Source organism: Notamacropus eugenii, chromosome 1 (genome assembly GCF_028372415.1).
Source record: "Notamacropus eugenii isolate mMacEug1 chromosome 1, mMacEug1.pri_v2, whole genome shotgun sequence".
NCBI classification, from domain to species: Eukaryota; Metazoa; Chordata; class Mammalia; order Diprotodontia; family Macropodidae; genus Notamacropus; species Notamacropus eugenii.
In genome coordinates, this window is record NC_092872.1 from 584,299,442 (window position 1) to 584,443,620 (window position 144,179).

The 144,179-nt window shown below is 38.1% G+C and overlaps 1 long non-coding RNA gene across 1 annotated transcript; it reads right to left on the reverse strand.

Annotated features, from left to right (window-relative positions):
- Positions 1-24,484: 24,484 nt before the first annotated feature.
- LOC140527789 (uncharacterized) lies at positions 24,485-88,432 on the reverse strand. Its single transcript, XR_011974920.1, has 3 exons — positions 88,299-88,432; positions 81,376-81,459; positions 24,485-25,486 (listed from the first exon to the last, which is right to left on the reverse strand). It is a non-coding gene; the product is annotated as an uncharacterized lncRNA (long non-coding RNA).
- Positions 88,433-144,179: the final 55,747 nt, after the last annotated feature.

Here is a 144,179-nt window from a genome sequence, read left to right on the forward strand (position 1 = left end):
CTTTGGGGGAAAAATCCATTTTTTTTTGTCAGTAACAGAATGTTTGGTGATTAAAATCCCTTGAGACTTGAACTATATACTATAGGTCTCCAAGAGTGTAAAAAAAAGTTAGGATAAGAAGTTAAGAAACAGAGTGTAAAAAGTTCTTAGTACTAAAAATCTGGATAAAAAGTTCTTAGAGAACTTTCATGTTTAGCATTTGTAAGTATTAATTATTAGAATTCTAGGCTGCATTAAATATAAGGTATTATTAGTTTTGTGAAAGGCAAGGTGACATAGTGGAGAAAGTCTAGCCTTGGTGGTGCGATGATTAGTATGATGGGCCTAAAGTCAGGAAGGCTCATCCTCTTGAGTTCAAATTTTGCCTCAGACACTTTACTAACTGTCTGACTCTGGGGAAGTCACTTAACCCTGTTCTCTCAGTTTCCTCATCTATAGAATGAGGTGGAGAAAAAAATGGCCAACTGCTTGAGTATCTTTGCCAAGAAAATCCCAAAAGAGATCATGAAGAGTCAGACATGATTGAAACTACTGAAGAACAAGAAAAGCCCTTGGACTCAGAAAGCCTTTGGAGTCAAGTTCTACCCTTGATACATACTAGTTTTGTGACCATGGGTAAATCACTTAACCTCTCAAAGTTGACAACTGTCTAAGACTATACATTACAGAAGAATTTCTGACCTTTAGTAGATTTTCACACTGAGAATTTCTTTCACTAATTAAATCGAAAGTCTGGACCTCCCCACCAAACCCATAGATTACTCTGTGGATGTGTAGATGCTGTGCACTTGCTAAGGACAACCAGCCTAGTTAGTGAAGGGGCCTTTAATCCACGTTGTATGAGAATCAGTTGAAGGAAATAGAGATATTCATCTTGAAGGAAAAGAGGAGGTTCTCAGTAACAATAGGATTTTTCTTTTTTTTTTGGTGGTGTTGTTTGTTTTGGTTTTTTAAGTATTTAAAGGACTGAAGAGGAGATAGGTTTATTCTGCTTGATTCTAGAGGGCAGAGGTAGGAGATCTAGACTGAAGAGAGACAGAAACAAATTTAGGCTTAATGTCAGGAAACCATATCCTAGCAGAACTTTTGAAGTAGAATGAGGTATCTGAGGAGGTAGATTGTTCACTGGCGGTCTTTGAGACAAGGCAGGATGTCCATTCATTTGGGTATATTGTAGAGAGGATCATATTTCAGATGTGAATCAGATTAGAACAGCTCCATAGCACCTTCCAACTCTGAGGTTCTAGGCTTCTATCCAGGCAACCTATTCTGGTTAGCTCAGACTGGAACATGTTCTAATCAAGCCAAGGTCAAGGGGCTCCATTTCTATAAAGACAGTTATCTTTGCACAGTGAAAAAAGCGTTCTGAGGGTACATGGCCTCGGAAGTCGTCTTATTACTGTATGCTGGTACACAGAAAAAAGCCAGTAACTAGAAGCATATGGTGTTTTGATAATATTATTTTCCTCTTGGAGTCATAATCCATTTAGTTTCTGGGAAGGGTTCAGAACTGCTCTGGTACAGTGATAGGTTTACATATTAAAAAGTAAATATCATAGGTGATAAGAATGAAATATTAGACAATAAATAATAGTGCACTTCTACCTACAATGAAGTTTTATATCTATTTTTTAATTGTATCTGTAAACACCCAACTCTAATATGTATATATTCAAACTCTACTGCAGAGTGCAGCTCTGATGGACTGGCCATGTTGTTCAAATGCCAAACATACATTAGCCAAAAAGACCTATTTTATGGAGAACTCACACAAGGCAGGTGCTCACATGGCCAGAATAAGTGATACAAGGACACTCTCAGTGTCTTGTTGAAGAACTTTGGAATCAATTATGTGATGTGGGAGACACTGGCAAAGGACCACCTAGCATGGTGTACCTGCATCAAGGAAGGCATCATGCTCTATGAATGAAGCAAAATTGTAGTAGCTCAAGAAATGTGAGATGCATAAATTAAGAGACATCTCTACTCTAAATAGTCATATGGACTATTTGTGCTTGGCCTATGATAGAGCTTTCTGAGCTCAAATTGACCTGATCAGCCACAGTCAAGTACACTGTGTACCTTGACTCCAATACAGTGAAGTCATTTGGGTCCTCTTTAAGAGCAAAGGACAACAAGCAACAACTGTATATATTTACTCTGTTTCCAGCTGCTCTGAGGAATGGTGAGTTTGAGTTCTTTGGTGGTGCCCATAGTCAAAAGCATGTTTGCATTTTGGCATCACTTTACTCATCTTTGTTGTTATGATAAGCTTTCATGAAATAATAGCTACCATTTAACATTAGTGCTTTACAATTTACAAAGTGCTTTAAAATATTCACTATACCACAATGTCTCCAGTTCTTATGGAAATGTTTTCTAAGTCTTAAAAATATTTCCTTGGGGTGGAGCCATGATGATGGAGTAGAAGGACAGACCTCTACTCCCATAGCCCATAAAATGACTGTAAAAAATGACTAAACAAATTCTAGAGCAGCAGAAACCACAAAACGACAGAGTCTAAGAGATTTCCAGCCCAAGGCAGCCTGGAAGGCTGACAGGAAAGGTCCATCTCATCAGGCTCAGAGTGGAGCACAGTCCAGCCTTGGCCCATGACAGGGATAGCACTGGAGCAGGCTTCAGTGTGTGGGATCCTGGGCAGCAGCTGCGGTTTTCAGATTCCTCAACCCACAAAGGCCAAAGATAGTTTCATGTCAGTGAGAAAGCTCTTTCACCTGGGTGAGACAGGAACAGGGTCCTGCCCTAGCCCCTGGCCCAGGGCAGCGGCAGCCACTGCGGCACAGCTTCCGTTTTTTGAAAACCTCAACCTAAAGACCCTGGGGGAATCAAGCAGCTGAGCTGGATCTCAGCCCTGAGTGGCAGTCCTGGGGTAAGGGAGAATTCTGACATGGTGGAGCTGGTGGTGACTGTGGAGAGGGAATTCTACTCACAGATCCTGGGCGGAAAAACTTGTGGTTGCTTCCAGACCAGAGTTCAGGAAGGAATAACATGCACACTCAATTTGATATGAAAATATATCTTACACTACAGGAAAGTAGAGGAAAAGGGGATAAGTGGGGTGTGGGGGGATGATAGAAGGAAGGGCAAATGGGAGGAGGGAGTAATTAGAAGTAAACACTTTTGGAGAGGGACAAGGTCAAAAGAGAAAATAGAATAAATGGGGTGCAAGATAGGATGTTAGGAAATATAGTCTTTCACAACATGACTATTATGGAAGTCTTTTGAATAAGTACACATGTATAGCCTATATTGAATTGCTTGCCTTCTCAGTGGGGATGAGTGGGGAGGGAAGAAGGGAGAGAAGTTGGAACTCAAAGTTTTAGGAACGAATGTTGAGAATTGTTTTTGCATGCAATTGAGAAATAAGAAATACAGGTAATGGGTTATAGAAATCTATCTTGCCCTACAAGAAAATAGAGAAGACGGGGATAAGGAAAGGGAAGGGTGTGATAGAAGAGCGAGTAGATTGGGGAAAGGGGTAATCAGAATGTACAGTGTCTTGGGGTGGAGGGAGGTAAGTGATAGGGAGAAAATTTGGAACTCAAAATCTTGTGGAAATGAATGTTTAAAACTCAAAATAAGTAGATAGATAGATAAATAAATAAGGAAAAAAATGTTTCCTTGATTCAGAAAGTCATATTTGCCAATACTAAGTTCTCTTTCATTTCAGAAATACCCAAACTTCTTCAGGAATATGAAATATACTACTTTCATAGGGTCTTAAATTTCTCATTGAATTATGATGTTCATGAATTGTGACTCAGACTTTGCCTCAGTGGTAGCAAGACAATCAGGCCCATTGGAAATGAAAAATAAATCAAATCAAATCAAAATGATACTTAACAAATCATTCTTTTAGGTTAATATTATATAGCCCAAAGAAAATGTCCAGTTCATACAGGTTTTCTTAGACTTCTTCTGATAATAGTTTTGGTACTATCTAAAATTAAAAGACAATATCACCTGTCTAAATGATGCTTTTTCTCTCCAGTTTTCAATACACCAATTTTTGAGTCTTGTCATAGACAAGCATTTTTTTCTTCATAGAAATGTTTTTTTTTTCTTAATTGGGGTTTTCACTGCTCCTTCCACTTTAGAAGAGTGTACCTTTACATCAAGTCTAAACCATATGGCAGAGGAGTAAGGAACAATCTCTCTAGCTATCAGGTTTTTCTGAAGGAAATCTTACTTTTTTTTTCATACCTGGATTTCATTACTGGGGAACCTCCCAACACCATTTCTGCAGAAAAAACCCTCACCTGTTAGTCTGACACTTCTTTTGAGCATCCAGATGATTAGCTGTGTACTGTGTACTATTACGGGGAAAAAATGGGATTCTTTGGCTTGGGATCTTCAACATTTGAAAAAAAAAAAATGAATCATCATTCGTTGTGATGCATTTATGGGAAAGGGTTGTTTTGAACCAGGCCCTTAGTTTCCTAATTGGCCTCTCTGTCACAGGTACCTCCCCACTCCTATCCATCCTGTTCTCAGCTGCCAAAATTATTTTCTTCAATCCTGCACCTGATCATATCACCCCCTTCTCATTAAATACCAATGACTCTCTTGCCTCCAAGACTAAATATAAACTCCTGTTTGGCATTTAAATGTCTACATAACCTTTCCTTTCTTCTTATACTTATACTTATTCTTATACTCTCCTTACACTCACTCACTCTTGGCTTCATCTGCACTATCTTACTTGATGTTCTTCATGTATCTCCCATTACCTATCTCTCCCTCCTGGAATGTTTTCCCTCCTTACCTCCACCTTTTAGTTCCTCTGACTTCCTTCAAATGTCATTTCAAATCCCACCTTGTGTAGGAGAATTTTTTCAGACTTCCCCCTCTAGTGTCCTTCCTTCTGAGATGACTTTCCATCTTCTCTGAGGATCTTGCATATGTATGTATATATATATATATATGTGTATATATATATATATATACATACATATATACACACACACATATACACAAATGCACACACATTCGAACACAATAGACATATATGTATACATATGAGTGTATATACATTCTAACACAAATCACATCCTAACACAATAGACAACGTGTAAGTACCTAGTTAATTACATGTTGTATATTGTGTTATATAACATGAATACCTTGAGGGTAGGGACTGCTTTTGCCTTTCTTTGTATTCTCAGCATTTAGTAAGTGCTTAATAAATGTTTTCTGATTGGGCTTAAATATAACTTACATAGTATATGGGATTTTTATTTAATTAATAGCCAACTATTATCTTCAACAAAAGAAATTAATTGGGCCAACAGTTATTAAGGACTTACTATGGACAAGGTGATGGGGATACAAAAACAAAAATGAAAATCAGTCTGATACTTCATTTGGGGTAGGGGAGTAGGAATGAGGAAAACTGTGCATGTATATATATACCAATGAATATTTATATATATATATGTGTATGTATATATGTATACACACAAATAAGAACCAATGTAATTCGAGGAATGAGAAGGCACTTACCCTTGGGTGGTGGTGATGGTAGAAGGGATTGCAAATTCTTCAGGCTGGCCATTATCTCATCTGTTTTCTTGTATCATCATTTATTACCTTATGTAGAGTTAAACACATAATGATCTTGATGAATGTTATTTTTGTTGTTTAGCTGTTTTTCGGTCATGTCCGACTCTTTGTGATTACTTTTTGAGTTTTCTTGGCAAAGATACTGGAGTGATTTGCCATTTCTTCTTCAGCTAATTTTGCAGATGAGGAAACTTGAGACAAACAGGAAGTTAAATGATTTGCCCAGGTTCACTCATTTAGTAAGTGTCTGAGGCCAGATTTGAACTCAGAAGATGAGTCTTCCTGACTCCAGATCCAGTACTCTCTCCACCATGCTATCTAGCTGCCCTGATAAATGTTTTGGGCCATTAACATGGCCTTGTTGGTTCCAATATAGAAACAGATTTTTTTTCTCTCATTCATTAATTTTAAAAAATTCATTTATTGAATACCTAACACATTTTCAGCATTCCTACTACATGAGGAGTGAAAAAAAATCTAAGACATAGCCTCTGCCCTGGAGGAGCTTATAGTATTATCAGAGCTTTAAGATATATTTACGAATCAGGCTAATTCGATGCAAAGTGATGTCTTAATATAATGAGGGTTATGGACCATCGTTGCTTTAAGCCAGCTGAGAGAGGTTGCAAGGCTTCTTGGAGGAAGCTGGGCATGGGGCATATGCCTTGTGAAGGATTGTAGGATTTAGATAGTGGGGAGGAATGGGGTCAGGGAGCCCATATTTCAGGTACATGAAGAGCAGTGTGAGAAAAAGTATAAAGTAAGAAATGGATAAGTGAAACTGAATAGACCTACCAAGCTAGCTCAAAGGAAACATGCTGGAGTCATATTATAGAAGGCATTGAACACCAAGCTAGGGAGTTTGAACTTCCAACTTCATTAGCATGCTATGAGATTTGATTAGAATTAAAGAAATAAAATCTCTTAAGTGTCTGATATGAAAGGGATACTAGAGATTGTCTAGTCAAGGGGTTCTTAACCTTTTATATGTGTGTATGTATGTGTATGTGTGTGTGTGTGTTTCATGAATTCCCTTGGAAGTCTGGTAAAATCCATGGATGCTTTCTCAGAATACTGTTTTTAAATACGTAAAATATATAGGTTTACAATGAAAATCAATTTTATAGAAATCAATAAAATTCACACTTTATTCAGATACCTTTTAAAGGATTAGTTTATAATTAAAAAACACTCTGTAAGTACTGCCTGGAGGGGGTAGAAGAGGTGCCTAGCCATAGAATCTTGAAAGGGAAGGAGATCAAAGGCACTTCATGTCCTTTATGATTTTGTTTCCAGACAATCTCATAGGTCTTCATCTGAAATCCTGTAGCTATGGTTACAATTCAGAGTGAATATTATTGGAAAATCAAAGTTATTTTTTAATTTCCAGTTTCCGTATTACATGCATTCATGCCTTCCCAGAATATCTCCAAATTGATAACTTATGGTCAAGTTTAATGTTTCTGTCCAACTCTGAGAATCCCTAATTTCCTTGCAAATTAACTTGAGCACCACCTTCTACGTGAAGACTTTCCTGATACACTCAGCTGCTAGTTCCTTCCCCCAATCACCTTCTGTCTCTTTTGTAGACAGCATATATATATATCATCTTCCCTGATAGATTATAAGGTCCTTGAGGGTAGGAACTGTTTTTACTTTGCTTTTTGTATTCCCAGGGCTTGGCACGTAGTAGGTACTACAAAGCTGTTGTTTATTGATTCATCTCTTCTAGCCACATTTTATTCCCCTTGAGAGAAAAATATTTTAAATTATAGAGGTAAGTGCCCAGGGTCACACAGCTAGTAAGGGCCTAAGGATGAATTTGAAGTTGTCTTTCTGATTCCAGGTCCAGTGCTCTATTCGCTAGCTATTCCATGTATTATTCCCCTTGAAAGTAAAAATATCTTAAATTTTATATATATATATATATATATGCATATATACACACATTTATGTGTAGGTATATACACACACATATATTTGAGATTTATACATATACATATATACATGTAGTTGTAATTTAACGAAATATAAGGCCATATTATACCCCTAGATGTTAAAATACTTCTTTAAAATATATTTCTATGGTGAAATTTGGTGAATGGAGCCATTTGTCATTTTTTCTTCCAAGAGTATTGAGGATTCTGCAGCCATTTTCTTCATGTGATGTGTGAGTGACATTTTAAATTCTTGAACCAACAGAGGAGCTGTATGAAGAAGGATTCTTACATACAGCATATGGTAGAGATGGTGAAGTATTTAATCACAAGAAAACTGTAGAAGTTCCCAAAGAACTGATGAATTGGGAAGTAATGTTTACTTTTTCTGACTGCTCACCCTTTCAGAATCCTCTCAGTTCTCTTTAGAATTTTCCTTCCTCTTTTACTGCGAATCACTTAGAACAAGGTCACTAAAGACAAAATGTTGGTTTCCATGACCTCATTACTGAAGTCAAAACAATGTTTTATAGTACAGTGCCTGAAATTTCCCTACTAAAATGATTACTTAAAACACCCCCACTGGGTTTTTTAAATTAGAATTTTATTGATATCTTTTGTTTTTTGTTTTTTTTACTTTTTGTACCACCAAAATTTTTTCCTTCCTGGAGAGCCAACCCAGAGAGCAAAGAATATACCTACCAAGTTTGAATCCCAGTACAGTAATGGTATTGACAGGGGTTTTGGTGTTATTGGCAGTAACCCAGTTACTTTAACAATCAGCCTAATAATAATATTAGCTATATGATTTTAAAGTCCTTGTAAATTTGAACGGTATTGGGATGATTGCTAACGATGGAGCAAGCTTTGGGAGAAGTTCTTGGTATCTTCTATAGCAAAAAACTCTATACATTAATAAGTCTAGTAATAAAGGCTTAATTTTACTTTCTGACTCCTCCTAACTTCGTCTGTCATCTGTGACCACACCCTCAGGCAATTTTCCAAGTGCCCTTCTCCCTATGGTGCCACATTTTTTCCCTCTTGACTATAATTTCTTCTTAATTATTCTTTATTTTCCTCCACCCAGGTCTTGTCTTCATTCTTTGCTGTCTCTGAATTTAAAGTGGCCTTTTTGTTGGATCATACTATCTTTTGCATTCTCTGGTAAGATGACTATTTTAAAAAATAATCTTCCTCTTCTGTTCCTCATTTCCCTTCCCCCTCAATTCCTCTTGGAACAGTTTCCCCGCCAAAATGGGCAGTTGAAATGCAGGAAAGAGAACATAGCCAAGTGTTAGCCAAACGGCCTTTTGACTGGCATTCTGAATGTAGGTATTTCCTTTGATCAGTACTAAGATCTTGAAAGGTTGGTTTTGCAATGTTTGCAGGCTTTGGGGTAGATGATCCAATTGTCATTCTTACCTGAAAATTGGCAGAAATGCAATAGTGTCCGAGCAAGTCTAAGCAAATAATTTGATCTCAAGACAATGGCCTAACAATGGTTTGAAAGCCACTGGGTGCCAAGTTCCAAAGAGAAAACAAAGGCAAGGAAGCTGTTTGGCAATATCAAACCACCACCACCACCAAATATGGTCCTGGCAATTCTAGAGGGACAATGTAATAGTGGTGCCATGAATGCTATGTTGCAGTTCAAAAAAGATTAGAGAAACATTCATAGCAATGTGACAAATGGCTGAGTGCTGGAAAATTTAAGCCACAAGTAACAAGTTCAATGGGCCATTGGAAGCCTCTTCTTTAAATTTAAAAAATAATGACATAGATAGAAAGATCTGCTCAAATCTGATCAGATATAACACGCTATTTATAGATGTAAGCTGCTAGACATGACGATTTATGAAATTGAAAACACATTTCTGAAAACAGTAAAATGGACAGTTGCTGAAATGATTTAGAAGTAATCCATTCATGACTGCCCATTTTGAAGACCCTCCCTAGAGATTCAATTTATGGTGCTAGGGGCTTTCCTCTAACTCTCTTGATATTGAATAAATGGAGCATGCGGATTGTCAATCAGTTATTACTTGTTCTAGTCGTGTATCTATTTGATGACATTTTTTACATTACTTGTCCTATATAAGTCTTTTTCAGAAGGCCCTGATGACCTAGTGGCATCATGGCAAGACCCTGGTGTTCTGGTAGGTGGCTAGGTTACTTATGAAGCCTAGTCTTAGGGCTGCAAGATGTAAAAGAAGTAAATATTCATCCAATTAGGTAATAGCGGATAGATGCTGTGAGCTTGGAGTTAAGAAGACCTGGGTTTGACCCAGGTGAGTGGCCCTGTACAAGTAATTGAATTTCAGCCTCAGTTCCCTTTTTAGTAAATTAGGAGTGCTAACAGCACACACTTCATAAGATTTTTGTGAATATCAAAAGAGATAATATACTTTGTATGCTTACATACAAAGTATATATACAAAATTTATATGCAAAGTACACAATATATTCTGTAAACATTAAATTGTTTTGCAAATGATAATTAATATGGTTATGGTTATTACTAGGAGTAGGAGTAGTATTCACTCAACAACAAATCAGGGGTTCTAAGTCCTTGAGTGGGGTTCAAAAATTGAGATTAACTTCCCTGAGTGATAGTGAGGGACATGGTCTCTACTGACAATCATTGAGTTAATTACAAAACTCTATTACAATGTAAACTTATTGAAAGCCTGGGTGACCTTCTTGTTTTTGAATTTATATTCCCAGAAGCTAACCTGGAGTCAAGCACATAGTAGGTTGTTAATGGATGCTTATAGATCTGCTGATTAGTAGTGTATTACAGCCTGCTTGCACCTACTACATCCTTCTTCCACTGCCCACTGGGTGACAATCAAGCTTGTGATAGTACCTGACAATTTTATATTTACAAAACTCTTTTGATGTATTGCCCCCATCTGATCCTTATATAACCTTAGGAAGCAGATTCTCAAAGCATTATTATTCCCCTTTTATAGGATAGAGATAGGGTTAGGAATTGAACCTGAGATCTTACTGGTATAGGGAACTCTCAATTAAGGAATCTCTTTCTGTCAATTCAAGTCAATACTTTCACTGCAACTTAAAGACTTAGAGAGTGACTAAGAGAAAATAGAGGCTAAGTTACTACTTGCCCAGATTCATACAGCCAGTATGTGTTAGAGATGGGACTTGAATTCAAGTCTGCTCTATCTTCTATCCACTATGTCAGGATTCTTCTTTTTTTTTTGTAGATACAGAAACTGAAATTCAGAGAAGTTAAGGGGGTTGATCTGGATACTTGGTTAGCGAATGGGAGAACTGGAGTTTGAACATTAGTGTTATGATTATAAGACAAGAATTTATCTGCACACTTCTTTCACATTGGGCTTTATCATGGCTTTAAACAAATACACCACACACACACACACACACACACACACACACACACACACACACACACACACACAAAACCAAAGGTCCCAAATTCTTCTCTCCACCCTACAATTCCAGCCAAGAAGGCATTTTTCCCTTTCCCTTTCCACACCCATCCATAAAAAGTCCAAGATATTTAAATGAAGGAAAAAAAGAAAGGAAAGAAGGAAGATGCAGGAGCCTTGATCCCACTGAGTTTCTTTTTGACATTGAAAGGGGCCTTCCCTAAGTAGACATTGCCATGATGGCTTCATCTTTAGACACTGATGTAATCTTTGTACACTTCCTGGCCATCTTCATGAGCTCATTGTGAGATCTAATTCCAGTTTACATGAATTGGGACATATCAGTCTAGGAATATATTATGAAATTATATTACCACATACACTCCCAAGGTAGTGAACAATTTTATTGAATGGTGCTAAGGAATGAAGCCAAGAAAATATTTTGGAAACTTAGACAGACAGAGCCTGAAAGAGATGGATGCAGTTTAGGGACCAAAGGAAGATGGAGGAGACCTGGAAGGGTAGTGTGAGCCAAGGACAAAGAACTTTGCCAGACAGCCCAACCCTGGGGTTATACATTGAACCCAAGTGGGGATTTGTCTGTTTTTATGTTTATTTTCTTATTCCACAAGATATAAACACATCTATTTAGTTTGGAAAACATGTCTTTATTACATCCTGAATCATTTCCTTTGTAAGAAATATTTTTCAAAAAGACGTTCTTGAAGCATTCTCCAAGCAGTGAACAACCCAGAAGTAGATTGATTATATTGTGGTTGCCTTCACAGACTGACATTCACATCTTTTTGCCTTTGTAATTGGATACTGTAATGTCATCTCCACAGGCTTCACTTGCTGTTTTAGAGAGATCATGAAACTCGAGGGTCCTAAGACAAACATAGTTATGTGCATCCTTAGATGCTATACATAAAATGTAAATACAGACTCATGGCCTCTTTCAAACATTGTCTTTGAAGAAAGGAGATGCTAATCTACATTTGGTGCTGTCTACTTTATATGAATATATATATATAATATATATATTCTCTGCACTTTGAAGCATTTAACTATTTTTTTCTAAATGGAACTGATTGGCTAGTCTTTGTTTCCTCTTTGCTGATGAATATTTATGGAGTGGAGCCATAAAAGAAGCAGCATTGTCTTGTAGATATAGTATATTCATATTTAGATGTCTTAGTGTTCTCACTGATATGAGTACTTTCATGAATAAAGTTTGAAGGGCCTTATGCCATAAATGTAATCTTTATCTATGTCTTACAGAGATGATCCACACAACATTTTGTAACATTCCTTCTGGTTATTTTAATATAACAAGAATGCCAGTGTAGACCCACAACCCATAGAACAACTACAAAGAAGTAACTCACGGCGAATTCTGCACCCAGAGGCCACAGAACATTGGAGCGAGGGAGATTTCTGTTCCGGAGAGACCTGCAAACCTCTCGTAAAAGGTCCTTCGTGCTGCGGACTGGGCGCCGGGACTGGGAGCTGAGTACAGCCCTGCCGTGGCCGCGGCACCGAGAGGAACAGATCCGAGCGGGCTTCAGGGACGGGATCTCCAGCGGCCGCACAAGTACCTCCACCCACAGGTGACGGGGGTCGGTGAGAGAGTCCCTTTGGCGGGTCGAGGGGGGAGTGGGGTGCCCCCATGGCTCGGGCCCCCTCGGGAGACAGAAGCTGAGGGGCAGTGGCAGACCAGGGCTCCCCAAGCAGGCAGGAGCCTGGATCCATTGTTGAAGGTCTGTGCATAAACTCCCTGAGGGAACTGAGCCTGAGAGGCAGCCCTGCCCTCACCTGAGCATCTGAATTTAATCTCACACTGAATAGCAGCCCTGCCCCCGCCCAAAGCCCTGAGGCTGGAAGCAGCATTTGAATCTCAGACCCCAAACACTGGCTGGGAGGATCAGGAGGTGAGGTGGGTGTGAGGAAAATATTCAGAGGTCAAGTCACTGGCTGGGAAAATGCCCAGAAAAGGGAAAAGAAATAAGACTATAGAAGGTTACTTTCTTGGTGAACAGGCATTTCCTCCCTTCCTTTCTGATGAGGAAGAACAATGCTTACCATCAGGCAAAGACACAGAAATCAAGGCTTCTGTGTCTCAGCCCACTCAATGGGCTCAGGCCATGGAAGAGCTCAAAAAGAATTTTGAAAATCAAGTTAGAGAGGTGGAGGAAAAGCTGGGAAGAGAAATGAGAGACATGAAGTCAAAGCATGAACAGCAAATCAGCTCCCTGCTAAAGGAGACCCAAAAAAATGTTGAAGAAAATAACACCTTGAAAACTAGCCTAACTCAACTGGCAAAAGAGGTTCAAAAAGCCAATGAGGAGAAGAATGCTTTCAAAAGCAGAATTAGCCAAATGGAAAAGGAGATTCAAAAGCTCACTGAAGAAAATAGTTCTTTCAAAATTAGAATGGCACAGATGGAGGCTAAGGACTGTATGAGAAAGCAAGAAATCGCAGAACAAAGCCAGAGGAATGGAAAAATGGAAGATAATGTGAAATATCTCATTGGAAAAACAACTGACCTTGAAAATAGATCCAGGAGAGACAATTTGAAAATTTTGGGACTACCTGAAAGTCATGATCAAAAGAAGAGCCTAGACATCATCTTTCATGAAATTATCAATGAAAACTGCCCTGAGATTCTAGAACCAGAGGGCAAAATAAATATTCAAGGAATCCACAGAACACCGCATGAAAGAGATCCAAAAAGAGAAACTCCTAGGAACATTGTGGCCAAATTCCAGAACTCCCAGGTGAAAGAGAAAATATTGCAAGCAGCTAGAAAGAAACAATTCAAGTATTGTGGAAATACAATCAGGATAACACAAGATCTAGCAGCTTCTACATTAAGGGATCGAAGGGCATGGAATAGGATATTCCAGAAGTCAAAGGAACTAGGACTAAAACCAAGAATCACCTACCCAGCAAAACTGAGTATAATACTTCAGGGGAAAAATTGGTCTTTCAATGAAATAGAGGATTTTCAAGCATTCTTGATGAAAAGACCAGAGCTGAAAAGAAAATTTGACTTCCAAACACAAGAATGAAGAGAACCATGAAAAGGTGAACAGCAAAGAGAAGTCATAAGGGACTTACTAAAGTTGAACTGTTTACATTCCTACATGGAAAGACAATATTTGTAACTCTTGAAACATTTCAGTATCTGGGTACTGGGTGGGATTACACACACACACATGCACACACGCACACACACATAGAGACAGAGTGCACAGAGTGAATTGAAGAGGATGGGACCATATCTTAAAAAAAATGAAATCAAGCAGTGAGAGAGAAAGATATTGGGAGGAGAAAGGGAGAATTGAATGGGGCAAATTATCTCTCATAAAAGAGGCAAGCAAAAGACTCATTAGTGGAGGGATAAAGAGGGGAGGTGAGAGAAAAACATGAAGTCTACCCTCATCACATTCCACTAAAGGAAAGAATAAAATGCCTACTCATTTTGGTATGAAAACCTATCTTACAACACAGGAAAGTGGAGGATAAGGGGATAAGCAGAGTGGGGGGGGATGATAGAAGGGAGGGCATGGGGAGGAGAGTGCAATTTGAGGTCAACACTCATGGGGAGGGATAGGATCAAAAGAGAATAGAAGTAATGGGGGACAGGATAGGATGGAGGGAAATATAGTTAGTCCTATACAACACAACTATTATGGAAGTCATTTGCAAAACTACACAGATTTGGCCTATATTGAATTGCTTGCCTTCCAAAGGGAAGGGGTGGAGAGGGAGGGAGCTAAAGAAGTGGGAACTCAAAGTGTTAGGATCAACTGTAATGTTCTTACCACTAGGAAATAAGAAATACAGGTAAAGGGGTATAGAAAGCTATCTGGCCCTACAGGACAAAAGAGAAGACAGAGACAAGGGCAGAGAGGGATGATAGAAGAGAGAGCAGATTGGTCATAGGGGCAATTAGAATGCTTGGTGTTTGGGGGGGAGGGGAGAAAAGGGGAGAAAATTTGTAACCCAAAATTTTGTGAAAATGAATGTTAAAAGCTAAATAAAAAAAAAAAAAGAATAATAAAAAAAAAAAAAAAAAAAAAAAGAATGCCAGTGTAGCATTCAGGTGTTCAATCTCTTGTCTTATGACCTCCTTTACTTTTAATTTTTTTTATTGGGGATGTATGGTTATGTAATATTTTTGGTAGAGGACCCCTTCTATTAATACAGATTATCACTTACTCTGGCATTTACAGTTTTAGAGAATTACCTGGAATGTTGAGAAAGTAAGAAACTCCACCCCGCCCCCCCCCAACCAGAATGGGTCAGAGGTGGGACTTGAACCTCAGTCTTCATGATTCCAGGACTGTCTCGCTGTGCCACAGTTGCTCTCCAATCATCCATATCCTTAAAGCTGAGCTTTATACTATGTTTTTTGTGAGCCAATAATAGTTGGTAATATCCTGCAGCTGGTGGGCTTGCTGTAAAGAATTTATATTTATACAGGGCTTTAAAGTCTCCAAAATGTTTTCCTCACAACATTACTATAAAGTATGCAGAATTAGTATTACTTTCCTTATTTTTTAAATGAGGAAACTGAAGCCATTTCTTTGAATTAGGACATATATATATATATATATATATATATATATATATACACAGAGGAAGACTTGCCCAAATCTTATTAGGTTCCTCATTCATAGTTACTTGATTAGCACTTCTAAGAGGAAGATTTAAATACAGGTCCTTTACCTCCAAGGCCATTGCTTTTCCCACCATGCTAGGCTGCTTCTACATTAATGGTCTTAGAAAAATGTGTCCCCTACTCTGAAGGAGCTTGCAACTCAGGAACAATCCAGAAATTGAAACTGTGAGAATTAATTAAATGGCAATGAACCTGTTTATGTGAATACAAAGTTTCATTCTGATTTCATTCATTTTGCATAAATATATAGTGCATACACAAGAATGATCAAGAGAAGAGATTGTATTAAATTTTTGAAATTACACAGGACTTTCAATGACCCCAGACTTCTTAAGACAACAAAGCACCTCATTTTTTTTTTTTAAACACCAGTGTTCCTCTAGATGTTATATGGTGGCAAATCATTTAATCTCCCAATCTCTGAAGAATCAAAAAAAGAGAAGAAAGGTGTGGTATGAAAAGCTTGTGACATGTTACCAACCACAGAAATTTATTAGAATCTTAGTTTCTCATAATCCAAAGGCAAAACAGTATTGATTATAATGCAAGCATGCTAAAATTGATGTAAAATATGTATAATCGAAGTTATGTATGACTGACAGTGAGGGACAACCAATAGTACTTGTGCTGTATTGGACAGTGTTAGGCTGGAGTCAGGAAGACTCTTCTTCCTGAGTTCAAATCTTGCTTCAGACACTTCCTAGCAAGTTACTTCACCCTGTCTGCCTCAGTTTCCTCATGTGTAAATTGAGCTGGAGAAGGAAATGGCAAACCACTCTAGTATCTTTGCCAAGAAAATTTCAAATAGCTTCACGGAGGGAGATAGATAGATAGATAGATAGATAGATAGATAGATAGATAGATAGATAGATAGATAGAGACAGAGAGAAGAGACAGAGAGAGAGAGACAGAAACACAGAGACACAGAGACAGAGACACACAGAGAGACAGAGAGACAGAGAGACACAGAGAGAGAATTAGAGGAAGGCCCCTACTAGTTGGATACCCTATGGAAGGTTTATGGCACGTCATGGACAAAAGAGTTGCACAGAATGAGAAGGTACAAATGGATTCAGATCTATATTGTGGGAAGAACCATCATCATCCCTCAAGTTACAAATACATGGGATGTTGATCTATTTAGAATGAGAGTGTAAACGCTTGGTGACCCATGCCTACTTTTAGAAAGCTTAAGGAGGGTAGCCTACCTTCTGAGTCCAGTTTTTTAGCATTATGAGCTGGTTGAATTAGGACCTACATCCATTGCTAATGTCAGTTTCACATGCTCTGGGAGAAAGTAGACGTTAGGTAGTTTTGAAGTCTTAGGGCAAGGTTAAGCAGATGTAGAGAGAAAGATTATTTCAAATGAAGCAAATGGTGAAGGAAATAAAAGTCCTTCAGCAGATTTCATTTGGATGTTATTGAAAATAGAAAAAAAGGCGATTCAATTCAGCCCACATTTATGGATTCACTATTAGAGGTATGAAGCACTGTGCCAGGTGCCAGGCATACAAAAAAAAAGCATTCAATTTGAACAAGGAATTTGACATTCTGCTGGATCAGAGGGGAGATAGGAACACCCTTTTTCTCTCCATTTAGATCCTGAGTGAAAATGATTCTGGTCTAATTGTATGGCCGTGTTGGCTTTGATTCCTCCCATAACATTCTGTCTTATTTTTGAAATCACTTTGGTGTGAATGAGGCTTTCTGTGGGACAAGAGGGAAATGGAATTATAAATGTTCAAATTGGACCATAGGATCTGCAAAATGAGATTTAATATAAAACTATATGCATATGAATGCAGACTATCTGGAACACAGGCACAAAAGTGAACAGAACACACAGAAAGAATGGGGCTGTTTTCCATCTAGTTGGACAGGGTCTGCCATTGGCTGATTTCAGCTAACCATTGCCAGAAAGACATCACCCATTTTTAATTTTTGGACTTTTTTTTCCCCGTGTGCCTGATGGATATCGAATGAGTTGTCTGTTGTAAATCAATAATATTTTACCATTATTAGATTAATAAAAAAATAAATTTAAAAAAAATCTCTAAATGCCCAGCATTAAAAAAAAAAACCAATCCTTCTGTAAGGAAAAGATTCTGTTTTTTTTAGGAAAGCATAGAAAAAAAGTACAAGTGTCAAAGCATTTTGGAATAATAAGGAAATGCTGAAGCAGTGAATGAATGTGTATGTGTACGTGTGTATGTGTGTGTGTGTGCGTGCATGCATTCCAGTCCATTGCTTTGTTATCTCAGCTGTCCAGAATCATGTTATGTAGTCCACAGTGCTCTAACTTATAGCAAATAAAATGCAGGAATATCAGACCGAGTACAAGGTCTGACTGCATAATAGATGATCAGACAATTTCATGTAAATGGAACTATCAGAAAATATTGAATGTACTGCCTGCCATCTACTTCAGATGATGGGCTATCATTTTTGGAGATGTTCTGAAATGCCAGGGTAACTGGAGTCTGTCTTGGAATGTGGATAGATGGGCACTGCAGTCTTTCCAGTCTTTTATCATACTTAGAATGATTAATGGGGAAAGAAAACGTAGCATGTATTTGTCCATTAATTTAATACTTTTTCGAAGCTGACCTTTTCTGTAATCATGTAGAGGATCCCTCCATCCTCTCCCCTCCACACAATTGGAACAAAGAAGAAAGATCATTTTTTTTTTGGAAAAAGTAATGTTTTATCCATCTCATATTTCTATGTAAGGTCAAGTCTAATGCCAAAACCAAAAAAGAGCAATCCAGTGGTCAGTAAACTGCTAACCTTGCTATTCACCAGACAAAGAGAAACCATGGAGTATTCCTCGAATTTCCCCTTCGTGAAATAATACCAAATAATGTGGTGGAGGAATTGTGCATGCTGAGCTGTAAGCTAAGCTTCCTGTCTCCAACAAAAGCATTTTCTTCAGAATATGACTGTGCCATAAACAGCGAGTCCTGAGCTTAACTTATTCTGTATAGATTCTTTTTAGACAAATAACATTTTCCATGATCATTCACTTTGAGAATTATTCCAGAGGGAGAGTGAGTATGAACTTTCTCTGTTAACTTTTAGGAATAGGGTTATTTAGGTATAGTTTGGAAGCTTGAAATAGGAGGTGACCAACAACATGGTTTGGTAAAAAGGGAACTGGGTCAGGAATCAGGATAAATGACTTCTGTTCCTGATTCCAGAACTAACTGATGTGACCTTGGGTAAATCTCCTAAGTTCTATGTGCCTCAGTTGCCACATCTGTAAAACTAGAGGGATCGAAGAAATGATCCTTTCCAACTATCAAAGTCTATGGCTCTGGAGGTGCTGCCTCCTCTAAAATCCCTTTGAATTGTCTTCATGATAAAAGATAGATAGGAACACCATTCAGGGCCGTGATTGATTTTTCTAGGGCACTCCCTTTCTCGATGATACCCCAGTCCCCAAGTGTAATGATGCTTGAGCAGAAGGGAAGGGTGCCCATTACAGCTTCTAGATGGAAAAGAAAAGGGAGCTATAGCCAGGAGGTCACCACCAGATTCAATGAGGGGAGTAGGTGTGGCTGCTGCTAGCTGAAGGAAGTGAGGCTAGCCAAAACAACAGTTTGTGGAGGACAGCCAGACTAAGTCCCCTCCTTCCGTGTGCCTATGGTTGCTGCCTTGGTGGTCACACCCTTTGCATGGCCCCACACAAGTGTCATTGAGTTGGCAGCATTCTGAATTCTTGATCTGTATGGAATCTACCTCATAACTCTGCCAAGCCAGAAAGTGTATCAACTCCCAGAGTCAATGAAACATGAGGTAAAACCTCCTAGCTGAGAAAAGCTCTAAGTGGATTTTTATGTACTGACAGGACAAGACTTTTGAGGGAATAATTATAAATTATTTCATGGGTGTTACACGCACAACATTTCTAGTTTGCAGAAAGGTTTGGCATATTTGGAATAAAAGGAACCATAAAAATATGGCTAGGGGTCCTTTACAAACTACATCAAATGCCCCTGGGGAAATAGCATATTTACCTTAGTTATGGGCCAATTCATTCCTGGTTTTCACTTAAACATTTAGAATGGTTTCTGGTTCATACTAAGCTTTCTTTTTACCATTATCCAGCAATGGAAGTTCTGACTGGAACAAGGTTTATGTTCAGGTTGTATACTATCCCTCTATACCCCCACTTTGTCAGTTTGGCAAGGACAATAGATCTATTCTCAAAATTATGGATTTTTAAAAAAATGCTCAAATACAGTAGAACTACAAAGGAAACCAATTGTATTGAAATACAATTATCAAAGTAAAAACAAGGAAAAATTTCATGGAACCCAGGTTAGAAGTGATGAAGGCTCAGAAAAGGTAGAGGAAAGATAGGGGAACCCCAAGACCGGAGTTCCCTGAATGGACCATCTGGAAAAGAATTTCATGGACTCAAGCATTCTTGAGGTCAAGGTGGTAAAGATTTATTACTCTTTTCAACAGGTAAGAATTCTTAGGGAATCTGTGATTTGAATGGGGTACAGGTAAAGTTTATATAGTATATTCTATAGTATAACATGTGCCAAGTCTGCTGACTAGGTGAATCAGGGAGGGATTAGGGAGTGGTTTAGGAGTGGTTAGTTCTTAAAGGAACATGCACTTTTAGTATCTACTGCCCAGGTATTTTACCCACAGCTCATTGGGAAATAGCCCAAGGAGGGGGCTACATGGAGGTGTGGTTTTAGACCTGAAAAGTAACTAAGTCAACTAATGATCAGGACTGACTAAGTAATACCAGGCTGCTCTCATCAATGTCTTGTTAGACAAGATAAATGTAAGGGAGTATATGTATGTCTAAATCTAAAATACAGATGATTGGTCAATGAGTAGTAAATGCCATTATGACCCAGTAACAGTCGGTTCAGCCAGTACACTGTTGGTTCAACCTAATAAGTTCTATACGTGCATCTGGCTACTGTAGCAGGAAGGGAGATGATAGTTTTTGCTGGAGCAGTCTGTTCTTGGGCTGGGGAGAAACTTCCTGGAATAGTGTTTTGAGGTTAGGGAGAAATGTGATTTTTAGAGAGAGAAATGTGATTTTAGAATTGGGGTCCAAGCATAGGCACCCGAGCACCCCATCAGAACCACTGCCCTGGAGTATTTATAAAGAACTAATTATAATGCATGGTTGTATCTAGGGACCATATCCAAAGGTGGAGTGGAGTAGGGTGGAGTGTTTAAAAGATCTTTGTTAACAACAGGTTATTTTTGCTAGAATATTTTAGGAACCTAGAGATTGAGTTAGCTACTTATCATCTCAGATTCTTAATAAATATTTGCTGAATGAATAAATGAATGATGGTGAAAATTTTTGCCTACCTGATTACAGATTTAAAACATAAGAAACAGAATCTTTGGTCAGACTGATGGTTCTTTCTTCTCAGTCTCTGACAATGGCAATTATTCATTTGTACATGATACAACTAGGTTTTGTAGTGGAGAGGACACTGGATTTGAAATCAGAAAGACCTGAGTTTGAATTGTAATTCAGATTCTTATTAACTGTGTGAATCTGGGTAAATCCCTTAATTTACCTTAGCTCTAGTTTACTCATCTGTAAAATGGAGATAATTTTGAGGTAATTTTGACACCTCACAGGATTGTTATGAAGGAATAATTGAGATAATATATATTAAAGACAGACAAACTTTAAAATGCTATATAAATGTCAGTTGTTATTGTCTAATAAATATTTATTAAATATCTACTATGTGACAGGAACTTTGGTAGGTTCTGGGGATACAAAGACAAAAAAATCTCATTATGTCAAGGAATTCAGATTATTTTGTAAAGGAAAAAATGTGTAAATGCAAAAAAATTAAAATGAACAATAACTATTTAAAATAAATAATAAAGTAAAGAAAACTTATCATGGTGGATAGAGAGCTAACCCCAGAGTATGAAACGCCTGGATTTTAAGGACTACCTTCATTCCCTATTGGCTGTGTGACCCTAGATGAGTCATATAATCTCTTAGTACTACAGGCAGAGGAAACATTGATAGCTTAGTAGAATGTATCACTTTAACTAGGCTTGGAAGGAAGCCTGTGATTCTAGAGGTGTGTGTATAGCGGAGTGGGGCTAAGGAAGGGGTGGGGTTGGAAGGGGATTTGGTACAGCGTAAGGATGCCAACAGATAAGGGTTAGAACACTATATATATAGGGAGCAAATGAGAGGGAAAGGGTTTCGATATCAGTGCCAAGTAGAAGGGTCAGTTTCATTCTGGAAGCAATGAGCTCCTGGAGCAGACAGCAGACAGCTGGTTAATGTAGGATTATTCAATGACTTTATATAAACCCTTTTAAACTCTATACTTTAGCCTTAATGTACATATCTCTCAGTTAGCATAAAACTCTATGAGTTCTGGAGGTGCTGCCCTACTTTAAAATCCTTTGAATTGTCTTCATGGTAAGAGATAAATAGGAACGCCAATCATATCTCTCAGAAAGATATTACTATATCCTTATTATAACTTTGTTTCTAAAATGACTGCTAGTATTTTTGTTGTTCAGTTGTTTTTCAGTCATGTCCTACTCTTTGTGACCCAATTTGCGGGTTTCTTGGCAAAGGTAATGGAGTGGTATGCCATTTCTTTCTTCAGCTCATTTCACAGGTGAGGAAACTGAGGCAAACAAGGCTAAGTGACGTTGCCCAGGGTTACACAGGTAGTAGGTGTCTGAGGGCAGATTTGAATCTGGTGTTCTACCACTGTGCCATCTAGCTGTTTATGCTCAGTTATCTCAAACTAGCCTAATTTTGAGTTGTGTCTAGATACCCATGTCTGAAACGAGCCCCTCACCTTTACCTTGTAGATATCCCTAATTTCCTTCAGAGTAGCTCTGCTCACACACACCACTTTCTACAAGAAACTTTTCCTCCCTCTCCCTGTCAAAATTGTTAGGACTATCTCCCTCTTAAAATGACTTTCTATAATTTTGTAATTATTTTGTTTTTACTTATCTGTGTCTAGAATGTCTACCTTGCACAGAAAATGAGCTCCTTGATGGCTGGGACTGTGTGAATTTTGTCTTTGTATCCTTAATGTTTGGAAAAGGCAGTGTGGTACAATGGATAGAGAGATGGCCTCAGAGACAGGAAGATTCAGATTTAAGTTCTATGTAGGACACATATTGGTTATGTGATCATGGGCAAGTCACCTCACTCCTGAGTTCCCTAGGCCAGTCTCTAAATAAATGTTAGAGAATGTACTGTCCTGTATTGGTAGAGGGAGTATACATATACACCGCCCCCTCTCTCTTTCTCTCTCTCTCTTTCTCCCTCTCCCTCCCTCTCTTTCTCATCCCAGGGTCTTTTAATCTAATTTTATGCCATGGACTCTTTTGGCAGTCTGTTGAAGCCTATAGACCCTTCTTAGAATAATATTTTTAAATGCTTAAAATAAATACATAGAATTACAAAAGAAAACAATTATATTGAAATAGTTTCTATCTATTTGAAGTCATAAACCCCAGGTCAAAACTCCTATTTTACTTCACAACAACACTGAGAGGCAGTTGAGAGACAGATGAAGAAAATGAGCCAGACAGTGATTGAGTGACCTGCTCAGGGGCACATGTTAAATGTCTGAGGCAGAATTTGAACTCAGGAATTCCTGGCTCTAAGACCAGGGCTCTACTACTGTCCTGTAGGACTAATTCCATATCACAATGAAATCACAGATCAAGTCCCTAGCCCCAGCACTTGGAACAGTGCTTGGTAAACAGCAGGCACCTAAAAGATGCTTTCTTAATTTTTTTTCTTTTTCCATTTCCCTCATATCTTTTGCTTCCTGTCCTTCATTAGGAAGTCTTAGGCTTATTTAAACTGGGAGAAATTCAGGGAGATCATTAGCAGATGACTTCTAGAAATGTTTCTTCTCATGACATCAGCTTCCTTATGTTGCTTACCACCAATTTACCCTGTCTAAAACTTGTTTATACATAACTGTTCCAATTAAACTGTAAGCTCCTTGAGAGTAGGGACTTTTCTTAGTAGCTCCAGTACCTGGTACTTAGTTAGCACTTAATAAATGTTTGTTGACTGACTAAGCTATGAGCCTGAGAAACCATAATAATCAATTCCCTTTTAGGACTCTATGCTTTGCCTTTTCAGAACAAATAGTACAAATGCCCTGTGAAGGGGGAGGGAATGAAAGAGAACAAACATTTATATAGCACCTACTGCATACTGTGCACTATGCTAAGCCCTTTTGACAAATATTATCTAGGAATGTGATTAAAATACTTGAAGGTGGGAGTGGAGGGAACTAAAAATGTTCTGGTTATTTCTTATCTGTGAAATCCTGAATGGGGTTGAGAGTGGTTGTATCTGTAAGAAGTCCATTTACAAATGCTATGGTCTGTCAGTAAGTAATTGTGGAAGAAATTAGCATCAGTCAGGGTGAAAGAACTCTTGATGGGCTCATAAAACTGACTGAAAACAGAAAAAAAGGGGGTTACCAGGAATACAAAAAGAGCCCCCTTTCCCCCTTGGTTGACAAACAGAACAAGCATCCCGCATAGTTTCTCAGACTGAAGTGTCTCCAGTTGGACTCATGAGACTGACTCAGTCAGCCTTGACATTAATCCGGGGTTGGGAAGGAACAGCCAGCAGATGAAAAACTATAAGAAACTGTCGTTACAGAATCTGGCTCAGCATTCTTCACCACCATAAATGATGAACATACCCACGAGACAGGAGGTAGGAGGAGCCTGTTGGGCTGCTCGAGTTTTCAGCAAGCTGTCTCTGCTCTGCTTCCTTTCGATTGTCCTGGAAAGCTAAGAAAAGTAGAAACAATGTTGCCACTTTGTGAAACTTGCCCTTTGGAAAAGCTATGTTAAACAATCAACCTATGGGTCAATTGTGTAGGGAGTGAATGTGTGAGTCCCCGATAAAGAGACCTGCACGAATACAGTTTCAAAGAATTTCATATTTAAATATGGATCCAAGTTTGTTCTGTATAACAGTATAAATATAACGAAGGTGGGGTGGAGAAGCATTGGAAATCAGCCGATGTTAGTAAGCCAAGACAAACACTCCAACAAACGCAACATTTCACATAGATTTTTGTGTTAATTATCTAGTTTCTGATGGGAGCTCATAAAAGGAAAATGGGCATGGAACATACTGGCATTCAATTCATCAACCATTTGGTAGAAACATTACGTGCCTCAGGTAGTAATAAAATAGACTATTTATCTGAAAATGACTTTTTTGTTTTGGTACATTGCTTTTCCTGGAAGGTTGTGATTTTGCTCTGTTATGGTGGTGAGATCCTCCTCATGTGCTTGCCATTTCTTGAAGCTCTTTAATTATAGTGGAATCTTTATTTTAGGGAAGGGGGAACACCTCTGCCAACCCCCCACCCCAAACCCTTGAAAGATTTTTAAAATGCTTTTTTGAATATAAATAAGTATGTTTCGACCTTTCTAAAAAAATTCCATCTGCATGAAAGGGCATTTCATAATAGACTATGAAGGCAATCTAAAATTAAATAAAGCTGGATTTAGTGTCTACAAATATTTGGCCCAATTCCCTGGAAAGCCACATTTGAACATTTTTTAATATATATTACAAGGCAGACAAGAATAATTATCTTCTCTTGAAGTTCCTTCCCCAGTGAGAGAAGTGTATTTCTAGTGCTCTGGTTGAAAGAAAATAGTCTCCCATATCCAGAGTGTGCTCAGGCTGGATCCTGTCCTCTTGCCCCCTGGCAGTGCAATTCTCTATACCCTGAAGATGGCTCAGTTGTCTCCCAAGAAGGTACAGAGGCTCACAAGGACAAGATGGAGCTTCTGTCGAAGAACTCATGAGTCCTGAACTCAGGTCACTCCAGAGGCTGCAGGAACAAAAACACTGGTTAACTCTCCTCCTTTCATATCATGTCCAGGATTCTTGGCTTTGAGTAATCCCCTCACATGCCCCTCCATTCATTCCTCCTTAAGGGAGTATATGATGACGACTGGGCCTGTATAATAAACATGACTCCCCTTCATAATCTCTATGGACCAGTCAAATTGGCCTCGCTGCTCCTTCCACATGACATTTCATCTCAGTGCTTTCTTTCCTCCTCGGTGCTTTAGAATCCCTAGTTTTCTATAAAGTTTGGCTCAAACCTACCGCCTACATGAGGCTTTTCCTGATTCCCCCCAGCTGCTAGGGTCTTCCCTCACACAAATTACCTCATATTCATTTCCTATGTATTTTTTATGTACACATATTATCTCCCCATTAGAATCCGAAGCCCCATGAGGGCAGGGACTGTTTTCATTATTAATTTCTTTCTTTACGCAGTGCCTAGTTATGTATAGATGCCTAATAAATGCTTTTGATTGACTGACTGATTAAACTACAATGACAGCTCACATATGTAAGTATTTTAGTTAGTAAAGTGCTTTGCATACATTCTCATTCATACTTTATCAGTCATACTAACTTGGTGTGTGTGTGTGTAATTATAATATGATTCAATAAGAATGCAAGGTAAGGTAAGCACTGTCCAATTTATATTCTTGTATCTCCAAATCTTAGCACAGTGCCTCTCAGTTCTCTCCCTGGTGGATTCCTAAATCCCTGGACTTTCACTTTTCTGTCCCAGGTGCTTTCTTATTGCCACTTGCCCATGCAGTCTCCCTTCCTCTGATTGGTGAGTTCTTGAATGGGATTACCATTTAAATACTTTATCCTTCCTCCACACCTTTTCTGTTCCTTTCTCTGTGCTGTCTTTGCTTATTGGAATGTAATTTCCTTGAGGGTAGGCACTTTTTTATTGTTTGTTTTTATTCCTAGCACTTAGCACAGTATCTAGCACATAGTAAGCACTTAATAAATTGTACATCCATCATCTATCTATCTATCTATCTATCTATCTATCTATCTATCTATCTATCTATCTATCATCTATCATCTCTCTACCTAGAATACAAAGGTGTTCAATAAATGCTTGTTGGTTGATTATTGAATTGAATTATAAAATGCTTAACTTTCTGTATTAGCATCTACCACTGATTTCTAAAGATGGTTCATTGCAAAGCCCTGATTTTTCATGTCTGATGAACTCAAGAGAATTTCTGTTCCTTTTTTACATTCTAAGAACTTCCAGAACCTGTAAACTTTGCATTTTTTAGTCTCCATTCATCTTGGGATCTTTTTTGTTATTGATTCCAAGGCCTACCCTAATGGCAAATCAGGGCCTGTGATCACTGTAATGAAATACCTAAGCAGTGCTTTGAGGAAAAAACAGCTATACTTTCACTGACAGAAATCCCAAAGCCAAGCAGTTAAATAATAGATATGGCTTTAGTAGAGTTGTGTGGGCTCCCGATCTAGGTTATTTTTTTTAAGGTACCATCTTTTTCTAATCTGATATCTTGTATGTAGGTCATAGACATGCATATCCACTAGCACATTCTATCCTTCCCTATGATCTAGGACTAGTATTTCTGAGATCATGCTGTTTCTGACATGGTCAGCTGTCTTGACAATATTCCTTTCCCCTTTCTCCACAATCTCCACCTCTGTGGGAAGGATCCTAGAATACTGGGTCAAATTCTTCTAACCAGATTCATTCCCTTCCTCCTGTTCTCACCATTTGGACAAGGGCATTCACACTACTTGGATGAACAGAGGTCATTAACTCCACTTCTTCCAGTAAAATGGAGGACTATTCAATCTTACCATCTTTTTGCTATTGCTCCTGTATGTACATATAGTCTAAAGCCTGGGTAACTCCATCTGACTTATCTTTGTACTTCAAGAAACGTTGGACCTTGTTATCTTCTGTTCAAATAAACTTTTAGGACTATAAGGTCTTTCTAGCTCCTTGTATCTGAAACCTTCTATAAAATCTACCCTCTCCCCCATAAGAATATAATCTCCTTGATAGCAAAGTCTGTAGAATTCTTTGTATTCCTAGTGCTTGGCACATGGTAAATCCCTTCTCCCTCCCTCCATCATCCATCTATCCATCCATCCATCATCCATCCATCCATCCATCCATCCATCCATCCATCCATCCATCTATTCATCCATCCATCTACCTATGATTGAAATAGTACGGAATACAGAAGATCTGCCTTGGGACCATACCAATACATCCACATAGGATTGGGACACAAAATATAAGTGACTGCCATTACTGATTCATGCTCTGGAGAAAGATAGAGTCAGACAAATGGTCAACTCCTCCAATATGGTCCAGACCCATATCTTGCCTTTTGAAGCATAACCAACTTTCTTGCCTAAACATTGGTGGCAAGCAGATGCTTGGATTTCTGTGCTCTGCAGAAATGCTAGTGTTAATCTGTCTTCTGTTTTTGGTTTCTACTTACTGAGGTCTCAGTCATTTTTCTGCTGGCCTGTGTTTACCATCTGATCACTAGCACAAGTGGACCTTGCTCTCAGCATGCTATGGTTTATGGTGTTGCAGCTTCCAAACACTTGTAGTGTGTGGTATTTACATTTCATGAGCTTAAAGTAACAAAAACATATTCTGTAGCTTTGGGTATTACTATTCTTAACTGGAAAATAGTCATAATTTAAATGTCAGTGTGAAGGAATTATAAATAGTATAGGTCCATTTTAATTTTGGTATTAGAGGACAAGAATAACATGCTTGTGATAGGCTTTCCATGTTATTTACTTCAGTCCAACACATATTTTAAATGAATACATGAAGGGAAAAAACATTTAATAAGTACTTACTGTACACCAGGCACTGTGCTTCAGGACTGTAGATACAAAGATTTTTTTCAGCTCCTTTTTTATATGTTGACTTTCCCTATTAGAATATAAGCTCTTTGAGGACAAGGACTATCTTCTTCTTTGCTTCTATCTGCATCCCCAATGTCTGGCACATAGACACATTATTAAATGCTCATTGCTTGTTAACTTATTTTCTTTTATAGCATCAGGGTATTGAGTAATCATTCTCCACCAATGAAGAGAGGGTCCTAAGCAATGTTCCCTTTGAGCTAAGGATTATATTTGCATATTAGTAGGCAAGATAGTCTCTGCTCTCAAGGAATTTACATTCTGCTATGGTGGAACACCCCAAATAAGGGAACATGCTACCATGTACGGGAGATGCAGCACACTGTAACCCACAATGGGCATTTTGCTCTGTTCCATAACTGAATTTGTGACATACTGGATTGTAAAAGCATCATTAAGAGGTGAAGAGAACTTTGGTAGTTTACTCAAAGCTGTAAAATTTAAATTTAAAGGCACAGTTTGCTACTGAATATATCCTCACCAGAGAGGTTTCGTGTCTGGCCTGAAGTAACAGTGGGCTGGGGGAGTCAGGTCCTAAAATAGGCTAGACAGCATTGAATTTGATTGTTCTGAATCCAAACCAATCTTGTAGGAAAAGAAGTACTGTGTTGTGGGAGTCAAGAGAGCTAGGTGCTAATATCTCTTCTATATCTAAAATTAAGTGTGTGACACTAAGCACTTAGTCTTGTGGCCTTGGTTTCTATATTTGTCAAATGGGGATGTCATACTCAATCTACTTCCCTCCCTAGGATTGTTGTGAAGATCAAATGAGACACTAATGCAAAATGATTGATCTAACAAAGTTCAAAGTGCAAATATAAAGCATTAGACTTCTGTGTTATTACAGAAACAATGCAATGGTATCAATAGTACTGGAGCTATAACCTGAAAGAAAGCCATGTGGAGAGTGGTCTATTTTTTGGTGATTTAAGTTCCCTTATATCATGTTCTCCCTTTTGCATCTACCAATCTCCACCCCAACCTGAGGGAGCCAATACAAATCAGATTCTATTCTGATGAACTCTCAGAGACTAGCCAAAATATGTAATGAATTAGAATTTGGTTATATCAGACATTTCTGGAAATAGTTGGGTGATCAGCTGAGCTGGGGAAATCTTGGTTATTCAGAGATTTGTACTGCTCCAGTCTTTTGTAATGGAATTTAGCCTGAAGTGTTCATGGAATGGTGTAGGTTATGTCCCTTAAGTTCCCGGCATATATCCAACTAGAATACACTATGTTTTCTTAAGAGAAGGAAAATGGTCAAGGAAGTGAGGGAGCAGAGAGGATTTTTTTTTTAGTAAAACCTTAAATATTGAAGCAGGTTCCTCAGACTTGAAAAGTTCCTAGCCTGGCCCTGACTTCTTCCTTCTGAAACATTGCAGAAGAGAAATTTTGATCTTATACCCTCACTTTTTGCAAATAATCCCATTTGGTTTCAGACATGCAAAATTTCTAGAATCAAGAGGAATCAGATCTTACTTATCACTCTCAAAAGTTGTTTGTTTTTTTTAAAGGGATTATAAGTGTTTGAATTGCCTTAATCATGTGAATTCTTACAGAGAATCAATTTGCTATCATGGCCTGGTGAGCATCTGATCAAACAGAACTTGCCACAGCTTTCTTTAATAATTTGTATGATGCCTTGAATATAGTAGGATGTTAAGTAGACTTCTAGTTGAAGGAATGAACCTTGTATTTGTTTGACTTGACTATGACTGTTTGTTAGATTCAACTTTTATGCAGAAATTCTCATTTCATCTAGGGAAGAGATTGTTGAATCATTAACCAAATCTCCATTTGGGCTAATTGGTCATTAGAGCAGTATATAAAGTCTCCAAATCAATTCCATTCAACCATTCAACTTACAGTTAACTCCTACTATGTGTAATGCATGGTGTCAGGAGACACACACCACATGTGGAATGTAGGGAACAGAATTCTGAGTTCTCAAAGATTGACAAATCAGTATAGGAATTTAAGATTTTCTTTTTTAAAATAAAGAATGGACAAAATATGGAATGGGAGATGGGATCTGCTAGAGAAATAAGGGATCTGGAGAGGAAGGTCTATTGAAATCCCAAATCCAAGTCAAAGTAAGCTTGTAGATATAACACCTACTGTGATGTTTGCCTGGGTTTTGGATAATGGTCAAAGCTCTTATGCCTTTCCAGTCACAAATGGAGGGCTGTGTGCTTGCTCCCATGCTTTATAAGAAGATGTTTTCATCCATGCTGACAAATGTTTTCAATGAGGATGAACACAGCATTAAGGTCAACTACTGTACTGATGGTAAGTTCTTCAATTTGAAAAGGTTATAAGTCAAGACCAAAGTGGAGGGAGTGTTGGTGCATGATTTTCTGTTTGCAGATGATTGTGCACTCAGTGAAGCCTCTGAAGCTGAGATGTTACACAGTATGGATCAATTCTCTGCTGCCTGTGCTAATTTTGGCCTAATAATTAACACCAAAAAAACCCACAGGTGCTCCATCAGCTACCATGACACCATCCATATGTAGAACCACTAGTTACAACAAATGGAGAAGTTTTGAATGCTATGGATAAGTTCACTTACCTTGGTACTTTCCAAGGATGTACACATTGACAATGAGGTTGATGCATGCATTGCCAGAGTTAGCTCAGTGTTTGGGAGGCTCCAAAGAAAGGTTTGGGAGAGAAGAGGTATTAGACTGACTATCATACTGAAGGTCTACAGAGCCATTATGCTGACCTCATTGTAACATGCTTGTGAAATATGGACAGTCTACCAGCGCCATGCCAGAAAACTGAATCACTTTCATTTGAACTGTCTTAGGAAGATTCTGAGGATCACCTGGCATGATAAGGTACCAGACACTGAAGTCCTGTCGACTTCCTGAAGTCGAGCTGAACTGCCAAGTATTCAAACTATGCTTCAGAGAGGGCAACTCCGATGGGCTGGCCATGTTGTTTGAACACAAAATGTATGCTTGCTAAAAAAAGTATTTTATGGAGAACTTGCATGGGGCAGGCTATCACATGGTGGCCAGAAGAAACGATACAAGGACACTCTCAAGGTCTCTCTCAAGAACTTTGAATTTGACAGTGCAACATGGGAGACACTGGCACAGGATCGCTTAGCATGGCATGCCCACATAAGAAAAGGTCTGGTGCTCTTGGAGCAAAGCAGAATTGAGACAGCACAAAGTAAACGCAGGATGTGCAGATTTGGGATATCCACCCCAAATATTCAAATGGACTATCTGTGCCCAACCTGTGTTAAAGCATTCTGAGCTCACATTGGTCTGATCAGTCACAGTCGGATACACTGAAATTTCACTTTACAATGATGATGTCATTTTGGTCCTCTTCGAAGATGAAGGACAAGAACCACCACCACCAACTGTAATGTGTAGTAGAATGAGCATGGAAATTTAGAGTCAATGGAACTGAGTTTGAATTCTGGTTGTGGTACTTAATACCTCTTTGTCTTTAGGCAAGTCACTTCCTCTATTGGTCTGTTTCCTCATCTGTAGGAGGTTGGACTAAGTAATCTCTAAGGATCCTTCCAGTTTTGACTCCTATGAACTCACATGGATTGAACTGGGAACTGGAAACTCAGACAAAAAGAGAGGACAAGAGCTTATTTATATTCTCCTGAATCTTGGAAGAAATGAAAAGAGTGCAATTGGGAAAGAGGGACTAGATAGAAGAACATTTCTGAAAACGGGTAAAATCGGGTTGATCAACTGACACTGGTCATACTCGTTTGGGGCCGGATCCTTGCATAGGAGGAAACAGTTTTTGCTGAGGTGGTATGACTTCAAAGATGGTGGAAAGAACTTATTAATTTATCTCCCTGAATCACTGCTGATGCCTAGAATTCTATCATGAGAGTTTCATGTCTTTAGACGTGACCCTTGCTAAATGAAATGTTTGTGGGAAGTACAGCAGTATTAATATTTCTTTATGCCTTAGCATAACTCTTTAAGATTATGAGTTGTAGAAAAGTTACCCATCTGCATCACTGAGAGTTCCATACAATCAATGGTGTGCTGGAGCCAGATCCTATGGGCTTGGGAGAGCTGAATGTTAAATTTTAAACATGAGCATTTACAACATGGAAAATGGCAAACACTACAAATTAAGACTTGGTTTATGGTTCTGATGATCTTCAGAGTTAAGAAAATGATAGAGGAAATATCGGTAATGTAGATTAATTTGGAAAAAAACATATCGAGTATACACTCCTCATCCTGAAAACTGATTGTTGGACATTCACCAGCACACTCCTGCTTGCAGTGATGAAATCGCAGCTTCAGCTAGAGAAGAGAAAGGTCTGAAAATAAGTGAGTTGTCCTGATCTCTCCATGAAAGTAAGTTTTTAAAAAAGGTGCTTTAAAAGAGAAAGAGCAGGAGGACTCCTGGCAGATTTGGGGGGGTAATATAATGAAAGAGAAAAATACAGGAGATTGAGTGTGGGCAAAAACAGGCCTCACAATTTTTGCACGGGATGACCCTGTACCTTTTCACACTATGGTCCGTTTATAAGATTGAGGGTGTATGTATGTATATGTGTATATACGTATCTATATCTATATATATTATATATACATATATGAGAGAGAGAGAGAGAGAAAGAGAGAGAGAGAGAGAGAGAGAGAGAGCAGCAAATTGAGTTTTTTTTTTGTGGGACTCAGACTCTTGTCTTTATCCTGCTATCAAGCCTTGTAGCCAGATCTCAGACCATGTCTCTTTCTCTCTCTCTCTCTCTCTCTCTCTCTCTCTCTCTCTCTCTCTCTCTCTCTCTCTCTCTCTCTCTCACCTTTTGATCTTACTAATTCTTCTTTGTGTCTAGCTAGAAACCACTTTCTGCCTCTGGACCTTCAATTTAGTATTCTATGTCCCCATTTGCTAGCTCTGGTTTATTGCATAAGCCATCCAATTCTTCTGATCCTCCTATAAGAAACATGCTTGCCTTTGCTCTCCTAGATCTCCAGGTGATAGCTCTCTGTTCTCTACAGGAGGACTTGCACCCAGGTTTTTGTGACTCCAAGGTCAGATCTTCTACCTATGATGTTATATAGTTTTGAAGCAATTAATTTTCAAGGTCTCTGAAACTAAGATATTTTTATGAAAGAAATATAGATTAGAGGAAGAGGTAAGGGATAGAACAGTGGAAGGAAATCCTCTAAAAACAAGGGAGAACCCTGATGTCTGGAAAAAAACCAAACCTAGAAAATCTGTGGGGACTCCAGAGGAGGAAGGGAGGAGAGATAGAAACCTGTGAACAGAAAGCAAGATTGAAAAAGATAGTCTTGGAAGGAAAGATTGCTCCAACCTTGAGGCCACAAGAAGAAAGGTTAGAATGAAAGGGGGGAGAGAAGGGGCCCTGCAAGTTTCAGCAAAAAAGAAGGGAATGCAACAGAAGAGCGTCAAAGCCAAAGCTCCAGCCCTCCAATCTCCCTGCAGCCAAGATGATGGGAGAGATTTTTTATTTATTTTTTTGTGCTGTAGGATGTTAAGTTAAACTTGTTCATTTAGTTAGAAAAACATGTTCTTGGTTTTTCTGAGTAATTTCTCAGAGAGGAAAAAAAAAAAAAGACTATCTTTGGATTGTGAGAAAGAGCTCCAGATTATGGAAGACACTTTAAGACGAATCTCTCAAACCCACCCCCCCCTCCCCCCCCCTCACCACAGACCTTCTGAAGGTTTCCTGCGTGAGGCCCCTGGAACAGCCCTAGCCCACTCTATCTCTCCGTGGGAGCTCCTAAGTATATTTGTACAACCCCCTGTGTTGCCATGCCTCCTGCTGTGTGAGACTGAGCACTCCCTTGGCCCAGAAGCTATGTGCTCTCCTGGAGTGAGCACATCTGCCCAGGGGAAGGAGCTGATCCTCAGATACTGGTGCAGCTGGGGGTCTGGCAGGGGCCCATGAGGGTCACCCCTGATGACTTGGGAGGAACAAATACATTGCATTTATATTACCCATGCAACTGAGGGGCAGGAGATGGAGCGGAGATGGGAATGCTAACAGATCATTCCCGTTAGTGTTCATACCATTTGTTAATGCATCCCTGTTAGGATCAGTCAGAATAAAGGATTTGGGGCAATTCCTTTCAGTTCATAAAGCATGAGGAGCTGTTGGGTGCTACACAATCTCACTTCTCTTCTCAACACTATTTTCACATCCCTTCTATTTGATAGGGAAAAAAATAAACCATGATTGCTGTGTTATGGCTTCACTCAGGCACTTAATCTTGATCTGTCTCAGTTTTCTCAACTGTAAAATGAGGATCCTAATAGAATCTATCTCACAGAGGATCAAATAAGATATGTGTCAAGCATTTAATGCAGTGTCTGCACCTAAAAGGTACTTAATAAAAGCTCAGTTGCTTCTTTTTCTCAGTATTTTGCCCATTCTTCCTGTCCAGTTCAACTTTCTGCAACTTTCTTTGTCTTTCCTCTTCCCTAGAGAATATAATTTTTTTTTGTTCATTCAGGAGATTGGAATGGAGGCCACCATACCTAAGTATGGTGACTCCCATACTAGGTGGCTCTTCTATCGCAACCATTCAGATCCTGACTCCGATTCATTCCTGAAAAAGCCTGGAGGAGAAGATGGAAGGAGAGAGATACCTTTTGCCCTTCTTTTTCACCATCTAAGCCTTTCCTAAGAGTCATTGGTTCCTGGATAGAATCAATTCAGAGAACAGCAAATCTTTGAGGTGAGTTGGTGAGCCAAGGGACTATGGTGCCACTGGGGTGGCTAGCTTACATTTTTTTTTTTGAAGTAGCTTTTTAAAAAATATGACAGTTCAAGCTTGAAAAACTGTACATTTGGAAACATAAACTAGATGAAAACAAGCTATAATGAAAGTGAAAAAACATATCAGTTTACTGCCGATTGAAAATTAAGAACAGATGAAGGCTGTGAGGCCCTGGGCATTTAATTTACTAGAGTCGGTCACTCCAGCATCAGTCTGTGTTTTCTTCCCATAAGCAATATCATGTTTATTTGTTTATGTCCTCAACTAGTTTGCTGAGGAAAATAATGGACAAGTTTGTTTGTAGTCTCTGCGTTTACATTCATGCGTGTGTATATGTTTCCTCCTGGGAACTAGGGAGTGAGATGAGAGAGGCAAAGAAACACTGATGACTGAAGAAGGATTTGAATTATTTGTCTCTGAAAGAGCTTTGTGTATCAAAAGATGAAAGGAGAGCCTGGACAGTGAGTAGGAGCAGATCTGGAACTAGAGTGGGGCCACTAGGACTTTGTCTCAGGATTGATAATTTAGAGAATGCAAACAATACCGTTGTAGCATATACTTTTTTCCCTGCCCGGTGCCATCACTGTGGCAGCAGCCCTGTCCTGTTCTCCTTTTAGAAAACTTGTAATATCTCATACATATTTTCTCCTCTGTGTCTACTCTTAAGGTGTGTCTACCTACACCTTCTGGCTGTCACTTGCCAGAGGTACAAAAAAAAAAAGTCCTAGTTACTGTTCTGAATGAGCAGGAGAGAAAGCACAGTATAGTTTCATGAATGCTGGATTTGGAATTAAGAGACTTGGGCCTGAAATCCATTTCTGCTACTTATTATCTCTCTGACCTTGGACAAAGAACTTAATCTCTCTAGACCTCGATTTCATTATCTATAAAATGTGTAGGTTGGACAAAACCATTTCTTAAGTCCCTCTTTTGCTTTAAAATTATTATTCTGTAAAATGGAACCTGCCAACTGTTATTTTAAAACAGCCAAGGCTAACTTAAATATCCTGTTAGAGGGAATGGAACTCAGGATGAATTGGTTTTGATGGGGAGCTGCATGCTGGGCAAGATCCCTTCCATTGTAGTCAAGGGAAGGAAGACAGGCTGAGAGTGGAGGTTGGGGGGTGGGATCTAAAGTAAAAAGTGCCATGAAGCAGGGTTCTGGATTCAAAGAAGAATTTTGGGAACCGAAAGAGAGAGAGACAAGGGAAAACAGACCTCCCATGCTTCCTGGTTTAGTTTAGGGGTGACCTATTAGTGAATCAAGAGCAGTTTTTTCCCCCCAGGTTCAAGTCCTTTTATGCTAGGTCCCAGGTACAGTTCTTTGTTGTCCACAAATATCAGATTGCTGGCCTGTAACCTTGACTGGATCTATGCCTGTGCTTCTCTGGCCAATGGTAAAGGGGATTCATGTGTCACTGTCTTTTCTTTTTCTTCTTTTGCCAATGGAATCCAAGATGTGGGCTGCAGACTGAAGAAGGGACACAGAGTGTACTCTGAAAGCCTGTACCAAAAGGTTCAGATCAATAAATACTAAGAACTGACCTTTGTTAAATCAGGTTAACAGCTTGTCAGGTTGAATCAGCTCTCATCTAGGGTTCTCACTCTGCCATTTGGAAAGGACTTACCATAAATAGCAAAAGAGGCAACAGAAGCAATTCTACAAGGAGCAGATGAGACAAAGCTGGGAAGGTAGTTAACATATTAGATAATAGGATACAAAAACAACTTGACTGGTGAGCATTGGGCTGAATCATAAGATTCAGGACCAATTGTATTTGTATTTTAAAAAATCAGCTTCAGAAGTTGAAGGTGGGGGTGGCATGGTTAGATGGTAGTTTCTCTGAAAAAGATCAAGGTATTTTCATGGACTACAAACTCAATATGAATCAGCTGTGTCACATGGCAGCCAAAACACAATGCACAAACATGAACATGTACATCATCCTCCCATGATCGTGCATTATAATTAAAGGCCTTGCTTCCAGGAATTGGGAGGTGATAGTCCCATGGTTCTCTGTCCTGCCTATACTACATGTGCAGTACAACATTGTAGGAAGAGATAAGATGGAGAAGATGGTAAGATGGAGAATATCCCAAGAAAAGCAACCAGTATGACCAAGGGCCTTGAGTCAAAGCCACTTGTTGACTAGTTGAAGGAACTGGGAGGGAGCACAAGAGGAGAAGGCACAGGGGAAAATGGGACAGTTGTCTTCAAGTACTTGAAAGCTTGGCACATGGAAGAATGGACTGACTTGGTCTCTTTGGTCCTAGAGGACAGAACTAGGAATAATCAGTGGAACTTGTAAAAAATATAAATTTATGTGTAGTATCAGTAAAACCCAACAATTGATGGGACAGCTAGTGGTACAGTGGATAGAGCCCTGGGTTTGAAGTCACAGGGACCTGAGGTCAAATCAGGCTTCAGATACTTATAAGATGTATAATCAGTCAAATAATTTCTATTTGTCTCAGTTTTCTCTATCTTCACGGGGATGATAATAATAACACCTATCTCCCAAACACCTATCTTCTGAGGATAAAATGAGATAATATATACGTAAAAAATATTAGTGCCTGGCATATAGTTAGGTATTTAATAAATGCTAGTTGAAAAAGCTTAAAAAATAATTGTTCATTTGTTTCAGTCATGTCTGATTCTTCTTGACCCCATTTGAGGTTTTCTGGAGAGGTCTGTCATTTCCTTCTTTCATGTTGCAGGTGAGGAAACTGAGGCAAACAGGGTTAAATGACTTGTCCAGGGTCATGCAGCTAGTGACTAAGGCCAAATCTGAATTCAGAAAATCTCCCTGAATCCATTTTTAGTGTACCATCCACTGTGCCACCTAGCTGACCCCTAATTGTCAGATTTTTCTGACGTGAAGCTTAAAGCTTATTTCTTTATTTTTACAAGTTCCACTGATTATTCCTAGTTCTGCTCCCTAGGAGCAAAGAGACCAAGTTGAACCCTTCTTCCATGTGACAAACTTTCAAGTACTTGAAGACAGCTATTCTGTTTCTTGCTGTGCCTTCTCCATTAAAAATGGAGTCACTCCATTAAAATGGAATAATAATAGCAGCTAGCATTTATATAGCACTTTAAGTTTTGAAAGGTATTTTATAAATGTTATATCATTTTTATCATCAAAACTACACTGGGAAATAGGTGCTCGTCCCTTGCATTTTACCAATGAGAAAACAGGCAGACAAAGGTTAAGATTTACACCAATAATGCGTACGTTTGTCCTTCGTTGCTGAAGAAGGCTATGCCATCAGAAAAATAATGACATGACTTTGTTTTGAGTGAGGGAGGGGTACACCAATAATAAGTATTTGTGGTAGAATTTGAACTTATATCTTCTTGACCCTAGGTCAAGCTCTCATCGAGAGTTCTCACTCTGTACCACCTAGCTGCTTACATGGAAGCTATATGGCAATATGGAAGCTGCATGTCAACATGGAAGCTGTACGCCAATATGGCAGCTGTATGCCAATATGGAAGCTGTATGCCAATATGGCAGCTGTATGCCAATGGCCATAATGGGCTATCTTGGGAGATGGTTAGTCTTCTCGGCGGAAGTCTTCAAGTAAAGAGTGGAAGACCCCCTGTGAAATGTGTTGAAGAGATTAAAAACCGAGGTAGCTGCTGAATTTCCTTCTCACTCTGAAATCCTCTGATTTCATACACAATAGGATTCTTTACTGACATTTATATGATGTTAAGAAACTTAGGGCAAGATCAGTATGTCACCATGGAGGATTTATGGGAGTACATGGATAGGACTTACACAAGATGAGAGTTGTAAGCTACTTCACTGGCAATCATAGGCATCTGTATTCTAGTACCAAAGTAAAAATTCTCTGACAGTAACATCTTCTTCTGACTGCATGGAGTCCAGTGATTGCAGTAAAAACCAGAAAGTTCCAAATGATTAGAAATAATTAATTAGAGAGAAAAGACAGCAGATACTAGAGATCATAAAAATTGCTATCATTCTCACGAGTACTGAGTCTAATTTAAAATAAAATACTCAAAGGTAGGGGCACCTAGGTGGCATAATGGATGGAGCACTGGCTTTGGAGCCAGGAGGACCTGAGTTCTAATCTGACCTCAAGCACTCACTAGCTATGTGACCCTGGGCAAGTCATTTAACTCCTTCCCCCCCACGCAATATTCAAAGGTAAAAAAAATTTCCTAAATTTCTCTTGTGTGGTAGAGTGCTTCTTATGTAGCTCCTTCCTTTATTTAGCTCTTTCAGCATCAAAAATGGTTATCCAAAAGATGGATTTTCAGACTAAAGAATAACTAGGTATGTTTAGAATCTCCCACAAGCTTGGGAGTCAGTATATGTAGAATCAGTGATGACAGTAAGTAAAAAGTAATTTTATTAGTGTGTGGAGGAAGCCTTGGAGGAACCCCAGTTTCTGCCCACTTTGCAGTAATTGACTTAAATCAATCAATGAAATTTTAACATATGTTTAGTGGGTCCCCATCTGTGAGGAGTACAGGGGGCTTGTGTGTGTGTTACTCACAGGTCCCAGCAGACTGTTGACACCAAGGCGACTGTACAGATCCTTTTCACCATGGACCCTCCCCTCCCCCGATTCTGGTCTCTTCTACAGTGTTAGAAAAAAGTCAAAGGCTTGTGTTGTTTGTTGGCTGTAGAGGCTGTATCAGCTTCTGCTTCCTTCTAGAAGAAGGGTATCAGATGAGCTTAGCAATTATACAGACACATACACACGTGTATATGTGTATGTATATACACACATATGTACATATATAGAGAGAGATCCATGATATATAGATATTGATATAGATATATATCCATGTGGTACTTCCATTCAACATTATCAGTTATGGAATATCACAACTATGTTCATTCCATCCAACTGATCTCTCTGTGTCTGCTTCCCTGTCCCATCCTACCAAGAGGCTGTTGAGCTGTTGAGCTTGGATGGGATGATCAGAGTTGTCCATGGGGTACAAAATAAAGAGGGAACTCCTCTTCTTGCTTCTCCTGCCCAGAATGTTATGTGTGTAAGTACCCATATCGGTGTGTGTAAAATCTATGATTTCATTGGTATAGAGAATTCCTGACATAAAAACTCAACTGATATAAATTATTTATAACTTTTCACTTTAGAGAGATGTCTCAGGGCATTGAGAAGCAGTGACTCTCCAAAGATGCATGCACACATATGTCATATGCATACAAAACATGTAATATACCACAGTACAATTCTCCATAGATGTCTATACATAAACGTATATGTGTATATTTCACACATTCATGGCACATATAGTATAGACATGCCAAATGAGATGGGCACACACATGCATGTCAATACACATGTGACACAGTGCAACATAAAGTGAACCTGCATGTGACATGCATAGGTACATGATGCAATCATTAATACATGGAGTACATACATGTACATATGCTATGTGCATCTGGAGGGTCATGTTAGTCATAATGTATAGTACATATATCACAGTCCATGCATATACACACACATGAAATTATGTACATGTGATACATTCATGGCAGGCATGTCATAATGCAGGTAGCATGTATGTATATACATATATCCTTCTGTAGGGAGGTCATGCATATGTGCATACATATGTATGTGTATATATGTGTGTATGTATATACACACATCTATAGAATACTATGCCTGTGTGACATACATACCTATATGTTTGGGTATATGTGTGTGATTTCACTGATATAGGAAAGTCCTGACATTAAAAACTCTCTTAACTGATTCAGAGTGACAATTTATCTTTAACTTCTATTTGAGAGAGATTTTTGAGGACACTAAGTAGTTGAAAGTCATGTCCATTGTTACACTATTCCTGTGTGTCAGAAGTAAGGCTTGGTCCCAGATCTTTCTAACTTTAGTGTCAACCTTCTATTGACTATTCCATGGAGTCTTTTTTATATATACCCAACCAGTCATATTTAAAAAAATTAAGTAACTCTGGAAGTTTCTTCCCCACTGCTACCCATATTGTATCTGGGTACACAGTATATCTAATTCAGAGAAAGAGAGAGAGAGAGAGAGACAGACAGACAGAGAGACAGAGACAGAGACAGAGAAAGAGACAGAGACAGAGACAGAGAGACAGATAGAGAGACAGAGAGAGAGAGAGAGAGAGAGAGAGAGAAAGAGAGACAGAGAGAGAGAGAAAGACAGAGACAGAGACAGAGACGGAGACACACAGAGACAGAGGCAGAGATGGAGACAAAGACAGAGACAGAGGCACAGAGAGAGACAGAGACACAGAGACCTACAGAGAGATGGCAACAGAGAAAAACAGAGACAGAGGTGGAGAGAAGAGAGTTTGTGTGTCTGGAAGACCAAAGTGGCACCAATCATATGGAGCCTGCTGCATTAGATAATTTGAAAATCTTCAGTGATCACACACATAGATCTGAGAGATCTAAAGGCGCACAGCTGTAGTCTCAGAACATTGACTGTATTTATCATCTGTCTGTGCGCAGAGCAAATCTTGGCTGTCTGCTGTTTCATATATCTGAATATAATTACTTCTGCTCCTCATCACCTCTGGAATGGGCTTTCCAAAAGGATTAATGGAACCTAAGAGAAATAAACCTTTCCTCCTCCCACTTGTGGGACAGAAAGACAGCAAGGTTATTAACTTAGACATGCTGTTTCCTTTTCCATGTTTTTTTGTTTACAAAAATCCAACCTACCATTTCATCTAAAATAGAGATACACACACCTTTCAAAATAAAAGCAATTGAGAGGTGATGCTCAGGAAACTTCAAGTACAAATAGAGTCATTGCTGAATTTGATGAAAAGAAAACAAATGATGTGTGTGTGTGTGTGTGTGTGTGTGTGTGTATTTTTTGCTGGCTAATATGGTACTTCTAGAAGCTCATTAAGTTGTCAAAAATGTAAAATGATGACTCATTGTGAACTCCTCCCAACCCCCCTCCCTTCCCCAATTTGCCTGTGGGTTGAAGGAATGTATACTGATTTGGGTAAAAGAAGAAACTTGTGGTTTCCATTATAGGCTGTAAACATGGAGAGCTGGAAGCCTCGAGAGTGCTATCATCTCCCGCCACACACATGCTTTATATACAGTACAGCTTGGAAAACAGATTGGGAGAGCATTCTGTTTACAACACCAAACTAACGCAGCTAATGGAGGACTGACTTGTCCAGGGGACTTCAGGCCTCTTCTTCCCATAGCCAAGCGAGGGTGCAGTCCTGGTGTCTTTAAAACAAAAATGTCAAGAAAGGAGTTGGGGTTATAGACACTGATCTTACCCAAGAGAAAGCTTGTCTGGTCAATATCCAGTGTCTGAAATGTGCTTTTGCATATTACTTCAACATCGAATGAGTTCCTTTTCGTTAAACAGGTGAAAAGGATCTCTGGTTGGCATGTATTTCAGGCTCATACTTCCTTTCCTTCCTTTTCTTAAAGTAGGTTTAATGATGGCCATCAAAGTAGGTGATGATGATACCATATTGATTTTATGGTGAATGGGAGGGAGCAGGAGGAAATAAGCATTTATATAGCACCTACTGATACTATGCTAAGAACTTTGTACAAATATTATTTCATTTGATCCTTACAACATCCTTGTTAAGTAGGAGCTTTTATTATCCCCATTTGACAATTAAGGAAACTGAGGCAAATAGAGGTTAAGGGACTTATCTAGGGTCACACAGCTAGTAAGTGGCTAAGGCTAGATTTGAATTTAGGTCTTTCTGACTTCAGGTCCAACACTCAATCTACTGTACCCCCGTCTGCATATGGGTTGGGGTATAGGAGTGGGGAAAAAGATGGTGGAAGAGAAGTGTGAAGGAGATAAACTAGGGAATTGATGGTAATGATGATGATGGTGGTGGTGACCATGGTTGGTAGAACTTACAAAAGCTAAGCAAATGCTTGGTTGCATAGGTTTACTGGAACAATATTTAGCACTGGAAATACGGCTAGGAAAATGTGCCCTATTAGGGCCAGATGCTCCATGAAGAATGAATTCCCTCCAGAATGTCTGCCACACTTTTATTTCACATTGTGTTTGGAGGGTCAATCAATCTTTAAGTGATTTGCTGGTATGCAGCAACAACCTACTAAATGCAACCAAAGGACTCAAAGTAAGCACAGGTCCTTGGTTTATCTTACCCCCCTGGCAGCATCTGACCAGCTGTTTTGTACTAAATGAGTAATCATTCATCCATTTGAAAGGCTTTGGGGAAATAAAGGTAAAAAAAGAAGCTTGCATTTTATTAGCGTTTGCAAATATTTTATTTTGTATTTTGTTTTTCCCAGCTCTTTCAAATTCTAAGAGAGGCCTTGTAGGCAGTACTAAAATTCTTTTCAGCCAGGACATAAGAAGTATTAGAGTTGGTGATTTTGCTCAACCTAAATGAATATGTTTTCCTCTCTCTGAAACCTCTCTCTGAAAAGTGTAATTTCTTGCCACCTCCTCCTTTCTGTCCCCAAATTCTGATTCTTTCTATTAGGCTCCTAAAAATGAAATCTAGATTTGGTTGTCATTTTAAATTATTTAACACAATAACAAAATGTGATTTGGCTTCTCTCTTTTTTTTTTTCTTGCCAGTCAATGGTTGGATGGGAACTAATGTTATGAAAATGCTGGTTTTTCAAAAAAATATAAAATAGATTTTAAAAGAGATTTTTGCTTTGGTCTGTGGATAATATGAAAGACTTTATTGTATAGCTTTGGAGATGAGTGCCTTGATGATCCCCATTAGGAGAGATCTCTCTGTCTCCTCTCTCTCTCTCTCTCTCTGTCTCCTCTCTCTCTGTGTCTTTTTTTTAAAATGAAATCTTTTCATTTGATGCTGGTGCATTAACCACCAAAATAGTTGACTTGAAAGAAACCAAATCCATCTAGATTCAGTATTCAATAAGCTTTCTATGGTTTTAGCTTCTATTAATTCACTTGCAGGTATAGTTAACCATAGGAACCAAATGTCTTTTAGGATGAGGCTAATGAGGTCAAGGTTGTGGGTTCTGTCCCTATGTTGGGTGAATCACTTTAGCCAGAAACTCTGTTCCCGTGCTCAAGGTTGCTTTGCTGACTTCGAACTACGCCTTCAAATGTGAGAAGGATAGCTGAAATTGTCCAGGATGTCAGTGACTCAGTATAACTCAGCCCTATTGCTAGAATAATTGAAAGGCATATGTCCAATTCGATTCATTTCAACAAGTATTAATTAAACACTTACCATGTGAAAACCATTTGGCATTGTGATGGGTTTTGGGGATACACAATGAAAAATTTACCTTTTTTTGAATAGTTTGTATTATATAGTTATTCCTTCAACATTGTGGTTAGGGGCCCCGCATCCCCCCCAATCTGGAAAATCCACATAAAATTTTTTGACTTTCCCTTCATACTAGAGAAGTCTTCCAGCTTCTGTATTTTCTTGTTATTATACAATACTTTACATATATTTTATGCATTTCTTAGTTCCTAAACCTTTTCTGTGTTATCTGCTGGCCTTCATGTGTTGTCTGAGGCTTGCTCAAAACTTTCCCCAAATTCACATTTAATTTCTTATGCTGCCCTGCAGTATATTGAAACCACGATGGGGAAAGTCATAATGTGGAAGGAAAAACTGTACTGGTGGGGTGGAATGATGTTCTTTGGTGATGATGCATTGAAGATGGATCACTATACTATGAAGAACTACCTATTTAATCAAATATAGTAATGCTCTAGGCATGTAACTAGAGAGGAATATAACTGAATTGAGAAGTGGTGGGGGCAGTACTGTGGAAAGGAGGCAGGGCATGTTGGGAGAGGAACACTACTGATTGGAGTGAAGATGAAGATGTTGGTTTGTGTGGTATTCAGGAAGCAATGTTGACCTGGCCTCCTATATGTAGATAATGGACTTCTGCACCCTTATCTTATCTGGACCAGTCTAATACCCAGTCATGTCAGCTTCATCTTTATGGATTCAGTTACATGGAGTTAGCAAGACCTTAGCTCATAGCTGCACTCTGATATTTAGTAACTTTGTCTAGCTTCAGTTTCTTCATCTGTAAAATGGGGAAAATAATAGCACTTACCTTGAAGGGTTGTTATGGGGATCAAATGAAATTTATATGTAAAGTCAGTGTTACAAACCTCAAGTACCACATAAAAATAGCTATTTTTATTGTTAATACTTGTCCCAGTCACCATTATTATTATCTAATATTGTCCCAGTCTGACACCATCCAAACTCAGACAGCACTGGGTATCTGAGAACTGGTGACTGATTGCATTTTGGGATTGATGAGAAATGATTCCTGCTAATTGGCAATTTGTATGAAGTAGGGAAACCAAAATGTAATGAGGCTATCTTAGTAAAACAGGTAAGTGTATAGGAAATTACTTTTGGTTCACTAATCTGATCTGCTTGTTGGAGGCTAATTTTTTACTGATGAGATTCCCTCTGCTTTCTCATTCTGTTGACCTGGTGATGTTACATGCCATTGAAATCCATCCTATTGTTTGTTGGTTTTTATTCTGACTTGGTTTATTCTTTATTTTCTTCAATATGTTAATGTTGACCCTAACAATAATCTGTAAGTTCCTTGAGAATAGGGATTGTTTCTAGGCACAATAGGAGTGTTTGGCAGAGAGCAGATACTTAATAAATGCTTATTTACTTAGAATAGGAGCAGGACACTGACCTACTAGATGTATATATTCATCTGATATTTATTGGATACTTAGTATGTGCAGTTTAATGCAATTCAACAGACATTTATTAAGCACCTACTATGTGTAAGGAACTGGGTAAAGTGCTAAGGGAGAATATCAACAAAAATACCTTGGCTCTCTGCTTAGAGAGTTTTCTTTTATGTCTATTGTTTAGCTGTGACTGGAACTGTCCAGCATCATTCCCTGGGAGAGGTCATAAATAGGTAGTTTACGTATAGAGGTTAATGAAGAGGGTGAAATGTAAGAGGGGACCAGAGTAGGTATGGAGTAAAGCCAAGAAACTCCACAAGAGATAATTATTCAAAGGAATAAAACAAATGAAATAGAAAACAAGAAATGCAATATAAAGAGAGAAGATTCATTCTAAACTTTTTTTTGGGTCCAGACTTGTGATTTGTTTTTAATTTGGAAGAAGTTCCAGTATGAAAATCCCTTCTACCAATGTAGGTCAGCAACTCATCTATAACTTAGAGTCTTAAAGAATTGTCTGGGGACACCAACAGAGTATATGACTTTCTGGTTATCACAAAGCTAATATACCTCAGATGTGGGATGTGAACCCAGGTCTTCCTGACTCTAAGGCCAGCTCACTAACTGCTTTGCTGTTTTACTGCCTAAACTTAATCATCGGTCAACAAATGTTTATTTTGTACTTAGTATGTGCACTCCGTATCAGTTAATTTGTTAGTTATTCAAAATACAAAACTCCATTCTTGTTTTCTATAAATTTATGATAAAACTGAGGGGATAAGATATAGATACATCCTAGAATTTCCATAGCACCTGGACTCTCCTCCCCTTGGAATGGACTATTACTACACTTGTGTCCCGCTTCCCCAAAACTTTCCCTTCCCCTTCCATTGGTGAGTTCTTTCCAGGGCTTGCATTTTTGGTAGGGCCTAGGCCTGCATATTCTCATTTCCCTCTTGGACCTATTCCTGACTTTCTGCACTTTAAAACTGTGCCCCTGTGTCAGATACCTTCATCCCCTTCTCCCATTTTCAGCTTCCTTTTGTGTATTATCTTCCCCAGAAAGTTAGATTAAAAGCTCCTTGAGGACAAAGACTGTCTTTCTTTTTGCTTGTATTTGTATCATGGGTCTCCTTCCTTCATGAAAAGATAATATAATCCAAGGTGATAAACAAAGCTGACAGAATGGTAGAACATTAATGTTATAAGAATTAGGAGAAATTACTATGGACTGGTGTCATCCTGGAGAGATCTCATAGAGAAGGTAAGAATCTTATCTGGCCCTTGAAGGATGAATAGGATTTGAACAAAGAACCAGAGGTGATTCTACATAGGCAGAATGGAGTTAAGTTCCCTATATAGTGCTAATGATCCTCTGACTTTCTCAACCTAATTAAATGAAGCTTTAAGGCATTAGCACTTAACTATCTAGTCTTGAGTTTAAAGTCCTAGTATTCATAGTCAACAACAATTTCATAGTAGATCATAGACCCAGGACTTGTTGACAGTTGACAGTGCCTGAAACATTCTTTTAATCTCTTTGCATCACTATGTAAATGAGTTTTCTGTCCTCACTCTCATTGTGACAGAACTTATTAATTTATATTTTAGGCATGATAATATAACTGTACGCTAATGGCATGTTCATATTTACTGGTTGGAAATTTATGAGTTTTTTCACACTAGCCAAAGTTACCCATATGAATCCCTATGGAAGAGTGGGAGAAGAAACCCAAAGTAAGCCTGCTATTTAACTTGTCATTCAGGGAGAAGAGCAAATGCCATGTGGTTGGCTTGTAAATCAAGTCCAGATTGCCAACTGAATTTGGTGGTCTTGGTTATTATCCAGTAGTCCAAGGCTCAGGAGCCTGACAAGTAGAGTTATTTTGCCACAGTGATATTCTAACGTCTGGCCAATTGGCTCTATTAATGACGAAGAAGGCCAGTTCTGAAGGATGAATTGCTGAGCAATGGGAGAGAAAAAGAGAGAGAGGGTGGTCCTCCTGGGTTGGATGTCAGGTCAATGGTAGGGCAGGGTGGGGATGCATGGACTGCAGCTTCCTACACAATGCCTGACCTTGGTTTAACCAGACACTGTTATTTCCCGGGACTGCTGTTTTCCTCCTTCCCCATCAGCATGATGCTGAAAATAAAATAGGATTTGATGTTTTTGGGGAGGGGGGAAGCATTTTAAAAGGGAAAGTAAATAGCCACACATTATGTAGAAAATAAACAAAACATAAACCTTTAATATCTGATATTCATAGGAAGATTAAAACAGATGTTTAAAAAAAGACTTCATAAGCTACCACAGCTGCACACCAGCATGTCAGTTCTAAATACTTGAAAGTTCTAAACATTAACTATTTTGTTTTTTCAACGTTTATAACCTTTTTTCCATCTTTGCTCTGCTATATCCTAATGATAAAGTTTTGTGTTGTTAAAAAGGATTGGTTTATGAGAACAGGATGTTTGTATTAAATATTAAATAGTCAAGGCTTCCTTCAACTGAAGGTCTCAGTTTGGCTTCAGTTTTGATCAAAATAGACAAACCTTACATTCCTGTATAACTATAGATATACACGGAGTTTGTCAAATCTTGATAGTGTTGCCTGGCACTGTGCCAAGAACAGATTAATTGGTTAATGTCTGCAAAGTTCTTTGAAGATACAAAACACTGTGTAAGTTTTAAGTAATATTTGGAATCAAGCTAGCCCTTAGAGGCCCAAAGTGAATGGGGAACAAACTACTCCCGGAAATTCAACTTACTTTCGAGGAGTAGATTGGTTGTCCAGCTGAGCTGGATGGAACTTTTCTTGAGAATCATTTCAAGTGCTAGAAATAGCCTTCCAGATAGAGTCTGGTCACTGTCACCTGTCCATATTGAGAGGTTAACCAAGAGCTAAGTGCTGGCAGATTGAGTGGTGGATGATTCCTGACATTCAGGGGCTGTGTATTGGCCAATAAGTTTTCATTTATGTCCTAGACTATCACCCAAGGGGAAGCATGACACAATGGAAAGAGCTAGATATGGAGTCAAGGGATCTGGATTTGAATCCTGGCTTTATAGCTTACTTGTATGACCTTCAGAAAAATCCCTTTACTTCTGTTTCTTCATCTGAAAAATGATCGAGTTGGACAAAATGACATCTCAGGTCCCTTCTAGCTCCAAATCTATGAATTAAATTTTGAGGATATTTAAACAAGAAGGTTTCAGAAATTTCTTTCCTGGAGATCTCTAAGCTAGCTCATTTGTCCCAGAAAATTCATGCATTCTACCTACATATATATGTATGCTATATGTACATAAACATGTATATACATACAATATACACATATGTATGAGTGCTTGCATGTAATTTGCATGTGTGTTTACATAGATAATAGCAAAAATATCCAAAGGAAGAAGTATAAAATATATTGTACCTTTGGCAGATATATCTAAACCTAGTGTTAAGGGTCACTGGAAGAGGTAAATAGAGATCTACTGGCTTTGACTGTCAGTCTGTCAAGAGGCATTTATTAAGAGCCTACCATGTACCTTATTAGGTTAAAAGTAAGTAATACAGTTGTTGGAGAGTCTGGCATAGAGTCAGGAAGACCTGAGTCCAAATCTGGCCCCCTACATTTATTAGCTGTAGGATCCTGGGCAAATCATTTAACCCTGTTTACCTCAGTTTCCTCATCTGTGAAATGAGCTGGATAAGGAAATGTCAAACCACTCTAGTATCTTTGCCACAAAAACTCCAAGCGGGGTCACAAAGGATCAGACACTACTGAAAATGATTGAACAACAACATTTGTCAAGAACTGTGTAAAACACTGGAACTGTTATCTGTGACTAGAGATAGGCTCTTGACTAAAGCAGAGCGGCTCTGAAGAACCAAATTAAAGACAACTGGTACCAGTGCTTGAAAAACAGATTTTAAAAGCATTTATACAGGCTTGTCTAAAGAGAAAGGAAAATTATGGCTTGTCTGCAATTCTCTGCATTTACCATTAGCTCCCAAAGATTTGTAGTAGTACATGAAGTTCAACAAACAGATATTAAGTGCCAACTGTGTACATTAGGTTAGATGCAAATTTTAGATAAGATATGGTTCCTGCCCTCAAGAGGCTTGTAAACTAGTAAGGGGGAAGACAAGAATACAGGTTATTATAAAGAATAATATTTTATAAATACATTGGAAACTTACAAGGCAAATGTTATGAAGGAATGAATGAATGGAAACATGTATTAAGTGCTTATGCCAAGAATTATACTAAGTGCCCAGGAATGCAAATGTAAAAAGGAAGAGAGTCCCTACCCTCAAGTACCTTACATTTTAAGAGAAGACAACACACAGGGGAGTAGTAGCCAGGGGAGGGTAATTTGGTCTGAGGAGTTACTGCAATAAGTGGAACCACAGGGAAATTGATTGATGGGTCCTTTTCAATAAATGACAGTATTGATTTGATTGTTTAATCAGTGGTGGAATGCAATGGAAGAAATGGTAGTAGCATGGTATGAAGAACCAGCCAGAGAATGGTGTGGTTTGGGTTTGGTTGGGCTACATATGATCTTGCATCATATCTCTATTATAATTCTAAAAGGGAAAATTGTAACTCTGTGTGTGTGTGTGTGTGTGTGTGTGTGTGTGTGTGTTGTGTTTTGGTTTGTTATGTGATTTCTCCCATTTATTTTAGGTCTTCTACACAGCATGACCATAATGAAAACGTATCCTATAGGAACATATGTGCAGATCCTATATAGAATTGTATGCCATCTTGGGAAGGGAGGGAGGTGGTGGGGGGCAAGTAGGGGGAAAAAATCTAAGTTTTATGGTAGTGATTGTAGAGCATTAAAAATAAATAAAATGAATATATTAAAAAAAATCAATGACCACTGAAGATGGAGATCAGTCAGTTTGTTACGGATTGGTTAGATTCATGGAATTTGGGGAGTTCCTTCTAACTCCAGGACATTAGAGTTCAGTGGGATGTTACAGAGTTTCTATCTTTTAAGTACCTTTTGTTCTGATTTGTGGGCTAAAAGATTGGAGAAGACCAGACAAAGTGCCGTGTTCAGTTGAAGAAATGACCCTAATGCCTTCCATCATTTAAAAAGAAAGGAAATGAGACTCCTCTCGAAGTTTCAAAACATAAGAAATCTCACAATTTTTATTTTCTTTGGAACTTGTTCAATGTTTTGTTTTGTTTGGTTTTTTGTTTGTGTATTTGTTTTTGCTTCTTTGCATTTCTTGGTTCCAGCTGGGATGGAGCTCCACCAGAGAGAGAGCTTATGCTTGTGATATTGCAAGCCTGACTGGAAACAGGCAATCTTATCAATTCAGAGACTTCCAGCCTAATTTCAAGGTCTCAGAAAAGCTTGAATATGGTTTGGACACGGCTCAAAGACGACTTTCTTGTCTCCTTAACCAGGAAGCTCCCATTATCTTCCCCGGCTGGTGAAGAAAACTCGGTTCAGAAGTCTTTCATGGGCATATAAAGTAGAGCTTAGATGTCATCTACTCCAACTTCCTCATTTTATGGTTATGGTGACTGAGGTCCAGGGAAACTGACTGACTTATCCAAGGTTATACAGGTATTAAGGAGCAGAGGCAGTATTTGAATGCTGGTCCTCTTAATCCAAATAAAAAACCTTTTATTCCAGCAGCCATATTGCCCTGAGAAATTTAGAAGTCTGTATTTCTAATAGAAATACTCTTGGAGACCTGTAGGTAAGGGGGAAGAAAAAAAGGGAAAAACTAAAATCTACTTACCTGGAAATATCCCAAAGCCTGTTGAGCAACTATATTGTATAGTTTTGATGCCATCATGCTGAGGAAAAATGGAATTGTCTAGATAACCTTCAGGGTTCCTGCCAGATCCTGTGATTCCTATGCGGCTTCAAGTAGGAAAACATGCCTTGGGGCTGGCCCTGTTGTAGGCCTGTTATATGATTGCTTACAAGGTATTTTTTGAGGGATGTCACCAGACCTTGCCTATCCCTAAACATTACCCCAATATGTCTGAAGTTGTCACCATTAGAATGACAATTTCTTTCTTTGGGTTATGGCATTATTTTCTGAAGATGCTTATTAAAAAGTTCATTTATTATGAGATGTTTGGGGTAAGTTGCAAGCTCTTTAGGCCTTGGTTGACTCATTTTTAAAATGGGGATAATTATATTTTACATCTCTGGAGGTGACAAGGTGGATCAAGCTTTTTTTTAAATTTTCTTCTAGGATTAAGAATTCTTTCTTTTTCAGAACCATTAGCCTATCAACCAAGATTAATTCATCAGAAACACCATGAGTCAGCTATCTAGTATAAATATGTTTCTTGAGAAAAGAGGACATAGAATAGTTAAGTTTTGATGGAAGAAGGAAAAGAAAAGATGGTTAAGAAAAATCCTAAGCATGGACTTTGGTGGTCCTACCTGATATATTGTATTAGGGGACCATGGACAGCTGTAGACCATGGTTAGAAGGAGTAGCACAAGGGCATTCAGTGAAACACTGAAACAAAGTAATAAGAGGGGAGTGGGGAGCTGAAAAGGGTTGGAAAACATTAAAGACAAACTCTTCACAGGTCTGTCTAAGCCCGGCCCTGACTCATAATGAGTCAGGAGATATACTGAATATTCTCGGAATACTCCTAATTTCAGAGCAACATTAAAAATCAAGTGGATGATTTCTCGGTAAAGCTCATTTAAAAAATTTTTTTTTAATATCTTGAGCTGTACTCCAGGTCTGAGCATTGCAATCCCCTGGAAATTGATGAATGCTGAGTGGCTCAGCACAATACAGATTTAAGCTGTAGGAGAAAGGCTTCAAGGGTTCCTAAAGCTTCCTCCCCAGCTCCCCTTCCCTTCCCTCCCTCCCCTCCTTTCCCTTTCCCTTCCCTTCTTTTCCATTTTCAAGAGAAATTACAGTTTTTCCAAGTAGCAGTTGGTAGTGATTTTCTCTTGTGCTTCACAGTCACACACTACAAAGACTTTTTCTCTACAGTATTTCAAGCTTACAACTATGAGGAATCATTTTCCATTTTTATTTTCAACTCCACTTTGGGGCTTTGTCTCTTCTTTACAGAAATGTTGGTTTCCATGGTAACCAGGCACAATGATTCCTCCTCCCCTCCGGTATAATAAAGGTAGACGTACATTGGGGTGACCTGAAATGAGACACTTAGCTCTATTGAAACTTATCACTTGTGTCTTGTGAAAAGGATCAAAGCGGTGGATATAAACCTGAGACACTGAGTGCCTCAGGAAAGGAAAGGAAAGAGAAATGAAGCTGACTGCCAGATATCCTAGAACTCAAAGGTTTAGGTTTCCAACAGTAGAAGTGTTTTGTTCCTGTTAGTCCCTACCAAAAACTCCCTCATATTTAATGATATGTCAATAGGAAATTATATAAATTTATATAATTATTACATAAATTAATGTATTTTATATTTAAAATTAAATATTAAATTAAATTAATATTATATATTAAATTTGAAATTAAATTTAAAACAAAATCATATGGGGTGGATGTGAGTTGGTGAACATGACTTAAAGAGTTTCACTTTCAAATCTTCACAATGAGTTATTTCTGGATGGTCCAAATGCAACTCTATATCATGGAATCATTATTTTCCATTTAACTTGAATTTTGTATTTGTATTTTCCTGCGTCCTTGGTGACCCATACTTTGTGTTTCAGGACAGGCTAGTCACCTCAAATATGAAAGGTGGCCTCATTACTCTCTTTGTATGTGAAAGACTGGGTCCATTTTAGAAGAGTGCGCATGGATCTACTGTTAGCACAGGTTTACCTCCATATATTAACACCGATAGTCATTTTGTGCTTTTACAGGGCTTTACATTTCTCAAAGAATCTTCAGTTATTCAACCTATCAGTTAGTAAGGATTTGTTGATATAAAGGATTGTAGGGGAAGAGAAAGGAATCATTGAGGCCAAATAAGAATCAAATGCAGTAATTCATGTATGAGATGTTGGGATATGAAGTAAGCTGGTGGCAGTAAAAATGGACTGATTGAATGAATTTAGATGTAAACCCTAACAAGATTTGGTGACTGGTTAGACTGATCTGGAGAATGAGAGAAGGATGTCAGTGATGACTGAAATTTAGAGTCTAGGTAACTAGTGCTTTTAATATTAAAGCTGAGAAGGAGTTTTCACATGTGTTATCTGTTGTAGAATCATATGACCATAGATTTATAGGACCAACTAGTCCAACCTCTTTATATAATAATATATAAGAAATAATAATGATGGTGATGACAACGATGATGATAATTAGCTTTTACATGGCACCTTAAGGTTTACACATGACAACATAGATCATCTCATTTGCTACATCATTTTTGGATGATTTTGTGAAATGAGAAGAGAAAATGATATTCTCCTTTCATGGTTGAGGATCCTGGGAACTTGGGTGACTGGCCCAGGATATAAGACAGTATCACGATGTCGCAGTCCTGGTAGAAGCAGAGCTAGGTTTCCTTTTAGTCCAATCCTCTTTCCATGTCCACATAGAAAGCCTATCTCATGCAGCTGTGCACAATATGTCACCTACTTGCTACTATTTCCTGACGTCACAGTGCAATGAAGGGCTTTGTTGCTTAAGGTTCAGATATAATGGATTCTAACAGCATCTTTTTGATGTCCTACTCTGTCAGTGGTTGACCATCTCAATCAAACTGTTTTCAGTGTGCTGAGACACCCTGTTTGCCATTCTTCTCTGTGTACATTTGGACAAACAGACTGGTGATGTAGCAGTTATAGCTAAGGTCAGGAATTCATTCTTGATAATCTTAATGTTCACACCTTGTCATTTAGCGTGAAATAGGACTGGAAGATGATGGCAAAATTCTTCTGACTGTGAAAGATCTGGATCCCCTAGCCACAGAAAATTTAGGGTCCTATTATTACTCTGTAAACCTTTTATGTTAGTCCAACATGGTTGCTCTACTTTATCCTTGTAACCACCACAGTCTGGCCCTGCCTTACCATACTGATTTTATATTCTTTCCCATGTATACTCACTTCTTGCTCTTCTTTGAATCAAACAGTTTATCTCATTCCTCTGAGCATTTATATAGGCCATTTTCCCATGCTGGAATGCAGCTCATCCCCATCAGTCAGAATTTCCATCTGCTTTCAAGACTCAGCTCCCATGCCTCCTCTCTAAATCTGTCCCTGATCTTACCAATTGTTAGTATTCTCTCCTTCCTCAAATTAGATTGTTGTTACTTATCTGTATATATATGCTAGTGTCTTTCCACCTCTAAATTACCTTGTATTTTATGTATTTTTGTATTTACTTAGGCGTATACTTTTGTTTCCCCTGATTGAATATGAACTTTTTGAAGCTCCTTGAAGGTGGCAACTGTTCTATTTTTATCTTGATAAATACAAGAAGAAGAAGCAGTATAGGGACAGAAGCCTGGAGTGCTCAATGCATGTAGACAAGGGAAAAAAAGACAAGTGGAAAAATAGTTGTGAGCCAGCTCCAGAGAAAAAAGTAGAGTTTGGAATTTTTGAGAAAGCCAAAATTCCTGAGAAAGAAGACTTGCTTCAGAAAAGTTCCCTAAAGCAATTAAGTGTGTAATAGCCTTGTTGGTCCTTGATGTTCCTGTGGCCTACAGCATTGCAAAACAGCAAGATTGGCAATAGCCTAGAGAAGGATTTAGATCTTTTGGCCTCAGTTCTATCATCTTCTCTCTCAGATTTCAGAAAGGTCGAAGGATCCATGCTAAACACTGAGAATGCCAACTCTGAGCTCTTCATTTTTCACTGCATCCATCATATCCCCTTTCCTGCTAGCCTGTCCTCCAATCCCCTCCCTCCTCAGCTTCTTTTTATGTATTGTTTCCCCCATTAGAATGTCAACTCCTTAGGGTCAAGGATTGTCTTTTTATTTTTCTTTTGGTTTGAATTTGTGTTCCCAACACTTAGCACAGGGCCTGGCATATAGGAAGCACTTAATAAATGCTTTTTGGCTGATTGACTATATCTTTAGGACCTATACAATGCCTGGTATGTAGTAAGAGCAGAATAATTGATTTGAATTAATGATTGATGTTACATCCCCTCAGTAAAAGGTAAGTTCTTGAAGTCTTGAATTTTCTCCCCTTCCCTTCTCAAGCTGTCTTGCAATCTTATATGAGTTCTACACCTACATTCTTATTGAACACATTTTCACGTTAGTCATGTTGCATAGAAATTTAAAATGAATGGGAGAAACCATGAGAAAAACCAAACCAAAACAAAACAAAACATAACACAAGAGAAAATAGTCTGCTTCATTTTGCGTTCTGAATCTGTAGTTCTTTCTCTGGATGTGGATGACATTTTGCCTCGAGTCCTTTGGGAATGTTTTAGGTCCTTGCGTTGCTGTGAAGGGCTAAGTCTATCAGAAACAATCATCGCACCCTGTGGCTGTTACTGTGTACAATGTTCTCCTGGTTCTGCTCATTTCACTCAACATCAGTTCATATAAATCCTTCCAGGCCTCTCTGAAGTCCTCCTATTCATCATTTCTTATGACTTTTGATTTTTTCTTTATATTTCCAGCAAATGGCACAGTGCCTCGTACATAGTAGTCACTGAATAAATGTTTGTTCAATTAAATTATTAGCTTCGTGAAGTTTGTTCTCATGTCAGAATGGTTGTCTCATGACTACGGTTTTCCACAGAGCCTTACTAGATTGCAAAATAGGTTATCATGTCAGTTATGTCTTTTAAAAGGGGGAGATTAACATATAGAAATTCACAGATGGCTATTGTGGAAATTTTTGAAGATGAATGTCACTAGAATTGAGTTGAATTACCCCACTCTCCATCACAGAAGAGGAATAGAATACTCTCTGCTGGATCCCTTAAGAACTATTGTATGAAACCAACATATATTAGCACCTACTATCTGCCAGGCCTTGCACTAAGTGCTGGGGATACAAAGAAAGGTAAAAAAACAGTCCCTGGTCTTAAGAACCTTATAGTCTAATGGGATGCAAAGAAATCTATCACAAGGTACTTCTTTGGTCTACTGGGAATCAGGTGGGTCTTGAGTCTTGATTGGTTGTTGTCTTTTTATCTCTTAGAGGACCAAAACGGCATCACTGTGTTGGATGTCCGACACAGTGTGTCCGACTGGCTGAACAGACCAATATGAGCTCAGGAGGCTCTACCACAGGTCAGAGCCCGGGCCTAGTACCATTATGGAGAACTTAAGGATTTTAGCTTGGACCTTTCCATGTATGGAAGATTGCAGTAAAGGGATGGGGTGCCAGATAGGGGAGGGAATTGTTCTAGAATAGAGACAGATTTTCATAAGAATATTGAGGCCAACAAAACCCAACAGGTTTGTTGTAGTTATTACTGAGTTGCTGTTTTACCAACAGTGGCCTGATTAGGGTGGCAGAACTTGACTCATTAGTGGCCATGAGCTAGCTCTATTGAAGGTATCATTCTGGGGATGTTTCTGCATCAAGGAAGATGACCTAAGACGTGTAAAGAACATGCCCAGAAGTCATGTGGGGCTCACTCCAAATTTGGAAGAAGGCAGCGCTATTCTTCAGTCTGAGCCCCAGGAACAGACTTTATTGAAATTTAGAAGTTGGTCCAAGAGGGACTACTTAAAATGAGCCAAGACATTGGCGCAAGTTATGAAGGGGGTTGAGAAAAAATGCCATGAGATTTAAAGCAGGGCCGATTGTTGCTACCTTCAAAAATATAGGAAAGAAAATGGAGTGGACCAAGTTATAGTTCTTTATTCATTCAGTCAGCCAATAAGCACTTATTAAATGTCCTTCTGTGCTAGGTCCAATGTCTAAACGCTCTATTGGCAGCAATCCTGGTTACAACACCAACATGTCACCAGGTATGCTACTTGAAGGCCACAATGAAGTAGATATTGGCCTTCTTGCCAAGCAGTTAGAGTAGAAGAACAGGGTGGAAAAATCGAGGACTCTGCCCTGTATTTATTGATCTTAAAACACTCATGCTTTATGTAATTTGTGTTTGTGATGACCAATTTAGTGCTCCTCTGGGATCCATCACTTAATTAGGGGGGAGAAAGAAGCCATTACTTGATTTATGTGTCTTAATTATTTGCAAGTGGTAGAATTGATTTTTCCTCTTTATGAATTTGTCTCCATTTGTGATCATAATAAAGTGCCATTAAAGCAGATGAAAGGTCAGAGGTCATCTTTTCTTTCCGTTTGATTTCCCCAAACTAGTGGATTATTTATGAGCCTTATTGTGCCTAGTGTCATGTTTCCCCTTTTTAAAAATAGCTATATCAATACTAAAGATGAGACCCTATACATCTCTGAGACTTCACGTAGGCTCCATCTGTGAAGCTTGAAGTGGACTAAGATAGAGAATGTGGAAACTTGGTTGATATGAACATTACCATAGATATTAGCTTGGGTAACAACTAGTCTCAAATAGGGCAATTCACCAATTAGATGGCACAGTGGATAGAGTGTCAGGCCTGGAGTTAGGAAGCCTCTCATTTTCCTAAGTTCAAATCTGGCCTCAGACACTTACTAGCTGTGTGACCCTTGGACTAATCACTTAACCCTGTTTGCCTCAGTTTCCCTACCTATAAAATGAAATAGAGAAGGAAATGGCAAACCACTCCAGTATCTTTGCAGGAAGACCCCAAATGAGATCACTAAGAGTCAGATGTGACTGAAATGACTAATCAGCAACAAAAAACTTTCAGATACCCTACACTGTTTTTAGTTTCTCTCATCCAGTGTTGGGGGATGGCAATCATTCTCAAAGAAAACCCATAGTTAGTTTCCCACCCCCTCAGGGAAATAGTAGTAATGAGACTAAAATGCAAACTTGGGGTGTTTATTTCTGCCTCTCTCCATCTTTCACCTTTTTATATAAGATTATCCCTTTCTATAAATACATACAATATATATGTATGATCTTTATCAATCCATGATTCCAATATAGTTCTATAAACATTTATTAAGTTCCTACTCTGGATATGGCATCATATGAAGTGCCTGGGATACGAAGGGGAAAAAAACAAAAATCTGTGACCTCAAGGAGATTCTGATCAATTGTTGTTGAATTGTTTAAGTCCTAACCCACTCTTCATGACCCCATTTTGGGGTTTTCTTGGCAGTGGTTTGCATTTCCTTCTCCAGCTCATTTTACAGATGAAGAAACTGATGCAAATAGGATTAAATGACTTGCCCAGGGTCACACAACTTTTAAATGTCTGGGGCTGGATTTGAACTCTTGAGGATGAGTCTTTCTGATTCTAAACTCAGTGGTCTGTCCACTATACCAACTAGCTACCCAACTTCTAAATTACTGGGAGCATACAGCATGGAAATAGATAGGTAACACATGACAATTCGAGGGAGGAGAGGGTACTATTAGGGGGTTGAGAAAGGCGTTCTGTAGAGGCAACTAGGTGGCACACTGGATAGAGTGCTGGGCCTGGAGTCAGGAAGACTGAGTTCAAATGCAGCCTCAGATACATGCTCGATGGCCATGGCCAAATCACTTAAAGTTTCTCTGCCTCAGTTTCCTCTACTGTAAAATGGAGATAATAATAGCAATAGGGTTGTTGTGAGGATTAAATGAAATAATAATTGTAAAGCACCTAGCACAATAAGTGCTTAATAAATGCTTGTTCCCTTTCCCTTCCCTTGTAGGAGATAGCACACGAGGTGAGTCTCGAAAGAAGCTAAAGATTTTATAATATGGAGGTAAGGAGGAACATTATTGTAGGCCTCATGCAAAGGGACAAAGATGGAAGATAGAAAACCTTGCTTGGAAAATGATAATTTTGTTGGGTGAAATAACATAGAATATCTGAAGGGCAGTAATTTATAACAAACCTAGAAAGGTAGATTCGAGTCAGATTTTGAAAGGCCTTAAATACTACACTGAGTAAATTGTTTTTGATGCTAGGGACAATAGGTAGGTATTGGATGTTGTTGAGTGCTTGAGAGACATGGTCAGGGTTTTTGCTTTAGGAAGGTTAATTTGACAACTATATGGAAGAAGGCTTAACAAGAAGGGACAGCAGGAGCCAAAAGTCCAGTAAAAAATCTGTTATAAAAGTCCAAAAAAAAAAAAGGTTATCAGGGCCTGAACTAAGGTTGTATCTGCATGATTGCAAAGGAGACAGATGAGAATACCTAGGAGAAGGTTTAGAGTTAGGACCACTTTATTTCATCTTCCTACAACAAATGGAACACTTTTGTTTGTATATATAAGTGAATACAAATTATTTTTATTTTTATGTTTTAGAAATTTTTTATGAACTTTCAGTGTTTGGATGGGTCTATGTATATCCCATTAGGGGCAGGTAGGTGGCATAGTGGAACGCAGGACCTGGAATCAGGAAAACTCATCTGAAAGTTTGAGAGTTCTAATCAGGCCTCAGATACTCATTAGCTGAGTGACCCTGAGCAAGTCACTTCATTAACCCTATTTGCCTCACTTTCCTCATCTGTAAAATGAGCTGGAGACGGAAATGGCAAGTCTCTGCTAAGAAAAGCCGAAGTAGGGTCACAGAGAATCAGGCACAACTGAAAATAACTGAACAACAAAAGTGGATACTTCCTGGAATACTACAAAGTCTGAATTGGGAATCAATTGTCTAAATAAAGGGAGCATGCAGGAACCACAGGAGATCAAAATAGTGGATTCAAGAATGTTTGGCTTTTAAGGGTTTGAATGTGCAACCAGAGATAGTAAAAACTTGGTAATCAGACAATGGAACTGAAATGAATTAGAAATTTCTTTCAGCTATAATGCTTGAGAGGCAAACCTAGAGCAACAGATTGAATGTTAAATTAGGGAAAAGAAGACAAGTAATTCATCCTAGCCACCACTGGATTCACTAACCATTTAAACCTGGATAAGTCATTGAAATTCTCTGAGCTCTCACATTTGTAAAATGGAAATGATAATTTTTGTTTTTCAATGTCACATGTTGTGATCAGTTGAGGTCATGGATATGGGAGTGTTTTAAAAATACTATCAAATATAAAGTGTGATATAGTCAATGAGGCTGCCCCGCTAAAATTACTGAACCACAGAATTCCAGCCAGAAGGGTCTTCAGCAGCCATCTTGTCTCAACCATATATAAAAGGAATCCACATTGTAGTCACCCACCCAGGCTCTGCTTGAAGACTTCCAGTAAGAAGGGAACCCACTGCCTCCCAGGACAACTCATTCCACTTTTGGACACCTGTAATTGTCAGGAAGGCTTTCCCAAAATCTTCTAAAGTGACCTCTTCTAACTTCTACTTTTTACTTCTGAAAATTACATAAATTGAATTTCCAATCTTACATACTACTTCACAGGGTTGCTGTGCAGAAAGTCATTCATTAACTTTAAAGTGCTATAAAAATGTGAATTGTTTTGTAATTATTATTACAGTTACTAATATAGATTCAGAAGAAATTGTTATTTCTAGATATCATTTTGAGGAGTTAAGTAATGATAGATGATTTCTATCAAGTCTCTGATATTTAGATCCAGAGTCTTAAGTCATTGTTGGAACAAATTCCATTGAACATGGTTCCTTATGATCTCTCAAATCTTTCTTTAGGGTCATAGGTCTCATAGTTTGTCCTCTTGTCCTGGTTCAATTGTCTATCCAGGGTGCATACGCAGTGCATTTGACTGATTGGCAGAAGAGATGCAATTTGGTATACAGGGAGAGAGCACTAGATTTGGATTCAGAGGAGCTGGGTTCAATTCTGAAACCACAGTCATTTATTGCCTATATGACTGGTCAAGTCACTGACTGCTCTGTGCCTTAATTATCTTCATCTATAAAATGAGAAGAGGACAGAATTGATGAATGTGTACCTCTAAATCTAGGATCTTCAGGCAGGACTAAAATTAGATCAGAGTAGCAAAGAATAATATGCTTTTATTTGTCAAAAAGTCACTTGAAAATATATGAAGTCCACTTAATTGCCTATAAGAAAGACTTAGACCTGGAACTAGGTAGTTCTATTTCTGGAAGTCCTCATCAGGTAGTGACTTCTTGCCAACTGGTGCTTTTTAAATAGATTGAATGGCCACTTGTCAGGGGTATTGTAGATATGATTCATTTTGAGGTGGTGGTTGGATTAGATTCTTTCCAAGGTCCCTTCCAACTTTAAGATTCTGTGATTCTCTGACTTTGGCCAGTAGGATTCCTACCCACTCTTCCAGGTTCAGCTCAAGAGGCACTTCTGTGTTTTATCTGTATCTTGGCTAGAAGTGATCCTTTCTTCCTTTATATTCTTATACACCCCACCTCCTCATCTCTTATTCAATTTGTTTTTATAAAAATTAAATTAAATTTATTATTTTTGTTATATTTTAAATGCCAAACTGTCTCCCTCCCTCTCTACCCTTCACTAGAGAAGGAGCCACCCTTTGACACCAATTTATAAATATATGTAAAACCATACTAAGCATATTTCTGTTTATCACTTATTTCTCTGGAATTGTATAGCCTCTTCCTTCATAGCTCTTTCATAGTTGATTTGAGTATTTGTAACTATGAATGAGCAATTTATAAATCAGAGTTTAAAAATGTGCATTCTTTTTAGTAATTTAGAATATTTTCCATCTGACTATTGATTGTTTGCAATCCTTTTAAAACTTTGTTTGCATGGATGACTTATTTATTGAAGAATAGGTCTTAATCATGACTTTCAGTTGCATGAGTAACTTATATAGCAGAGTTATCTAGTACTAATAATTTTTCATACTCAATGTATGAATCTCTTCTTATTCTAGTGGCATTGATTTTTTCTTCACAAAAGCTCTTGTTTTATATAATTGAATTATTTTATATAACTGTTTTATATAACTGAAATGACATTTTTTCTTTTTTGAATTCTTCTATTCTTTATTTGGTTACAAATCTCCCTCTTAAATATAGTTAGTCTTTCACATCATGACTGTTAAGGAAGTGTTTTGCATGATTTCACATGTATAACCTATACGGAATTATGTGCCTTCTCAGAGGGTATGGGTAGGGAGGGAGGAAGGGAAGAAGTTGGAAGTTTTAAAAATGAATGTTAAAAATTGTTTTTACATGCATTTAGGAAATGGGGTATACAAATATCTTGCCCTATAAGAAAATAGAGGGAAAGAGGATAAGACAAGGGAGGGGTGTGATAGAAGGGAGGGCAGATTGGGGGAAAGGGTAATTGGAATGCACGATTTCTTGGGGTGGGAGGAGGAGAGAGAAGGGAAGAAAATTTGGAACTCAAAATCTTGTGAAAGTGAATGTTGAAAACTAAAAATAAATAAATTAATTAAAAAAAAAAAGAAATCTCCCTCTTGTGTAACTAGGGTTCTGAAAGGTACCTCTTCCTATTCTCTATTTAATACACAGATACATACATATATAGATACATCATATATAATATACATCATATGTAATATATATGTCTGTGTATATGGTATGTCCTTTTACTTTTAGATCATTTATCCATCTAAAGCTTGTTATGGCCTGGTGTTAGATCAGACAATGAATAAGCATTTATTTTTTTTCAAGTATAATAATCATTTATTTATGACCAATAGGCTAATTATAAACCATTCTTATCTACACATTAGATACCTGAAAGACATATTCAGCAACACTTTCCTAGCAAAATTGTAACTGTTTTACAATAATATACTTCAATTTAAGAATGAAAATTCTGAACTATGGAATATTTTTAAAGAAAGGCCCCCATGTAGGCTGACATTTCCCCCAATAACCCTCATTAGTAAGACTTCCTTGGATATTGTTTTCTGCTCTTCCATTTAAGGAGTCACCTCTATTTAGTATGGCCCAACCACTGGGCTAATTCCCCACAAAGAGTTCAAAAGGACCTCCTAGGCCATCTAGTCCAGTCCATTTTTGAAGAGACACCCTTTCTGTAGTGTCCTAACAACTGACCATCTGGCCTTTGCTTGCACACTCAAAGCAGCCCATTCCCCTATTGGACAGTTCTGATTGTTAGGACAGTTTTCATCTGCTTCTCTTTATTATCCATATCCTCTATGGCCAGGTAGAATAGGTCAGTTCCTTTCATAGGACAACCTTCCTATTGTTTGAAGGCAGAAACCATATCTCTCACCCTTCTCATTCTCCAAGACTTCTTCCAACTAAACATTTCCACTTCTTTAACCAATTCTCTCATGCCAAGATCTCTAGTCTGTTCACCATCTGCTATCCTCTTCTTGGTGCATCCTCCTGTTCTTCCCAAAATACAATGCCCAGGATTGAACATAACACTCTAGAGTTGTCCTGAGCAGAGCAGAATACAGTGAGATACTTGTAATTTGTTTTTTTTTAAGATGTAAATTTATTTACTTATTTTTAGTTTTCAACATTCATTTTCACAAGATTTTGAGTTCCAAATTTTCTCTCCATCTTTTCCCTCTCCCAGCCTGAGATGGCATGCATTCTGATTACCCTTTACCCTCCCTTTTATCACTCCCCCCCTCTTATCCCCTTCCTCTTTACTTTCTTGAAGGGCAAGATAGATTTCTATATCCCATTGTCAATGTATCTTATTTTCCAGTTGCATGTAAAAACATTTGTTTTAACATTTGCTTTTAAAACTCCGAATCCCAAATTCTCTTCCTTCTTCCCTCCCAACCCATCCCCAGTGAGAAGGTAAGTAATTCAATATAGGTTATACATGTATAGTTATGCAAAACACTTCCATAGCAGTCATGTTATGAAAGACTAACTATATTTTCCCTCCATCCTATCCTGCCCCCCCCAATTATTCTATTTTCTCCTTTAACTCTGTCCCTTTTCTAAAGTGTTTTCTTCTGACTATCTGCCCTCCCTTCTATCATCCCCCTAATCCCCTTTCCCCCTACTTTCCTGCAGGGTAAAATGTCCTGAACAAGCATTTATTAAGAATTTAATGATGTTCTAAGCACTGTATTAAGTGCTGGGAAAGTAAAGAAAAAATGCAAACAGTTCACGCCTTCAAGAAGCTTGAATCCTAGTAGGAGAAAAAACATGTATGTAAATTGATCTATACAAGATACATATAGGGTAGATGCAAGGTAACTTTAAGAGGAAAGGCTATTAGTTGGGGAACTGTGAAAGTTTTCCAAGGGGCATTGAGCTGAGTCTTGAAGAAAACTAGGAAGTGTAAGGTGTAAATGAGGAGAGAGAGCATTCCAGACATGGCAACAGAGACTACAAAGGCATAGAGGTGGGGGGAATGAAGTGTTTTTTATGAATAATAGCGAGTATATCAGTATGGATGAACAGTACAGCGTGCATATATAAAGGAGTAATGTGAAGACGGAAAAGATTGGAAGGGGCCAGGCTGTGAACAGTTTTGAATGTTCACATTCCTAGTTTTCTGCAAGTTCAGTCTATTGGCTAGTATGAACAAGGCCTGGTAATTTTGTGTCCCAGAATACTCTAGAAGCCTAGCCAAGGAATCAAGAAATAATATATCTGGGCTTTTGGAAGCTTGTGGTATAGTGGCAAGTTAGAGTAGGGCCTGGTAGCATATGAACCTATTTTCTACCAAACTGCTTTATAGTTCTCCCAGCAATTCTTGTCAAATAGCGAGTCCTTCTTCCAAGTAATTTGTGTGTGTGTGCATTTATCTAACACTGAACTATTGTGTTCATTGCTTCTGGGTCTTACTTGTCTAGTCTGTTCCATTGATCTACTTTTCTATTTTTAACTTGTTTTAAATCATTTTGATAATTACTGCTTTATAATATAGTTTAAGAGCTGGTATTGCTAAACCCCCTTTGTCTCTACTTAAAAAAAATTCCTCCATTGGATTCTAGGCCTTTCTTTGTGCCAGTGATTTTTAGTATTATATATAGCTGTAGATAAAGTAACTTTCCCTTTTTATTGTTATAGCATTAAGTTTGTAATTTAATTTAGGCAGTATTGTCATCTTCTTATATTGAAGTAGTTCAATCATGAAAAATGAATATCTTTCTAATTATTTGTCTTCCTTTATTTCTTAAACAGTTTTTATAATAGAACTTATACGTCCTGAATATATCTTAGTAGATTAACTCTGAGTAATTGTTCGTTTTGCACTTATTTTGTATGGATTTTCTCTTTTCTACTTTTTAAAAGAATAACATATAGAAGTGGTGATTTCTTATTCTAATTTTGTGTTTATCTTGTAAATATCTTGTAATTATCTTATATACTACTACTTTACTAAATTTATTAATAATCTTGAAATCAAAGAATTTCAGAATTGGAAGGGGTTCTGTAGTAATTAAAACCTTCTACATCCTCCCTGGCCAAAATAATACCATCAAAATAATCCTGACAATGTTTTTGTTACATGGTCAGACTTTGCATGAAGACCTCCAATGAGGGGGAAACTTGCTACTACTGAAGTAATTCATTTCATATTTGTATAGCTCTAACTGTTAAGACATATTCCCTTATATCAGACCTAAATTTGACTCTTTGCAACCCCCAACCATGGCCCCTTGTGTTATCCTTAAGGACTAAGCAGAGTGAGTCCAGTCTCTCTTACCTATGACAATTTTTAAGTTATTTGAACTCAACTGTCATGGTGATCCTTAGTCTACTTTTCTCTCGGATGAACATGCCCAGGTCCTATATCTGCTCTTCATTTGTTATAGATCTATGTCCTTTTTCATTTTTGTTATCCTTCTCTAGACAATCTCTAAAATTTTAGTGCCCAGAAACGCACTCCCCACTCCAGAAGTGATCTGAACAGGGCAGAGATCAGCAGGATTGTCAATTCTAAATTCTTGAATTTATTAATTTTAATAGTATTAATTTTTTATTGATTTTAGGGGTTTCCTGAGAAAACGATTATATAGTCTGTGAATAGGAATATTTTTGCTTTCTCTTTGTTAGTGTTTACTTCCTTTATTTCTCCCTAGTTTTATTGCTATAAATGGCAATATCAAGTAAGGTCAAATACTAACGGTGAAAAGAGTATTTTTTGCCTTTCCCTTAAATTAATTGGAAATCTTCTAGTATTTCTAAATTGCAAACAAGACCAGATTTTGTTTTTATCCATGCTTTTGACAATATTATAAAAGGGTCTTTCCACACTATGGTTTTTAATGTAAGTATTGAGTGTAAATATTTTGTGGATGGGACTTTCTGCATCTATATAAATTATCATGCAGCTTTTGGGTTTTTTATTTATAAGATTTATTATGGTAATTATTTTCCTATTCTTGTTTCTCTGGATTATCATATATGCATTTTGGCCATGTTGTTGTAGGTTCTCTGATAAATTTTACTTAAATGTTTTCATCAACATTTATTAATTATTTTGGTCTCTAATGTCTTTCTTTTATCTTATTCCTCCCTAGTTTTGTCATCAGACCCAAAGCTGTCTCATAAAGGGCATTTGGTAGAGGACCTTCTTTCTCAAATACTGAGAACAGTTTTTACAGCATATCTAAGAACTGTACTTTAAATAGTTGGCAGAAATCACTTGTAAATCAATCTGGACCAGGTAATATTTCCTTTGGCAATTCACTTTTCACTAGCTTTATTTTGCTCTCTTAAATTAAATTATTCAAATGATCAATTTCATGTTCGGTTATTTTGGGTATTGTATATTTTTATATATAATCATCTATATTACTTAAGTTCTCAGTTTTGTGGGCATATTAATGTCTCTGATAATGTTCTTTACTTCCTGTATTCATTGTAAAGTTATTTGTTCATGTATTGTTTTGACAATGAAACTTTTCCTCACTTTAAAATTTTCGTCAGTTAACGTTCTATTGACATTCAATAGATTGGATCTTTGTTTTGTTTATCATATATATACATATAAAATTTTCATTGTTCTACATTTCTCAAATAATTTTCAAAATGTCTTCTTTTATGGTTGGTTTGTAGTTATTTGTTGATTTTCTATGTTTTTAAAGATTTTATGCTTATTTAATTAGTTATCTTTTATTTTCTTAATATGTTTTAGGAATATAATTTTTTCCTCTAAGGACTGATTTAACTGAATCTTATAAATTTTTTATGCTATCTCATGGTAATGTTTCTATTTTGAGGAAATTTTTCTATATTTTGTTCTTTGACCCATTCATTATTCAAGATGGTGTTACTTTGCATTTAGGTCTAGAACCCTTTGTCAGTTTTAAAATTAATTATCATTTTTAAAATTCTTATGTTCTAAAGTATAAGCTTATTTTTAACTTTTTACATTTATTTATGCTTTTTTATTATTTAGTACACAATTTTAGGAGGTCATTGTGTGATGCTGAGTATATGAATAATTCCTTAATATTTATTTCCACTGAAAAATCATCAGAAGTCTTGAAATGCTACTTTTCCAAACTCGTTTAACTCTGCATTTTCTTTCCGTTAGATTAAATGCTAAAAGAGAAATATTAAAGGATCCTATAGTTTTATTCTACTTTTAATGCATTTTGATATATTTTAGTGTATTATACCTTTAATGTACTTTTCCAGTTCAGCTTGCATTTTTCTTAGGACCTTAGCTGCTATGTCATTTGGTGCATAGATAGGTAGAAAGATAAATGAATTTAACAATTTTGTTTTTTCTTTGTCTATGGGGCTTTTAAATATAATATAGCTTTGCCACTTGTTTCTTCTGAAATTATCAACTTTTATTGTTGCCATATCTGAAATTATGATGGCTATTCTTGCTTTTTTGGAATCAACTGCAGAATAATAAATTTTGTTTCATCTTTCCATTTTTATTATTTATATATCTACATGTGTTCAGTGTGCTTTTTGATTAAAAGGAATTGTTGGGGTTTCTTTTTTTATCTATTTTCCCATTTTTTGAGCTTAACCTATTTATTTTTAGGGTTATAATTATACAGTTTGTATTTTCCTCCTCATTTAAATAAGCCCTTAGGGTCTGTAATTTATTTTCTTTATACTAATTTGTGCTTAGTCTAATAATAAAAACTGATACTTAGATGATACTTTAATTAAAAAGACTTTCTATGCATTACCTCATTTTAGTCTCACAAAAGTTGTGTGATTTTATTATAGATATGAATAGTTCCATTTAACAGATGAGGAAATTGAGGCTCAGACAAGTTCTATGACAGACACACAACTTGTGTCAGATTTTGAATTTGAATCTGGTCTTTCAGACTCCAAGTGCCCCCTTGACTATCATATTATATCTCCCCCACCAATTTTGTTTCTCTGTTCAGTCCTCTCATTTCTTGAGTTTCCTGTTATTGCCTTGTGTAGTCCATAAAAAAAGTTTAGCAAAGTTTCTTCCCTGATCCCCCAGGCATTTTCAGTTTGAATAAAAATAATTTGTGACACCTCTTCTTAAGAAATGTCAATTTAATTCATCTCTCATTCTTAATCTTTTCCTCTTGTAGTTTACTTTAGAATTTAGTCTTCTGTTCAAGGACTTTGTGCTCGCATGTTTCTTCTTTATTTTCTCTGCCTTTCATACAAGATAGTACTTTTAGAAAACAAATGTGTTACTGTCTTTCTCCTATTCCATCTATTAATATGATTACAGATCACTTTGATACCTCTTTCCTTCCCCTCTCTTTTTTAAAAATTATTTTTTAAAAAATCACCTGTTTCTTCTTTATGCTTCTCCTTTCTCTCCCCCTCCCAAGGTACTATACTGTATATATTTTTTCTTTTATTAATCTGTTCCTTCTCCTACACCTCCTCACTCCCTCGTTGAACAATTTAAAACAATACAGAGAATAATCACCTTAACACAAATAAGCATAGTCTGGCAAAGCATATTCTCACATTAGCTACTTCATTACCTCCATCTCATAAAATCCCTCCCTTTCTTTAAGTTGTAATTCTGACAACATCTTCTATATGTAGCCTTTCCTGATCCTACCTAACTGCTAGTGCCCTCTCTGAGACTACCTTGCATTTAATGACTTTGTGTGTGTGAGTGTGTATAAGTATTGATTTTACATTTCTGCTTCATTTATAATTTTACTTATACTCATCTCCCCCACTAGATTATAAGCTCACTGCAACTAGTGACTTTTTCATTCTTTTTGCTTTTATCCCTAGTGCCTGATGCACAGCAGTTGCCTAATAAATACTTTTAATTGATTGATTGATTTGTAAAAGAGGTAATACTTCCCAAGCTTAGCCCTGGGAAAAGATACCTTCTCTACTTTCTGAGAGGTAGAAATGGAAAAGAAGGTGTTTCATTGTGAATGGCAGTCTTAATGAATGCACAGTGGTTAAAGATGGGCTACCAAGGTTGAGGAAAGTTCAATAAATAGACCAGTTTGATTGGAATGTGGAGTGTATAAAGAAGGTGAGTAATATGAAGTAAGGTTTAAAAGGTAGGTTGGAACCAGAATGCAGAGAGGGTCTTAAATATTAAGCCTGATGAAGTTTTACTTTATCCTAAATGCAATAGGAAGATATTGAAGATACTTGAGAAAAGCTAGAGAAGCAGTCTGGCTTCATAGTTAGAAAGCTGGCCTGAGAATCAGGAAGACCTAGAGGCAAGTCCCTTACTCTGACAAGTTCAAGAATGAAGGATACTCAATAAACAGGTTGTATGATCCTGTATAAGTTATTCCTCTTCTCTGGGTATTGGACAGCTCTTTAAGAGGCTGCAGAGCAGGTGAGGACCAGTATTGGTAGAGGCAACTTCCTTATCAGGAGCTCCTATACTAGTGAAATCATACTTCTATTTAAAAAAAAAATGCTTAGAAACAAAATTTCAGTATCTGTGTATAATGGATTGGAGAACTGAAGGCTAGAAGTAGGGAAACCATGATTAGAAGATGATTAGAGTAATTCAGGTGAGAGGTGATGGTCTGAATCAGACTATCAACAAACATTTATTAAGCTCACCCTAAGTGCCAGACATTGTGCTAAATACTGGAGAAACTAAGTAAGGCAAAAAACCAAACCAAACAACAAACAGCAACAAACTCAGCTCCTTTCTTCCAGGAACTTGCATTCTAATGGGAGAGACCATTATGAATAAAGGTAGTGGCCATATGAGTGAAAAGGAGAGATAAGCAAAAAATGGAATCAACAGAATTTGGTGAATGAGTATGGGAGGGGCAGAAAAGTGAGAAGTCCAGAGTGCATGGGGGTTTATCAACTTAGCGCCTGAGTTGATGGTTTTTATCTCTAAAGAAACCATCACGTCTGAAGAAGGGGCATATTTGACTAACATCTAAATGCTCACACTGAACTGGGATAAAGTTACTCTGTAAGAGCTTATAAATAAAAGAATCATGTGCTTGAAACTTCATAGTCATCTTCTAGTCACTGAAGCTATTTTCTTCTAAAGACTGCCTAGAGCCAGCTAAAGCAACTGTCTTTCAGTGGGTCCCAAATTCTTTTCCATGCTGCCTGTTGCATTGGTGCTGAGGAGTTTAAATGGGAAATCCCACTTAATTATGCAAATGTGAAGTGATTAATTATGTCACTAAACAATGTGCTGGGAATTAAGGCAGTTTTACTATTAATTTGATCTTTCTTCTTTTTTAGAAAGCCTATTTGATCTCTCTGTTTTATTTAGATGGTTTGTGAAACTATTCATGGGGATCTGACTTTCTCTCTAGACAGATGGTGAGGGCTGCTCCCTCATGAATTTGTTATTGCCTTAATTGAAATCACATTTGGGTTTTGTTCTCCAACCTATGGTGGAAAAATGGCGAGTTTCACTCCAAAAATGCAGAGCTGTGAAAATCCTCCAGAAGGTGAGGGCGGGGATTCTAGAACTCCATAGGTCATTGTTATAGTCACACAGCCCACTGTTGACCCCAGGTCAGGCACGAGCAGATTCCTCACAGCTGTGTGACTCCTCCTTTTCCCTGTGGAGAGGTGGGGAGGGAGTGGAGTTCCTCAAAAAGGAGATGCGAAGCCTGGGAAAGCTTCCCCACCTTCTGAGTCATTTCGAACATGAGAAATCCTAGGAGTGCATGATCTATCATAATATCCATCACCCACTGGGGATGTTGTGGGGAGGTTTCTCCCCTCAACTACTTCAAATCATTTTGAGTTCTTCCTTTATTGTTACATGATTTAGTCTTCCAGGAAACATCATTTTTTTCTTACCAAGTTAAATTTTTGTGTGCAGAATCTTATCTTGCCAACTAGTCTGCAAATTCATAAAGGGCACGTAACACATAACACAAAATTATAGGGTTGTTGGAAAGAATTTCCGAGTCCATTCAGCCCAACTCTGAACAAGGATCCTTCCACAACACACCCAACAAATGACATTTGAAGACTTCAAGTTAGGTGGAACCCCCTTGAGCCCAGCTTAGCCACTCTACTTTCAGATAACTCTGATGATTAGAAAGTTGTTGCTGCTTTGTCCCTTTATATCAAGCTTGACTTGAATTTTTCCAACTTTCACCCATTTCTCCTAATAGAACCAATCGAATCCTCTAAATCTAAAGCTATCTTGTCCCCTAAAAGGCTTCTCTTTTTCAGGCTCAGTTTTCTCAGTTCCATACAATGCTCTTAGGGCACAAGCCTCACAGGTCCTTCACTGTCTTGGTTGCCTTTCTCTGGACACTTTCAACATTATCAACTACCCTCTTAAAAGTTGTGGCTTAGAATTGAACAGAGTGCCTCAGATACAGTCTGAGCATGACAGAATATAGTGGGATTTACACCTCCATAGTCTTGGATATGTATTGTATTATGCCTCTTTTAATGCACTCCAGACTTTGGGAGAATGCATCCAACTAACACCTCATATCTTTTTTTGAAAGGAATTTTTGCCTTTCCTGGTCTTCCCTTTCTTGTGGAACTGTTGGGCTTTTGGGGACCCAAGTGGAAGACTTTTAGGTTGTTGTTTACTCATTTCAGTTGCATCTGACTCTTCATGACCTCATTTGGGGTTTTCTTGGCAAAGATACTAGAATATCCTTTTCCATTTCATTTAACGGATGAGGAAACTGAGGCAAATAGAGTTAAGTGATTTGCCCAGGGTCACACAGCTGGTAAGTGGCATATAGTTTTCAGGTTCTACTATCTTCCCTTAAAAAAAGAGAGAGTTATTTGCCTTTCTACCAGCCTGAAGTCTCTTTCCCATTCTTCACAGTCTTTCAAAGATGACTAAAAGTAGCTCAACAATTAATCTGCTATTCTTTCATTATCCAGAGGTATAATCACCTGGCATTGGTGTCATCTGGGACAACTAGGTGCTTCTTCCCTATCTTTCTGATAATCTTGGTTTTCAATTCTGCATTCTATTTTTGTTTTTATCTGTTGGAAAGGACCACTGGCTCTGGAGCCAGACATTGTTGTGTTGTTCAGCTCTTCGTGACCCTGTTTGGGGTTTTCTTGGCAGAGATACTAGAGTGCTTTGCCATTTCCTCTTCCAGCTCATTTTACAGATGAAGGAACTGAGGCAAACAGAGTTGAGTGGCGTGTCCAGGGTCACACAGGTAATAAGTATATGAGGTCAGATTTGAAGTCAGGAAGATGAGTCTTCCTTACTCCAGACCATGCATTCTATTCATTGTGCCATGTAGCTGTCCTGGGGAGTCAGAGGATCTGAGTTCAAATTTGGCCTGCGTCACAATTTATCTGTGATCTTCATCAAGTAACTTAATCCTCCCAAATCCCCCAGTTTTCACTAGTATTAACTGAGGGGGCCTGGACTAGATGGACTTTGAGGACACTGAGGCCTTTCCATTACTCTTTCATCACACAGATAAACCAACTACTTATTTTGCTTTTCAACTGTCTGGAGAATAAGACATACTTTTTGTTTTTTCCCTAATGAGTTAAAATTCAGCCTCAGATACTTACTAGCTATGTGACCCTGGACAAGTCCCTTAACCCTGTTTGCCTCAGTTTCCTCATCTGTAAAATCAGCTGGAGAAGGTTGCACTTGGTGGAGAATTTTTGTTATTTTTCTCTGAAATGCTTTCTTTTCTATTTTCCTCTATATCTCTTATTGATCCTGCCTCCTCTCTCCTGCCTCCAGCCCCATGCCGTTAATGTCCTCTTTTTTAAACCCTACAAATCACTTTGCATTATATCTCTGTCATGCTCATGTAAATGCTATTTTGTCTTATATTTCTCTGTATAGTTTCATGCCCTCTACAAAGCTGCAAGGCTATATACTCCTTAAGAGTTGGGAGTGTTTCTTATCTAAATCTTAAATCTTTCAGTATCTAGAGCAGTATTCTGTACACAGTAAGTGAATAATAAATATTTGCTGAATAGTTGAATACAACTCTTGCCCGAGAGTCTCAAGAGTTTTAACTGAGCAGGGGCTCAGAATGGACCATTTTGTTTCTCTTGGGTGGAAGGAGAAAGGTATAAGGGGAGGGTAGTATAAACAGAATTGGGGCAACACAAAATTTTCACTGGCTGTCTCCCATGCCTGGAATCTTCTTCCTTCAACTTTCAGATGAAATCGCCCCTTCTAACAAGAATCCCCCCCAAAATCCTAGTGCCCTCCCTCTGTCAATTATCTCCAAATTATACTGTATATATCTTATTTGCATATACTTATTTTCATGTTGTCTCCTCCATTAGACTGAGTTCTTGAGAGCAGGGACTATCTTTTGTCTTTATTTGTATCCCCAGCATTTAGCCTGGTGCCTGGTACAGAGTAGGTACTTAATAAATTCTTATTGATTGACAGACTACTGCAGGGCTCCCCATCTGACTTTCTCTAGTAGTGCCTCATGATTTGGGCTTGTCTTGTTCCCTTGTGCCATCCAAACTGACTTGCCCATTCTTTCATTTTCTTGGGCCTTAGTTGATGTCAGACTCACTAACCTGGTAATTTTTTGTAATGCGTTAATGACTAATGGTAACTTAAAGTGTTTCTGCTTCCAGATAAAATATTGACATATAAATATGGGCCTTCAGTGCCTTCCAAGGATGTGATTATGCTGGGAATTTTAGGCACCTGTGGCAAGGTGGTAGGTGGGATATTTGAGCTCACTTAGGCCCCTCCATCACCCTATATATCAAACTACTCAGTCAACTGCTTATTTTTCCTTCAGCCTTTCTGCAGAATAAGGCCTGTGTTTTTTCCTTGTGAGTATATCTTTGACTCTTTATATTTGGTGCAGGATTTTTATCATCTTCCTCTGAAATGCTTTATTTTTACTGCCATTAGAACAGTACATTGGACCTTAGGCAAGTGTTTTATAGCAAGGATGCTTCCTATTCGCCCAATATTAAACTACTCATTAAAGGGGCAGCAGAGTATAGTGGAAAGAGCTGTAAATCAGAGTCAAAAGGTCCATCACTGCAAGCTGGATCTGTCATTTACTGTGCAATTTTGAATGAGTCACTTAATTCATGTAAGTCTCAGTTTCTTCATCGTAAAAAATGAGGATAATACTGCTATTATCCAGCTACATAGGCCTTTCCTCATGTCCCTTAATTGCTAGTAACTCCTTCTCAAAATTATCTTATGTATTCACAAACTCACACATTTCTCTCTCTCTCTCTCTCTCTCTCTCTCTCTCTCTCTCTCTCTCTCTCTCTCTCTCTCTCTCTCTCTCTGTCTCTCTCTGTCTCTGTCTGTCTCTGTCTCTGTCTCTGTCTCTGTCTCTGTCTCTCTCCCATGCAAACTCCTCAAGGGACTATTTCATTTTTATCTTGTCACCCCAGAATCAAGAAAAATGCTCAACATATAGTAGGTACAAAATAAATACTTATTGATTAATTGACTACCTAACTCACAGGTTTTTTGTGGGAATTAAATAAAATGTGTGTCAGTGTCAAAATAAAGCACTCTTATTAATGTAATTTATTTATTGATGATTATTATTAATAATCTCTATGATATCTTCCTGGCCCTCACCAACACAATAGCAATAGCCTCTTAACTATTTCCTTCCAGATAGGGGCAGCTAGGTGGTGCAGTAAATAGAACACCAGGGCAGGAGTCAGGAAGACCTGAGTTCAAATCTCACCTCAGATACTTGACACTCACTAGCTGGGTGACCTTGGGCAAATCACTTAACCCCATTTGCCTCATCCTGGGTCATCTCCAGTCATCCTGATGAATATCTGGTCACTGGATTCAGATGGCTGTGGAGGAGAAGTGAGGCTGGTGACCTGCACAGATCCTCCCTCACTCAAAACAAAGTCAAGTGCAAGTCATGTCATTATTTCTCTGATGGCATTGTCTTCTTTGACAACAAAGGACAGACACACATTTACTTCCAGAGTTTGCCTTCTCCATTCTTTCCCCTATAATCTGATAAATTTTTAAAATAATGTTTTATTCTTCCTTAATTACATGTAAAAATGATTTTTAACATTCATTGATTTTTTCACAAAGTTTTGAGTTCCAAATCTGTTCCTTCTTCCCTTTCTTCTCCCCTCCTTCTGATAAGCAATTTGATATAGTTTATATATGTGTAATCATGCAAAAAATTGCCATTAATTTAGTATTTTTAAGACCCAGGTGTGACCATAGTACTCTACTGCTGAAAAATTTTCAGTGACTTATTATTGCTTCTAGGATAAAAAACGCTCCTCAGTTTGGCAGTCAAGCCCTAGTCACAATCTGTTTTCCACCTACCTTTCCAGATTTATTTCATATTAATCCCCTTCAAGCATTCAATGTTTGTAATGAACCCAGGAGCCTCCCCACCCTGTTAAACAAAGAAACCCAAGGAAGCTCAAAATCCCTGAGTCACTCATTATGAGGAAGACCTACAGTACTGACTGGCCTAAAGCCCCTTTTCCTTCCAATAAGTTTGAATATCAACTAGCTGCCAATTCCCCATCAGTCTTTTTCCTGCCCCAACTAGCATAAATCTGTCTTCAGGTCTCCTTGCTCCCATCCCCCAATGCCTGGACCTGTTCAACACAGATCAGAACCTTGTAAAAACCCACCAAACTTAACTGGTTTTGTGTACCCAATTTTACCTGAATTTCCAGAGGACTTGACATATTCCTACCTTACTCTCTAATGGCTCTTCATGTTATAAGTATGTCCCCTGAATAAAATTAAGTTGCTTTACTATTTTAGCAGTATCCCTTCATTTTATGGATGAGAAAATGGGGACTCAGAAAGACTGGACATACTTGCCAAAGGCTATGCATCTAGTAGACCATGGAGCTGGGACTCAAATGTATTTTTATGACTCCAAGTCCAGTGTAACATGGCATATTAGAAAAGATTACCTGACTTGAAATCAGATGAACTTGATTTGAATTGCAAGTTTATTGCTAGCTGTGTGGCCTTTGACAAGTCACAGGGCTTCCCTGAACCTCTATCATGTGTAGTCAATGATACTGTGCTGCTGAAACTGCTGGATTAAGTACTTTATAAACTGCAAAGTACTGAGTATGCACAAAATATCAGTATCATTATTATTTCTTACAGTATCAGACTGACAATACAAATAACAAATTTAGCTTTGTGACTCTTCATGATGGAGGGGAGGCTTTGCTTTGTGCTTTATTGATTGTAAAGATTTTTTAAGAATCATTTTGATTGGAATAGGGCCAAGATGCCTTGATGAGGAGTCAGTATCAATCAGTTCTTTCTGTTCTCAGCTCTGCTCTTCACTAGCTTTATGATTTTCTAACCTTTCTACCTTAGTTTCCTCCTATGTCAAATGAGGGGGTTGAATTAGTACCACAAACCTATGATCCTAAGATGAATGATTGTTATCTAGGAATATACCTGGATATTAGTCTACTTTCCAAATGTCATAAATACTTCATTAATCCAGAATTCTTGTCTATGTAGCAGCAGTGTAACTAAGTTAGGGCAACTTGGAATTTGTTCCAGAATATTGTATTTAGAGTTTATTGATTTAAAAGGTCTTGAAACACACTTGTAGTCCTTCAGCAGCATACAGAAAATAGAAGTTAGAATCTAGTTAACAAGAATAATTAGTTAAAATGGGAAGCTACGAGATCGTAAACTCCTCCACTCTCTACCTTCATCTAAAGGTAGGGTCCATATCATTTGTCCTAGGTAAGATTTGTTATCTTTGCCAGGGGGCAAAATGGCTCTGGTTAGGTGAACTACTTTTTAAATTTAGTTGAAAGTAGGACAGGGGTGGATGGGATTGGGAAGGAAAAAGAAATAAATGAATTTACTGTGGATGATTAGAAAGCTCTAGATTTTGAAAAGGAAAGAAAATTAGAATGAGAAACATACTCTTTGGTTTTTTTTTCCTTTCCTTTTCCAAAAGAGGTGAAGATGTTATCAACCTAGTTGTGCTAACAATATTTTTTTTTTCTGAAAGTGATAAGCTTTGGTTCTCTGGGTTAAATATTCAACCAAAGGATGTTTGCTTTTGCTGGAGGGCACAATGCTTGACTCTGTTTGGGGTAGGTGATGCAGTTCACACTTCCTGCAGAAGGCCTGAGGAATGAACATTGATGACTCCACCGCTGCTCATTCCGCAGCACTGTATTTACAGTCTTTGAGAACTTCCATCTGATTGGACACATGTTTTCAAGGAGAAAGTCACTCAGCCTTCCTTGGAAAACCTGTAATGTTTATCTAAATGAGAATTTTCCCGGCCTCAGTGGGCACCAGCTGGCTCAGGTAAATGTGCCATTTGTGGGTCTCTCCCTCCCCAAATCCAGGAGTCCTCTCTGTCTGAAGTTGTAGTTCCTCAGCCATTCTGGGGCAGGAGTTCAGGTAAGGTAGACCTAGGGGACTTGCTGCAGTTTGTAGTTGCCTCTTATGGATGCTAAAGGTCTGGGGGGTGGTTCAATTTAGGTTAACATCATTTCATCCTAAAACAGATTGGAATCTATAACTAAATAAGAAAGGGAAATTGCTAGAATTTTAAATTTGTTGAGAGGAATAGGAATCAATCAATAAGCATTTATTAATCATCTGCCATGTCCTAGGCACTGTGCCAGATGATGGGTATAAAAGTATAAAAGAAATGAAATGATTTACTCCTTGCAAAGAACTTACATTATAATGAGGAAGACAATTACATACAGAATAAACATAGACTAAATACAAATGAATGCAAAATACTTACAGATAGAGTAGATTGGTGGGGTGGGTACTAGCAGTTGTAACAGTTAAGCCTAAGTTACCCAGGTACCAATAGTACACCTGCAATTCAAGGACCTCTCTGTTCCCAGTGTTGGTGTCCATCCCTGCTATCAAATCACATAGTCCTTATAGATATAAAAACATAATTATTTGTATGAGCTTCTCACAAACAGGGATTTCTTCTTATTCCCAGAGTTTAGCACACCTGATACATAGCAGATACTTCTTGACTATCAGTGATGTCAATAAATAGAAAAGGAACTAAAATCTACTCCAGATTTTAGCACAAAATCAAGGGTCTCCTACTTTTGAACATCAGGTCAAGTGCTTGTTCTCCAGTCCATCCTTTACTTCTTTCTCCTTTTCTTTTTCCACTCCCTTTCTCCTTCCATTTCCCTCTCTCTCTCCTTTTCCCTTCTTCCTTGCCTTTAAGCTCTTTTTCCTCTTCCTCTACATCTGGCTCCTTTCCCTTTTCTTCCTCTTCCATGTTATAGAAATCCATTATGCATTTACTGTGAGGCATTGTGCTAAGTATATACTTCTCTCAATTGTAATAAAATGATACTTTGTTTTTGCATTTTAAGTGACACTTTCAATTTGTTATAATAACTCTGAAAAATAATCAAGCAATGTGTTCTTTATCCCTTTATTATACACTAAAGAAACTGAAATGCTGGAGATTGTCAGTTAGCATCCCACAGCTGGTAAGAGTGATATCTAGGACAGAAGCAGTACTATTGACTCCTGGTGCAGGCATTTTAAATGAATGAACATTTTTTTTTTCTGTTTTCTTCCCAGTATTCCAATTATCTTTTTATTATCTTGATAATGAATAACCTTAAATATTGTATAATGGTATTTTGTAATAATAATGATAATAATAATAGCTTCCAGTTAGTGGTTTAATGCTAACAGTACTTGCTGCATGCAGAACTTTGGCCTGAAGGGGTCAAGGTCTTCCAGTGCATCCTGAGTCATCTCCAGTCACCCTGAGGAATATCAGGTCACTGGATTCAGATGGCTCTGGAGGAGAAGTGAGGCTGGTGACCTGCACAGCCCTCCCTCACTCAAAACAAAGTGCAAGTCATGTCATCATTTCTGTGATGGCATGGTCTTCTTTGGCCACGAAGGATGAACATAATTTGTTGCATAGTACCTATCACATAGTTGGCATTTAATAAACACTATTTGACTGACTGATAACTCAATGGGATAATATTATTCTTATTTTATAGCTGAGGGAAATGGGGTACAGATAAATGAAACAATATTAATATAACATTGATTATATTAATTAATAATATTATATGGGAGCTCAATCCTCCTGTCTTCAAGCCCAATGCTCTATCCATGACAAAATTTCTATTAAAATTCTCCTCAGTTAAAAATCATTACAGCTACCACTAGGAAAATCAGGCTATTATTGTGAAAACAGACACAAATAATAAGAAGTGTCTATTAACTTCATGTGAGTGCTGAATAAATGTAAATGTGTCTTATTTGTTTATCAGGGTTCCCAGAGACTCAAAAGTGAGTGTGCATATCAAGAGAACAAAAAATGAGAATTATGCATATTGACAATCCTGCACACATGGACACAGCAATATTTTGCTTATCTAGACAGTAACTTACCAAGAAAAATCAACTATCCAGAATGTAGTTGACTGAGAACTAAGAAAAAAAGACTTCTAAGAATTCAATCTCGATATCACAGAGTCCATGCACTAAAATAAATATACTTTGCTCCCAACAGAACACCTTGGGCCCTCATCTCATTTGTTTATTCCTTTATTGCGTACAGTTATAAGAAGCTTGGATAACTAGTTTCTCATGTAATAGGTTATTAGAAGTTGCTTCTCAGACAAAAGGGGAAGTGATATAGGTTAGTTCACTGAAAGAAGCAAGAAATGAAAGATGGGAGTTTGATGTGATGGAGAAGATAAAAATTGTGTGTGTGTGTGTGTGTGTGTGTGCCCACACATGCATGCACGCATTTATCTATCTATCTATCTATCTATCTATCTATCTATCTATCTATCTATCTATCTATCTATCTATTTATTTATGGCAAGTAGAGATAGGAGCTAAAAATCCGTGTTTGGGGTATATTAGTATAGGAGCAATGACCATTCACTTCTCAATAACCCTTGAGGGAATCACCTTATTCTGGCAATAACAATAACCATTGTATCTAATGATGGTCTTGAGGCATCAGAAATGGTTAAATGATACCAAATATCCTCTGTTTTCTTTACAAAGCCCTACTTTGATGCCTCAGTATATGCGGGTGACCTTGGTGCTTTGAGGATTATGTTCAAGAAACTCTTCCCAGATTGGGAAGACTTTGAGAAGACAATGCATGGAGTGACATGTTTTAGAATATCTGTCATTTAAATGGTTAAAATAACATGAGTTTTGGTGCTTAAAAGTGTAATAAGCTTCAGTTTCCTGGAACATTAACTTGTGTGGGAAGACCTTATTTTAAAATATCATTTAAAAGAAGTAAAAGTGTATATCAGACAATGAAGAGAAATGTATTAAATACCTACTATGTGTCAGGCAGAATGGCAGCATGTTGTGGTGAGTAGAGTCTTGAAGATTTGGGTTCAAGTCCCCTCTTAACTTCACAGCACCTGGTACATAGTAAAAGCTTATTAAATACTTATTGAGTGACTGACTGACTCAGTACTGTAGGCAATTTTCCAAGACTAAATTATAGAGAAAATACTGATTTTATTTGGTAGAGGAAATTTCTTTACCCAGTAATTCTCTATACCTTTGAAATCACAGGTCTAAGCCATATTGTTCAGTTGTTTCAGTTGTGTCCAACTTTTCATGATCCCATTTGGGGTGTTCTTGGCAAAGATATGGGAGTGATTCGCCATTTCATTTTCCAGTTCATTTTACAGATGACTAAACTGAGGCAAATAGCCTTAAGAAAACTGCAAATGGGGTCAGGAAGAGTCAGAAATGACTGGAAAATGACTCAACAACAACAACAACAAAATAGTTTGAGGCTAGGCAAGTTGGGAATTCAGGAATGCCTTCCTGTGGGAGGCAACCAGTTCATATCATAAGATCAGTTGAAGGAAACAGGCATATTTACCCTGGAGAAAAGAAGACTCTAGGTGGGGATATCAAGATAGAGTCCCAGAGTTATGGACTGAAGGGCTGTGATCAAGAGGGAGGATTAGATTTGTTTGATTTGGCTGGGGGATAGACCCCAGAGCTGTGGCTAGAAGTTGGAAAGAGGCTAAATTTAAAATTTTGATAACAGGGATAGTTCCTAACAATTAGAGGGGTCCTAAAGTGGGATGGGCTGCCTTGAGCAGGGGTGAGTTCCCCTTCCTTTGAGGTCTTCCTGGAGATACTGGATGGCTACATTTCAGCTATGATATAGGGAGGATTCCTTCCATGCAAGGGTTGGATTAAAAGGCTTCTGAAGTCCCTTTCAATGACCAGATTTTATGTATTAACACCTTCAGTGATTAAATTCATCCTGGCCATTCTAGAATAGATCTAGTCACTGCATATGCCCCAAATTCTTCAGTGCCTCCCTAAGGTCAACTACATAAAGTTCCTACTATTTTGCTTAGCCTGCACAATGCGGTATCACTCTGGAGAACTTTGGCCAGGCTCTACTGTGGCCCCCTTTTCCCAACCCTTCCCAAAGCCCAGTTTGCTATACATGTCAAGACTTGGGAAATTCCCCTATGGATGTTGAGTAAAGTGATAATGAGATAACTAGGTGTGATAAGAAAAATAAGATTGAAGGGGGAAATACTCCAGAAAAATAAAGTTATAAATAGAAGACGGGAAGAATCCAAAGACATACTGCCTCAAGTGGCATGGACCTTGTTTTGACAATTAAGCATACCTTACTCCCCCATCCCCTTAATATGGCATCTAGCATTTGGGATAAAAGCATCTGCAGTAATGGGGGTGTCCTTGTCCTCCTGACCCTAATGCTTTACATGGGCTGCTATTGGGACTTAGGATGACTCTCTGAGTGGGAAAAACAAAAGGAGGCTATCTGATGGTAATTACTATCAGATCCAAGTTTTCATCATGTATCTTTAATTCTTATATCTGTTGATGATATTCAATAAAGGCAAATTAGGACTACTATTTTCTGAGAGCATCAGAAAACTAAGGTTCCCACAATCAACTTATACCCTGTCTTTTCAGAGTTATTTCCTATGAACCCCTCCATTCAATCAATGGTCTTGATAAACTGGATTGCTGTTTCTCAAACATGCTCTGAGATCTCTTGCCTTCTTCCATTTCTTTATGTTGTTTCCTCTATCAGGAATAATAATAACAGTAATTTATTAGAAGTAGAATAATACCCTTATAGAACTCTTTGAAGTTTGCAAATGCTTTCTGTACATTATCTGACTTAAGTCTTACAATAACTCTGTGAGATTAATATCACTAGTATTATTAATTCCATTTTACAGATGAGGAAACTGGGACTTAGAGAAGTTAAATGACTTGCTCAGGATCACACAACTTGTAAATGTCACAGGTTGGATTTGATCCTGGCTTTTCTTGACTCCAAGTTCTGCCTTTTTTATGGTCTAGAAAAATACCTCTCAGTATTATCTCTCTTCCCTGCCCGACTCCCAATTCATCTTTTAAATTTCCATTTGCCCTTTAGGATCCAACGAAACTTCCAGCTGTATAAATACTTCTCTGCTCTTCCTGGTTAGTGAAGGTTTTTCCCCTTAAACTTCAAATATTTCATTACTTGCAACTTTCTAATGCACTTATCAAGTCATACTGTCTAATCCTTCCTATTTTAAGCCTCCTGAACAATCCTCTCTATGAGGACAGAGCCTGCATTTTAGGGAAACTTTGGAACAACTTTGTATATAAGATGATTTGACACAGGAACCATTTTTTAAAACTGTAGCAACTACAACCAAAGTGGGAAAACACAACTCTATCTGAAGGTTTGTCTTTTAGGGAAGGGAAACCCTGTGGGAAAGTACCTTAATTCTGTTCAAATATTTGGTTGAAATAACTATTCCAATCATCTTCCTTATCTTTTTCTGACTTTCTGGAATCTTACTGGCTTTGCCTTCTTTTTTCTTTTATATCCTGCCTAGGGTAAGGGTGAAGGGAGGAAAGTGGTGAATTCCTTGAATTCTGAGAAAGTATGCTGAATATGGAAGGAACTAAAGCAGCTGGATGGTGGATTAAGCACTAGACTTGGTAAAGGGAAGACTTGGATTCAAATTCTGACTTAGTCACTACCTGTGTGATCCTGGGCAAGTCCCTTAGTCTCTTTCAGACTCACTCATATAATCTATAAAATGGGAACCATAGTAGCCTCAATTTTTACAATGCGGTTTTAAGTATGAAATGAGATTTTTTATATACACACATCCACAGACATATACATAAGTATGTATATGTATAGACATATACATATATATACATTATATATACATATACATATACATATATATATATATATATACATATATATATATATATATATATAGAGAGAGAGAGAGAGAGAGAGAGAGAGAGAGAGAGAGAGAGAAAGAGAGAGAGAGAGTCCTTTAGCAGGGCTATTTTTATTTAGGTATCTCCAAAGATAGTTTCTTATGAGATTAGGTATAGAAATTGCTTCATAAACCTTGAAGCAATATATGTATTATCAGTCGTTACTATTATTATAATATTTAACATATATAAACATAGTGACCTGGTTCTGTGACCACATGTAGCCCTTTAGATCCATTCTCGAGGACCTAGAGGGCCACATATGGCCTCAAGGATGCAGGTTCCCCACCTCTGGTCTAGGTGGAGAGGTAACTTTTCTATTATAAATACAGACATTTTTGGAGAAAGTTTTCCTTGAAAACTGCTTTCATGTAGGAAAAGGAAAGACTGTGGAAGTTGCGATCTGCATTGTCTTTTGTATTTTCATTTCTATCTCTATAGAGAGGGAAATGAGTTAGCCTGGAAAATGGCACCATATTTGCAGTATTAAAAGGACAATTCACCTGCTCAGAAGTTTTAGTTTTAGCTGGGCAGTAATTTCCTATGACTAGTCAAGTTTCTCATATCATCAGCTTTCCTATGTTTTCACCCCAACTGTACTTACCTGGGGCACACCCCATTTAGGCAGGCAGGCAGGAAATAAACTGTATAAGTGAAGAGAAAGAAGGAGAGTATCGAATGGGCTGTGAAAGCACACAGGTGAAGATGATAAGGAAATATTTGGCATATTATGCACTTCAGAGATAGCTTATCAAGGATTTGGTCAGCTTCGTTGGCTGCACAAAATGGTCTTGTTATTAGGGAAATTTCCAAGGCCAGTCAGCACTGTGACAGTTGTCGATGGGTTTCAAATTTAAGAGAGATTGTTGTCTCTAGAGAATCATTCTTAAAGGCTTCAAAATGAGATTTTCCCTGCCCCCTTTTTCTTTGGTAGGGAGTAACCTGATCTAGACATTGTTATTTAGGAGGCCAATTGGCATTAAGTTTCTAGGGAAGGTTACAGCAACGCAATTCAGGTTTAGATGGTGTAGTTCAAACTTTGTGGGGTAAATGGTGGGGAGGACAGGAGGCCCAAGCAAGAGTACAATGAAAAAGAGTCACATTAGCCAGTTAGGTACTTTCAGATCTTGCATTTAGGGTTGGATCAAGTAAATTATCTACTGTGGCATAGGATTTATTAGTTTTATGACATCCAAAATAAGAAAAAAAATACTACAAAATTATAGATTTGAAGGATGTTGTAAAAATGAATGCATTATCCAGAAATTACTGATCATCTTACAAACATCTTTGTCAAGTCTGATTGGAATTGTTTTATAACTGGATTAGTGAAAAAGTTATTTGGATTTGGAAAGTCAGAGGATGTGGATTCAATCCCAGCTGTATTGTTAACTCCTATGTAACCTTGGACAATTCACTAAATCTTTGTGGGTCCAGTTTTCCTGCTCCACAAAATGAGGGTATTGTATGACATGATCTTTATGGTTGCTTCTGGCTTAAACTCTGTGACCCTATAATTCTATTAATATTCATTCTATGGAAATAATGGCTGACAAAGTAGTGTGCCTTTCTGGAAAATCTTAATTAGTTATTTATCTATCCAGGATTCAACTCCCTGGACAGTTCCCAGCATGTCCAAATGAATAGTTAGGCACAAGCCACTTAATAAAGGGCTTTGTGAAACTGAGATCAAAATATAAAGTTAAGATATTAGTATTTTTATTTCAGAATTTCCGTAGTACCTGATGGATGAGAAACATTGGGTTGAAGAAGGGCTCTGATAAAGAAACCAATAGGAAAGGACTCCGTCATTGACTTTGTTTGGGGATGGGGAGAAGGAAAAGAAATAAAACTCTTATTCATTCCTTATCTTTCATTTCCATAACCCTGAGGTAAACTATAATAGCCCAAGAAAGATAATAGGGTGGCATGGTTGGGTGAGAGTCTTTCTCCTTTTTCTCCCTTGAAACATGGCCCAGGACTTGAATTACTGTGGGTCCTTCTTCAGATATTAGGGCATGCAAGTTTGTCATGTGATAATTTAGGATTAAATTTGTGATGACTGCCCATGAGAAATCTGCATTCCTACCATGACTTTAGACTTATACGCTCAAGAAAGCATTTTACTTCTTGGCTTACTGATCAAGGATTATTGTTCTGAACTAGTTGTGCTATTGTATTTCCATTTGAAGTTAAGGTAGGTAGGCTGTCTAGAGCTTTTCCTACGAATATACATGCCTCTAAGTAAATGATGTGTCATGGCTGATGAATATAAAACTGGCAAAATACATGAGTGACACCACAGAGTAGAAACCAGCTCAATTTTCCACCTTATCCTTGCCCCCCAGATGTGTGGTCCAGTTTGATGTAGATCTCACATGCTGAACTGATTATGGAGGTATTTTAATAGGAAAAATGCCAAATTTAGCCAACAGGTTGAATTTTATTTTAGCCCCAGGAGTTAATCTCAGGAAAGAAAATAGGCCTCCCATTTCCCATCCCCTGGCCCTGAAATTTCCTACTTCTATCATTTGGATAGTTTTAAATGGGGCATGGGAGGAGACATTTAAGGCATATACTTGAATAGTCTAATTTAAAATACAAAGTCAGCCTTACAATTTAAGATTGCAAAGGCAAATCTCCAGTCAGGACAAACTGCAGGTTGAGTGCTGAACTTGGAGTAAGAAAAACCTGTGTTTAAATCTGACTTGAAATACTAGCTGTGTGACCCTGGTCAGGCCACTTAACTATTTGCCTCAGTTTCTTAATCTGTAAAATGGGGATCATTGTAGACTTTAAGGTTCGAAAGAAATGCTAGTTGTCATTATTTAAAAACAGCATTTATTAAGGACTTGTTTACTTCAGTTCTCTGTGCTAGGCACTATAGGGATGCAAGGATTAGAATGACACCATTTTTCCATTCAAGGAACTACAGTCTAAGAATGAGATGAAACTTTATACTATGTGACCATACTTGATACTTTTAAGATTTACCCAAATAGTACTCTGCTAATTCTATTTATTGTTGACTTCCTTCATGTGAATATAACATGAAACAATGCAGAATGCTACCCATACCTGAGTGAACAGAGCAACTCTTGGGTATTTCTATCTGAATATTCCATAGGGCAACTACTTAATATGCCTTCCTTTACATCTCTTGACATTCTGGGGATACCAATGGAGGATGCGACTGTCTCCTGGTTAATCATCTCTCCTACTATGGCACCAACTCATCTTTTTTCTTTTCTTTTCTGGACATAACTTCTTAGGTGACATTGTTCAGGCCACTTTCCCAGTGTAATTTTTTGATGGTAGGTTATGGAAAAAAATAACCGTGACCTAAGATGAGAATGCAGTAAGAGAAGTGTACATGCTGTACGTGCTATGGTGTAACCAGTGGAGGAAATTTTCTATTTCTAGTCATAGAAACATAATGAATTTTAATCACTTTAATGATTAAAATTGGCTTCCTGATAAGTGTGGTATAAGAGAAAGGGGAGTGGATTTCTAAGCTATGTGACCTTGGACGGACATTTACTTCTCAGAACCTCCATTTCCCTATCAGAGATGTTAGTATCTCTACAGCCTTCTCCAGCTATAAATGCTACGATTTGACCCTCAGGGTTTTGGGAGGGCTCATTTAGAGTTTTACACTCCTCTGCCTACAGTTTTTTGTCCAAGAATTTCCTGTTTTCAGGTAGCTTCCCCAGGTTGGAAGGGGCCTGAGATTCCTTCTCCCATCTCCGAAAGGCTGGCAGTACTCCAGAGGTTTAGCTGCTGAAGTAGATTTCATGTCTATTGGCTATGCAGCAAAGCACCAGGCTGTTCCATAGGCAAATTTTAGGGGTTTCTTTCCCCAGGTTTGCTCTCTGCTCACCCCCCACCCCCAAAAGTTTGGAGAAAGTTACCCCTTTCAACTTAAAATTGTCGGTGGAATAGAGGAGATATAATTTACCTGGGATGTGCTTTGGCAGATCCTGAGGGTGACTTGTCCTGTCTGAAGGAGGTAACCTTCCCAGGTATCAAGAGATTCCATGAGAGAAAGGACCTGCCTGGGATGGAGTGCAGATCTCTAGCCTAAGATTTGTTTGGAACTGTGACAAAGGAAACATTACTTAATGAATGATTCCGTGTCATTGAACAACCGGACGTAGTCCCTTACCTTCCTGACACTGGTGCAGACTTGTTAGCTAATGCATTCCACCTGTGAGAATCAGCAGGGAAACCCCTACTCTGGTCCCAGCCCCGCCCTACCTTCATGAATTCTTGAATCTAACTTACTGCCAAACTGCAGAGTTAAGCCTGAGAGCAGATCAGAGTTTGTGATTCTCCAGCCAGGTGGTTCCAGTCATTTGCTTCAAAGACTTTTCCTGAGGCTAAAAAGAGGTTATTGACAATATGGCATTGTAGGGAAAAAACAAAAAACAAAAAAACACCAGGATGGAAATCAGGAGACTTCTAGTCATAGTTCTGTGACCTTGGACAAGTCACTTTTCAAACTCTTTTCAAACTCAGTTTCCTCATCTGTAAATGGTGAACTGTTGCATCTTCAATATCCTATCAATCTACACCAATATGTTGAAGGCTTGCTTCTTTGAAAGCCATTGTCTATGGGAATCCAATCTAGGGTGAGGTCGACTGTAATATTGACTCATGAATTTCCTACGGATCCTAGAGACTAAATAATGGGCCTGATCCTCTTGAAAAAAAAAAGGAAAGTCATTTTTAGGAGAGGATTTAACTCTCTAACCCTTAGGGTATCAACTAATAACCAGCTTATTGAAGTAAAACAATTGCATCTAGGCTTAAGAAGGTACTTGAGCTGTTACCAGTATACACTGTGGGGGTTAGATGAAGGAAATGGGCATATTATCCTGAAGATGAGAAGATACCACGGGCCAACAATAGTGTTCTGTTTTAAAATACTTGAACGGCAGTCACAATCCAAAAAAAGGTCTAAACCTGTACTACTTAGGCCCAGAGTATAGAATCAGGAGTGGTAGGTGGGAGTTGCAAAGGGACAAATTTAGGCTTAATATAAGGAAAAACTTGCTAACGAAGCTCTAAATGGAAAGGAAATAGAACTGATTCAGGAGGCAGTGTGGGTTTACTGTCACTGGAAATTTTCTAGCACAGACTATATAGATACTTACTGAGAATTTGTAGAGAAAAGGTTTTATTTATTTATTAATTATTTTATTTGTTTTCAGTGTTCTACAATCACTTTCCATATATCTTAGATTATTTCCCCTTCCTTCCCCCCTCCCTCCCCACTTTCTCTCTGAGATGGCATGTAATCTTATATGGGTTCTACACATACATTCCTATTAAATACATTAATTTAATTAAATTACCTTAATTAATTAATTAAATTACCTTAGTCATGTTGCATAGAAGAATTAAAATGAATGGAAGAAACCATAAAACAAAGCAAAACTTAATGCTAAAGAAAATGGTCTACTTCATTCTGCTATCTAATTCCATAGTTCTTTCTCTGGATGTGGAAGGCATTTTGCTTCAAGAATCCATTGCGCATTTTTTAGATCCTTGCATTGCTATGAAGGACTAAGTCTACCAGAAAAATTTCTCGCACACTGTGGTTGTTGCTGTGTGCAAAGTTCTCCTGGTTCTGCTGCTTTCACTTAGCATCCGTTCATATATGTCTTTCCAGGCCTCTCTGAAGTCTTTCTGTTCATCATTTCTTATAGCACAATAGCATTCCATTACATTCATATACCACAACTTGTTCACCATTCCCCAACTGATGGGCATCCCCTTGATTTCCAGTTTTTAGCCACCACAAAGAGAGCTGCTACAAATATTTTTGCACATGTGGGACCCTTTCCTATTTTTATGATCTCTTTGGGATACAGTCCTAGAAGTTATTTTTTTTAAGGTAGTCAGAAGTATTGAATTTTAATCCTCTCTTGAATTAGATTAGCCCTAAGATCCCTCTTAGCACCCTAATTCTTCTATTATATAATTCTGTGAGATCAAAGTCATTTATTAAGTAGGATAGGATAGATCTGAGAAAAAGGCTTGTTGTACATCTAATAGGCGAATAATTTTTTGCTTGCTTATCAAAGTATTTTGGAACTGAAAGAAATCCAAGGAAATCATTTACTCTAAACTCCTGATCCTACAAATGAGAAAATCAAGCAACCAAAGTCATCTCTTGCCCAAGCTCACTAATCACCAGTTCCTGGATTAGAACTCAAGCCTCTTGACTCCAGTACAGGAATTTTTCCATGATGATGATGATGATGATTGATGATGATGATGTTTGATGATGATCATCAATCACTATTTTATTAGATTTGTCAAGGGGGGTTACGAGTAAGAGGTGGAACAAACTTAAATGAATTCTGATGGCAATAGTGATGATTTGGCCTATTTAACCCTGCTGCAGATGGTAGTTGCATATTCCTAACCCCATAGAAAGCTTGCAATGGAATCATCAAGAAAGTTCATTTATTTATATCTACAGTTTTGTGACTTATGTTTAAGACCTGAATCTGCCATTTTTAAGTCATTGAGCATTTATTAACCACTCTTTTGTGAGCAATGTTGCCATACTACCTGTGTGACCTTAGGCAAATCCTTTAACTTTCTGGGTTTCAGGATCCTTATCTGTAAAATGTGGGGGCTCATACATTTAAAGTTAGAATGGATTTTGGAGAATATCAGATCTAATTTCATTTTAAAAGTGAAATGACTTGCCCAAGGTCACACAAAGAGTAGGGAGCCAGGATTCAGATTCAATTCTTCAAACCCTTCTTTCTGAGGAGTTTGTAATTTCTAACATATTTTCCAAGTCTAACCTTCTAGTCTAGTCCAGTGAGTATTAGAGAGGCGGCAGTAGGCTTGCAAATGGGGAATACAATGGTTAGTTTCAACCGTTAGCTTCAGGAATTCCTTCAGCATGAAAAGAGAAAGGAGACAATGATTTGCAATCTTCAGGAAGCTGGTCCTGATTTGTGTGGGAAGAGGATACATTAGTGTTATGTGAGATACAGGAAGCAGGAATTTTCTATGACTGAAGGGAATACCCCAATTCAGGTCACCTCTATCGCCATCAAAATTCATTTAAGTGTCTTCTACCTCTTACCCATTCCCTTGACAAATCTAATAATAAAGATGGTGATGATGAAGATGGTAATCACAACTGTGATTTGTGTGTTTGCAGAATGCCTAATGTACATGTAACATTTTGTATATCTCAGAAAGGTAGGTATTGTGGCAATTATTATTTCCATTTTACAGATAAAGAAACTGAGTTGGTTTTGTTGTTTGGGTGTTTCGATTGAAGGGACCTGTCATTTCATTGGATGAGAGGGAGTTCAACTGGGGAGTTCCCAATTGAAGAAGCTCTCTCCACCAGGACAGATCAATAGCTCCTGTGCAATTTCATAGTCAGAGAGTTGTGTGGTAGCTCCAAGAGGTTTGTCTATCAGAGGCAGAACTTGTACTTAAGTTGTAGTGATAACAGAGGCCAGATCTCTAGCTGCTATCCTACATTGCTTCTTGCTGAATCAATAAATGTTCACTAAAAATCATTAATAAAAATGTATTGCAAAGGCAAAAAAAGGTTTTTGCGTTAATAATAAATAAAATTTTTTGGTGTTGAATTATTTGATCTTCGTTGCATCTTTTTTAAATGTTTATTTTTGCATAAATTTAATAATGTATATAATTATTCATATATAGGAAATAATTTATAAACAAATATTCCTATTTTAATGGTAAATACTCAACATTTCTTTTTTGAAGATGTGATTAAAAAAAAAACCAGGGACCATTGGTCTACCTTATGTCTCTCTTTTTTTACAAGACTAGTATGAGAGATTTTATAAAGAGTTTTACTAAAATCTGGTAAATTACACAGTTATCCTTTCCACATAGTGACTTTCCCTCTCACAGGATACTGTGGGTTAGCATAAGAAATTAAATGGTGATATTTGTGGACTTTTGCAGAAGCCACAGAGAATACATGAAAGTCAGCAGATGACGCAGAAAAAGTTTAGAAAATATCAGAAATGCATAAAATATATGTATAGTACTGTATAATGTCAACATACTTTATCTAACATCATAAATATACACAATTGATTTTTTAAAATTAAATTAAAAATTCAAGTTTGTAAAAAGAACACAAAAGCCAGCAGATGATACATATTTTTACATGGCTTTTCCACATCATGGGGTCGCTGCACCTTTAACCCCCACAATATGGAAGGGATAACTGTATTTACAGCATTCCCTTGACCTTGGTTATCAATCGGAATTGTCAAAAAAGGAAATGACATGAATATGGTATAAATTATTCTTGATGTCATGTTGACTCTTTATGATCACCACCATCCTTTCCTTTACAAATGCATTCTGAAAATTTGCCAAGAATTGAAGTTAGTTTCATTGGCCTGCAATTCTCTTCCTGGTTTTTTGGTCCTATTCTCTTCCCTTTTTTTGAAAAGTGAAGCCTTCTTTTCTCTTTTGTCCTGTGGCACCTCCCCTTTTTCTCCATGATCTTTGTCAGACCTTCACCTCTCCTTTTTCTCCATGATCTTTGTCAGACCTTGATGTTGACTTAGGCCTCACATAGAATTTTATTTGTCTTCTCTCATATATTTACTTATTTTTGTACTATTTTTAGGTGAGTACTTTTGGATTAGGATTACAGTTTAGGTCTGAAAGGAACCTTAGATAGCATCTAGTCCAAGGCACTCATTTATAGATAAGAAAATTGAGACCCAAAGGAAAAAAAAACATAGGTTGTCTAAAGTCACAACTAGTAGTAGTAAGTGGCAGAGTTGGGATTTGAACTCATGTACTTTGCCTGAAAATTCAGTTCTTCTTCTTGTGTTTATCTGCTCTCTGTTCATTCCCTACTCCAGGGGTGGGGAAGCTGTAGCCTGGGGGCCACATATGGCCTTCTAGGTCCTCAAGTGAGGCTCTTTGAATCCAAACTTCACAGAACAAATTCCCTTATTATCTCTTTAATAAAAGGATTTGTTTTGTAAAACTTGGACTCCATCAAAAGGCCAAATCCAAGGACCTGGAAGGCTACATGTGGTCCCCAGGCTGCAGGCTCTCCCCCCACCTCCCGCAACTCCTCACTTAAAGACAAACTTACAACCACCAGCATAGTGTGACAAAGAGAGGAGGTACTTAATGAATGTTTATAGAATGAATGAGCAACCCCAATTCACTCCCTATTACTTGTAGTATATTTTTCAGACCTTTTACTATCCTGGTCTTCCTTCTGTGTATGTGAAGTGGAATTCCTTTTAAAATGTGCCTCCTAGAATTAAATACAATACTCCAGATGTAATCTGACCAAAGTCAAGTACAATGAGACTATTATCTCCCCTATCTGGTCACTATATTCTTATTAATCCAGCTAAACTCTCATTAGCCTTTTTAGCCTTCAAACACAGCATGCTATTGGCTTATGTCAAGTTTATGGTCAACCAACTCCTCCCAGGATCAACCCCCCTCACCTTTTTCCATGTGAATCTGCTCTAATAGCCTTTGTAGGGAATTGAATAGAGAATTAATAAGGGATGAACAAAGAGATCAGTAAGAAGCAGTGAAGTCTCAGCTGAGGTTACCATGGATCTACATTATGAGAAACCAAACCAACCCAACCTCCATGGTATTGTGATTTTCATCAGCAGTGAGCTACAGTTTGCCCTGCCCAGGGACTTCACTGTTAATTTCCCACCACTACTGGTACATTCAAAAATTCAAAGAAACGAACAACAGTTGCTCCTCAAAGGAAGTTTCCTGATTCTGACCTGAGACTGCCCTAGATGGCACATGTCCAATGCCTTCATGTCGTTTCCCCGCAGCAGAAGGTTCTCCTTTTGTAAGACTTATGCTCCTGTCTTCTGCCCTCTCTATTATTTTCTTAAGACTTTTCTATAAAACTGGCTAGCTCCTATAATAAACTGAATTAGGTAAAGAAGCTGAAGGACACTGGCTTGAATTACTTCTCCAGGGAGCACATTGGCATTCCAAGTTGGGCCCTCTGGACGTACAATGCCTTAACTCTTATTTGTAAGTGATATAACCCTGGAAAAGTTACTTAAGTTTTCAGTTTTCTCATCTGTATAGTGGATATTATAATACTTCTAATGTCTACCTTACAGGGTTTGCGGGAGGACAATACTTTTTAAAACCTTAGAGTTCTATGTAAATATGGTGTCACTATATTAATAAACTAGGAGGTTGAGAATTTTAGGCTCCATAGGAAGCTGGTAAGGGAGTTTTTATATTGGGGGGGATAGGAGGGAGTGAGCTAGGGACATTTTTAGTGACTTAAAGCAGGTTATGTACAGGGCTGACTGAATCCTGGTATAATTAGACCCCACATCCTTTCCTGATGAGATGAGCCACGGGGAGTATCTGTCCCTATCTCTTTTCAGACTCTCTTTGACCCTGGGAGCTCCTGAAGATTCTATTTATATGTTAGTAGAGTATTTCATGTAGTCTGTGATTTCATTGGTGGAGACACTCCCTCAGTCACGCAGATTTCAACCCATCCATGACTTCTCAGCCTGCATGGTTCTTGTTCATGTGCTCCCATGACACTGCCCACAGAGGATCTATGTGTGTGACCTTGGGCAAGTCACTTAGTATCCCTCCCCAGAGTTTCTTCATTTGTCAAATGAAGGTTTTGACTAAGTGACCTCCAAATTCTCTTCTAACTAAATCTAGGATTCCAGACAAACATGTTTCAGGCCTTCCTCAAGGTCTTACCTTCTGTGGGTACTAGCAGAGCACTTGGTTTTCTCTTATTATCCCCCACTCTTATCATCTCTGTGCCTTACCTCCTTTTCTGATCATATGTAACCTGGATCAGAGGTGTGCTGGAGCCATAACTCAAACTGGCTCAGAAAAACCCATTATTGAAACCTCAGTGTAAGCATTTATACCTTGGAAAGTGGCAAACAGGGCAGCTAGGTGGTGCAGTGAATAGTGTGTAGTGAATAGAGGTCTTCCTCAGGAGGACCTGAGTTCAAATCTAACCTCAGACACTTGACACTTACTAGCTCTGTGACCTTGGGCAAATCACTAAACCTCAATCGCTTTGCCTTCCTCCCTCCAAAAAAAAATGTGGCAAACACTACAAATTAACACTTCATTTATATTTTGTTGATTGTCCCTACTTAAGAAAATGATGAAGAAAATGTTAATATTGCACATTAAACTTAAGAGCATGTCAAGTGGTTTTTTTTCTTTTTTTTTTGTGAACTGAGTGTTAGATATTTTAACTAGTTCATCTCCTAAATACTGTTTCTTCTGTCACTTATTCCAGCATACAGAGGGCAACTGCATGACTCGGTGGATAGAGTGCCAGGCCTGGAGTCAGGAAGATGAGTGTTCCTGAGGTCAAGTCTGGTCTCAAATACTTCCTAGCTGTGTGACCCTGGGCAAGTCCCTTAACCCTGATTGCCTCCATTTTCTCATCTGTCAAATAAGCTGAAATAGGAAATGGCAAATCATTTCAGTATCTTTGCCAAGACAACCCCAAATGGGGTCAGGAAAAGTAAGACATGACTGAAATGAGACTGAATAGTAACAATAAAATAGCATAAAAGAAACAGTGTACCCTCTCCAAATTTTATGGCTTTTACCATGGAAAAGCCTAGGGCCATAAAGGTAAGGGTTTTTTGTATTTCCAAGTCTTTTGTTCTTCTTTTTGGGAAATAGGTGTGAATCTTGGTAGATGGGATGCAGGTACTCATACCTTCTGAAATACCTGAAGATCTGCAAAGAATTCAAACTCAACTCTCTTCCTTTCCTCCACCCCCAAATTTTTCTCTCATCTTCAACCCTTCTCTTCTCCTCTGCAAGACATGAGAGCATATTGAATTTTAACGCAAGGGAAATGGTTAAAAGGTATAAATAAATTAAGCTTGTCTTGTCTGAGTACTCAGCATGAGGTAGCATAAGACAGATATTTTTGCTCATTATTCCATACTGGTTCAAAGCGCGATCCATTTCTGAAGTCTCTTCTGGTTTGCTTTGAATGTCTTCTGTTTAGATTTGCCTTTCTTGTTTGCTGTGATTGGGTATGTACTTTTGGAGATGAATGTCATAAAAATTCGAGGCCCTTTGATGTTGCTAATATAGGACATGAATGTTCAACAGACGAAACTTATTTCAGGATTAACAAAATCACTATCAAATGCAGGAACACAATTAAAAAAACTTGTGTAACAGTTGCAAAAGACCTGGCACAATCGTTCCCCTCCCTTTCTCCTCAATAAAAATCAGCCATTTGAGGTAATAAAAGATTAAATACTCTTAGGAGGGAATACAATTCTCTTGTGTATTAAGAACATATCAAACTAAAATCACCTGACATTAAAGTCAACGTTTGGGACATTGACGACAAAACCGTTCGGGGTGGGGTGGATGAAGTCTTAAACTTACCTAAGTAAAAGGGGTTTGAAACTTCTAAGCAGATTCTATTGCTATATGGTTTTAGTGAGAAAAATGAGTAAGCAGAAGTTAGGGAGAATAATCCCTTTCATTTCTCTTGAGGAAGGAAAGAGCTCGAGTTGATGCTCTATTGTCCCCAAGTCCTAAATCTGTCCTATCATTTTTTTTAGCGTTTCCAAAGAATTCAGGAGTGATCATTTAACCCATCCTTTCCACCATGGTCCAATGGGAGGAGCATAGATTCAAAGTAAAGGCAAATAGTTAAAAGTTAAAGGAAGCTAGATGGTTCAGTGGATAGAGTGCTAGGCCTGGAATAAGGTAGATCTGAGTTGAAATCTAGCCTCACTTAACTACCTATGTAGTCCTGGATAAGTCACTTAATTGCTATTTACCTTAGTTTTTTACCTTAGTTTACCTTAGGTTCAGTTGTTTTCCAGTCATGTCTAACTCTTCAAGACCCCATTTTGGGGGTTTTCTTGGCAAAGATATTGGAATAGTTCGCCATTTCCTTCTCCAGCTCATTTTACAGATGAGAAACTGAGGTAAACAGGATTGAGTGACTTGCCCAGGGTAACACAGCTAGTAAGTGTCTGAGACCAGATTTGAACTCATGAAGATGAGTCTTCCTGACTTCAGGCTGGGTACTCTCTCCCCTGCCCCATGTGCCACCTAGTGACATCACGTATTGGCTTAGTTTCCTCATCAGTAAAATGGGGATGATAATAGCACTTAACTCCCAGTAGTTTTGTGAGAATCAAATGAGAGAGTAATTGTAAAGTGTTAAAATAGTACCTGACTTATGCTATGTAAATGTTAGCTCTTATTTTTATTACATATATAAAGTCTATGAATAGTTTCTGTGGTCTCTTACAGCTCTGAATAGTATCATCTAAATATCTTCTCTTCTTTGAAGTCGGATTGACAAGAGGTTAGATGGTCAGAGTACAGGTGAGTGACTACATGGAGTACTTTTTCTATCCGACTTTAAGCACTGGGCAAGGCAACATTAATTTTCTTTCTTTTCAGTCACTTGTATCATGACTGACATGTCAAATATTAAAGGGAAAGAGGGGCATAAAGGGTGAGGGTGTGAACTAGAGAAAGAGTGTTGTGTAAAGGGAATTGAATGCTGATGTAATTGAAATGATGGACAAATTGTTAATGATTTTGGAATTTGTGACTGATAAGTTTAGTTTTCCAACCATCCCAAGCATATGAAAAATCTGCTACAATTGAAAAGAATGTGCTTTCCTTCAAATGTAAGTCCAGGAAAGATTTTTTAGAATATCCAGGCAATTCTGGATTTAGAACATCTTTATCTCTGGATTTATAGGGAAGTTGGAGTTGGAGATAATTCTGTTTTGGACTTAAATCCATTCTTTCCCACTAAATCACCATTACCGCACCCCCGAAAATGGGAATGGGGGGCCTCAACTGGGAGAAAAGAAGTGAAGGGTAGATAGATTAGGGAATGTTAAATTGACAAAACAACCTAGATGTCATCTTGATTTTATTATTTCAGTTCATTTGCACCAAGTACCTATTTATTTCATTTTAGCATTTTTATCTCTTTCCAGATAACAAAAGGATAGCATTGGAAGGTATCTTAGAATTCAAATAGTTCAACTGCTTCATCTTTTGGAGAGATATTGAATCCAAGAGAGATGAAAATCATGTCACCAGCAAGAGGAACAGGACCCTCTGCCAGGGAAACCTTTCACTATAGCATGATTTTTTTTTTGACAACCTGAATGTATCAGTATAGATCTCTGCCTTAAAGACAAAAAATACTTCCTTCTAAGGCCTTCTAAGGATTTTACTCTTATTTCTTGAGTTGTTCCTTCTCTTCCTCTTACTTTGGCTTTAATCCTTCACCTGCTGCCTAAATTGGGGTATACATCAAGGTTCAGTCCTTGATTGTTTGCTCTGCTCTTTCTCCACATTCTTCCAGATATTTCGTTCACTTTCAAGACACTTGATATCATCTCTATGCATATTATTTCCAAACTCCTTTAGGAATTTTGAAGCTATTTCTTTTCCCCTGACCCCAAATAATCTAGCTTATATAAAACCTGAGTATGGTGTAAAATCAGTGTTATTTTATTTTTCAATGTGTTTTTTTCATTTTTCAACATATAGCATAAAATCAACGTTATTTTGCTTTTCAACCTATGCACTTTTTGCCTCATAGTCTCAGAGTTTCCTAGGGGCACAAAGAGTTTAAGAGATGGGCCCATGGTCACACAACTAGTGTCAGAGATTGAACTTGACTCCATGTCTGCTTGACTATATATTGTTCTTGGAAAAAAAAATAGCCCAACAATGCTTTATCTCTGAGTTTGAGTTAACTTGGGGATGGGAATTGCCCATTATCTATCTCTTATTGACATTTTGTTAATGATAAGGAGGTCTTATTCACTCTTGTCACACCTGAGAAAAGACAAAAATCCTGTTCTAAGAATCATTTGCATTTAATCCTAAAAATGAATCTAGAGCTATGTGAGAATTCTTGCTAGTGAGACATTTATTTTTCGATGGGGATTCCCTTTGAAAAGCCTGTTTCCATGATTCATTCATGTTACTGGCCTTCTCCTAACTCAGATTTCCAGTAGAAGTGACCTATTTACTGCTCCCCAAAATCAATATTCTATTTCTTGCCTTTATGACTTTGTGCCATCCCTCAGGAGAAGGAATTCTCTCCTCACTCTTAATTTGGGTTCCTGGCTTCTTTCAAGGTTCAGCTCAGGTACCACCTTCTATGGGAAGCCTTTCCAAATGTTCCAGTTCAGGGGCTCTTAACTTAGGACTCACAGATGCTGGAGTGGACTATAGATAAATTTCAGGGGGTCCATGAACTCAGATAGAAAAACAAATGCACGTTTATTTCAATATAATTGGGTTATTTTGTACACCTGTCTTTTATTTCATCCATTTAAAATTATTATTATGAGAAGTAGTTCTTTGGCTTCATCAGACTTTCAAAGGGAGTCCATGACACAGAAAAGCTTGGCTACTGTCCTATTTGTCATGCTTTTTCCCACTTCAGATTGCCACAGGTGTACTTATCTACCTATCTTCATACTGTATTCCACCATTCCATAGAATTGAGGCTCTCTGAAGTCAGTCTTTTTTGTTTTTACTTTTACATTTTACTATATAGATAAAAATGCCTTACTTTTATCTACATAGTACTTGCAGTAGCACAGTCTCTGACACAGAGTAGGTACTTTAAAAATGCTTCTCAGATTGGACCAGAAATGAAGCCTTTCTCAAAGAGCCTTGAAAAATAGCTGTGGGGCCCCCAGAATACATCTAAGGGTCAGTTTTCACCTTACAAGTGACACACCCACACACCTTGTTATGGGTGGAATTAGCAAAGTGGAAAGATGCTGAGTTAAGATGACAGGGAAAGTGTTTTAAGCTGGGCTTATTTCCTCTTGATTGTTCTTGGCTGCAAAATGCTCTGAGGGCACAGTCTTGGCCAAGTTGGCCTTGTCTCTGCTTTCCCCCCACCACTTGGCATGACTGAAGCCCATTAGAAGCCAAGCACATTTCTCTTTCAGAGGCATCACAACTTAATCAAGTTATTGAAGAAGAAGAAAGCAAGCCCTTTCCCTTCTTGCCTAATCTACCTTCCCTGTGCAGTAATTGACATGAAATGTGAGTCTTACAGTTGGGGTAAGCCACCACAGTGCCTCCTGTCTTCAACTGACTCATGTCATCAAACTGCCCCTTCCCATGATTGTTATTTACTGTTCCTAGAGCTCTGGAAGCATACACAGCCCATACAATAACTCCCCTGGTGCCAAAACAAATAACAGGGCTCCTGCCCAGAGCTGCTTATGATTTAAAGACCAAAAATGATACCATTCAAAAGAAAAATGCAGAGTGGAAAATTTAACCCCCCTTCTCACCCTGCTTCTTCAGCTGGTATCCCTGTTGGATTGGCTTTTGTGGAGAAAACATGCTAGCTAGCTATATGGCATACTTAGATATTTTCCCAGTAAACAGTAAGCAGGGTCAAGTATTTTAAGAACCTTCTAAAAATGCAAACCAAACCAAACAAATAAACAAAAATACCTTTCACTGATTTCAATTTTTTTTTCTGGGTGTGTGAAACTGAGTTCAACAATGAAGAGGAAAGTTTGCTTCTAGGTGATTAAAAGCAGGACTTTTTTGACAAGGCAAAGTATTAGGTGATGAGTGAGGATGAGAAGGAGATACAGATGACTCAGATATTGGTGTCTTTATTATTATTTCATGTTCTACCTCTGCATTTTGCACAATGTCTTAAATGATCCTGAACATCTTCTTGAAACAAAGGTCCAGCTTTTAAAACCTAGTATTCTTCTGGTGATGTTGTATACCTGAGAGTCATGGAATTACCATAATCTCTGAAGAACTGAAATTGAAGATCGCCCAAAGGACAATGGAGAAGTACCTAATGGGTGTGAGCAAGCTGCAGCATATACAAATGGGAAATAACCTGAGAGAAATGGTGTAAGGGATGTCAATAGACACATGAATGACCAGGGGAAAAAAAGATGGGCTTGGCACATGTTCAAAGTGAGGTAGAACTAATGCACAGTCCACATGACAAGTTATTTGCACAGTATCAAGACAGCTAGAAGGAACCTTATCTTCTCTTATCCACATAGTAACAAGAAAACTAGAAGGAGGTCTTTAATACTTTGTGTATGTGGGGACCTGGGAGAGGGAGGAGGTTGGAGAAATTATTGAGGAAATGGATGAGTCACACAGGATGGGAAGACATGGAAGGACTACAATCTACATCATTGGAGGGCATGTCTACATGAAAGAAGTCACAGAACCTTCTAGAATATTGACATCATAACTTTGCAATCACTGGAAAGCTGTTCCTGGTATGAACTGATACTCCAAATGCTGTGAACCCAGAGGCTCTCTAATTCAATGTTTCAAAACTGCCAATTTGGAGAACTTTTACTACCAAAACTTTTAAAGCCTGTAAACTTTTAAAAATAAATGACTCCTCTTTATCCCTGAATCCTATTCTTGTCAACCTTGTCAACTTCCTTGTCACCAATTCTTGAACTCATCTCATGAGTCCTTGCAAACTATTATACTGAAGCTTCACAGGATGGAACAATCTCTTAGAGGAAGTGTATTCAACCCTTTATTCTTTATTTTCCTCATCTGTAAAATAATGATTGATGAAATAAAAAATAATAGATTGATGAAATCCATTCTAGGCCACAAATTCTAGAAGTATACCATAATTGTGTAAGTTAGAGACAGCATTATATGATAGAGAGAGTACTAGCCTTGAAGTTAATTAGACCTAAACTCAAATCCAGTCTTGAAGACAATAGCTGGGTGATCTCGGCCAAGTCACTTATCTTCTCCAAGTTTCAGTTTCCACAACTGGAAAATGGAAATAAGGCTAGCTTTTACATAACAAAACTGTGGGGCCAAATGAGATAATTTATACACAACACTTTAAAAATATTCAAGATCTATCTATGCATATATATTTACTGATTTATTATTAATACATTGTCATTAGAAGCTATTAACACCGCAGTTCATAGTAATGCATCAGTTGTCTCAAAAAAAAAAGGCATTGATGGATGGATAGGTTCATCTTGACTTAGAAGAAGCATTTTATAAGATAACCTCATGGGATACCTGTGAAGGCAATTTTCCCTTAGTTTTAAGGAAAGGGATTATCTTTTGTGAACTTTGGAGATAACCTGCATGTTCAGTGGAATGGTTGTGATTCGATGCATATACATCTATTTAATGTATTTTCTTATTTTTCTTTAGGAAAGGTAAGTTAAGTAGCCATTGATTGGCTAGGAACATGAATGGAATACTCAGAAACCTGCCAATCATTAGATTTCCTAATTAACTGAGTGAGAGCAAGGGTTTAACATAGAATCACAGAATCTTGGTTTGGAATTTTTAAAAAATCTCAATGGTTATTTAGTTCTGTCTGGATATGAATGGGGAATTTCTCTCTGACTTCTTCTATGGAAGGCCTCCAGGGGAGATTGAAATTTTTCTTTTCTTTTTCTCTTTAACATTAAAAGAGAATCATTCAAAGCCTGAGAACCATGAATCTAGATTACATCTCTTCATCTGGTACCCAAGGATAATTTGAGATACTTCGTCAGATGGCCTGTTAAAATTCAAAGATGCTATTTCTGTGGCATTTCCCTGATAATCCCAATTTATCAATCCCATCCAAAAAGGAAATAAGGTTAGTTTGGCATGATTTGTTCTTGATAAAGCTTGCTTCTAGGGATTACTGTTTCCCTTTCTTAATGTTCACATTCTATCACGTTATAATATGTTCTCTGTTTTTGCCAGAAATTGACATCAGACTAAGTGCTCTATAATTTGAAAAATAATCCCTTTTTCTTAGTTTTGAAAACTGAGATGACATTTGTCCATCGTCATTCCTGCAATCTCCCAGAGTTGTAATTAGGGTGGGACAATCAGGACTTTGTCAGAGGATGTCTGTATCCGGGAAAAGGACACTTCCTGTGATGGTCTGAAGACTTCTGCTGCTGGGCTTCATTCCTCATTGTCCTTGCCCACCTTATGTCACATGGAATGCCTTGGCTCACTTTCTGGCCTAGGACTGCTGTTCCCAGGATCTTTTGCCTTTTCACTTTCAAGTCTGAAGTCCCTTGGGGATAAAGTGCCCTGTGTCAGTCGGTGTAGCTGCACGATCACGTGATCTTCTACATTGCGTCTGTGATCTTCCCTCCACACCTCACTTTTTCCATGTGAAAAAAAAAATCTAATTGTGGCAATGATAATCTCTCCCATTCTCCAGAGTCTCTCAAAGATCACTAAACCTTTTAACCTTCTCCCATGCAGAGATGATCCTAAATATTTATTCTGCATAATGATTACTTACCATTGATAGAAACAAATAGCACTTTCTAAGCACAGTGGATAGTTTTGGGCTTGAGTTAGCAAGACTCATCATCTTTGGCCTCAGACCCTTACTAGCTGTGTGACCCTGGGCAAGTCACTTTAACCCTGTTTGCCTCAGTTTCCTCATCTATAAAATGAACTAGAAAAGGAAATGGTAAACCATTCTAATGTCTTTGCCAAGAAAACCCCAAATGGGGTCATGAAAAATCAGACGTGAGTGAACACCGACAATAAGTTCACTTTAAAATTCCCCTTGCCTAGATGTGGCAGATAGCTGAACCCAGGGAGTGAGTCAGTCTCCAATCCTGGGCAGGTCAGGAAGTTCTGTGCTTTATGTTAGAGATCACTGGAGGTTTGGAACTTAGTGAAAAGCATAAGCGTCTAAGGCTAAAGTTTTTTCACTTCATTTGAATCCTAGGAAAGCTTAAATAGGATCAGTGAGAAATGGGAGTCATCTTCATAGAGCTGAAAGAAATTAATAAGATAGAAAATGTAGAAAGGGAAGAGGTTCTGAAGATATCTCTGGGATTTATGCACATATCAAGGGCAGGGCATAGATAATCCTACAAAGGTGAGATGTATTTGTCAAAAAAAAAACCATGGCCCACAAGAGTCACTAAAAAGCCCATGTATGAGAGAGTATCCAGAAAGGTTGTATAACAGTGTCAAACATTGTGGAGAGATTAAGTGGGATGATGTCTGAGGAAAAGGTCATTGGATTTTATAATAAAGAAAACATTGATGATTTTGGAGACAGCAGTTTCGGTCAAGTGGTGGGAAGGGAAGCTTTATTTAAGGGACTGAGAAGTGAATGGGACGTAAGGAAGTAGAGGTAATGAGTATGGATAGTTTTTTCTAGGAGTCTAGCTTTTTCTGATTCTCACTAACAGGGAGAAAGTGGTACTTGGGTGGGCATTATGGAAATCTTGGAGAAAAGGGAACTATCTATCCTAGGGTTTGGAATAAAAGAGAGGAAATTTAGTACAGTTTGAAATGTACCCTGGATTTTAAGACTCATCCAGGATTCAGGGGAAGGACATTCATGACTTTTCAGAGTCTTGTAAGTTATAATCAGCACAGGTAATATTTGAACCCAGACACTCTGATGCCCCAGTGAGTACTCTGTCTACTGTGCCACACAGCCTCTCCAATAGACCCACACCTATAAAATGTTTATTTTTCATTATCTGGGGAGAGAGAATTTTTGTGGTGAAACCCCAGGAAAAGTGGAGTACTGATATGGCTAGAATGAATTTCGCTGTAAAAAGGTTTTCTGTGCATTAAAACAGAAATTATGAATTTTAGAGCAGGAAGGAATCTGAATGATACTATCAGATACTGAATCTGTTATGTTATGTTAGGGTTACAGACCTAGAGTTGGAAGAGAGATCAGGAGTCATCCAGTTCATCTTCATTTTGCAGATGGGGAAATTGAGGTCCAAGGAGGTAAAATAACTTCTCCAAGGACACTTGGATTAGAATCCTGCCTCAGATACTTTGACTGTATTGCTCATGTCACTTAATATCTCTCTGCCTCAGTTTCCTCATTTGTAAAGTGGGGGAAGGGTGGATTTGATGACATCCAAGAACTCTAATAGCTCTAACTCTATGATCCTGAAAGCATTCTAATCCCCTTTGCACTGGCTCTCTCTCTCTCTCTCTCTCTCTCTCTCTCTCTCTCTCTCTCTCTCTCTCTCTCTCTTTCTCTGTTGTCTCTCCCTTCCCTGTAACCCCCTCTCCCTTACCCCAAGTACATAGAGTGCTGAGTTGAGTCAAGAAGATCACTTCAGACACTCACTGACTGTGTGGTCCTGAACTGGTCATTTAATGTCAGTTTCCTCATATGCAAAATTTGGTGCATAATAGCACCTACCTTATAGGTTTTCAAGAAGTGCAAATGAGATATATGCAAAGAATTTGGCTAAGATGACACATTACACTGTCTCCATTTCCATAGTAAGGATCTGAGTAAATATTTTGTTTATTTGCCTGATTTCTTGGTTTCTAGAACTTTGTAAAAGTCACTGGGATCGCTGCACAGAATGACAAAAATAGCCATTTCCAGATGTTTTCCTGAGATATTCCCCACATCCTCACTTCTCAAACAAACTCTGTTATGTGTTATCTTTTATTTCATTCATCAACTGTCTCTCAGTTCCCTTTTCTAATATATGCATTACTTCACTGGCCCAGATTACTAGAAAAATCAATTAAACAGAACTGTCTATCATGGAAGCATTTCCAAAGGGGCTGTTGAACATATTTGATTCTTTATCAGCTTTCTAGATAGTTCGGAAGATTAAACAGCAGGTTCTCATGGGACACATAGAGTAGTGCAATAAGTTGGAAATTCTTAATTTAGTTCATTCCCAAAAGCCAAATGAAATATTACATTTTATTAATAATTATAGAAGTTCTATGTATATTGGGGAACATTTCCTTACAGACAAATATTTCACATCTTAGCACCTAGTATGTGCCAGGCACTGTGCTAAGCTCTAGGGATACAAAAAGAGTCAGAAGACAGTTCCTGATCTCAAGGAACTCACAATCTGGTGGGCAAGACAATAAGCTACATAACTATGATAGATAGTTATGACAAGCTAGATAACTATAGGCAAACTAGCTATATACAGGATGAATAGGAAATAATTAAAAGAGGGAAGATTTCATTTTAAGGTGAAGAATGTAAGAGTGGAGGACCCTTGGTATTTCATATGGCATAGAAGTACTCTAAAGGTGGAGTTCTCTGAGCTGGATACAGGTCAAGATGGTCAGATCTGTACTGTTTTAATATCTTCATTCTTTACGCAGAGACCTAAGGACTAATGAAATGAAAGACTTTGTGAGACAGACATGGACTTAAGATTCTGAGGTTTATCAAAGACATAGCTCTCTCTACCGCCTTCTAGAAACCAATTTGGCCTTCTCCAATTTTATGCTTATTAAATAGAAGACTTAATGATGCCAAGATTTAGGAAATCTGTGGACAAAGTCAAAGGGCCCTAGGTGGTTCAATGATCAGAATACTGTACCTCACCTCAAGAAGACCTGGATTCAAATGCAGACTAAGACACTTACTAACCATGACTCTTGACAAATCACTTAACTTCTGTTTGTCTCACTTTCCTTATCTATAAAATTGGGATAATAATAGTATCTTTCTCACAGCGTTGTTGTGAAGATACAAATGAGATATGGCTAGGTCCTGATTAGTGCAAATAATGAACCCCCGAGTAGTTATGGTTCAATGGTTGATCTGCACTCTTCAAAGTGATAATTATGTAGAATATGGTAATTGGTTCTAGCCCAGGGGAAATATACAATGGAAATTTGAATAATATGATCACTATAGGGAATTCATTATTCATACTGATCAAGACCTAACTGTAATATATGTAAATCACTTTGGAAACCTTAAAGTGCCATATAAATGTTAGCTATTTTCATTATTACCACCCCTCAGTTTTTCTCCAATGCATATTTTTGACAACCATTTTCTGCCCTGTTTAGATATTTCTGGGAGAATTGCCTTAACCCAAATGTTGAGCGATGGATTAAGATAGTGGCTTGTTTCCCTGTCCTGCCTTTTTTGGTCCTTGCCCATCAGTAAGGTGGTCATGTCATTTATTTTTCATGTTGCCTGTTTGAAATGGAAAAACAGTAATTATTTAAAGGAACCCCCTGAATAGCATTCTGCTGCCTGTTGTGCCACATGATAATGTAAAGCATATTTTATAGTGTGATAGTGTCCCTGAATATTAAAATCTGAATGCATCTTTCTAGGATTTTATGATGACAGAGTCAGCTTCTTCCCCTCCTTCTACCCTTATAGTTGATTGTAGTGAATACTGGGGCTTGTAATCGTGAGACTCCCGAGTTTTGATTCTTTTCCTGACATTTACAACTGATGTGAGCCTGAGTGACTCACCTGTCTTTTTGTATCTCTGTTTTATTTTCTGTTATAACAATCGCAGTACTTATCATCACAAGATTGTTGTGAGGATCAAGCAAAATAACATACGTAAATCACTTTGTAAACAACAAAATGTTATGTAAACATCACGTTTGTTTGCTTTTTTTTTCTCTAGACCTGTGATTTCATTAATATGTGTGTATGGGTGGTGTGAAAACTCTCTCCACACATTCCATTAAGTCATTTGTTCCTGGTTACTCAGTTGGTACATTTGAGAGAAAGCTCTTGAACTTTGATTCACCCTGTCTTATTCCATCTCTAATACCAGTTTTCATTATTATTTTCCAATAAATATTTCAGTAAGAAGCAGATTGGTGGAGTAGATAGACACCTGATTTGGGAGGCAGGAAAACTTAAGTACCAGTTCTAACTCTGCAAGTCATTAACTTCCCAGTGCCCTAGGCAACTCCATAAAGCTATGTAAGTCCCAGAACAGTTGAGGGTGTTCCCTTGACCAATGAAATCACAGGTTGGGAACAAACAGAGGGGAACATTTTATGTACTGTCCTTCTCTTGCCAACTTTTGCCAACAGAACTACATAATATGATTTCTGAGTTTGGTAGTCTGATCATAAAAGCCATGATAAAAATGGTACCTTCTCCCTCAGCACCTGTGGTGTGTTGTGTTGTGTTTTTGAATCATAATTGTTGACTGACAAAAACAAGTTTTCAGGTTTGTGATATCTGGCAAGGTAGCATAGCAACAGCAAGTATAAATCTTGACATCTTCTTCCATGCCCATCATCAACCGAAAAGTCAGATATTCTCAGATTATGAAATTCCTTTTTACTTGTCATGGTGAACTCATTAGAAAAGCATTTTCTGATCTAATCTGATTCTCAGATCTGAGGTTATATCCAGAACACTGCCATGTGAATAAATCACATTGAGTCAAACAAGTATTTATTGAATATCTAGTAGGTCCTCAGGACTGTGTGGAAGATGAAAGAAGTAAATGACATGCTTTTTGAATCATAGGATCAAGAGCTAGAAGGACCCTTAGAGATCATTAAGGTCAACCCTCTCGTTTTACAAACAAGGGCACTAACGAACAGAGAGAAGTAACTTCGCCATGGCCACAGAGCAAATAACAAACTGTGATTCCAACTCAGTACAACCAATTCCAAATTAGCTGTCCATTCTTTGTCCACAAGACAACTATTTTATTAGAGAGTAAAGACCTTCTTTAGTAAGTCTTACCTAATTGGTAAATGGAGAGGTCAAGGAATTGATTACGAAATAAATAACTTCACTGCTATGAATATGCATAGAATTCAAAAGGATTTCCTCCTTGACAATCAAGGTTGGGATTCTCTCTACCAAACAGGCTTGGCCAGGACTTTGGGCAGTGCTGCTACTCTGGATTTCACAAGAATGCCGTTGTTGTCATGTATCCTTTGTTCTCAAAGAGGACCATGACATCAGGAAGATGATGCCATGACTTGCAAGTGAATTGGATTGAAGTGAGGGAGGGCTGGGCAAAGTCACTCACTTTCTCCTTCAGAGTCGTCTGAGACCACTGGAGAGATATCGATCAGGATGATTAGAGATGGCCCTGGATACTTTGGCCTTTTTAAGCTAAGGTCTTTAACAGGTCTCAGTTTGACTGCTACAACACCCCATTCAGTGATTAAAGCTAGGTAAGAAATGAAGCAGAGAATGGCCTTTTTACCTAGTTAAAAAAAAAAAATCTGTCTAGGAAGGGAAGACCCTCAGGGTTTCTGGCCAAAACAAAAACAATTACTATTTACATTCACTCTGAGCTAATCAAAGTCCAAACCATGATTAAGTTGGGCTTGGCTTGGCTTGGCCAATCAATGAGAGCCAGACTGATTTGGGCAGACCATACTGGTTAGCCCACAGACCAAACATCTATTTTCTCCCCCGGGAACCTACAGAAAAGTTAGGGCTCAATTGAGGTCTTCATTGAGAAATTCAATAACGCTTCTTTCATATTTGCTGTCTTTATCCCACCAGTATGATTTTTGTTTCATTCTGTTTGGCAGTTAGGGATACAAAAGGGCAGAAATACTAGCAGCTGATTGGGCAAATCACATATTGGAGGGAGAAATGAAAATCTCATTGGCGGTGAGGGGCTAGGATTTCTAATCATAAACCCCTGCCTAGATACAGTACCTGGTGTATTGTTCAACATCAAGTTCCTACTGGACATTGTTGGCTGCTTGGGGAGCAGGGAAATCCAAGGAAGTCAAGTGTGGCAGGAAGTCTGAAGGGCAGTGGTCCTTGTTTTTCTATCTCTGTATTCTACTAAAACTCCATGTTAAAGGAAAGTAGCTGTGGGAAAAATGGAATGAGTACAAGAGGCCAGAGTAGCCCAGTATAATGGAAAGAGCATTACCCTTAAGTGTCAAGAAACTGGGTTCAAACCCCAGCTCTGACACTTCCCAGCTGTATGACCCTGGGCAAGTCCTTTCACCTTAGTTTCCTTGGGCTATGAAATGGGAATAATGATATCTTAGCTCTCCTCCCTCCCTACCCCTCCTTCTCTATTTTCTCTGTCTCTTCTGTTGTAAAGAACATTATTAATGTATTAAAATGCAATAGAAATGGGAGATATTATTATTAAAATTAATTATCTGAGGTAAAAACAGTACAAAGTTTTAAAGCCATCCATGGTTTAATTTGCAAAGCTAACTTTTGCATATTAAACCAGGTCACCTGACTCCTTAGAGGTCAGAGACCCAGGATGACTTACAGAGATGGTATTTGTAACAAAAAAAGAGAAATAAGGAAAAATTATAGCAACTTGTTTTGAACATAATTCAACTGGACAAGGTAGGTCACCTGACTAGTTAGCTTCTCCCAGACCTTCTTAGTCCTGTGCCAGATATCCTTTCCTCCAGGTGGTACCTTTTGCAACCAGAAAGTGTACTAGGGAAGAGGAAGTTATGGTCAGGGGTTAGCAGTCACCCCTCACCTTCTTTGGCAGAGCCCCTTACTCAGTTTAGACACCAGCTACAGGAAGAGGACTCAATTTAAACTCCAATTAAATTAAACTCCTGCTGCCAGAAAAGGGAACTTGGCCTCTGGTCAATCCTGCCTTCTGCTTAGCGTTTGGTTTGAACCTCATAATCTTACGATTATTTTATTCTTCTAAATTATCTGCTCCTAAATAATAAATTCTTCTCAATCTATCTCTTCACTAAATCTATAGGTAACCTAGACTTAAGAGACAATCTTAGTTTGGCTTAGTTGTTAGGGCTAGCTATTCCTAAAGAGGAAGCCTAGGAGATGATTCTGGAAAGATGGTGGAGTAGGTCAGAAAATTCCAAGCCCTCAAGATTTTTCCCCACAAAAGAGTTCAAATAGTACCTTAGGGTAAACAAAGTGTGAGTGGAAATAAATAAGATTGGGGCACAATAGGGATCTTCCTGGGACAATTTGGGAAGTTTGGAAGAAAAATCCCAGGAAGAGGTTTGGTCAGTGAGGAGTAATCACCTCCGGGCTAGGGTCCATTTTAACAACCAGCGGCAAGCCCTGGGGTTATTTGGTTTGAGAGGCTGCCTCTGGCCTTAGGCACAGGAACCTACACCCCCTGGATAGTGAGGGGAGCTGGGCATTTGAGGTTGAGTTGGGGAAGACTGAGGGAACCTCTGCTGATAAGGAATGTCAGATCCAACTGTGCTGCAAAGATCCAGCACAGGCCCTGTGAAGGCAGAAGCAGTGGGGCAGAAAGCCTCCGGCTGCAGGCACTTACAGGAGATTTGGCTTTGGTTCCAGACCACAGTGGAGAACTGAAGATCTGGGGCAAGAGGCATCATTTCCCACACCCCATGGCTAGAAGTGATTACAAAAATTAAGCTATTCCACAAAAAATGCACAAAGGACAAAGAATCCAACCGTAGAAAGCTATTATGGGAAAAGAGATGTCCGGGTTCATCATCAGAGGAGAATATTGAAGTAAAGTAATCCCCAAAGAGTAATATCAAATGGTCACCTGCCCCCCTCCCCCCCAAAATCTTAGAAGATCTTAAAAAAGAGTTTAAAAACCAAATCACAGAGATGGAGGAAAAACTAAAGAAAAAAATAAGAATAATCCAAGAAGATTACAAAAGGAAAGTAAACCAATTAGAAAAGGAAATCCAGAATCTGAAGGAAGAAAATGACACCTTGAAAATTAGACTTGGGCAAAGTGAAGTTATAAGAGATCAAGAAATAATTAACCAAAATATGAATAATGAAAAAATAGAAGAGAAAATGAAATATCTTATAAGAAAAACAACAGATTTGGAGAATAGATCAAGAAGAGAAAATAAAAAATAATCAGACTAACTGAAAGTTATGATAAAAAAATCTTGATACAATAATACAAGAAATAATTAAAGAAAATTGTCCTGAAGTGTTATGATAAGGGGGGAATGTAGAAATAGAAAAAGTTCATTGATCATCCACTAAAAGAGATCCTATGAGGAAAACTCATAGCAATATGATTGTCAAATTCCCAAACCCCTAGCTCAAGGATAAAATATTAAAAGCATCAAGATTAAAAAATTTAAATATGGTGCTACCACAACTAGACTCACACAAGACCTAGCAGCAGAGACATTAAAGTACCACAGGCCTTGGAACAAAATATATTAAAGAGCAAAAGAACTTGGGTTCTGACTGAAAATATCATACCCTGCAAGGTTAAGTATTATCCTGAATAACAAAAATGGATATTTGATAAACTCTCATACTTTCAAGACTTTGTTTTAAAAATCCTAAACTTACTAGAAGATTTGACATCTAAGAACTAAGAGATATATAATGTACATACCAAAGACTGATTATAAAAGATTCATGAGGGAGACTATTTACTTTTTATAAATATAAAATGTAAAATGTATGTCTAAGATTCTTAATAATAATTGGGTAGCTCAAAAGTAAGATTGGGGAAAACCTGAGTAGGGTTAAAAAGTAGAACCATTTAGGAACAGCTGAAAAGAGTAATTATTTTATGCAAATGAGGTGCAAGAGGAAGATTTGATACAGAGGAATTAGATGTGGGAGGAGGGCTGATAGTTCTGGTAACCTACTTTCCTCAAGAATGTATTTAAGAGGGAACAATACACACACATGCACACATACACGCATACACATACATGTATTTAGAAGAGTATAAAAGTCTTGTAAATTCAGAAGAAATATAATGGTAGGGGCATAGGGAGAGGAGAGAGGACAAGGGAAGATCTTTGGGGGGAAGGGAATAGTAAGAGGGGTGGTATAAAAGGATGTTTAGATTTATGGGAATAGGATAGGGGAGGGATCCTTGGAGGGGGGTGGGCAAGAAATAGGAAGACAATTTAGTGGATAGAAATAAAGTAGAGGAGGCAGGAGGGACAGAAAAGAAGAGAAATGCACAAACATAAAAAGAAAGATCAGCAGTAGAATACGTTTGGGAAAGTATATGTCTATATATGTACATGTGTAGGTATATATCTATAGCTATAAAGAAACATATCTAAACTTTATTGCAGCCTTCTGGGGGTGTGGAGGAAGGGAAAAAAGATCAAAGTAAAAAAGCGCACAGCAGAAAACAAAAGAATTCACAAGGAAGCAGAGAAAAGATGGACAATTTTCAACAGAACAAGTATTATTTGTCATATAGGTTTTCTTGGAATGAAAATTTGTTACATAATTTGAATACTCTCTTATGTTTTGCTATGCACATGACCTACTTTTTTTCTTTTTAACTTTATATTTAAGTTCCAGTATTTAAGTTTATGATGTGTTTTTGGTTCTTTTTTCTGTTCTGTATTTGTGTTCTGGTGTTTCAGTTTAAAATAAATTTTTTTTAAAAGAAAAAAGGAAGCCTAATCCTACAATAAAAACTAAAAATAAATCAAAGTAATAAATAAGAGCTGATTTCATTATTATTATTAATCTGTCCAATCATTATTGAATGGGGCTTGGGGCTTATCTACCTCCCCCTTTGAAATGCCTCAAAATGTAATTATTACTTCATTTTCTTCTCCAAGTCTAGGAGAGTCAGCAGAGCTGCTAAATGTCATTTAATGTTTCTTATGAGTTTACAACAGTATGATTGCCTTGGAATGTGAGTTCACTCTCCACTCCCTGTGGTAAGTGAGAGGTAATCCTGGTTTTAAAGCAGGAAGACATCGATGCCAGGTTGAGGAGAGGTGAGTGGTGAGTGTGGGGGAAGGAGGAGAGACCCAGAAACCACACATCATGTTAGATCAGTATTCTGTCCATCCATCTCCCCCTACCTGCCCCAACACTCTCCTGCAGAATAAAATCACCAGGGAAAGCTGGCTCTTTATGACAGATGCAAAAAGAACTTTGGAAAATTCTATTTCAGAGTTGGGAAGGCTGACACAAGGAAAAGACCAAATACATGAGAATCCCCTTAAAATATACATTTCCCCTTATTTCATTTATATTTGTGAGAAGAGGAGAGATCAGCAAAATAGTGTTCCCAAGAATTCCATTTAACTTAATGATTTATGGTTTTTTTGTAAGTGGTGGCAAAGCTGAACAAAAGCAGGGAGGGGGCACAATGACTAATTAATAGTTTCAGCTGTGTTTCTCCTTGTCCTGTCTGTTTCTTTCCTCTTCTCACAGGGAGCGCTTTTGAAAAGGGTCTCCTATCCCTCTATTCCTTGTCTGATGTGACGTCAGTTCATTTGAATGGGAAGATTTTTCTGAGCCTGGGATGAGCCCAGTACAGGAAATTGCTATTGAAAGGGTCCCTTTATACTCGCTGGCATCATCACCTCAGAATGAGGGACAACTGAAGTGGATCGAGATGAGGGTAGAGGCTGGTGCCAAGATGAATGACCCAGGAATCAGAGGTAACGGCAGGAAGGGACAAATCATCAGAACAGAGGTCATCAGGGATGGCCCAAGTGGTGAACCTTACTTCCCCAGCCCACATTAGTGAGATCTTAGATCGCAGTCTTGAAACTTCAGTGAGTCAGGGACTGTTTTGGTGGCCACTTGTGTTAGAGGTCACTGCCTATCTACCCACACAGAGAAAAAACAAAACCCCAAACATTTCCTGAGGCTTTATAGCACCTGAGAGACCAAGTCCATGTGGTGGCCAAATGCAAATGATCCGTTCCCCAGAATGCTCTTGGTTCCAGGGAATGAGTTAGAGCTACAATTTTCCTTTTGATTTTTGTCTGTTTGAATTTGGAGCCCACTCCTACCAAAATGTTTATTCAGACACTATGATTTTTTGACTATTGTGTGTTTGTGTGGGGGGGGAAAAGTTTTTTTTTCCTTTGTTGATTAGCTGTGTCTGACTCTATGAACTCATTTGGGGTTTTCTTGGCAGACAGGAGTGGTTTGCCATTTCCTTCTCTAGCTCATTTTACAGATAAGGAAACTAAGGCAAACAGGATTAAGTGACTTGTCCAAGGTCATACTGCTATTAAGTATCTGAGGTCAGAGTCTTCAGCTTCCAGGGCCAGTACTCTATCCACTGTTCCACTTAGCAGCCCCCCTTCCCCCAAAAAGTGTAAGCCAAAAGCAATATATTAGGAACAAGGAATTTCATGGAAATGGTAGAAAGTATGTCATCAGGGAAATGTATGATTGGAAAAGAAAAGAAGAGCATGAGGGTTTACTGATGGGAAATCCACTGGTATTGTGATATTAGGAGAACTTGAAGAAAGTCCTTCATGTGATAGACTGGTGAATTGGAACAGGCATTGTTAGAGGTGCTCTTTCTTTTCAAGGTGGTATTCCCAGCCCCCACACTGCTCTGCTACCTTGAGACCACAAAAAATAGGTAGTGGCACAGTAACTAGAATGTTGGTCTTGGAACCAGGGCCATGTTAGTTCATGTCCTGTTTTTGACACTTACTGACATTAAGAGGCTATAGAGATTAGTTAACCTTTTCCAGTTTTAGTTTACTCATTTGTAGAATGAGGGGATTGGACTCAGTGGTCTCTAAAGCCCCTTCCATCTCTGAATCTGTGATTCTGAATAGCTGTGGTTTTCTACTATTCTTGCCAATGTTCTTCTTAGACTTAGATCATTGAGAGAGTTCACTATGATGATTTCTTATTTTTAAGCTCCAAGTTGAAGCAGCTAGAAATCATACGTTTCTACAGGTCTTAGAGTTATGTTCTAAGCACCCTCCAAACTTATGGAAGATCCCTGCAGGACCTCTGTTGGCTGCATGGCCACTTGCTAGGAATGTGTTTGTTCATGGGGATTCTTGATTTTGTTATGGGTTGGACCAGGTGGTTTCTGAAGTCCCTTCCAACTCTGAAATTCTATGATACTGTGTGAATTTTACCTCACTGTAAGGATCAGTGCCATTCCAAAAAGTTGACTTTAAAGTAAATATTTGAATATTGAATCCCATTTCCTCACTGGTTTTCAATAGAAGTATGAATACCTCCTTGGGGAGGAAGGAGGAAAGATGATTCCAATCCATAATAGAATTACATTTAAGAAACTGCCACAGGTCTTTAGCATTTGAGCGTGCCACTGACTCCTTTTTATTAATTATTCAAAAGTATAATTAATAAAATTATTAATTATCCATAAAAAGATTGCCAGATCTTTCAGAACACATACTTAATAGAGAAAATTATAATTTCATGAGGATTTAGCAATATTATATCTCAAAATAAATTAAAATATGGCTGTAAAAGTCATTTGATGTTTCATTGTGATATGGAGATGACCCTGAATTTTTGAAAGCTCTGCCAAGTCATTGGAGTCCCTGGCATGTTCTACCAAGGTGGAAAGGCTTTGATGGACTATATGCCTGTTGTCCAAGTATGACAGAGCTAGTTCCATCATCAGGCTGGTGGCATAATTTTTTCTAAATTTTTTCCTAAATCATTTATTTATTTTAGTTACTATAGTGTTTGGAGAATATCTACTAGATTATAGAAGGGTTGAGTCTGTACTGATGGAAGGCTTGCCCACACTAATAACATTCTTGATCTTGAAATATTGAGAAGAATGGATACAATTATTTCAGGATATTTTTTGTCACTGAGTCATTCAATCAACAAGCACTGATTAACTTCTATTCTAAGCCTAGCCCTGTCCTAGGCACTGCAGATACAGAGACTGCCCACAGGGAGCTTACATTCTAAGAGGTGACATGTACATATATAAGCATATAGAAAATATAATACAAAAATGACTATAATGAATGCCAGTTTAAGAAACACAACATATTAGACTAAACAAAACTAAACTATCAAATTTTCTCCCTAAGAGTATAGAAAAGAATGCCACATCAATAGCTTTGATATCAGAAACTTCTTATGAAAAGAAATTTCTAGTTTTCAAAAATTAAAAAGTTGATCAGGCAAAAAGGAAGATTCTAAATGCAACAGTGCCTGAACATTGTAGGCAGTCAATGTTTGGTGGACAAACGACTGAATGTAAGCATGGTAATCTTACTGTTCAGCCGAATAAATTGTAAGGCTTTCAATTTGTTTTGTTTTTTTAAATTTCTAAAACTGCTAAAATCAAATTTTAGTTTTATATGCTCATGTGTAACTATATATACACCTAATATTTGTCTCCCAAACCTTTTCAATGATAACTGGAGTGATACGACGTACCTTATAGTTTTCACATATGGTGTAGGTTACAAGTATCAATCACTTTATAAACTATGTGAATAATGGAAAAGCTGTTTAAAACATTGTTTTAGAAAAAAAGTTAGATGTGTTTCTGTAATTCAATCTTCATCCCTCTTTTCCTTGTGATACCTGATTGGGGAAAAAAATACTGTTCCATTAGAAAATAATGCTGCATAAATACATAGAGAGGAAGTTGGGTGTAGTAGAAAGTGAAAATATTGGGGTGCCGTTGTGCAGTCATTCAGTCTTGTCTGACTCTTCATGACCCCCTGGACCATCGTTTTTCAGATTTTCCTTTTTGCTACTGTTTCTCAAAGTCTATCCAAGATCATATTCATTGCTTACATGACACTATCCATTCTTTGCTATCCCCTTCTCTTTTTGCTTTCAATCTTTCCCAACCTCAGGGTCTTTTCCAGAGTGTGGCCAAAGTATTTAAGCTTCAGCTTCGATATTTGACCTTTCAATGAATAGTTTGAATTAATTTCTCTAAGTATTGATTGATTGGATATCCTTGTCCAAGGGACTTCTAAAGTCTTCCCTAGCACCACAATATAAAGCATTGATTCTGCACCGTTGATTTGTTTATAGTATAATACTCACAGTCATACATGCTACTGGAAAAACCAGAGCTTGGACCATATGGACCTTTGTTGGCAAGGTCATATTTCTGCTTTATACTATTAATTGAGGTGCTGGTCTTTAACTAGTTTTACGATTGTGGACAGGAATACTGTATCTGGAGTGAGAGAATTTGGGTTTATTCCTAAGTCTGCAGTTTCCTCTCCTTGTATGAATTTAGATAAACCACTCAATCTCACTGGGCCTCAGTTTCCTTCTTTGTAAGGTTGATGGGGTTTTACCTAGATGACCTCTAAGGTCTCTTCCAGCTCCCAGGCTTGATCTGATGAAACTTATTGGTCCTTTTCTGCAAAATGAGGGCATTGGGATAGATATTTTTTTCAAGTTCTTTGCAGTTCTAACATTCTAATATTAATGTTCAGTTGCTACAACTCAAAGTTATCTCTACACAGCTGTTATGTCATTCTTTATCAATTCTTTATCAATTTTGTTTTGAAAGCCCAATAATTTTGCTACCATTTCTACTTATTTTTCTTCTAAGTGAGAAACTTTTGTCAACTAAAATTTTTTTCAATAGGATTGTAGTTAAACTCCATATTTATTAGTCATATTTGCCGATTAAGTTGTAAAGCTTCTAGTGAGTAGAGTACTTCTTTGTTGTATCCCTACATTTCACAAAGAATGTCAGAGTTCAAAGAGACCATTAGTTATATCCCCTTACCTTACAGAATTGGAGAGTTAGGCCCAGAAAGTGGAACTTAGGTAAAGTGACTTACCTAAGATCACACAGCTAGTCAGTGGGCAAATGGGACTGGGATGCAAATATTCTGGGTCCTAGTTCAATACTTTCTACTCTAGCACCCTGCCTCTCATGCAAGAAGCTAGACAGCACTGTGGATAGAGTGCCAGGTCTGGAAGCAGGAAGATTCATCTTCCTGAGTTCAAATCTGGCCTCAGACTACTTGTGTGTCTAGGAGGGCAAGGCACCTAACCCTGTTTGCCTGTTTCCTCATCTGTAAAATGAGCTGCAGAAGAAAATGGCAAACCCCTCAAGTATTTTTGCCGAGAATATTCCAAATGGAGTCACAAAGACTTAGACATGACTGAATAATGACAGCCTCTCCTGAAGTGCTGGGCATATTGCAGGTACTTAATTAGTAATTGATTTCCTAATTTTTATGCAAACAACATTGCATTTGGAGTCAATGGCTTGGATTCCAATTGGGGCCCTTGCCTTTCTTGTCCTTGGGGAAAACATCATCTTTCTGTTGCTTCTTCTCCACGTCTGTAAAATGAGGCATTTGACTAGATCAGAAGATCTCAACCTAGGAACCACAGGTTTCCTTTGTTATCCTATGCAGTATTTTCTTTTATGCATCTAAAAACATTCTTTGGAGAAGGGATCCATAGATTTCACCAGCCGGCCAAAGGGGTCCATCACACAAAAACACTAAGAACCATTGACCTAGAAGATGTCTAAGTTTCCTCCTAGCTCTTGAGCCTCTGATTCCATTATAAACTTTGATACAGACTAAATATGATATAAATGTAAGTTATTTAGAGTGTCCCTCTATCTCAGTTCTCACTGTTAGCTGATCCTCAGTAAATAAAAGCCCTTTAGCCAATAACTACACCAGGCAACTTTCAACCTGCCCTATCTTTGAATTCTGCATTAGAAATGGCATGCAGAGATCCTGAATGCCCAGCCAAGTCACGTGGACTTGCCCACACGCGGCTCCCATTTTCTTTTTATAGAAACTGTATATTTGAACAGAGAATGTGGCTAGTCTTGGGAAAATACTTAACAGAGAGGAAGTTTTTATCCCATTTAAGAAAGAACATTCTTTTTGTATATGTGTGTGTGTGTGAGAGAGAGAGTCTTGCTTCATCTCCTGAATTAATATGTACTTAAGCATTCCTGTAGGTTCAAGAGACCAGCAAACGTTACAAATTCTTTTTTATTTAAAAAAAAAAAGCACAAAACACAAGACACAAAACTTGCTTAGCAAAAAGGGTTTTCCCAAATTCTCACAGCTCTAATCTGGATACCATTTAGTGTGACAGGCTTCTTCCCGGGTTCCCACAGCTGGTTAATGTTTTGAATTCCAGTCTCATGAACTCATATCAGGCTACATGGGCTAATGCTCAGAGCCCAACCTAGAGCTGATGTCTTTGATGACAGAGTAATGGAGAAAATGCTGGTTACTTTCTCCCAGTTTTCACATGCAGTGCTATTTGAGGTGTTCTTTCATTTGAGGGCAGAATGAGTAAGAAAAAAAATCCATTAAGGCATAGCTTGTGCAAAACCATCCAAATAATCTTGACCCTCTTGTAAAAGGCCATGGAAACTTCATTGATCTGAATCTGAAAATCAGTTAATTAGGAAGCATTTTTGAAACATCTGCTATGTCCAAGGCAGCTAGCTACCTGGAGGCCATAAAGGCAAATGAATGAACAGTTTTTGCTCTTAAAGTGCTTACATTCTATCAGGAAAACATATACACAAAGGTAAATGGAGGGCACTAGTAGTGGGGAATATTAGGAAAGGCTTACGGTAGGTGTCCCTTGAGCAAAGATTTGAAGCAAACAGGACTTCTAAGAAATGTAGATGAGAAGGGAATATGTTCCAAGTATGATGGGGTGAAGGGTACAAAAGTATGGAGATGGGAGATGGTGCAAGAGGGTCAGTTTGACTGCATCATAGAGCAAATAAAAGGCAAAAATGTATGGTAAGATTGAACAAGTAAAAGTCAAGAAGGTAAAGGTCAAAGAAGTTAAGGTCATGTTTTAAAAGCCTTTAAAAGCCATACAGAGGATATTATATTTGATTCCAAAGGTAGTAGGGATAAGTAACAGACAAGACTGGAATTTGTTTGCTGTGACTCCATGTGCAATGCAGTGTCTGCTGTATCATATTGATTACCTAGCTCAACAACCTTCTGGTTGAAGTGACGCCTTTCTGTGAATGGGGGGTATAGACCACACAAGTCTTGTTATCCGAGGAGGCTGAGGTTGAATGATCTCTTGAATTCAGAGTTAGGACAGAGCTAAAGTCCATAGGATATTTGCACTACATCCTGCACAAATGTAGTAAGCAAAGGACAACCACTCTGCCCAAGGAGGGCTGAAATAGACCAGGTCAGGAAAACAGAATAGGTGAAAGCTTTCATACTAATCAGCATTAAGATTGAACAGAGTGGTTGCTGTACTTCCAGCCCATCAGAAACAGGGAAACCCATTCTCAAGAAAGGAAGGAAGTGGGGAGAGGACAGGTGAAGAGAGGGGAGGAGAGAATAGGAGAAGGGAGGAGAGGAGAGGAAAACCAAGGGAAGACAGAAGAGGGAGAGAAGAGGAGAGGAGAAGAGAAGAGAGGAGAGGAAAGCCAAGGGAAGACAGAAGAGGGAGAGGAGAGGATAGAGAGGGAGAGGAGAGGAGAGGAGAAGAGAGGAGAGGAGAGGAGAGGAAAGCCAAGGGAACACAGAAGAGGGAAAGGAGAGGATGAAAGAGGAAAAGGAAGGGAGAGGACAGGTGAGGAGGAGGGGAGGAGAAGAAATCAGAGGAAAGGCAAAGAGAAGAGAGGAGACAAGAGCCAAGCAGAGAAGAGAAGTACTTTTCCAGAGGCTAGCTGCCCTTCCTAGATGGGTCTTCAAGAAAAAAAGAAAGCCATTGGTGTTTTATCTGAAGCTCCCTAAAGTGTCCTTGATTATGGACTTATGAAATCCATAAATATTTATTTAATTGCAGCCCATCAGCTTTTATTTTTAAAAAAATCATATTTACCATAAAAGGACTAATAATTTCAATACCTATAATTGAATAGTGCTTTACAGTTTATAAAATGTTTTTTTTTTTCTCTCTCTCTCACAATTATCCTGGGAAGGAGGTAGTTTTTTTCCCTTGGCCTGAGTAACATCCTGTACTCATGCAGCTCCCACAAGCCATCTATGACTTTGTAAATAAGACCTTAGGGAGTTTCCTGAGCCAGTAGAAGTTAAGTGACTTTTCAGGGCTACACAGCTTCACAAGCATTAGAGTCTGGGTTTGAACCTGGGCCTAGAAGACCAGCATTCTGTTCACTCTACCATGATGTCACTAGAGTACAAGTACTACTGTTGGAAAAAAGAGGAAACTGAGGAACCGGATGTTAAGTGGCTCGCAGAAAGCCACACAGAGAACATGATGATTCAGAAACCAAACCCAGGTTGTCTACCTTCAAGTCATCACATCATACTAGGTTGTTGCTTATGACTGTAGGTATGTCATGAAGACCCTCCAACCCAAAAGAAAGCCCTTCCCACCCACAGCAAATCCTACAAGTAGAATTTCCTCCCCTTGTTTTATGCCAAAAAAAAAGAATTTTATTCACTGTCAAAACTCAAAATCCCCTGGGAGGAGCTAAATAGCTTCAGTGCATTTATCATTCATTTACACTTTAGTGTGAATGACAGTCTGGCAGCTAGGTGGATAGAGTGCAGGGCCTGGAGTCAGTAAGATTCATCTTCCTGAGTTCAAACCTGGTTTTAGACACTTATTAGTTGTATGACTCTGGGCAAGTCACTTTACCCTGTTTACCTCAGTTTATTCATCTGTAAAATAAGCCAAGGAAGGAAATGACAATCCAGTCCAGTATCTTTGCCAAGAAAACCCCAAATGGGGTCATGAAGAGTCAGACACAATTGAAATGACTGAACAAGCAAATGAGAGTGGTGATTGTTAAGAGTCAGGAGAGAGAAAGACTGAGACTGCTGTTTGGTAGCTGAAGCAGGAAATGGTCTTGGAGGGAAGAGGGGGAGGGATAGTAGAAAGAGTCCTGTAATCTTTGTGAAAAATAAACTTCTTCTCTAAGAAGGAGGGAGCTTTTGGTTCTATAGAGAAGTGGTTTCCTTGACCAAGAAGGTCATAACAAGAAATTAGACTAAAGGGAGGTTCTCAAGCTCTTAGATACACTTCTTTCTATCAAATTTACCTAAGGTTTTCAACCCAAGAGCTTTATCTGGGATTGAATTGGTGCATAATGGGTCTGGAGACTGGCTCCTGAGACCAGTGAAATGAATTAATGAGAGAGCGGAGTAGATAAGATAGACCTATTATTTTCATATTTCTTTGAAAATCAGTCAGCTAACCCTGTGGGATTCTTGTATCTCTCTCTCTGTATCTCTTTTTCTCTCTCTGTTTCTGCCTCTCTTTTTTTCTATTTGTTGCATTAAAATCCCATCTGTTCTTATAATTGTTAGCATTTTTTAAATCTTAGGGGAAAAGGAGGGGGACCTTCACTAACTTAATAATTTTCTGTCACATACACAAATAGATATTGGATCCAATTCCAGAATTGTGTAGTGAGTCTGTAGCATTGAACAGTGGGCAGATAAAGGGTTGGGCTTGGTGTCAGTGATACTTGGGTTCAAGTCTAGCTTAGGACACATCTTTATCATTTAACCATGTTCAAGCCACTGAAATGGTCAGACTCCTGGCCAACTGTGTAAGACTCCATTTCAGAGTTGTTACTGTTTGCAAGGGGGAGTTTCCCTTCAATGAAATCACAGGTTTGGATTCTTCCCCATCTCAAAAAAAAAAAAAAAAAGAATCTAAAAATCTTATTTCAGGTTAATTGTTTGCTCTGATCTGAGCTGGCGGCTCTTGTTTCATTCTTTGTGCTTCTACCCCAACATGTAGAATGGTAGATGGTACAAAATCAGTGCTTAATAAATACTTGTGGCTTGATTAATTGATTGCTACCTGTGTTGGGTGGTTCCTAAAGACGAAGTTTGAATGGCAGTAGCACATCTGGTAAGAAAAGACAGTTGTCTATTTCAACAGATATCCATTAGTCATCTAACCTCCATGACACTCACTGTTCTAGGTGTGAGACCAGGATTACTTCCCCCCAAAAGACCTTCATGCTCCTCTGTGCCACAGATTCCTCCTTGTAAGCACAGGCTCCAGGAGATAAGTGAGTAATTACAGACTGTTACCAAGGACAGGCCTCCTAGCAGAGGAAGCTAAAGAATGAGGTATCTGTACCACACTGCTTTGGCAGCTGTTAAACCAAAGAAGGGGATTTCCAGAGATATGAATAAATGGTTACCTGATGTGCTCACCTGGACAGGTTTGGCAGAAGTCCCTTGACCACTGTCAGCCCTCAGAAGAAAGCAAAGGGAGGTAGACAATTGCTTCAAGTAATCAAGGCTTTTTTAATCCTTTAGGGCTATATAGTCTCCTATGGTTTTATGGATTGAGTTTCCTCAGGAAATGAATAGGTAGCCAGTGTAATCTTCAGAACAGTGGTGTGATGGGCTTTAAAGAGTTCAATCAGATGAATTTATTGCACCTTCCTGTTTGTTCTTCACATGGATAAGTAGAAATATGCCTGACTAAATTTGCTAGAAGGTGAACGCGATCAGTTAGGTGGTTCCTTGGAAACTTTATCTGTCACCTCTAGCCTTTCCAGAAGGCTTTCATTTGTCATTTTCTTTGGACTGGCCCTAAGCCTAGAGTCAGCATGATGTCATGGGAAGAGTGCTAAGTTCTGAGTCCAGAGAACCTGACTTCGAATTATGGTGTGATGTATTCTACTTGTGTGACTGAGGGTGATGGGCCTTAGTTTCCATACTGAGGATATTTGGGAATTTCTCATGAAAGAATGAGGGAATTAGACTAGCTAATGTCCAAGAACTCTTCTGGCTCTAAATGATAGGATTATGGACTTAAAGTAGGGAAGAACCTTAGCAGTCATCCAGTTCAACTCCACTTCCCCTATTTTATATGTGAAGAAACTGAGCCCCAGAGAGTTTAAATGACTTAGCCTAAGTCCCAAGAAGTAGTAAATAACATAGACATGGTCTGAACCCAGGTCCTGTACTCTTTCCTCTTTATTATGTTGCCTCTTCAACTCGTTGGACCTATGAATATGGTTAATATTTCCTGAAGTGTCATTTAGGAATTATTTGGGGCTGAGAAATCAAGTTTCCCAAAGCAGCCAAGTATACATTATCAAGTTATTTTTAACATTCCAAGACATTTTCAGGGCAAGAGACTGCATGGTGGTCAGAACATGGGCTGCTGGCAGGAACTACTTTGTGCTTTCATAGGTGAAAGCGGGCCTTCCTCTCTCCCCTCTGCATTTCCCTCCCTCCCCCCATTACCCTCTCCACTTAATCTGGAGCTCCCTTAAAATGCCATTCATCTTCCCAGACATTTATACAAGACTAAAACAAGTTAACAGAGGCCGCTGCTGCTGCTGAGTTCCAACCAGGAAGCATTCAGACCTCTAGAAAACATGGGAGAGCAAATGTTTACTGACCGTGTAATTAATCTGATGATTTGCTCTGTCTATTGGCCCTTAGCACCATATTTCCTGTTCAAGCAGTGGAAAGCAAAAATGTTAGTTGCTGTTTGACTAGAGGAACAAGTGTCTTCCAAAAAGGAAAAAAATGATCTATTAGCAGCCTTGCTGAGTCTTCCCATGGGAATATGCTTTTAACTTTTTTTTTACAGCTAATTTCTTTCATACAGCAGGTTCCCAGACACATCAAATGCCTTGCATGTTATGCTGAAGTAAAGATTTATAGTCTAGGCTCATGTAATTCAGTGTCAAACAACTCTGATAACACAAGGGCCTAAAGTCAACCATTTTCTCATGGGTGCTCATAAAAAAGTCATTTTTGCAAAATCAAGTTGGAATATTTGGTGTGTCTCTGGTGATAGATGCTGGGGATGGCTTTCCTTTTGTTTTTTTCTTCCAAGATAGACTTGTAAACTTCTTAGGAAAAGGATGATTGCTTTTCTTAGCTATTCTAACATCAAGTACAACAATGGAACCCTACAGTTATTATTGATAGACTGTCTGACCTTGGTTGGATTTTATTGACTTTTGATATGGATGTTGAAGTCAAAACAAAAACAAAAAATTAAAAAAAAAAGCCATTCCTCTGAAAGTATGTGTTGCTATTTTCCTACTTCCCAATCTCTGTTTTATCTTAACATCTTTCCAAGATATCTCTGATATGCATGCTACAAATGGGATTGCAACTTTTGAAAGCAGATTCGGTGGAGTAGTACATTGTACACTGGGAGGGACCTTTCCTCTTGGTCATTACAAGGAAGTCTATTTATTTGCAGAACTGAAAGGGTCAATTGAAACTATCTAATTGGCCCTTTCAGGTGACAGATGAGGAAACCATGAGCTTAGGAGGGAAAAGACACCCAAGGCATAAAGCCAACTTTTTCAGCAGAAAGACATAGAGTGCAGATAATTCAGCTCCAGGTAGCATTTATCTTTCTTATGTTCAGTGAGAAAGCTATAGTTCCTTTCACTTTTGGCATCATTTTCCTCTAATCCAATGTTTTCCAGATTTTTTGACATGTCTGACTTATTATTTTAAATAAGAAAGCAAATGACCCATCCTCATCATTGGGGCCTGTCCTTATCCAAGAACATGGAGAAAAATGTTAACTATAAAGAGTTATAGTTGGAAGTTTTGGTAGAATGAAGTAAATACTGTGTGTGTGTATGTGTGTGTATGTGTTTGTGTGTGTGTGGCATGTTTTTAACTTTCTTGACCGATAGGGAAAAATGTTTTTTGATTGATAAACATCTAAATTATGGGATTTAGAGTAGGGAGATCCACTAGTTCAACCCCATCCCATTTTTTATAGGAGCAGAAAATGCAAGATTATATAATTTGCCTAAGGTCTCACATATAATAATACTGGTAGTGGTAGTGGTAGTGGTAGTGGTAGTAGTAGTAGTAGTAGTAGGTAGTAGTTATATGAATATAATGCTTTATACCCCAATATAAAGGGGAGGCGAGGGTATACAGGGTATTCAGAGAAGATTAGAACCTTTTGTGTGAAGGCTTGCGGAGCCCTTGTCAGGGCTACTCATCCATCTTTGCTGTGTGTGTGTGTGTGTGTGTGTGTGTGTGTGTGTGTGTGTGTGTGTGTGTGACAGGTAACTCTCATCTGAGGCTCCAAGAAGCTGCAGGATGAGCACTAGCAAACCATCTCAGCAGACAGGCTAAACCAGGCTGAAGGTAACTGAGGGTCCTGAAACCTACCAGTGAGTTAGGAGGATGTCTGCCCCAAGCATGTGAAGACTTCCCTTGGCAAAATGGGTGGATGAGAGCAATTTGTTCCTGTGACCATAAAGGCAGCTGAAGCAGGCGATGTGGAGCACTTAGAGCTTGGTCAGACATTGAAGACACCAAGCTCTTCCACTGCGTCCCCTGCCATCACCAATCATCCTGATTTTTATTTTGCCACTGGATTTGGATGACTCTGGAAGAGAGTGAGGCTGATGGCTCCATGCAACTCTGCCTCATTTATATCCTATTCATGCATAAACCAAGACATCACCCCATGATATCTTCGAAAAGGAAAGATGAGCAACAATAGCTTTACACACATTATGTCTTCTGAGCCTCTCAACAACCCTATATATTCTCATAAGTATATTCTTATACTTCTAGGTATAAGAATAATGAAATAGGTACTTTAGGTATTAATATTATAATTTTATAAGTGAGGAAACTGAGACTGAGGTGAAGTGACTTGCCTGTGGTCATAGAATCAGAACCCAGATTTGAACCAGCAGTGTCCTGATTCTAAATCCATTTCACTCTATCCACTGTGGCAGAGAGGAAGTAAGGAAACAAGAATTGGGAAGAGGGTAAAGTGAAGTATAAAACTGAGCAGGGCTATTTCAGAACACTACGGATAGCTTGACCTGAAATTGGACCTATTGTTATTCTCTTTCTCTTACTTCTGAAGGTTTTTGTTTTCCCAAGATATGGGTGGAAAAACAAAATCAAGTTCCTAATACCTATATGTCTGGCACATTTTCTTTATCACTCTGCTATAAATAGCTACAAATTTGAGAGAGAGACCTCATGTACAGAAGATTGGACTTCTTAGGCCCCTCTATTCTGAACTCAAGCCATTCATCCCCAAGGGAAAGAGCAGGTCTAATAATCCCATTTTGAAAAGTTGTATTGGCAGCAGTGACACTAATGATAATGAAGATGGAAGAGGCTGAGTTTTAATGGGAATGGGAGTCTCCATCTCTTAAACTGAGTATACCCTCCCCTGGGCAGTTGCTGTAAATGTAGGTAGCAGAGAGAGAATGAGTAATGGTGTCTAAACGTCTTGTCCACTTAATTTATCATAATAAAAATAATGCTAATGGCGATGTCCACATACAGTAACCTTTCTTTTCCCCCACTAAAGCTACAGAACTAGAGATTGTTGTCTCTAAGTGTTAATGGTTTAATTTCATAATTACCTGATTGTGCATAAAATAGAAGTGGGTAGGCTGTGGATTTTTTGTTGTTGAGCTAGGGAGTTAATTGTGATCGCTGGTCACTCTGACATTGACAAATGAGTGAGAGTTTGAGGGTCTTGAGTACAAAAATAATTTACATCAGTAAGGTGGCTTCAAGTTTTCTCCCAATAGACCTGTGAAGTATAAATTGATCTGAGAAAGCTTAATAGTAGCAGGTTTCTTTTTTGAGAGAGGCAGCCTAGTTGATCATACTAGACTTGGAGTCAGAGGTGTCAGTTCAAGTCTTCATTGTAAGATCAAAGATTTATTGCTGAAAGAGAACTTTTAGGTTCAGTAATCTCACCCCCTCAGTTTACAGGTGAGGAGAATGAGGTCCAGAGAGACTGTGATTTTCCCAAGGTCATAAAAGTGGGTAATAAGTGGTAGAAATGGGATTTGAACTCAGGTCCTCCAGTGGCTTCAATTCCAAAACTAATTCCATCACACTGTGGAGCCCCAGACCACTTACTAGATGTGTCAGTCTGAGGAAGTGTAGCAACAAGCACACTGACACATCCACATCCTGCTGGTACAGGGTCTTAGATCTGCTTTTCTAAAAGGAAAGCAACTTTTGAGGTGTCAACAATCTTCTTTAATTACATATACCAGCAGAGAAAATACAAGCAGAGAAATAAAGACCAACAGACAGGGCTTCTAACTGTCTGACATAAGCAATACATACATCACAGATCAACAGACAGATCCAACTGTCTGACCATTACATACATACATAGTTACCAGAGAGAGAAGCACCAACGTCTGTGGGGGCGGGGGCTGGGAGCTCCTTAATGGCAACCCAGAGTCTCATCTGGCACAAGAACCTTCTTCCAAAGAGTAAGCCCCAAAAGCAAAACCTCACCTCAGAGTGTAGAGCACTCTTTTTCAGAGCTGGAAAGCACAACTTTAGTGACCCAGTGCCTCATTAGCAATTAACAAAAGTTGAGTGCCTTCCTACAAAACAAGGCTCCTCTAATCAAGCTTCCCTTAACAGGCTCCACATTACCTCCCATTATTAAGTAAATTTCATTAACATTACAGTAAGTCATTTAATATCTCTGGGTTTCAGTTTCATCATCCATACAATGATCATAAAACATAAAGTGTATAAGACCTGGGAATGTGGTTGAATGATTAGCATTTTTATTTAAAGCAGACATTAAAACATACCAAAAGTTTGGAAACATTGGTTTGTAGAAACCATTACTCCAGGAACAAAAACAAAACACAGTTCTATGTGGTTTAATCAATGTCAATCTACTACATTATTAAATTATTAATTATTAAATTAATAATAATTCTGAATATATTATTAAGTGTCAATGACTACTATGTGCCAGGAAATATGCTAAGCTAAGATACAAAGAAAAGCAACATATACTCCCTTCCTTCAAGGAGCTCATAGTCTAATGGGGGGGACAACATGTACAGATAGGATGGATACGGGATAAATTGGAGATAATCTCAGAGGGAAGGCATTAAGATTAAGGAAGACCAGGAAAATCCTCTGGCAGAAGGTAAGACTTTGATTAGGACTTGAAGGAAGTCAGGGAGGCTTAGAGGTGGAGATACAGAGTGTTCCAGGCATGGGGACCCATACCCATGAAAACTCTCAGAAGTGAATGATGAAGTATCTGTCATATATGAGGAGCAGCAGGAGGCTAGTGTCACTTGATTAAAGAGTACCTGGAAGAAAATAAGGTAGAAGAAGCATGGCAAGTCAGGAATGGTCAGGTGACGAGAAATTTTGTATTATTATCTTCATCTCATAGATGAGGAAACTAAAATTCCAAAAGCAAGTGGACTGAGGTTTGGGTCTTTTGACTTATCTAGTATTCTCTTTTACATCATACTCTCTCTCTCTCTGTCTCAGAGAGGGAAACTGAGACCACTAACCTCTCTTAGGTCAAAGGGTAAGTGGCACACTAATAATAACTGATGTTTATACAAGACATTAAATTTTGCAAAGTACTTTCTACTCATTGTCTTATTAGAGTCTCACAATAGCCTCTAAGGTAGATACTGCAAGTATTATAATTATGACCTTTCAAAGAATCTGTCTAGCAGACCAAAGTTCAAATCCAACCTCAGACACTTACTACCTGTGTGACCCTGAGCAAGTCCCAAAGTGTTTAGCACAGTGTCTGGCACATAATAAGTGCTATGTAAATGTTGCCTACAATCAGTTGTGTCAGTCTGGACTAGTCACTTCACCTCTCTCTACCTCAGTTTCCTCATCTGTAAAACTGGAATGATAAGAGGTTATTGTGAGGATCAAATGAGATAACATGTAAAATGCTTTGCAAACCTTTAAGCACTATACAAATGCTAGCTATGATTGTTGTGGTTATTATTTTTATTCATTATTATTGTGATTTAAAAAAATATTTGAGGAAATTCAGTCTGAAAGAGATTGAGATTCCTACAATCATACAGTTGGTGTGTCAAATGTAGGATGTGAATCCAGGTCTTCTCAATTTCAAATACAGTGTTCTATCCATTATGCTACATTGCCTCTAAAAGAGGGATTTAAATCCCCTCCTAAAATAACCCAAGTCAAGATCATAGGCTGTTTGATGTTTCCCTCCATAAAAATTGTAACTGTGGCTTTGTTTCTTAATTTTTTGCTGAGCCATATCCTTGAAAGCATTATTTGTCACATAGTATGTGATTAAAGATGTGTGAACCTGTTCATCTTTGAAAATGATTTGCCTCTTTAAAGGTAGATTTTACATCATAGTGCTAAATGAAAGGTAGTGTAGTGTCTTGGGTCTTGCCTCTGTTTACTTTTCTTAGTTTTTTCAGTGGTTGTCTCTGCTGCCAAGTTTTTTTCTTCCTTCACTCAACACTTGGTGTTCACTGAGGGAGCTGGTATCTGAGAGGTAAAATACAGCAAAAATAAAAATAGCTGTTCTCATAGCTGGTGAGAAAAGAGAAAATAACTCAGGAGGAGGAGGAGGAGATAGGAAAACTGTTGGAGATGGAAGACAGAAGAGTAGATGGAGAAGCCAGTAAAAAAGAAAGCATAACACTTTAAAAAATCTAGAGAGAGTAAGAACAAGAAAGGGAGACTAGAAATGAAGAAAGGGACATAAACAAAAAGATGGCAAGAAAAGATGACAAAGGATAATGACATCCAAGCCAGAAAAAAGTCAAAGAAAGCTGAAAAAGGAGATAGAAATTGTCAGGGATATAGACTGTCATGCATGGGGAAGACAAAAATTGAAAAGAAAGCATAGAAGTCATCAGGAAAAGGAGAAGATATAAGACTAAAATAGGAAATTCTATGGATGTATAATGGAAAGAGCATTAGTCAAGACACTGGGAGGACAGGGTGTTAGTTCCCATTCTAGGTACTAGCTAGGTGTCTGGCCTTAGACAAGTAAGTGTTTGGAATAGATGATCTGTCAAGTCACTTTCAATTTCTCCCCCAACCCCAAACATGGCTATTGGTTGAACATAAAAGAAGGAAAAAGAGAAGCAAATGAAATACATATTTTAAAATAAATTTATAGAATGAGGAACACATTCACAACCAATTCAAAATCACAAAGGGAAAATAATTTATGTATCTATTAACTAATTAATTAAGCATCTTCTGTGTGCACTAAGCATCTTACAAATATTACCTCATGTGAGCCTCAGGATAACCCTTGTAAGCAGAGAAACTGCCTCAGATAGAGGTTAAATGACTTGCCCATGGTCACATAAGCTGGCAAGTATCTAAGACTAGATTTGAATTTAGGTCTTCCTGACCAGATGCCCAGTGCTCTATACAGTGCACCAACCAGCTACTTGACAGAAGGGGCAAGGGTAAATTGTAGCATTCATCGAGGTGAGAATATATATGTGTGTGTAAATGCATATGCATATACACATACATATATATGTATGTATATACACATATGTATGTATATATAAATTCCTGGAATGTCTAAAGGACTGATGTTACTTTTGCATCTCCATGCAGATAAAATTTGAGGTTTCTAATTCCTACCAGTTCCTTAAGTTTCTGATTTTAGGTGTTTTGCATGATAAAGCTGCTTCTCTGGAAAATCATCATGTGTCGTGTCTCTTTTTCTCATTCAGGAGAACTGCTGCCTCATACTTCTACAACAACATGCACGCACACACACACACACACACACACACACACACACTCTCACACACACACGTACAGAATTCATTAGCAGTGGAATAGGACAGATTCCCCAGCCACAAATGTATTGACCTCAGCATAACTTCAGACCTGAGAAATCCCAGACTATACCACATATTAACAAGGCAAACCCCAGGCTCTTAGGGCTTGGTCTAAGTGAAGTGGCAACAGCAGCAGCAGGAAAAGAAGTGAGGGCTTGGCAGGCAGCCCCTTGCCCTGAAGATTGTCCATGGGAATTTACATGACCAGGACTTGCTCTGTTAATTCTCCAAAAAATGGTTATGATAGGAGGGGAGTGGACTTGATGTAGGCCCTGAAATAGGGGGGATAAAAAAAGCAGGCGAATTGGTGACTAAGGAAAGACCCTTAACAAGGAGGAATGTGTGCTGGGCCAGTTGGATTGAGCCTGTGGAGAGAGAAGCAAAAAAGGAAGAATTGACCCCAAGTCCTTATCTGGTTATGGGAAATGAATTATACATATTATATTTGAACAGCAGCTTTTAGAGATACAGTAGAATTAGTATTGTTCCTTAAGGTTCTTTTTTTTAACACACTTGTTGGGTAATAGAACTTACTATACACACCATATCAGCTAGCCATGATACTTCTTTGTATCTGCTTATGATCCCTGAGGGAATGTAATTTAGAGTCCCAGTGCATGCGCATAATAAGCGCCGATACAGTGAATAATGTATGGGATTTTCATAAACACAAGAAGGAACACAAGTCAAACCCTTACCTTAAATGCTCAAAATTCAGGACAGTATTCCTGCCTGGATCTATTTACTCATCCTACTTAGGAATGCTTCTTTTGACCAACACTTACCTCTACTCATATTTCTCAAGGATCTGTGACCCTGGCCCTGTTTTTCTGTGTCAAACTGACTTATCCATCAGACAGAAAGGAAATCTTCCCTAGGCCAGCCATCACTGGGGGCCCACTGTGTTTGTGTCTGAGTAATTTTTGTGTGCTTGGCTGATGTACCTCTGTCTGGTGGTGCTCACTTCCTACCCCTTTGACCTTTCTGTCTGCTGTTTTCCCTATGCAGGGCATGGATCCCAGAAAGGGTCTGATATTGCATACTTTTTGTTTTCTTTTCTATTTTTAACATTCATTTAAAAAAATTTGAATTCCAAATTCTCTCTCTGCCTCTTGCTCCTCCCCCATCCATTGAGAAGGCAGAGAATATGATATCAATTATATATATGAAGTCTTGTGAAACTTATTTCCCTATTAGCCATGTTGAAAAGAAAAGCACAAAAAAGGGAAAAATTATGCTTCAATTTGCACTCAGAGTTCATCAGTTCTCTCTCCAAAAGTGGATAGCATTTTTCATTATGGGTCCTTTGAAATTATCTTGGAGCATTGTATTGATCAAAGTTGCTGTCTTTCAGAGGTGACATTGTTACAACATTGTTACAATGTTGTTACTGTATAGAGCATTCTGGTTCTGCTTACTTCTCTTTGCTTCAGTTCACATATGTCTTTTCAGATTTTTCTGAAACCATCTTGATCATTATTTCTTATTGCAGAAATGATATTCCATCACATTTGTATACCACAATTTGTTCAGCTATTCCCCAAGTGATAGACATCCCCTTATGGGGCAGCTAGGTGGTACAGTAGATAAAGCACCAGTGCAGGAGTCAGGAGGACCTGAGTTCAAATCTCACCTCAGACACTTGACACTCACTAGCTGTGTGACCTTGGACAATTGCCTCATCCTGGGTCATCTCCAATCATCCTGATGAATGTCTGGTCACTGAATTCAGATGGCTCAGGAGGAGAAGTGAGGCTGGTGACCTACACAGCCCTCCCTCACTCAAAAACAAAGTCAAGTGTAAGTCATGTCATTATTTCTGATGGCGTGGTCCTCTTTGGCAATGAAGGATGATCACAGACATCCCCTTATTTCTAATTCTTTGCCATCAGAAAAGAACTTGCATGCTTTTTCCAGTGTGTCAATGTGACTGATGCCTCCATTATGTATTCATTGAATGTAACTTGGTTCTTGATTGTTTTAAAGATGGTTAACGTATCCAACTGTCCTAGAACTGATTTACATCCGATAGCAGCATGACGTTTGGCAAGAATCAATCAATCAACAAGCATTTACTAAACAACTTTTATGTACTATGTACTGACTTAGGTACTGGGAATTCATATAGAAAAATCCTCATGAAGCTTATATTCTATTAGAATCAATATTTTCTTGAAAGATCTTTGCTCAAATTATTTGAATTTATTTGCAAAAATTTGAATTCTCTTCCTCCCCTCAAATCCTCCAATAGAATGCCTTGAGGGCAAGAGCTATTTCATTTTTGTCTTTTTTTCTCCCTGGGGCCTAAGTACTTAATGAATGCTTATTATTGTTGCTATTTTAGAGAATGTCTTTTGTTTACACTATAAATCTCCCTCAGTTTCCTCAACTGTAAAATGAAGAAATTGGACTAAATAATCACTGATGATTATCTCAGCTCTAGTTTCATGATTCTATGATACTATGATACTGAATCTTCAAAGAAAACAGGATTTTTTTTTTGACACCTAGGATCACTTATATGATGAAAAAAAGTTTTTATTTTGTTTAGAGGATAAAAACACCCACATATTGATTTTGATATATATATGAAATGTATAATATATATGTATGCATGCATGAGTATATTTCCTGATGAATAGAACAAGACTTGATAGTATGTTTTTAGTTCATTGCCTCTAACAATTAACCCAAACAGAAATGAGAGCTCATCTACTGCTACAGAGGAAAAGGGAGAAGCTATTAGGCTTTTGGCTACAGCAGTAATACCCTGTGTCTCTGGAACTGAAGGTCCTGACTCTTATTCTGTTTGCCACATGTGTGTGGTTTCGCTGGCGACCGTGGTGTCTGTATGTATGTGGTCATAGATTTGTTATAACCTCCTGTCTGCCAAGGCGAGACCACTAGTTCCATTTTAATTCTAAGGCAACCTCAGGCTGGAGCCGATCCATGGGGCTTAAACACAAATGCTGACACTTTAGACACTCATCCATCCAGCCCCACAATTTGTTGTGCCTCTAAATTTTTTTCCGGGGGAGTTTGAACATTTTGATAGAGATGCAAAACAATATGATGGATAGACATGGTAAGTACATAATCACTTATATATTTATATACATTTTTATGATACTGAAATATCCCCCATGGTTTCATAAAATCTTTCAAATTGTAGGAGTAGTTACTAAATAACAAGCTTGTAGCTGGAACATAAAGTTTTACTGCGGTGATAATTGCAAGACTCTTTAGGGATGCAGAATGAACATTCAAAGTAGGGTGCTATCTTTCGGAGAGGACTTTTATACCGGCATTGATTATACGACCATTTAAAATACAAAAAAAAATTTGAGGAAAAGTTGTCACTTTCATATAATTTACTAATTTTTGTATTATAAAAATTCTGTCATGAATGCCCAGGTGACGTTTTGCATTGTGTTTCTTCTTCTCCATACAGAAAAACAAAATGAGTTGTAGTCTTTCCTTCCCAAGAGACCACGTGCACACTGGACTTGGAGTGAGAAAACCTGAGATTTTCCTCAGTTTTATCTGTTGAAATTACTTTGTATGTGTATATATCTTATTTACTTATTTATTATTATGTATTTTTATTATACTTATTTATTATTAATGTAGATGGTATATCTCTTCAGTAGAAGGTAAACTCCTGGAAGGAAAGGAGGGTTTTATTTTTGCCTTCTTATATCTAAGACTTGCATACAAGAGGCACTTAATAAGTTGTTAGATTGAATTGAGTCTAGGCTCTGTTACTTGCCAGCCGTGTAAATTTGGACCCATTTCCCTAAATATTCCCAGCTTCCATTTTCTCTTCTGTAAAATGTGCACAGTGACACTTGCTACATTTATCTGAATCAAATCGGATATTGCCATAGGAATAGACACTGAACCTAAGATTTCATTATGATAAGAAACAATGCAAGTCAGCACTTCTGCGGCCATTTATCGTTTTAAGAGAGATGTCTAGAACAGTGAGAGGTTACATGACTTATATAGGGTCACGCAGCTTGTATGTGTCACAGGTGCCTCTTGAACTTTCTGCCTTCATAGGTGGCTCTATGCTTCCTCTCACATGAAGTTTTATAAATATGAATCTTTCTCATTTTCTGTATCAAAAATGAATGAAAACCAAGTTTGTGGGACTGACTAAATCTAATCCATGGTTTCCACGATTCTTAAATCTGAGTGCCAGGTCTCTTAACAATTTCACTGTGGGATTTGACCAAGGATTTTCTGGATTTATTTATTTGTTTGTTTGTAAGATCACAGGCACCTCATTTTATTGGAACTATCTATTAGCAATGCAATGTGCATTTAAACTTTAAGATGTTCCCCATAAATTTAGTTGCCCCCTGTTCCTAGGAACTTACATATTAGTAGACAAAGCTCCCTAGATCCACTGTGTAAGTTCCCAAGAACTTACAAAAAGACAGTAAATTGTTAATCATTTGAGTTAATAACCAGTTTTCACAAACAAGATATTCTCTCCAAACATAAAATCTAAAATTATTCATATTTATTTGATTGGGCAAGGGGAAAAAAAAACTGGTTAACTACCAAAGGCACCAAAAAAATCCTTTTTTGGGTGATTTTGAGTGAAGTAGAACTGTGGTTTCCCCTATAATTCTAATATTCCTGTAATTGAATGGTTATTATAGACCCTGCTGTCTCTTCACTGCTATGTGCTGAACTCTAGAGAGTCTTTATGGGAGAGAATGGGATAGTGTCTGCCTTGCCAGAAAATTTCAGAGATAAGTTATTCTTGGCCAACTTTTCTTTTTTCTTTAATTCCAATCAGCAAACACTGATCAGTCACTGAGTGTGAGCAAAACATTGTTCTAAGAGCTAGTGTTATAAAAACAACAACAAAAAACCAAACAGTCCCTTCCCTCCAGGAGGTTGTATTCTACTGGGAGGATGAAATGTACGTGGAGAAGTATAATAAAATGTAAGAAACAAAGGGCCGAGGGAGCAATAGCATAGGGAAATTTGAGGAAGGTGAAAGCACTAACCACTTGGGTGGGGGATGGGGTAGAATGTCAGGGAAGGTGTCATGGAGTAGGTGGGATCTTGTCTTAAGGAAGACCTTGATGGAAGAAAAAAACAACAGCAAAAAATCAAGTTATCCCAAAATGGAATAGGCAGCAATTTCTGAGGGTAGTTCTTTAGGAGATATCTCCTCTCAAACGCAGCATAAATACTCTGAAGGGTGGCGATCAGAAGGATGTGAATTTCGGGAACAAGGATTGGTCTGTGGGTATGCATGAAAATGGAATGTGAAGTTTAGAAATAAGCTAGTTGCATTTTGACTGTAAGGAAGAGTTCAAGATGAAGAATAAGATGAAATAAATTCTTAAAAAGTTAGAAATAGATTATAAAATCCCTTAAATACCAGGCTAAGGAAGGAATTTCTATTTTTATCTTAGGGTAAGTAGAGAGTCACTGATGCTACAGGCAGAATATAGTGGCAAAAACCTAGGAGGCAGAATTAAGAGGGCTCCAGGATGACAAGTGATGAAGGCACTCAACTAGTATCATAGCTTTGTGAGTGGAAAGAGGAAAGTTGCAAAGCTCTTGTGAATGGTTGAATCAAGAGAACTTGGCAACTGATTGAAAGATTATAAACCTGAGGGACTGGGAGGATTGATGGAGAAACAGATTAAAGCAATAAGATAAGAGTTCTATTTTAGATTGGTAAATGTGTTTAGTAAATACAGAAAAGACTGGGGCTGAATATGTAGATTTGGAAGTTATCCCTTGCATAGCCATGACAACTAAAGCTTTGGGAATCACTGAGATCACCAAAAAGAAATTTGGAGAAGGAAGAAAAAAACCTAAAATAGAGCCTTGGGTGGGGAACACATACATACTTTGGAGTGGGAGGATAGATGATGATGATTCAACTAAAGAGGCTGTAGTGGAACAATCAGATAGATGGGAGAACCGGGAGAGGGCAGTGTCATGGAAGTCACTGGAGAAGTGATCTGGCAGGAGAGGGTAGTCAATAGCATCCCAGGCTGCTGAGAGGTCAAGGGGGGTGAGCACTGTGAAAAGGCTAACAGATTTAACAGTTCAAGATACCTAGTAACTCTAAGAGAGCAGTTTGAGACTAGTTGGTTTAGAATGAAGATTGAGATGTGAATGGGTTAGTGAAGTGGGCGAGATACTTTGGCTATAGGAAACAAAGCCTCATCACTCTCTACATGATTTCTTACCCCATTTTGTGTGATTTCCCACCCAGGGTTTCACTCTCAAACCATCTCTGTCTCACCAGAAACTAAGACCTCATTCCTACTTCTTGTGAAGTTCTGACAGTAAACATTTTGATTTACATAGCTCAGAACCAGTACAGCATGCCACTTTGTGTAGTGTCCCTGCCATGCCTCAATGTGGATATCTCTCTACAGACACACACTTCTTTCTAGCATGTCTTTACTTGCTCCATTGGAAAGCAAGCTCATTGAAAGCAGGGATTGACATCACAACACTTAGCATAGGGTACCTGATAAATTCGATATCTGTCTAGCAGTGATAGAGAGGAAAGACATAAAATAATACCTTGAGCATATGAGGAGGTGGGGGTGTTTTGTATTTATATTTTTGTTTTTTAAGGATAATTTAGATGAGAAATGTCAAATGCGGACCTCTGGGCCACATGCAGCCCACAATACTTTTGAGTGCAGTGGAAGTAGATTAAATTATAATTGGGAAACATGAATAAAACAAATAAAAATATAACAAAATATAGATAGCAATACATTTTATAGCCAAGTCAATATGTGGCCCTAGGGATCCTGATGAGTATTTGATCCTCCTCTCTCACTTTCCATTTGAGTTTAGACCTTAGACAGCAGAAAAGGAGTTGGTACCAGGAAAGGTTGAAGACAGCCGATAACAGCTCACGTTTACATAATGCTTTAAGATTGGAAAGCCTTTTTACATATATCATTCCTAAGATCTCACAACCCTGTGAGGGAGGACTACTCTTGTCCCCATTTTACAGATGAGAAAACTGAGAGAGGTTAAGTGATTTGCCTAGGATCACACAGCTAGAATATATCAAAAGGTAGGATTTGAATTTAGGTCTTTCCTAATACCAACTCTGGCACTTTTTCCATTACACCACCTAACATCTTCATGCCAATGCCTTCCCTCTGTTGATTAGCTCCAGTTTATTTGGTCTATATCTTGTTTGCATATAGTTGTCTGCATATTGTGTCTTCATCAGACTATAAGCTCCTTGAGGGCAAGGACTGTCTTTTGACTTTTTTTGTACCCCCAGAGCTTAGTAGGGAGCCTGGTACATGGGGGACGCCTAATAAATGTTTGTTGACTGACTGCCTTGATAAATGAAGTGGAGGGTGGTGGCAATTGTGATTGGGGGTGGGAAGAAAAATTCCTGGAATAGATCAGAGGCCATGTGATCAAGGGTATGAATAGCAGGCTTAGCTTTGTCTAGGAAAATGGCCACCTTAACCTCTGGGCCAAAAGCTAATGAGAACCAGATGGATGAATACATAGGAGGATAGAGTCTGGGAAGTGAGAAACCTCATGAATAATGGTCCTGATTTTCTCAGTAAAGTAAGTGGGTAAAGTAATTTGTCAAGAGAAAGAGTTAGCAACTTAAAGATCAATTGGTTTGAACAACTTTTATAAGAAATGTGACTGGAAATATGTCAGGCAAGGATCAAATAATTTCTATGTAGCAGAAAGGGGCTGGTTGAGTTTGGAGAAAGTATACTTGTAGTAGTTCCATTCTGCAATGGTGATTTAACTGTCCTGAATCTAATTGAACCCATTCAATTCAACAAATATTTATGTAATACAGAGTGCTAAGTTTTGTGGAAGCATAGGACAAAAAAGTTTACAACTACCTTTAAGAGAAAACAGTTGTAAGCAAAGAAAAGAGTATTTGAAAATTTTAAAAGTATTTTTAATAATCACATTATTTTATTTTATTTTTATGTATTTTATAATGACTTATTATTATTTTAACATGTGAAGTCATGTAAAACATATTACTAGATTAGTCACATTGCAGAAAAAAGCAAGAAAAATAAAGGAAGTGAAGAAAGTATTCTTCAGTATGTATTCAGAGTTCATCAGTTCTCTTTCTCCAGTGGTGGATAGCATTTTTCACAGTGAGGTCATTGGAACTGTCTTGGTTTATTGCATTGATCAGAATAGCTAAGTCCTTCACAGTGGATCATCATACAATATGACTGCTACTGTGCACAATGTTCTCCTGGTTTTACTTACTTCACTTTGCTTCATTTCATGTCTTCCCAAATTTTTCTGAAACCATCACCTCATCACAATATTATACCACAAGTTTTTCAACCATTCCCCAATAGATGGACATATTTGCTAATTAATCACCACCACAAGAAAGAGCTGCTATAAATATCATATAAATATATATATTTTTTCCTCTTCCTTTGATCTTTTTGGGATATAGACCTAGTGATGGTATGGCTAAGTATGCACAGTTTTATAGCCCTTTAAGCATAGTTCTAAATTGTATACCAGAATGGTTGGACCAGTTCACAACTCCACCATCAGCACATGTGTCTGTATTTTGCCACATCCCCTCCAGTATTTATCACTTTCCTTTTCTGTCATGTTAGGCGTAAGGTAGTAACCCAGAGTTATTTTAATGTGTATTTTTCTAATCCATAGTGATTTAGAGCATTATTTCGTATGATTCTTGATAGCTTTGATTTCTTCTTCTGAAAACTGTCTCATATCCTTTGACTGCTTATCAGTTGGGGAATGGCTCCTACTTTTATAAATTTGGCTTAATTTCCTTTATATTTGAAAATTGAAGTTTTTACCAGAGAAGTTTGCTGTAAACTGTGCATCCTGCCTCGAACCCCCCAGTTTCTGGCTTTCCTTCTAGGCAAGGTTCACTGCCAGGTAATGTGATGGTGGTAGAAATTGGGGATTGAAGCACCATTTAGAGCCTAGACTAGGCTCAGGCCCTAGCTCCTTGCTATAGGCCAGTCTTGTGGAATTGCAGGACATGATAGGAAAAGGGAGCTGGAACTAACCATCCCATCTAGAATGGAGGGGAGGTAATGGTATCCACCATGTTATGGTGACAGGACCAGGTAAAGCCATGCCCCCTTAGTCATCAAAAAACAGAGGAGAGAGCAGGTCCTGCCATTGGTATAACATCCCAGTTCTGTAACCACAACTGGAGATAAGAGTTAATTGAAAAAACCTCCGAATATAGTAAAAAAAAAATACTATAGGTTAAGAAAAGCTGAAAAGGTAAACTCAGAAGAGCAGAGCAAGTTCATAATAAGTGGAGATAGTTCCTTCTCCCACCCCACAACATCCTCATAGAATAGACAGGCAAAAGAGCTCCAAAGAGTAGATGGAAAAAAAAGAAACAATGAAATTAGAGAGCTTGAGGTAAACATTGGAAAGAGAGTGATTAGCTTAGAATAGATGTGGAAAACATGAACCAGGTAGTGAACTCCCTGAAAAATAGAATGGCACAAAAAGTAGTCAATAATTCCATGAGAAAAAAATATTAGAAAAAAGATACTAGAATAATTTGGAAGGAAACTGGGGGAAAAGTAAAAAAATATATGTACATGGAATAAAATACAGATTTTTTTTTTAGAATACAAATATATCACATATTTTCTTCTTAGAAATATTTCTATGTATTATAAATAAAATATGGGCTAATAAAAGTTTATTAACAACAAGTGGCATTTTAATGCTAGCTGAGGGAAGTTGGAAGATGGTATGTGAAGAAAAAGGACTGGAGAATATATTTAAGATTTATTCATTCAACGAGCTTGTATTAATCTTATTTTGTGCTAGGTGCTGGAAAGATAGTCCTTAACCTCAAGGAACTTACAGTTTGCTTATGACTCCTATCATTAGGCAAGATGTTGAAATGCATGTTTTCTTAGTTATTGAGATTATCACATATAAGATCCCCAGTTAATAGATTAGACCATTCATGATAAAAAAAAAAATATCTGTTTTTCAGGGTAGGGAGAGTAGCAATGGACTCAATCTGAAATCTGTGACCGGCATGAATAAAGACTGAACACAGGCTAAGACTGAAAGTAAGAGACGAACAATTTTAGTAAACCCATGAACTGTGTTTCTGTTCAACCTTTTGTTTTCATGACTGCTTAAGTAAACATTTGATTACAATTGTGGATTCATAAAAAGGTAGTTGGTGAGTTTGATTTCCTGATGCGAAATTGCTTATGTGAAAGTGAATTAGAATTTCACAAGCTTTCTAAGGGCTATCATCGATAGAATGCAAAAGACCTGATTTAATGAACCTTGTATGTCGAAACATGCTTTAGAAATTTGCTCCTTGTGTTTTCTCCACCACAGTGATTAGCTAATGTTTGGTCTTCAGCTATAATGTAAGTAGCAGAATAATTTGTGTTTGATTCAAAGATATGGAAGGAGTCTGTTTTCCTCCTGTGTAAAACATAAGAACGAAGGCGTTTGTCCTTGTGTGGCAAAGTTAATAGACGCAGTGGGGGTCCTTAACCAGCATGAGGTTTCCCTATATGCCTTGTTTTTTAAGACACACACACACAAACGCACCACAGAATCCCCATCCAAAGTATAATAAAGTAATTAAAGAGTATAAAACATGACACATGAGCAAATTCCCTCTTCTTCATGGCTCCATCCACATTTGCCTCATTATCAGTCTCGATAAACCCTGAGAGAGAAGGGTTAGCCACTTGATCTTGTCATGAAACTTTCCCAACACATTTGCCAGAGCGTGGGATATTTTCTCAGACCTCTACTGCCAGTGTCATTTGTTGATGGGTCCGCCCCAGTGGAGGAGAAATCTTGGTCACTTACTGAAGACAGGAATTGGTTAAACAGTCAGGAAGCCTTTACACACACACACACGCACACACACACACACACACACACACACACACACACAGCAGTTAGTTGGTGGTCCCTCCCAACCAGTGTATACTGGGCTGTGTCATTCTGGGGATGATATCAGCATATGTTTTCCATCTTTGATGATGCTTGATTGTCATACAACATTAGGACCCCCTAGGCTGGGAAATTTAGGCTTTTTCTTTTTCTATTTTGATTGTTTAGAACCAGCTATTTGATAAGTTCCTGAAAACTTCAATTTTCAGTAAATGGAGAGGTCTGCATTTCTCAGAAAGGACTTTGGCCTGTTTGTCAGGAATGTAGTGGTTCCCTCTATGTATCGCTTGTTTGTTTAATTCTCCTGTTTCTCCTATAGTGCTGCAGGCTGAGGGGACAACTTGTTCCAATGCCATCTGCTAAGAGTTTTCCCTCTCCAGCCAGGATTTCTCATTCCATGAAGAAATAGGGTAAAAGCAGATGGGAAAGTCATACATTTCTAGGAGAGAGATTATTGGACTGGGCACCAGGAGATCTGGGTTCTAGTTTCTTCTAGAGTAACCATCTCATGGCTTTTGTGATTTAATCTCTTTAGGTAATTGTTCTTTTTTTTTAAATCATAAATTTGGGTCTGGAAAGAATGTTTAGAGATCATCTAGTCTGACCCTCTCATTTTAGAGATGAGAATACCGAGATTCATATAGGTGAAGTAGCTTGTCTAAGGTCATGTAGGTTGTAGGTAGCAGAACCGAGATTCAAATCCAGATTTTTGTGCCTGTCTTTCCACATCTTCTATGATTTTACTAACCTTTCTATTGTGTGTGTTCTTCACAGATATCTGCCCTTCTCTCAGTGCAGTCTAATTTCTGTTTTCAGAGTTTTCTTTCTCTTCTTTTACTTTGATAGGATGA